Here is a 144179-nt window from a genome sequence, read left to right on the forward strand (position 1 = left end):
ATTCACTGAGGCAGTTTTGAAACATGGACACCAAATGCTTTGCACATTTTTTCATTGAAAGGTGGAATCTCCCTTTGAACTTGGGGTCTATGATTGCTTGACCAATAGCACACAGTAGAAGTGACACAATGCTAAGGTTTTAAGAAATTGGCAGCTTCCATTCCTTGTCTTTTGGGACACTGGTTCTTGTAACGCAGACACCAGGCTGTGAGGAAGCCAGACAATAGCCAACACTGAATTACCAACCATATAAGTGAGACATCTTGGGTGAGGATTCTCCAGCTTCAGTCAAGCAGACCCAGCTGATGGCACATGGAGCAAAGATGAACCTTCCCTACTGAGTTCTGCCCAGATGGAAGACTCAGGAGCTTGGGGGAAAAAAAGATTATAAAGTTTTAAAAGAAGTTTTAAAAAGACTTTTAAAAAGTTACTATAAAATTTATACAAATATAATCTCAACAGTCTGATATTCCTTGATTTGCCTTTCTACTATCCCTAATTCCAGGGTTTTGTTGTGGACATTACTCTTAAATAAGGTAAAACTAATTAAACCTGGACACTGATCCATCTTATTTAAAGACATCAGAAGACTCTGATGCTGTTTTAAGCCACTAGGTTTGTCATGGTCTGTTATGCAGCAATAGCTATCTGGAAAAGCAATAGCTTATCTCTAAGCCAGAATATTAGTAGAATTAGAACAAGGATGTCAAATCTAGGCCAGAGTGTTTTCATAGTTTGGGTTCCCCTAAAGCAGATCCAGATGTGAGGTGGTTGGGGTATGACATTACAAACAAGATAGGAGGGGATCTTGAAGAGGCCCTTCCATAGCTCTTATATCACATCACAGAGCTAGTTCTAATATTTTCTCTAAGTCTGGTTGTATGAAATTAGCCTGTTTTCTGCCATGGAGTCACCTGTGTACTAGAGACAATGTATGATTTTCTCTGTATACATTTTCAAGAAAGCATAATTTTCCCCTCTTCCAGATGAAAAAACAGAAGTGCAGAAAGGTTAGGTAATACTCACAATACCATATATTTAATAAGTGAATGAAATGATAAGGCACCAGACCCTGGTCTCTCTGAATCCTAAGTAATATTCAATCATACAGAACATAGTGAAGCAGAAACTTGGCTATTCTTATTGAAACTGTAGACCTTAGAGAAATCAGGCAAATTAGATAATTCAAGATTATAATAATTAAAACAAATTATGTTTATAAATTATTATTATTTTAAATCGTTCACACAATGTTTTCTTTGATCTTCATAAAAACTTTATGAGGTAAGTATTTGGTTTCATGTATTTTTTTATAGTTTAGAATAGTAAGACTCAGAATGTATTAGTGATTTGTTCAAATCAATGTTTGACATGAGTCATCTATTTTGGTTGTGAACATGGAGCAAATTTCCTGGGTAATTCCTAATTTTCCACCATAAAGTTATAACAAATAGGCCATTTTAGTACCCTTTATTAACAATTCATTGTTCTATGTTTTAATGACCTTTTCCTTTGAAAATTTTAAATTCCATTATCTATATCTTTTTTCACTGAAATGAAGAACTAAATATAGTAATAATAATTTTGAACTCTTCATTTCTGAAATTAAAAAAATATCATGGAAACACAGAACTTCAAGATTTGAAAAATACCTTTAAGAAAATTTTTTAAAATGTCCCTTCTTGCAAATAAAGAAATAATAAACACTCTGAGAAGTGAAGTGACTTTTCTAAGGTCATGGCTAGTTTATGCAGAGTGAGGTCTAGGACCCACACTTTCTGACTGTGCCCCCCAAGACAGTACATACCCATGCTATCTTCTTAACTGTTGTGCACAAAAGTGCCTGTCACAGTGTAGGGTCTTTAATGTTTATTGAATAAATAAACAGTATCAGAACCGACTCTGTTTCCATGAAAAGACACTTGAAGGCAGGGATTATGGTTTATTGACTTTGTATTTCCTACAATGCCTAAGGACAAATTTTAAGCTCAAATCAAATACCCAAAAAGATTGGTTGAATTTGATTTGGAAACGAGGGTGACAGCGTCAGATGTGTGGTGTACAATACTAAGCCATTTTCTCTCTTCTTCCCTCCAGAAATTTGCATTTTAATGTATGCTCTCTCCACAAGCACTTCCAGTTGTCACAAAATAGTGACAACTCATGTTTGTATGTCTCCTTCCAAAGTTATTTCCCCTACATGCTTTTATTTGATTCTGTCACAACCATGGGAAGGTTTGTATGGGGAGGGAGCACGTTATAGAGAGGTTAATGGATTTGTTCAAAGCTATACAGAGAATACATGTAAAGCAGGGGATTTGAATTTAGGCTTTGTATTCCAGAAGTCATGCTCTTTTCAGGTCCTGTTTTGAACCAAAGGACCACCTAGAAGATCACTCATTGAGGATAATGGATGAAGAAATAAGAGGTCATGTCTGAAAAATAGTTTTACCAAACAAATTCTGTAACCTTTAATGTTTCTAATTTGTTCATGGAAAAATCCCACTTAAGACAATCCCAGGAGGAAGAAGAAAGGTGTGGAATAGACACTTTCTCCCTTTTTATGTAGTAAATACCACGCTTTGTTTCTAAACACTCTAGTGCAAGATGAGAAATACTAAGTCCCCTTAAGTGCCCTGACATTTCAAAGTATGTTATTATCGAAAACAGATATTCAATTCAATTTGAAAAAGGAGATAATAGTTTATGTAGGTATTAGATTCCAGCCAAATGCTTTTCATAACAAAATAAAAATGTGGGAATACTACTTCACAGTTTGTGTTGCAAGAGTACTGCTTTCATTTCTTCTAGAGAATAAGTATGTGCATGTCCAGGCGCCATCTACTATGCGTTATCACTTTATTTGCAGTATCTAATAAAACCCAAGGAGACATCTCTTTTGTTCACAGTGTTACTCTGTAAAAGAGAGGACATATCTGTTGGCCAGTCTGATATTCCAATAGAGAAGGGCTGTCAGTAAAATCTTGCATACTATCAAGTGGGAAAGCAGACTTATACTGCAATTACTTTTCTATTAGCTGCTGCCCATTGCTCCTGACAGGTATAAATTAGATCTCGCTGGGTTGCCTACAGATTAATGAGTTCCCAAATTGGCATTCAATTGTTTGGGAGTGAAAGGTAGAAAAGGGAGGTAGATGCAAAATCTTTATACACCTCTGATTAGGGGATATTTGCTTTCATTTCATATTTTTCTTCCTTCCTCGGTATCGCTTGGGTGATAACTGACACTTCTATCTGAGGATTGCTTTCTGAGTAGCAGAAACTTGCAGCTGAGGCGAGGCCAGAATTAATAATTTGCGTGAGCAAACACACAGCTGCTGTTTGTGGAGAGAGATTCTATTAACGAACAGTGAATTCTCATAATTAGCCGAGCGGTTTCTGCAGCTGCCCGCCTGACCCCCAGACTACACAAATTGTGGGTGGTGTTCGGCCTCGAAATCAATCTTACCTAATTACTATAAGCATGTTCTTCCAGTCCTAATGACTGAAAAAAATTGGACATTTCTTACTCATTCAAATGCTCTTATTAGATTTTCCTTTGTACCTAAATTTATATTTGTCTATTAACATTTCTAAGAGTGTACAGGTCTAGTTACAAATCAGACACGGAGAAGTATAATTCGTGCTCCTGCAGGCATGAACCCGCCAATGTCTGCTCTGCAAACAGAAGCAAGATCTGTGCTCCCTGAAAGCATCATCTCCCAAACAGCATTTAGAGAACATTCTGTGGGTTGGTAGTCATTCAGAGCCCTGTTTCTCTTCTATCCCCTGGGTCCCTTTCACTCATCTGCCACTCCTCTCTTCCCCCATCCAACTCCTCCAAACCCTAGTCAGTTAAAAAGGAAGAGATTATGCATGTCATGGGTAAGCCCTAGCCTCATGGGAGCCAGGTTTCTACTTGTCATTCTGTCACCCTGAAATCAAACCAACTTATTTGACATTGATTTGCTTGACAAGGGTGTGGCTGACTGTCCCACTCTCAGTATTGCCCACCCACATTGCAGCGACTTCCAAGACATGTACACTATTAGTTTGTTCAGGTAACTCACTACTTTTTCTTTGCAGAAGCAAACTTTGGACAAAGCCTCCCTGCTGTCTGGAACATATTGCTAGTCTTCCATCCACATTACCTGAGCACTGGGAGTTGCGCCTGCTGATACAATGAGAACATGTACTCATAACCCAGATATATTTCAGCTACATCACTTTTCACTGAACCTTAAGAAATGTAAAAGTGCTTATTCTGAATTAAGGTTATTACACTAGGCAGTGTAGTGCACAGTTTGGACCTTATCCTCCATTCTACACTTAGAAAACAGAGTTGAAATTTATTCCTCCATGATCAATCTCATCCAGGTCTCAGATGAATGAAACTAGTGTGAGTACCACTGAAACTATAACCTCTCTTTGGTCATGTCAGTTGTTTTTCTCTTCCCTTTCCTTTCTTTTCCTCTCTCCCTCCCTCCATCCCTTCCTCTCTTCCTTCCTTCCTTCCTTTATTAAGTGCCTATTATCTGCCAAATACTGTGTTAGTGTTAGGTATTAGGTATACATTAATGGACAGAATCAATATGGTCCCTCACCTCATGGTGCTTCTACTTAAGAGGGGAAGACGGACAATAAGCAGGTAAATATATAGATATAGATATAGATATAATTACCAACTACAAGAGAGAGTAAAGTGTTGTTTGAAGAGCATGAGTTCTAGAATCAGACTTTGTGGGTTCAAATCCTGGCTCTAAAACTTACTTGCTGTATGACTGTGGACTAGTTATTAAACCTTTTCCTTCCTCAATTTCTTCATTTTAACATAATAAAAGTATGTATATTCATGATTAAAATGAGAAAAAACTGATATCTGCAAAAAACTTGGAACATGGTCTGGCATGTAGGAAGAACACAGTACATGTTAGATACTATTGTAATTGTCATGAAGGAACAAAACACGCTTCTACAAGAAATAATGGGGCAGTGAGAGAGTGGCATGGACATATATACACTACCAAATGTAAAATAGATAGCTAGTTGGAAGCAGCCGCATAGCACAGGGAGATCAGCTCGGTGTTTTCTGACCACCTAGAGGGGTGGGATAGGGAGGGTGGGAGGGAGGGAGATGCAAGAGGGAAGGGATATGGGAACATATGTATATGTATAACTGATTCATTTTGTTATAAAGAAGAAACTAACACACCATTGTAAAGCAATTATACTCCAATAAAGCTGTAAAAAAAAAAAAAGAAATAATGGGGGAAGCTGCTTTAAATGGGTTGAGAAGGGTAGTCCTTTCACTGGAGCAGACATGAAGCAGAGAGGTGCTGACCTTGGGGAGAGTAACAGGTTCCAGGAACTAAACAAAGTCCAGTGTGGCAAAGGATCCAACACTGGGTAGATCAGAATAGTTGAAAGACTAAATGCTCCAAAAAGTAAGCATAAGGAATGCTTTTAAATATCCTTTTGAGAAACCAATGTCACAATTCCATGATCATTATAAATTTTATTAGAATCTTTGGTCTTAAGATGAGAAACAACAAATCCTCTAAAATGGTGCACTGAGAAAAATAGATGTGACCTGATTAAGTAGGTTGTGAGTTATTTTTTCTTCTTCATCAAACCCTAAGTCCATTTGTCTTAACGGCAGCTACATAAAAAGAAAGTTTGTGTGATGAGCCTTTATTGAAATCAAGAGTTGAAAATCACATCAGAGCTCAAAGAGAAGAAACAGAAGGAATTTTTCAAATCAGACCTAGTGAACTCTGGGGTATGGAAAATAGAACATTCCCTACCCCCAACCCCAAGTCATAGGCTAGCACTCACATTAGAGCCTGAATCTTTGGAGCAACCTTGACATAACTAGGCATAAGTGGATGTAGGAAGGACTACCTTACATATCTCAGTTAAGGAAAAGGAGTTTTACATTCACACGACAGGATGAGAAATGAAGTGACACTGGCTTCTATTTACTCAGTTTGGAAACAATCAAGGGCTAACAAATGCTCTACAAGGGAAAGGCCATGGTACCATAAGAACTTAATGCATCTCCCTTTGAGCCTTGGTGGTTTGAGGCACCAGGTGATGTTATTTCCTGTAGTCTTATGAACAGAAAAAAGTATATTTTAAAACAGACTGAAGCCATTCACCCAAAGTAATTAATTTAGCATTAAGTATATAGACAGTATTATGTAACATTTTAAAGTATATGAACATTCACAAATCATCAATTCATATTTGGTCATAAGCCAAGAATAGCTCTTTAAAGCATAAAAGTAAGATAAGGGGAAAATAGTCCCAAGACTTCCTCTGTCAGAGCTAATCTAGGATCCAAGTTGCATCACTGTCTGGCTCCCTTCTACCAAGAGGGCTGGACATGAATGCAGGTGAATGACAATCAGGGCTACGATTGGATCCTGGGACATATATTGACATAGGAGAAGTCATTTAAAGGGTTTTTATTGCAGGCTGTTGTACCTGAACTTATGGCTAGGACCTGAGTTTCCAAGAACGATTCTTACTTGTGGTTCCTGCACTTGCAATGGAGTCACTTGAAATGCACGCAGTTAAAAAGCAGATTTAGGGCTTCCCTGGTGGCACAGTGGTTGAGAGTCTGCCTGCCGATGCAGGGTACACGGGTTCGTGCCTCCGTCCGGGAAGATCCCACATGCTGCAGATCGGCTGGGTCCGTGAGCCATGGCCGCTGAGCCTGTGTGTCCGGATCCTGTGCTCCACAACGAGAGAGGCCACAACAGTGAGAGGCCCGCGTACCGAAAAAAAAAAAAAAAAAAAGCAGATTTATAGGCTCACTACTCACTGCCTAAACCATAACCTGGGGGGAGTGGGGGAGAAGGCTGGACCACAAATTTCCAGTGATTTTTATTCTCACTAAAGTTTGAGGATACTGCTTAAGTTCAGAGGATTAGATTCGTAAGATTTACTCCAGAAAAATGGAAGAAATTCATTTGCAAATTTAAGGGTGAGTTGTATGTTACAGAAATTTTAAGTTTTATTTTAAAGAAAATATTTACATTTTCCAAATTCAAATTTTAAACTCACCTTGTGTCTGTGATTCACAGAGTAACCATTATTCTGGATAAAAATCATTGAGCTGACCATATCAAATGTAGTGAAGATGTGGAGCCACAGGAACTCTCATTCGTTGGTCATGGAAACACAAAATGGTACAATCACTTAGGAAGTTTGGTGGTTCTTAACAAACCTATCATACTCTTACCATATGACCCAGCTATCACAGTCCCTGGCATTTACCCAAAGGAGCTGAAAACTTATGTCCACACAAAAATCTGTACATGGATGTTTTATTCATAACTACCATAACTTTAAAGCAGCCAAGATGTCTTTCATCAGGTGAATGGATTAATAAACTGAGGTACCTCTAGCAGATAATGGAACATTATTCAAATCTAAAAAAATGAGATATGAAGCCATAAAAAGATATGGAGGAATCTTAAATTTACATTACTAATTGAGAGAAGCTAATGTGGAAAGCCTACATACTGTATGATTCCAACTATATTCTGGAAAAGGCACAACTAGGGAGACAGTAAAAAGATCACTGGGTGCCAGGAGTTGGGTGAGAGAAAGGGATAAATAGGAGGAACACAGAGGATTTCACAGAGGGCAGTGAAATACTCTGTACAATATTATAATGGTGGATTCATGTCGTTGTACATTTGTCCAAACCCATAGAATGCTACAACACCGAGAGTGAACCCTAATGTTAACTATGGACTTTAGATGATTATGTGTCAATGTAGGTTCATCAGTTGTAACATATATACCACTCTGGTGGGGGATGTTCATGGTGGGGGAGGCTATGCCTGTGTGGGGCAGGCGATATATGGGAAATCTTTTTACCTTCTGCTCAATTTTGCTGTGAACCTAAAACTATTCTAAATTTTTTTAAATAAGTAAATACATCTAAAAAATATCATTGAGCAATACAGAAAAAATATAGGGTCTTTGGTACTTGAGATAAAACATTAGGTGCTAACTAATGCCATGGGCTCTCTGATGCCAGCTTCTAATACCATACCTTGCACCAAGTGGTCCTCAGCAATTACTGGTTAAATTGATATGGAGTGGTCAAATCTGTGATTATTCAACATCTGAAATAGAAGCTGGATATTTCATTGCTTTATCTATTTTTTAAATTGGAAAGGAGCTATGTAAGCTGGGATGCTTTCCCACAAACTGAGTACATTCTTGGTCAAGTCATTCATCCTGAGCCTGAATTTCCCTATTTTAAATTAAAGAAGATGATACCCTCAACAAGTGCTGGTAGCAGGAAATAAAATAATTTTTGTAAATGTATTTGGCTGGAAAAATATAAATGCATCCAGTACACAGTTAATAAAATTTATACATATTTGGTGGTTGATTCCTTTACAAGAACCAGCTTGGTTTAATTAGGAGCAGAAGTATGTGTTCTTAATACTTTCCCCAACATATTAACTGGTCAGTATGAACTTTTGGAAGATGGTTCAGATTTACCATATTTAAAATTGAGGGTATTATGAACCCCTTAAGGTTTCTTTCATAATGTATTTAACTATTAAGGGGGAAGAGAGGGAAATCTGGTAAAAGCTATGAGCTCTCTTCCCAGGAAATATATGTGGACATTTCAGGTGGCTCACATATAGATTCCACCTGAAATCCATCCAGGGAACCTCGATTAAGAAGACCTGCATTAAAGTGTAAATGTACTCTTTGAGAAGGGCTTCTTTTATTCATCAATTCATTCATTCATTCATTCCACCAACATTTATTAACACCTCTTTTGTACTGTATATAATAAATTCTTTTATTTTTTAACATCTTTATTGGAGTATGATTGCTTTACAATGTTGTGTTAGTTTCTGCTGTATAAAAAAGTGAATCAGCTGTATGTATATATATATATATCCCCATGTCCCCTCCCTCTTGAGTCTCCCTCCCACCCTCCCTATCCCACCCCTCTAGGAGATCACAAAGCACCGAGCTGATCTCCCTGTGCTATGTAGCTGCTTCTCACTAGCTATCTATTTTATATTTGGTAGTTTATATATGTCCATGCCACTCTCTCACTTCGTCGCAGGTTACCCTTCCCCCTCCCCATATCCTCAAGTCCATTCTCTACATCTGCATCTTTATTCCTGTCCTGCCCCTAGGTTCTTCATAATCATTCTTTTTTTTTGATTCCATATATATGTATTAGCATACAGTATTTGTATTTCTCTTTCTGACTTACTTCACTCTGTATGACAGACTCTAGATCCATCCACCTCACTACAAATAACTCAATTTCATTTCTGTTTATTGCTTATTAATATTTCATTATATATATGTGCCACATTTTCTTTATCCATTCATCTGTTGATGGACACCTAGGTTGCTTCCATGTCCAGGCTATTGTAAATAGTGCTGCAATGAACATTGTGGTGGTACATGACTCTTTTTGAATTATGGCTTTCTCAGGGTATGTGCCCAGTAGTGGGATTGCTGGGTCATATGGTAGTTCTAAGGTACCTCCCTACTGTTCTCCATAGTGGCTGTATCAATTTACATTCCCACAAACAATGCAAGAGGGTTCCCTTTTCTCCACACCCTCTCCAGCATTTATTGTTTGTTTGTAGATCTTCTGATGATGGCCATTCTGACCAGTGTGAGGTGATAACTCATTGTAGTTTTGATTTGCCTTTCTCTAATGATTAGTGATGTTGAGCATCCTTTCATGTATTTGTTGGCAATTTGTATATCTTCTTTGGAGAAATGTTTACCCAGGTCTTCAGCCCATGTTTGGATTGGGTTGTTTGATTTTTGGATATTGAGCTGCATAAGCTTCTTGTATATTTTGGAGATTAATCGTTTCTCAGTTGCTTCATTTGCAAATATTTCTCCCATTCTGAGGGTTCTCTTTTCGTCTTGCTTATGGTTTCCTTTGCTGTGCAAAAGCTTTTAAGTTTCATTAGGTGACATTTGTTTATTTTTGTTTTAATCTCCATAACTCTGGGAGATGTGTCAAAAAGGATCTTGCTGTGCTTTATGTCACAGAGTGTTCTGCCTATGCTTTTCTCTAAGAGTTTTATAGTGTTTGGCCTTACATTTATGTCTTTAATCCATTTTGAGTTTATTTTTGTGCATGGTGTTAGGGAGTGCTCTAATTTCATTCTTTTACATGTAGCTGTGCAGTTTTCCCAGCACCGATTATTGAAGAGGCTGTCTTTTCTCCATTGTGTATTCTTCCCTACTTTAACAAAGATAAGGTAACCATATGTCCGTGGGTTTATCTCTGGGCTTTCTATCCTGTTCCATTGATCTATATTTCTGTTTTTGTGGCAGTACCATACTGTCTTGATTACTGTAGCTTTGTAGTATAGTCTGAAGTCAGGAAGCCAGATTCCTCCAGCTCCATTTTTCTTTCTAAAGATTGCTTTGGCTATTCGGGGTCTTTTGTGTTTCCATAGAAGCTGTGATTTTTTTTTTTTTTTTTTTTTTTTTTGCTCTAGTTCTGTAAAAATGAGAGTGATAGTTTGATAGGAATTGCACTGAATCTGTAGATTGCTTTGGGTAGTACAGTCATTTCCACAATGTTGATTCTCTCAATCCAAGCACATGGTATATTTCTGCATCTGTTTGTAGCATCTTTAATTTCTTTCATCAGTGTCTTATAGCTTTCGGCATACAGGTCTCTTGCCTCCTTAGGTAGGTTTATTCCTAGGTATTTTACTCTTTTTGTTGCAAGGATAAATGGCACTGTTTCCTTAAATTCTCTTTCAGATTTTTCATCATTAGTGTATAGGAATGCAAGAGATTTCTGTGCATTAATTTTGTATCCTGCTACTTTACCAGATTCATTGATTAGCTCTAGCAGTTTTCAGGTAGCATCTTTATGATTCTCTATGTATAGTATCATGCCATCTGCAAGCAGTGACAGCTTTACTTCTTCTTTTCCAATTTGGATTCCTTTTATTTCCTTTTCTTCTCTGATTACTGTGGCTAAAAGTTCTAAAACTATGTTGAATAAGAGTGGTGAGAGTGGGCAACTTTGTTTTGTTTCTGATCTTAGTGGAAATGGGTTCAGTTTTTCACCATTGAGGGCCATGTTGGCTGTGGGTTTGTCATATATGGCCTTTATTATGTTGAGGTAAGTTCCCTCTATGGCTACCTTCTGTAGAATTTTGATCATAAATGGGTGTTGAAATTTGTCAAAAGCTTTTTCTGCATCTATTGAGAGATTATCATATCACTTTTATCCTTCAATTTGTTAATATGGTGTATCACATTGATTGATTTGCGTATAGTGAAGACTCCTTGCATTCCTGAGATAAACCTCACTTGATCATGGTATATGATGCTTCTAATGTGCTGTTGGATTATATTTGCTAGTATTTTGTTGAGGATTTTTGCATCTGTGTTCATCAGTGATATTGGTCTATAGTTTTCTTTTTTTGTGACATCTCTGTCTGCTTTTGGTATCAAGGTGATGGTGACCTCATAGAATGAGTTTGGGAGTGTTCCTCTCTCTCCTATATTTTGGAAGAGTTTGCGAAGGATAGGTGTTAGCTCTTCTCTAAATGTTTGATAGAATTTGCGTGTGAAGCCATCTGGACCTGGGCTTTTGTTTGTTGGAAGATTTTTAATCAAAATTTCGATTTCAGTGCTTGTGATTGGCCTGTTCATATTTTCTATTTCTTCCTGGTTCAGTCTCAGAAGGTTGTGCTTGTCTAAGAATTTGTCCATTTCTCCAAGGTTGTCCATGTTATTGGCATATAGTTGCTTGTAGTAATCTCTCATGATCCTTTGTATTTCTTCAGCATCAGTTGTTACTTCTTATTTTTCATTTCTAATTCTGTTGATTTGAGTCTTCTCCCTTTTTTTCTTGATAAGTCTGGCTAATGGTTTATCAATTTTGTTTATCTTTTCAAAGAAGCAACTTTTAGTTTTATTGATCTTTGCTATTGTTTTCTTCATTTCTTTTTCATTTATTTCTGATATGATTTTTATGATTTATTTCCTTCTGCAAACTTTGGGGCTTTTTCATCTTCCTCTAATTTCTTTAGGTGTCAGGTTAAGCTTTTTATTTGAGATGTTTCTTGTTTCTTGAGGTAGGATTGTATTGCTATAAACTTCCTTTTTAGAACTGATTTTGCTGCATCCTATATGTTTTGGGTCATCGTGTTTTCATTGTCATTTGTTTGTAGGTATTTTTTGATTTCCTCTTTGATTTCTTCAGTAATCTCTTCGTTATTCAGTAGTGTATTCTTTATCCTCCATGTGTTTGTATGTTTTACAGATTTTTTCCTGTAATTGATATCCAGTCTCATAGCGTTGTGGTTGGAAAAGATACTTGATATAATTTCAAGTTTCTTAAATTTACCAAGGCTTGATTTGTTACCCAAGATATGATCTATCCTGGAGAATGTTCAATGAGCACTTGAGAAGAATGTTTATTCTGTTGTTTTTGGATAGAAAGTCCTATAAATATCAATTAAGTCCATTTTGTTTAATGTGTCATTTAATGTTTTTCTTTCCTTATTTATGTGCATTTTGTTTGATCTGTCCATTGGTGAAAATGGGGTTTTAAAGCTCCCTACTACTATTGTGTTACTGTCAATTTCCCCTTTTATGGCTGTTAACATTTGCCTCATGTATTGACGTGCTCTTATGTTGGGCGCATAAATATTTGCAATTGTTATATCTTCTTCTTGGATTGATCCCTTGATCATTATGTAGTGTCCTTCTTTGTCTCTTTTAATAGTCCTTGTTTTAAAGTCTGTTTTGTCTGATATGAGAATTGCTATTCCAGATTTCTTTTGATTTCCACTTGCATGGAATATCTATTTCCAACCCCTCACTTTCAGTCTGTATCTGTCCCTAGGTCTGAAGTGGGTCTCTTGTAGATAGCATATATACCAGTCTTGTTTTTGTATACATTCAGCCAGTCTGTACCTTTTGGTTGGAGCCTTTAATCCATTTACATTTAAGGTAATTATTTATATGTATGTTCCTAGTACCATTTTCTTAATTGGTTTGGGTTTATTATTGTAAGTCTTTTCCTTCTCTTGTGTTTCCTTCCTAGAGAAGTTCCTTTAGCATTCGTTGTAAAACTTGTTTAGTGGTGCTGAATTCTCATAGCGTTTGCTTGTCTGTAAAGGTTTTAATTTCTCTGTGGAATCTGAATGAGATCCTTGCTGGGTAGGGCAATCATGGTTGTAGTTTTTTCCCTTTCATCCCTTTAAATATGTCCTGCCACTCCCTTCAGGCTTGTAGAATTTCTGCTGAAAAATCAGCTGTTAACCTTATGGGGATACCCTTGTATGTTATTTGTTGGTTTTCCCTTGCTGCTTTTAATATTTTTTATTTAATTGTTGATAGTTTGATTAATATGTGTCTTTGCAGGTTTCTCCTTGGATTTTTCCTGTATGGGACTCTCTGCACTTTGTGCACTTGATTTACTATTTCCTTTCCCATGTGAGAGAAGTTTTCAACTATAATCTCTTCAAATATTTTCTCAGACCGTTTCTTTTTCTCTTCTTCTTCTGGGACCCCTATAATTTGAATGTTGGTATGTTCAATGTCCCAGAGGTCTCTGAGACTGTCCTCAATTCTTTTTTCTTTATTCTGCTCTGTTGTAGTTATTTCCACTATTTTATCTTCCAGGTCACTTATCCGTTCTTCTGCCTCAGTTATTCTGCTCTTCGTTCCTTCTAGAGAATTTTTAATTTCATTTATTGTGTTGTTCATCATTGTTTGTTTGCTCTTTACTTCTTCTAGGTCCTTGTTAAACGTTTCTTGTATTTTCTCCATTCTATTTCCAAGATTTTTGATCATCTTTACTATCATTACTCTGAATTCTTTTTCAGGTAGACTACCTATTTCCTCTTCATTTGTTTGGTCTGATAGTTTTTTTTTTTACCTTGCTTTTACCTTGTTACATATTTCTCTGTCTTCCCATTTTTGTTAACTTACTCTGTTTGGGGTCTCCTTTTCTCAGGCTCCAGGTTCATAGTTCCTGTTGTTTTCAGTGTCTGCCCCAGTGAATAATGTATGTTCAGTTGATTGTGTAAGCTTCCTGGTGGAGGGGATTGGTGCTTGTGTTCTGGTGGGTGTGGCTGGATCCTGTCTTTCAGTGGGCAGGGCTGAATCTGGTGGAGTGTTTTGGGGTGTCCGTGAACTTAGTATAATTTTAGGAGTCCTCTCTGCTAGTGGATGGTGTTGTGTTCATGCCTTGCTAGTTGTTTGGCACACGGCATTCAGCACTGGGGCTTGCTGGTCGTTGGGTGGAGCTGGGTCTTAGTGTTGAGGTGGAGATCTTTGGGAGAGCTCTCACTGATTCATATTACTTGGGGCTGGGAGGTCTCTGGTGGATGAAAGTCCTGAACTCATCTCTCCCACCTCAGAGGCTCAGGCCTGACACCCAGCCAGAGCATCATAACCCTGTCAGCCACACAGCTCAGAAGAAAAGGGAGAAAAAAAAAAAGAAAAAGAAAATTGAAAATAAAATAAAATAAAATAATTAAATTTAAAAAATATATTAAAATTAAGAATATTTAAAATGTAATAAAAAAAAAAAAGAATATAGGGCTTCCCTGGTGGCACAGTGGATGAGTCCGCCTGACAATGCAGGGGATGTGGTTCATGCCCCTGTCCGGGAAGATCCGACATGCTGTGGAGCCACTGGGCCCGTGATCTATGGTCGCTGAGCCTGCACATCCGGAGCCTGTGCTCCGCAACGGGAGAGGCCACACAGTGAGAGGCCGGCATACCCCCCCCCCCAAAAAAAAAGAATATAGCAACCAATCCAATAAACAAATCCACCAATGATTCGAAGTGCTAAAAGCTATACTAATATAGGGTTTCCCTGGTGGCGCAGTGGTTGAGAGTCCGCCTCCCAATGAAGGGGACACGGGTTCGTGCCCCGGTCCAGGAGGATCCCACATGCCACAGAGCAGCTGGGCCTGTGAGCCACGGCTGCTGAGCCTGCGCGTCTGGAGCCTGTGATCCGCAAAGTGAGACCGCAGCAGTGGGATGTCCACATACCGCAAAAAAAAAAAAAAAAAAAAAAAACCTATATTAATATAAATATAAAAATCAGAAACAAGTCAGTCGCATACAGCAAACCCCAAGTCTACAGTTGCTCCCAAAATCCACCACCTCAATTTTGGGTGGATTCATTGTCTATTCACGTATTTCATAGATGCAGGGTACTGCAAGTTGATTGTGGGGATTTAATCCATTACTCCTAAGGCTGCAAGGAGGAATTTCCCTTTCTCTTCTTTGTTTGCATAGCTCCTGGGGTTCAGCTTTGGTTTTGGTCCCATCTCTGCGTGTAGGTTGCCCTCAGGCTTCTGTTCCCACCCAGACAGGAGGGGGTTAAAGCAGTGGCTGATTAGTGGGCTCTGGCTCACTCAAGTCGGGGTGGGGGGTGAGGGGAGTGGTACAGTAATTATAATTGGAATGCAGGGCGAGGCTGCGGCAGCTGAGGCCAGCATAACGTTGCAACAGCCTGAGGCATGCCGTGTATTCTCCCGGGGAACTTGTCCCCGGATCATGGGACCCTGGCAGTGGCAGGCGGCACAGGCTCCCGGGCGTGGGGTGGGGGGACGTGTGCATAGTGACCTGTGCTTGCACATAGGATTCTTTGTGCCTGCAGCAGCAGCATTAGCACTTCATGCCCGTCTCTGATGTCTGAGCTCATAGCCGTGGCTCGCGCCCATCTCTGGAGCTCATTTAGGCAGTACTCTGCCTTCTGTGGGCTCGTGGGGAAAGAATCCCCTCTCCTTGTGCAACCCAAACAATGGTCTCTTGCCTCTTTTGCAGGTCCAGACTTTTTCCCGGACTCCCTCCCGGCTAGCTGTAGCGCACTAGCCCCCTTCAGACTGTGCTAACGCAGCCAACCCCAGTCCTCTCCCTGGGATCTGACCTCTGAATCCCAAGCCTCAGCTGCCAGCCCCCACCTGCCTTGGCTGGTGAACAGACAAGCCTTTCAGGCTGGTGAGTCCTGGTTGGCACCGATCCTCTGTGTGGGAATCTCTCTGCTTTGTCCTCTGCACTCCTGTTGCTGCGCTCTCCTCCGTGGCTCTGAAGCTTCCTCCCCCCCACCCCCCCACCCCCCATCTTCGCCAGTGTAGGGGTTTCCTAGTTCGTGGAAACTTTTCCTCCTTCACAGCTCCCTCCTAGAAGTACAAATGCCATCCCTATTCTTTTGTCTCTGTTTTTTTCTTTCGCCCTACCCAGGTACATGGGGGAGTTTCTTGCCTTTTGGGAAATCTGAGTCTTCTTGCCAGTGTTCAGTAGGTGTTCTGTAGGAATTTTTCCACACGTAGATGTATTTTTGATGTATTTGTGGGGAGGAAGGTGATCTCCACATCTTAGTCCTCTGCCATCTTGAAGGCACTCCCCCAAAATTCTTAAAAGATACTAAGTCATGGTCCCATCTTCCAGGAATTTACAGTTTAGTGGTGAAGAAAGAAGATAATGTCTTAGTGAATGGAAAAGTACTGTGGAAGAGGAAAAGATAAGAGGAGTATGAGGGTTCTGACAAATTAGGAAAGGCTTCTAGAGAGACTAATCCATATATGTCCATCCATATTTTTAATGGGTAAACAGAAGTTGGCCAGAGGGGTGTGGAGAAGTTTAGGGTGAGGTAAAGAAGAAGGATATTCCAGGGAGAGAAAGGAATATATACAGAGAGCAAGGTCAAGGTTATACTGCCAGGGGGGCTGGGTGGGCAGAAGGGTGAGACCAGGCTGGAGAAACTAGTGGAGGACAGATCATTAAGGGACTGTTTGACACGCCAAGAATTCTTGGCTCTACCTGGAAGGCTTGAGAATGCACCAAGGAGGATTTTAAGCAGGAAGCAACTCAAGTTTAAGACTTGGGTTGGGGGCAAAAGGGTAAATGGGTTCACTGAGATCAGAACACAGAAGAGGAACAGCAGGTTGGGGATGGAATGGGGAGAGATAATGAATTTAAGGTGTCTGTGAGAGTCACAAGTAGAGATGTATATGTAGACATCTGGAGAGTCCAGAGCAAGACAGGCTACAACTAGAAAATTAGGAGACATTAGTAAATAGTGAAAATGGAAGTAACAAGAGGGGCTAAAGTGGTATGCAAATTAAGAGCTATGAGGAGAGAAGAGGATCAAAGACAGAAACTTGGGGAATAGCTTCATTTATGGTGTGGTCTAAGAAGGGAAAACCCACAAGGGTATTAAAGCCAGGCATATAAAAGGAACACCAGGTTTCATGGTAGATAAAGGAGAAGTTTCAAGAATGAGAGTGTGGTCAACAGAGCAAATGCTTCAGAGACCTAACATAAGATATAGACTAACAGTGTTCACCCATTTTCAAAAACGAGAGGCCATTAGTAATCTTAAATGAGAAGAAAAATATTTTGACAGCTTTCAAAGCACAGAGAATCAATGCAAGGTGTATGACACATGACAAGGGCAGTGTCTGACACATAGTAAATGCCTTTACATCAGTATATTCCTCTAAGAAATTTTAGACCTTTGACATTTCTTGAAGTAATTTATTCTAATTATTATTCCTGGAGTTTCATTATTTTATTTTAGTAATTATCATATCCATATGATTTTTAATCATCAGATATTTTAGACCCTAGTCTTTGGGAAAAGATTATACATTTTTTAACACACGTATGACCTTCAGAGACAGCAAGGTGATTTTTAATAGTTTTCCTCTGTGTTTTTTATTAAATTGTTATGAAAAATTTTTTTCTTAATTGTGTAACCAGAATTTTCAATTAAGGAGTACAAGCAGTTAAATTGTGTGGTAAATGAATTATGAAATGTCATTTTTGGTTATATTTTTTAAAAATCAGCATTTATGATGTCTTTGATGGAGATTAAACAAAGGATAGCAGCATTTATTTAATAAATTTGATGTTTTGAACACCAAAAATTGAAGTTTCTTTTTAACTCCATATTGACATAGAGAATGATATTAAAGTTTACGAAGTTACTTTCAAGTTAAGAGAGAATTATCCAGGGCACTAAGGCCTAAATGAAGTATTATTTCAGCTATAACAAAAGACCCAAAATAAAAATTAGAAAAGTATTAAATATAAGATTTATAATTAAAGGGAATTATAAATATCATTTTGTTTCACAGTATCACTCACGGTACTAATGTAAAGGTCATGACAGGTCACTAATTGTTCCCCCTGAAGTGTGGTTCAAAGATTGCAAACAGGAAACTCAGTTTTAAAGTCATATTTATTGGGATTTACATCTTTTATTATGGAGTGTGTATGTGTGTGTATGGGCATCATTGTTTACATGTAACAGCTGTAGTTATTCTGGGTACTCTCCGATTTTCTCTCATCACCAGTCCCCAACTTTTACTCTCTGGAGCTGATGGACCAAGGTGATAGGAAGTTCTCAAGAAAAAAATTAAGCCTGGCTGAACATTACAAAACACTGGGGAGCTTTTAAAATGCTGTTGCCTGGGCCCCAACCCTAGAAATTCTGATACATTTTATCTAGAGTAAGGCTTGGGCATTGAAACTTTTTGAAAGTTCTCTAGATGATTCTAATATGCAGTAGGCTTAAGGACCACTGTGACAGAGGTTTCTTGCACCCGTTCCTCAAAAAGAAAGAATCTGTCCCACAGTGACATCAGTCAGATGGAGATATACGCAAGAATACTAGGTGAGCTTCAGTTTGTATTGATGCAGCAAACATACTTCAGAGGTCTGCAATCCCTTTGCACTTTTAGCTTTAAAAATTATTTCAATTTCAAGATACAAACTAGGAAAAGGCAGGCTACCTAGATGAACTTTTGCTTTCATTTTAAAAAGTATTAGTATCAATTTGTCAAAAATCTTTAAGTAAATGTTCTTGGTCAATAATAAAATCCTAGACTGTGTGTGTGTGTGTGTGTGTGCACGCGTGTGCGTGTGCACACGCACGTGCATGTGTGTTTTGCATATTCCTATAAAGACTATTATGGTGCAAGTTTTCTCTGCATTGTTTCTGCAAGATGATTTTGGTCAGTGAATTTAATATCAAGGGGTTAGCATTAAGCTACTGTTTCTTAGTTAAAATGAACTGTTCTGGCGTTTAAGTTTTTCACTCTTGAGATAATGCTATGACAAAGAACCCAATGAGAAAAAATGAATATCCAATGGAAGTTGACTTGTGTCCATTTGAAAGAATGGGTTGGGAAAAAACAATTATTTTTTTCATATCTGAAAAGGAAGCATTTTGCTCATCTTTCTTTTCCCAAGAGTTTTCTCATACAGAAGAAAGGGCATCGTGTGCTTTTGGGCTGGCAAGGATAGCTTCTCCAGGTTACATTAGCCAGTGACTCCTCTATGAGTTAGGAGAGGAAACATTTCCCTCATCTCTATTTTTCAGTGTTAACCAAAGTACCAGAAAGCCTTTACTTTTCACACTTGAGGCTAAGTTCCTCATGTTTCAGGAACCCTTTAGGGGCTCCAGTGTGAAGATATATATTATTCACAGTAAAAACATCTATAATGCAAACATCCACCGATTAACCTAAGAGTCATTTGTTGGGCTAGTTGTGGATGTTTGCTTTGCAGATTTGTGTACTGGGCAGACATTTGTGCATGAAAATCAGTTCTCTGTGATGTTTCATGTCAAGAAAAAGAACATATTTTCCCTGACCAAGACAAGATGGATGCTAGCTTTTATGTGCATGTTGCTTTAGGCTTCGGCGCAGTCTAGAATTTCACAAGATCTGTGAAATCCTTTTTTCTTCACTCTGTCTCTATTCATGGGAAATAATTCATTGAGGACCCCCATCTGATAACCTTTCTTTCAGTGGGGGTGTTAAACCATTGGTATTTGATGATGGGACACTTTGCCTTGGGCCAGAGTATTTTAATCATGTGGGCAGACCGACATTTATCATTCATTTCCTTCCATTTCGATGCTAAGAAAAGAAAAGCAAAAGCAAGGTAGGAGATTTCCCCTATGTATATCCCAATTTCTAAAACTGCTGGTTTCCTTTGTTCTAAATTGTATAACAAGAATTATAAGGACTTGTTTAAACCTCCCCCAAACAAGTTATGGTTCTATCTCATTTATGGGCCCATTGGATGAGCAAATGAATTTTTATTAGTATAGTGGCAATGTTCTTTTTTCTTTTTCATCTTCAATACAGACATGCCCTCCCACCAATGATATGTTTCAACAAATGTTATGTTGATTTTATCTCCTGCTTAAATGAAATCAGATACAATTAAAAACTATTTTTAGATTTCATAAGATGTATCCATAGCATGACTAAGGCTGGATTTGAAAAGAAAGATATTTAAATAAAAACTGGTTTGAGCACTCTGAGCTATTATACATGTCATAATCCCCCTGGATGTCTGAAATAGGTTTAAATGAGTTAGCACCCACTTAAACTCTTGGTACGTGGAGCATGAATCTTTGAGACCCACATGTGATTACACATGAAAAAACAAAATGCTATTTCAGAGGGAAGAATCACAACCATCAAAAAGCTTTTAGACATCAAATAGCTCTTAAAAATCAACAATTTGATGAGTTAAATCAAAATGAATTAGAAACATATGGTTTAAACTTCTCTTACTGAACACAAGAGTTTAAAAGGAAAAGAGAACTTGGAAAATGTGTTTTGAGTTTCCTCAAACCCAAAATGTTTGAAAAATAATTTAAAGCAATCATTGGAATCAAATGTGCTTGACTTCTCCCAATCTTGAGTACACCCACTTACTGAGTATACAGTGATAGCATTTCATTTTTAAAATGAATAACAAATACTGAGGGAGATTCAACTCCTCCTGGATTTTCCCACAACATCTGAACAATTGGGTTGAAAATTGTCCAGCCAGTACTTTTTTATAATGACTAAGAATTATTTTGAAATTTCTACAGAATATAACTTATACTTTTTAAAAACATTTTTTATTTCCAGTGTGGAATTAGCAGAAAAGGAGAATTAAATTTTGCTGAATGGTTATACATACAGCTTAGTTTTCTGTGGACTGATAATCAACCAGCTTTTTAAAGGATCCTGTGCTCAGATTGCTTGCATAAGTACTCAAGGCAATATATATAATTTTACATGCTGGGATATTCTGTATATCACATTGAACGCAAAGTTTTTGGGTGAAAAATCACATTTTTGATGTCGTTTTGAGAATTTGTTGATTTCTAAATTAGTTACTAAAATAACCATGCAAGATTATTAAAACTGTATTTGGTGCTTGCTCACTATTCAGTCATTGACTGGATTCTCATCTCTACTGAACTAGGACAGAAACGGAGTTATTTTTGTCTTCCTATAGCAACATTACTGAACTCATTGAGCCACTGAAAACTTCACATTGTTTAACTTTATAATAATCATGAGTGCTATTGATGGTTTTGTAACAGTCAAAGGGAAATTTTGTATTTACATTTTGTGTCTTATTAGAAGAACCACTGGATTGTCTTTACCCAAAACAAAGACATGTATGGCCATACTTCTCTTCAAAGCCTTCCATTACCTTGGTACAACCTATATACTAAAACATACCATGAATAAAAAATTAGACCACAAGGTAACATGGAATGTTGGGTAGTTGTTAAAAGCATGGATGCTGTGTCAAATTCAAATTCCAAATTGAATCCTGGTTCCATCACTTACTAGCTGTGTGGCCTGTGGAGTGACATCCCTAACCTTTCCAGGTTTTGTTTATTTAATCTCTCAAATGGGGATAATAATAGTATTGATCTCATGGGGGTTGCCGTATCAAGTGAGATAGTGCATGAAAAGTGCTTGAGATGTGCTTAGTAGGTAGCTATGAAACCAGTAGAAGTTAGCTTTTAATACTATTAATAATGAAAAAAGCCTGGATTGTAGAAATTAAATGAGCTAATATACATGAGAAAAGCAGACATTTAAGTTCTAAATTACTATATTAAAAATAATAGATATTTCCTTAGAATTAACTAGAAGCATGGTTTCATACTTGAGGGGGCAGAGGAGAAGGGATGTAAGAAAGAACAAATAAGAGAGATTTCTGGTGTTATTGAAAAAGTTCATGCATCCTTTCTAGACAACTTAATACAAGACACTTATCTGTAGAAAGGGTAATAGAATTCTCGTGTAAATTTTAATAATTGCAGCAGTGATTACCTTTAGATCCTGAGTTCATTATTGTCTGAACAATTCCAGAGGCTCTCGTTAAATGGTCCATGGAATGAATCAGGCATGGAATTAACCTATCTTTAGTTCCCTAAAGCCTATGTCCCGTGAAGGAGTACTCATATTGCTTTGTGCCTATACATACTATACCCTTGATCCTTTTGAAAAAAATTATTTAAAGGGGTTAAACCCAGAATTCTAGGTGAACTGACCCTTAAGTGATTAAAAATGAAAAGGAAAAATTCCAGCAGCAGAAATATTTTAAATGACTACCATCTTTCTCTTGTAGCTACTTTAACTGCAAATCATTATTGGCTATGCCCTGTGGTTTAGATGCCAATTGCAAGGCAGCTGCACTGTCCCAGCCTGGGAATTCTCTGCAGGGGATTCTTCAGGAAAAGAGGCATTTTGTGCAGTGGAAGGAAAAGTACTGGGTTAATAAACACTAAATATATCTTTCACCAAAGCTCTAGTGAAATTCAAATAGCATTTTAGTTAGTTAAAATTTCGCACTCTAATGGGGACACTGAATTGGGTTCACTGAATTTGTGAAACTATTCCTTTGCCATGTAAATTTTTTTTTTTTTTTTACCATGGAAGAAATGTACATTACTACTTTAGAAGTGTTGTCTTAGACGCATCTTCATATAAATTGCTCTTTTAGAGATTTGCCATGTATGCATTCTGGAATATTCTTTTTCTAGTCTTACTTTGGGGGCTCTAAAAGGTTATAGATTCATGAATCTGAGGGTTTGCAGATCATCTCATCCAACCTCTTGGCCCATGCTTGAATCTTACACCAAACCAAATCTTTTATAACTTGAACTTCTTATTAGAGAACTCACCATATCCCAAGGTGGCCTATTTATCAGAGAGCTATACCTGTTAGAAAGCTCTTCATGTTCAGGTGAAGTTGATTTCTTTATAAAACTCACCAACTAACCTAATTATATTCATTGTTATCACAATTCCCAGCCTGGGAATATAATATAATAAATATAATATAATAAAATATACTATACTATATTATACTATCCTATCCTATCCTATCCTATACTATACTATACTATAATATAAATTACAGCTTGGATCTAATCCCCTTCTCACATCTCCAGTACCTGTTCCCAATTCAATTTAACTCACATACTGAGCACTTCCTGTGTGCCGGAAGTCATTGTTTCTTTGAGGTTATTTCAGCTCTTTTATCATCTAGTTTACTCTTGGGATGCTCTAGCTCACCTCTGTCATTCCTAAAGGAGAGTGCTCTACAATGATATTCAAGGAGTAGTGTGACAAATATATTATATAGGCCATATTCTCATCAAGTCTGGGTTAACTTCTACATGGATCAATGAAAGATAAGTTTACATTAACCTTTATGGGAAGTCTTTTTTTTTTTTAATAATTGAAGTATGGTTGACTTATAGGAGCAATCTTTATAGAGCTGACTCACAATGACCTTGAAGTCATTCTAGCACAAAGCAGAAAAGCACAGATCTGGTGCCACCAACATCCACCTCACACACACACACACACATTTTAGCATTGACCTCCTTTACAGATACAAGAACGTGCAAAGGCTGGGGTGAATTCATTGATCCCAAAACTTGATTAGGAAACATTTTCTTCTTCCATTTACCTTATTTGTCTTTCCCCAACCCTATATTTCTATATAATTTTCCCCACAGTATCAAATGTAAGATTGTACACTTATTGCCATTGTCCTCTTTTTAGATTTAGACCATTGTTCTAATTATCAGATCTTTTGGGATCTGTATTTTGTCATTTATTGTGTTCACTATACCTCCCAGATTTTTTTTTACCAGTTTGATCTCCTTATTATTAATTAACAACCAAGCTTGTACATAGCCAACATTTAGCAATACAGTTGACCCTTGAACAACACAGGTTTGAACTGTGTGGATCCACTTTTACTCAGATTTTTTTCAATAAATATATGGTCGACTCTCCATATGTGCAGGTTTCACATCTGAGGATTCAACCAACCATGAAGCGAAATTTCTATCCATAGTGGTTGAATTCGTGGATGCAAAACCCCTTGGATATGGAGGACTTACTGTACTAGACCATTTTACATAAGGGACTTGAGCATCCCAGGATTTTGATATAGCTGGACATCCTGGAATCAATTTCCTGCAGATACCGAGAGAGGACTGTACTAGAGAATTGGCTCATATTCCATGTTCTGGGTCTGCCACCCTTTTTTTTTTTTTTTTTTTTTTTGTGGTATGCGGGCCTCTCACTGCTGTGGCCTCTCCCGCTGCGGAGCACAGGCTCCGGACGCGCAGCTGCCACCCTTTTGATGACTTCAGAAAGAACAAGTTTCTTAAAATAATTAGTCCAAGTCTTTGAAACTACTATCTCCAGGAAATGTCAACACCTGGCTGTATCAATATTCCTTATAAATCATTTAAGGGCCTTCATACAAGTTAAATTGATATAAAACAAACAAATAAATATACTTGTGATGACATGGATAACCTACCAGTGAATGAAAACACCTCTTTCCTTTATATGAAAGACTTGGGAGGACATCCTTTATCTTATTTGTCATGAATTGTTATTTCTCACGAGCTTAAAGTAGGTAAAAACAGGACAACAAGGTAGCTCACAGTTTGAAGGACCTCATGCATAATTTCATATTAGATTGATTTTATGGAGGATAAGTATGGATCACAGTATCAACACAATTCATTTCCTTTGAGAATCAGGATGAAATAAACAAAAATGGAATTTAAAAAACTTATAAGCTTCAGAGAATTGATTAAGATTCTCCCATACCTGGTGATAGAGCCATTGAACCCCAAAAGACTCATACACCCCCTAATCACTAATCGTCTCCAGGCATTGATTTATTGGATTCTTTCTACCAGCTGTTTAGAGGGTACAGAAAATGCACCAGGCTTTGCTGGTGACCCCAATTGCTTTAATTCCTATGCATGCATATTTTAACATTATTACAGAAAGGTTTCATTTGCAATTTACAGGCTGAGTAGCAACGAGTCCATTTCAAAGAGGTCAGTGATTTCACCATTCATCCCAGTGATGGAATTATAGTTTAAACAGCTGGAGCACTGTCCCAGGAGGGACGCTGGGGTATGGCTCCTTAACGGCAGAATAAATCCATCAGACATATTTCATGTGTCTGATAACATTAATAGATACCAGGGCTGTTTAAATATTTAATGAACTCACTCAGAGGCTGTTTACCAAGGGGAAAAAAAGAGCTATCAGAAGGGATGATCACATTCTTTTGATCTACAGTGACAACAACAAAACCGAAATCTCAGCCAGTGATTTCCCTTCCTTGCTGCAAACTCCATCAGGGGAACCCTTTTGCTACATGACATGTTTCATTTCCACAGTGTGCCTGAGAGTGTTTTCAGTTTTGCAGTTCAAAAGTTAATCATTTCCATGTGGCTCACTACTTAATAGAGATGCCAGAAGTCGTAGAATAGTTTTCAGTTGGGATGGAGAAAAAGGAGAGGAAAGATAATCAGAGACACGTATAACAAGGGAATGGTGTGCCATGCACAGATCCCCAGAGGCCCTGGGTATGCTAATTAGAGGGCGTCTGCTAGGAAAGAAGGCGCAAACCTAATATGTGGCTCCTGGCCCCCTTTGCTAATAGTCTTTAGGACAACTACTTGCCACACACTCCTTTCTGGGGATGAATAATGGTCATTATAAAAAAAAAAAATCACAGTCTGATATTTGGCATAAGTTTATTTTAGTCTGAGAGCAATTGCATTTTGGTTTACAAAATTCACTAAAAGTGGTTTGGCTAGGCGGAATAAGGATGGTTTTATCCTGTGGTTTCAGACGCCTGTTTGGTCATGCAAAAATGAAACAATAGCTAAGTTTCAAATGGTGGGAAATTGCTGGCATTAGGTCCTTACTGTCTGTTGGCACCAACAAACACTTATGTTGGAAAATGGTCTATTGCACACTTTCCAGAGCATTTTTTTCCTCAATTATATTGACTGTAACCCTAATCCAGTTCGCTTTATGTGATGCAGTCTATGCCTAAGCCTCATGTATACCATCTTGGTCTGTTTTAACACCTGAGAAACTCAGCCTAGATTAGAATAAATTAAGGGTGCCTCCTAGACTTGGTTGAAAATTTCTGGCCATTTGGCAATTTAAAGCTGAGTGTAGATAGTGAAAAAGTGGTGGCAATTTTCTTTGGGGACTAAGAGAGTATCTTGGCTTAACTAAAAATAGATACATTTTTGAACATCTCAAATGAATGCCATTAACATTATTTATACTCTGTTTTCTCTCAATTCTGTTTTGCTATAGGTTTGTAATTTGTAATAAGAGCATAAGAAAGCAGATGGTGGATTTCCTGAGTGCATAGTGTTGGTCTACTTTCTGAAGGGCTGTCATTCTTAGAAATGAAAGACTTATACTAGACCATACCTTTCCAAACAAATCATTTTCAACTATATAAATAGCATAATTAATCACAATGGAAATATAAAATGTTTAATCAGTAGCAGATGGACTGAAACAAAGAAATCTTAGGTATAAGACTGTTTGAAATGTTCAATGTTTTCAAACTTTTATTGTTTATAAAAATAGATTTTAGGGACCAGGTTTTTATTTAAACTTTATTGTTAGAGTTTTGTTCTTTTTTTTTTTCCCAAAAAGATTAAGCAGTCCATTTAGCTGCTCTTTTAGGAGAACAGCTGAATCACTACCTGGCATAAGAGAAAAGCTAGCTAAATTACACATTTACCAGGAAACAGTTTAAATTCTCCATATTCTCCCTTTCATAGTAACCAATGGTAAAGTTTCCTCATGTCCTTGATAAAAAGTAACCTGGGATAGACACTATGTGGGAAAATGCAGTTGGTGTACAAAAGGCACAGATCTTTGATGCTGATTATCATTTTAAATCTCTTAAGTGAGTACGCTTTAGAAAAGGGAAAATTCTGACGGTAAAGGAACAGAGGACTCCTTTTGGAAATTGCGTCTGGTTTGGACTAAACTCTGCAGCAATAAAAGCTGAAACTAATTTCCAGATGGAATAAATTGGTTCCAGAGTTTCTGAAATTTTGGCCAGCAAGTTGCACAGCTGAAGTTAATCCTTGTTCAGAACTGTTACCAAAGGGATGGCAGGGGGGGCTGCTCTACGGGGATACATTTCCCAAGAGATCATAGGGTTGGCAGTTAGTGTGGTCGGGTTTGCTCCAGCCATCCATTTCTTTGTGTTTCAAAGGGCGCTGGTTCAGATCAAGTCTCTGAACCTTATGTGACTCGACTCCTGTCCCCGTAGTTTGTCAGACAGTTTGACAGACACAGTCTGTCAAGGTAATTCTTCCAGCAATGGAAAGTGTAACACTTTAGATATATGCGTCCACCATGCATTCGTCACATTCTGAATCTACTGAAGTGGGGCAATGGTATGGGGGCCTAAAAACTGACAAGTCTTTTCTTCCTAGAAAAAAAGGCAGAACATATGTTGCTTGAACACCTTAGAAAATAATTTTGAAACATCCTCAAGTAGATGTAGGCTACACTTCCTTCTCATAACATCATCATGTCATAAAGGCCTAGAAGATCATCTGATGCTCCCTGTCACAACAAGGTCACTGGGAGAGGATGCCATTAACATCCTACGGTCAGTGTCACAGCAATGACAGGGGATGACCCCAAGGCACGGCCTTTTACCTTTCACCCAAATAAGGCCCCCCAAATGAAAGCTTAATTAGTGAAATTAAGGTATATTTCTATTTGGAAAATTCTTGATGCCTAGGTGACCTAAGGAATTTTTTTTTTTTTTTTTTGAGGTATGCCGGCCTCTCACTAAGGTGGCTTCTCCCATTGTGGAGCACAGACTCCGGACACGCAGGCTCAGCGGCCATGGCTCACGGGCCGAGCCACTCCGCGGCATGTGGGATCTTCCCGGACCGGGGCACGAACCTGTGTCCCCTGCATCGGCAGGCAGACTCTCAACCACTGCACCACCAGGGAAGCCCCGACCTAAGGATTTAAAAGAAAAAAAAAATTTTAAATGTTTCTTCATGATTTTCAATGGTTTTAATTCTCTACTTGTTCTACAAATCTTCTTGGATGACTTGGGGTGGTTAAAATGTCTACTTTTGTTTTCCTTTCCATCCATGGGAAAAAATTCTGAAATTCAAATTTCTTTCCCACAAATCTATATAATTTCCTCACCTGGAATATCACATTTTCTCTTTCTCTATTACAGTTATTTTTGGATTTAATTCTCTTGTAATTCTGCTCAGAAGGCAGCTTTGGGTGGGGTGTGGGTAGGATAGGAAAGATTGTTTGAAGACCTCTCTCAGACAGCGGCATCACTAGGCATTCCTGGCCCCAAATGGGGACCTGGAACTCATCCTCCACCTCAGCTCTGATGTCACATTGGCATCAGGTTCTGAATATTCCAATTCATAGCATCACTTGAATCTGCTCCTTCCTTTCTCTTCCCACTGCTTTGGCCTTATATCAGGCTTTTACTCTTAGCAGAAAAATCACATTAACTTCTTGTCTGGTCTCCCTGCCTTCATGCTTGCTTTTCTTCTATCTATCATAGGGCTGCTAAATTAATTTTTCAAAAGCACAGATCTAAAACCTGTTAACCATTGTTCCCTACCATCTACAATCTGAAACTCAAATTCCTACTTAGCAAAGCATATACATCTTTGCTCACCTCTACAATCTCAGTTTTAGACTTGTCCCACCGCAGTATATGACTTCTCCTAAAAGTCCCTAGACTGCCCACCTTCTCACACCTTCTCACGCATTATTTCATCTATCTGGACATTCTATGCCCTTTTGTCAAACCAATGTTCCTTCTTTAACAAACCAAATGGATCATGCTCATTCCTGCTACACCTACATTTGAACAATCTAGAATGTCTGCAACTCTCTAAGGTTTCATTTCTTTATCTAGAAGAATTGTGAGGACAAAATGAGATAAGATACATAAATTCTTTAGCACATTGCCTGAAGTAAAATAAGTGCTCAGCAAATTTAAGTTGCTATTACCTTGTGCATAGTTTTATGTATGGGGTTAACTGTATGCTCTCCTGTGGTTGGGGATTGTTGGTTGAACCTGTCTGCCTCTCTGTCTGTAATGTGAGCCGTAGTGGTAAGCGAGCCACACGGTAAACACTAAATATGTTTTGGGTGACTGCAGAGACACTGACTTTTCTGAAACATATGCAACTACAGAACAGTCTGTCCTCCCTAGACATGCTTGATTCTGCACTTTCCTGATACACCTTTCATCAATCAAATATGTTTCAGTTTAATTTAGTAGATTATCTTCTTCCTTATGTCTTCTAACTGTGGGCATTAGCTAAAAATCTTCATTTTTAGCTCTTCCCTTCCCCAAAACTGACCTATTACTTGTCCTTCCAACCTGGTTTTCTTACCTTTAACCCCAAAACCATACTTCAGCCACCCAAAGATTGATACTCTTGCAATACTGGTTCCATTGTATTTGATTACTTCATCAAAAGCCCTTAATTGACTTCATCATCCCCATCGCCTACTGAAAAAGTCCTATTTTCTTTACACAAGTATTCAGGCTCTTGTTTCCTTCAGTCCCCACATCCAATTGCTCACCATGTCATGTATTGCTGATTTAATTGTGGTTCAGGTCCCCATCATTCCTTGTGTCATTGTGTCCACTTTTGCCCCTCTCAATCCATTCTCCATTACTAGCCAGAGTTGTGTTTCAGATTACATGACCTCTTAGTGTAAAATTTTTCAATGACTCTCTACTGCCCGCGGCATGTAAATTCAAACTCTTTAGCATGGCCCCGGAGGCCTGTTGTGATCTGATTACTGTTTACTGCTCCAGCTTCATCATCAATTACTCCACCACGTTGAAAACAATTGCAGAGCTTGTGACTCAGCCAGCTCTTCTCTCACTGTTTCTGGACCTTTGTATTAAGCTGGAGTCCTGTCCTCCCCTCTTCCACCATCTCTTTGCTTGGTGAAGTCCCTTATATCCTTCTGGTTTTAGGTTTTTAACAAGAGCCTTTTCTAGTTCATCAAACTAGAGTTAGGTTCCTCTCCAGTGCTTTTCATGTTACTCTTTTAACCTCACATTAGTCAACTGATACTTTTTTTCTTGTCTCTTTTGTCCTGGAAAGATGGCAAGTTTTGTGCAGTTAGAGGACAGTGTTTTGTTTTTTTAAGAGTTGTGTCCATAGTTCCTAGCTTAGCGCCTCATACATAGTAGGTACTCAAGTAAATATTTATTAAATGAATAAACTCCAAGCCATTCAGTGTCTGTCTTCATTCAGCCACATTCCTTAACCCAAGTTATATTTACACTAGTCCCTTCCCATTCCCCAGTCACATCTTGCTTCTTCTTGCCTCTAAGACTTTGTTATAACCCTAAATAAGGAATCCTTATGTCTTCCCCCATCCTGCCTGGCAACACTCTTGTGTAGGTCCTAACCAAAAGTCAGGAAACACTCAAGTTCTTCTTCACCATCGAGCTTACACTGAGGCTCTTATAACTGTACCCTTCTACAAACTTCCTGTTTTGTTTATTGTAATTCACTACCAGTTAGCAAATCATATATTGCTATGGGTTCTAACTTGATTTTTGGTGGGGGAAAGACCTCAGGTGGAGAAGGTTGAATTAATCATATGTTTCTATGAATTTCCAATTTACCTCTCAAAAAAATGGAAAGGTTCTTAAAGGTAAGAGTTGTTTGCTTGTTGCTAACATTCACAGCCCCAATAAAATGCTAGGCACATAGGAAATAATAAATATTTTTATATGAATGAAACAATTTGATTTTGAATCTATCATGAAAATGTACTACCTACCAGAAAAGCCACTGCAAAATAAACATGAAATAAGCATAATTGATTAAACTCTTACCAGTTGATAAAGAAGTGCTTGATCTAGGTTTAAACTGATGGCCACATTGTGGTTGAGACCAAATGACCTATGAATCTAGATTCTAAAGTGAAAAAAACTTCTTCTAACTTTAAATAGGGTGTTAAACTCTTTGAAATCACTGAGACACCAGGGCCAAGAACCAGCTACACAAAGTTATACCATACTGAGATATACGCAAGTAATCTTATATTGATTATAAATAATTGATGTTCCTCGATGTTCTTTATTTAAACCAAACAAGTAAATTATTCACCAGAAGGATATAGAAGGATTCACTCCTTTCTTGTCCTCTCCTCCCTCCATCCTTCCACAAACACTTATGAATGATTACATTGGGCAAAGAGGCAAGTACATGGTAAAAAAAAAAAAAATGTCCAGTGGCTTCTTGCTGATGGAGTTGTATTTCTGTGCCATGAATAAAAATAGCAAGAGTAATTTGAAATGAGTTATTTGACATTAATGTTGTTTTTCAACTTAGGTATGATTTCTTCCATTTGCAATTGTTATTAGTAAAGGAACACGTTCTGAGTTTAGCAGGAGTGATTCTATAGGAAATCCAATAATTCAAAGGAGGGTCTAAATTGTTCACTCTACATATCCCAAATGTATTAAAATAAGATGGTAATTTTTTATCTTGAAATGAGGTTTTTATCCAGACATCTACACCATTTGAATTCTATATACAGATACATATGAACATGATACAACTTATTTTTCATATTTAACAAATACAACATATTTCACTTGTTTTGCCCTCATTATGAAACCCCGTGTCTCTCTCTGCTCAGAGATTACTTCTTAGTGTATACATCTTAAGTGGTCTCTATATAAATAGTCAAATTAGTGAAAACATTCACCCCAACTCATTAACTTTAGCTATATTATTAGACAAAGCCATCCTGTATACTGGAGACTATCATGTTAGTGTTCTAAGTAATTACGGTAAACTTGTCATGATTTTGGTGTAATAAAATAATGATATCATTGTACATGAGGCTGAGTTAGCAGAATTACATCTGTTAATTCCATTTGCATGAATATTTTGATTTTTGATAGTAAAGGTGACAATATTAAAATAAACATGCTTCTTTATTTTTTATTATTCTGTTTAGGAACACACTTTATTTTTATCTCTCTTTACCCACCCATAAAGATGTCACATCCAATATCCTTCCTGACTTAAAAAACTAACATAAAACAAAAATATTTTGAGGTTAAGTAAGTTATTAAATGTTCTGAGAGATAAACCTGATGACTTCAGTTTATTCCACAATTGTATCTCTCTTTAACCCAACTGTCTCTCGATTCTGTGATTCAAGCTCACATCATGGGTCCAATTTGTGAAATCAATATATAATGACAGTAGATTGTATCATGTCACTAAATCAACACTGATGCTGAACTTCTTCAGGATTTGAGACCAGCTCTTAAAGACAAGAAATAAACACACTAAGGAAACAGCATATGGTGTTTCCATTGCAGATACAGAAGTCAGAAATTTTGTGGCTTCCATTAACTTTCAGCTTAACCTGGAGTAGAGCAAGAGATATAAGGGTGTATTTTAAAAATCTGGATGACAAAATACACCCAACACTATGCAAAGAAACTAAAAGACCGTTAATTGTAAAACGGTTGATTAAAATATGGTCCACAAGAGCACCTGGAACAGTGTCTGGCAAACTGCTTATGTGTATCGAATGTTAGCTGTTATTACTTGTAATGTTCAAGTAATAATCATACTAAGAATAATCAGTAAAAAAAAAAAAGAATAATCAGTAATACAGTAAGATGTATTTGTTGTTTCCATTTTTCTTCTTCAGGAGAGGGATAATTGTGTCCTTCCACAAAATAAGGTCATTGGAAAGATAAATATTTCATCTGATAATATTAGCTGGTATTTTACTATTTAAAGGTGACTCAAGGCGAATGGTGGTTGGGAAAGGCCATACCTCTCAAAGCCACAAACTGCTTATGAGAACAGAGCCTTGTCTGGTGGGTAAAGGAACTGTCCCTCAGTCAAATATGAGGTCCCACCTTTCCTACTAGAAACTCCAAAATACTTCCTGGGCTCCCGTGTAAAAAATGAATGATCCATTAGAGTCTTCAAGAATAACAGTTTAGAAATTCAAAAATAACAGAAAATAATATCAACTTACTGATGCAAGCAGCTTACTCTCTTTTATTCATGAAATTGAAAATTTATGGGCTATGAATATATACATACATATGTCTTCACCTATGTATTCTCAGACTAAAAACTTGGATAACTTTAATAAAGAATAAATAAACATCTGAATATAGTAAGTTCCTAAGTCTTTTTCTTAGGTAGAAAGCAATAAATATTGTTTACTGAACAAATAAATGAAGAAATGAAACAGCAAATTAAGTGAACAAATTAAAAATAAATAAATGAAGCAGTAAACTCAAATGGAATGGCCAAAAGAGGGATGTCACATTTCAGCTAAAATGCCTTTTTATCTCACCCAGAACTGGGGTCACAACATTTTTAGACAGGAAAACATATTGTCTTACTGATTAATTCAGAAAAAAAGGGGGTTCAGCTAAGTCACTGAATGGTAAAGCAAAGAGAACACACTAAAATGGAGAGATTTGTTTCCCTGTCTCACGGCAGTAAGGTCAGGTGTTTCCTTTGCTAATAGCCAGTGAACCAATGAATGACACATCATTAATGGATGTCTTAAGCTATGGGAAAGAATCAGGTTCCCTAAATGAATGTTCCTTCAATTCACTAAAAGGAAGTGATCGGTAACCTACAACTGGAAGAGCTCTTATATTAAAGAGCTTCCTTTACATCTTAAAATGGGCACCAATGGTTTAGTTGAAAAGGAAGGATGATTAAACTAAAGGAAAAGAAAGTAACATGTTCTCGGTGACAAGTTGGGGCAAATCTTCACTCATCACTGCTGTGTTTCCAACTCTGGAAACAAATAGAATTCCAAAGCCCCCCAAATTAAAACAAAAGTGTTACTGCAGTAAGATAGGAAATGGCAAATGAGAAGATTCACTTGTGTAAGTTCAGTTATGTAAACACTTATATCTGTGGCTGAAAAGTTACCAAGATTTGTCTAAAAGAAAGGTTTCTTGGGTTTCTACATGCTTAGTATTATCATAACACAGCTAGACGAAAAGCTGTGGAAACTCCCAGGGGTTGGAAAGGGATTTCTGACCTTTACATAGGATTTCTTGGTTGACTAAACATGTGATATTATTGTGGGGTTTTTCTCTTAACCCTTAAGTACCTGTCCCTATTGTAGGCACAATAAAACTCATGAGAGCTATAACTGGGTACACAAAGCCCAATTTGTCATTCCATTTAATCACAACAGGGTTCTCATTGTGGTATGCCAAGTCATGATCCCTTTGTCAACTCCCTTAGCTGAGAGAAAGTGAAAAATATCTTGGAGGATGCTATTTATTGTATTATAGGCTAACAGTGTTTGTCCTTCTTTGATAAAGAAACAACTTGATTTCTGGTGTCATTGTTTCATCTTTCTCCATGTCCTGTACTGCTGATTCAACTGTAGTGACACTTATTGACTTCAAAGAGAGCTTAATAGGGCATGGAGAAAGACAGGAAATGGTGTGAATATCTGAGAGGACTTTACAAGTTCAAGTTTCCTTTCTGAAATTTCCTTATGCACATCTCAAACCGTTTTGTCTTTCTATTTCAGGAAGCAACGGATGTTTGGCCCCTTTCTTATACACAACCCTCACCAAAGTCATTAAAATGTTTCATTTTAATTCTGCATACAGTACAATTAATACATGGGCTCTGCTAGTCTGTGCATACAATACATATTACCTTGCTTGGAAGCTCTCTCACCAAGTCTCTGTGGATGAAATCAGAATTTTCATGCTGACTCATAGTATCTTTTTCAGATGTAAATACATTTACTAAGATGATGAAAACCAGAAACTAAGATGTTACTTTTCTTGATATAGCATAAAATTCAGTGCCATCCATGATGCTTCTTATATCATCTCCTTTTCCTGATATTACTAATGTGATCATGTTGATAATGGTAGAGAGTGAATGGATTTGGGCTCTTGTTTTTCTTTAAGCCTTAGTATAAATCTTCTAAAAAACATATTCCATTTATATAAGTGAGTATGCATACATACACAGTTTCTACGTATGCCAAAGCATCTTTCTGGATTTTCTGCCCAGTCTGTAATTAAGCATAGAAAGATACAGGTAAGTGCATGAGATGCATGTTTAATTAAAAAAGAAAATGCTGGTTAAGTATCAATTTGTATGACATTCAATTTACAAGGAAAGGATTCAGAAAGCTACTCTTTCTCACGTACTTCCTTCTATATGTATGTATATATTTACACACATGTATGTTTTCACACTGAAATCATATTCTCATTTCATATGCTAAAGTTGCTGCCACATGTACTGCCCCCATCCAAGAAAATGTTGATATATACTGAAAATCCCCATGAAAAATAAAATGCTTGCATAAATTCATGTAGGGCAAATAAGAAAGCAGCCAGAACCCGACAGGATGAGTCAATGTATAGCTTGCATATGGAAACAATGACATGATTGTTTACTCACTGGTTTAATGATATTCACTTTCTCTTAATGGCAACGGTGGAAAATGTGAGTGCCAGATGCTGCTCCCAGAGTGGAGAAGAGAGAAGAGGGGAAGGAAGGTCTAGAATAAGGAATTTATCCTGACACCAGAATGTAGTGTAACTCTTCAGTTTATTAACGCTGTTTTGTTTTTATTTTAGAAAAAAATACTTTGATGTCTGCAGCTTAAATTTCCATATTTTTATAACAGTTCAGCAACAAATTTACATATTTCCTGGAATCTGCAGATATAAAAGCGGTAAAACACTCCAGGCATTATTAGACAGTAGATTATAACCCATTACTATTGTTTCAATTAGCAATGTAAAAGTGACCTACAGTGTTCAGATGACCCACTAATGGATTTAAACGCTTTCAAATATTAATGCAGTTTTTCTAAAGATGAATCCCAAACCCATTATTCCTGGAACAACTATGAGCTGAAAAGCTGGCAATGATTGTGCATTATGTGGAAAGGCTCATGGTTAATTAAATGAATACCTAGCATTACACTATTCACTTTAGTGCTACAAAATTATTTCTCATTGATTTTTACATTCTGAGTCTGTGATTCAATTTACTTCTGCAATTTGTGTTGCTGTGTCAATAAAAGAGAGCTGCTTGAAGATGGAAGCATTAGAGACTGATAAATACATTAAGATCCAATGAAAACTGATGTTTTCCTATTGTTTTCCTTTATTGAAATATCATTTGTAGCAGCACTTTGTTATGTATTATTAATACAATTTTTGTTTGCTTCCATCTGCTCTCTTCTCCCCTTTTCTATTCAGGAACTGGAATGCTAGCGATTGCTTGAGGGTGAGTAGCTAATTTTTCAGTAACAAGTTCTCTCACTATCAAGAACAAAAGCACCATCAACACAAATCTGTTATTTCATGTTAAATGAACTAGAAGGCTAGATTCTCCATCAAAGGCAGTGTGGGGAGTTACTGTGTGTGTGTTTTAATTTCAAGGAGTAAATGACACTCTTGTTTGTTAAACCATGAAAGCTAAAAAAATAGCAAATAGTTCTAACCCCATTATCCCACTTATGCAATATAAATGTAATTTCTTATATTTATGAAGTGCACATTTTATTCAAAAACCTTGTTACACATATTATGATTGAATCTACACAATCTTTTTGTGAACGACCAAGACTCAGTTCTGCTCAAGTCTAAAGTTGTATGCTGAGATTTGCTTTAAGTTTTCTTTACTCCAAAATGTTGCAAACTTCAGTGTCACAGTTCTTGGTGTCTAAAGAAACCTTAGACGTGTTATGTTCATTTGATTGACTCCTAACCTAGGAAGTGTTTGGTATGTACTGTAACTTTAACCTTTCCTGAGAAAAGTAGGTTTACCAGTCAAATGTAATAATCTATATCTTCTATCTGGGATCATCTTATTGGAGTTTATTTTGCCCAAACAAATTGTCTCCATGAGGATGACCATTAAAACTTCATCTCTTCGCATGTTTAAATTTTTCTGTACTCTGCATTAGACCCAATGAAAAATCAAATCTCAAAAATATGTTATGTCCATTTCTAAAGGAGTAGTCTTCCATTGTCTACACCCTCCTTACAAATCCCATCTTCAGCCACTACTTTTCATACTGAGCTGACTTGCTAACTATTTTGAGTTTGACTGTTGATCTGATATAAAATGCACAACATGGCAAATTTTATAATGAAAATTATTTTGGAAAAAGTTTTAAGAAAAATCATTCTGTAGACATAAGAAAATTAACAAAAAAAAGAGTACAAATAACCAATAAATATAATAAAAATTGTAATTTCCTTATTAATCAATGAATGCTGATTTAAAACAATTAGCTCTTTTTGCCTATCATTGGCAAAGATTCAAATAAAGAATAATATTTAATATTGTGAGGGAAAATGAATCATGCATACACCTATACCACTGGTGGGATGAACAATGATACAATTTGTCTAAAGGTAACCACCTTTACAGCCTACGTGTTTTTGAATTTTGAGAGTTTTGCATACATATTCACTGTAAATCTACTTTTGGGAATTTAACCTCAGGAAATAATTATGAATGCGTGCAAAGCTTTAGCTATATAAACTGTCCATCTAGATCCTATGAGCCTTAATGAGAGTAAAAATGTTGGAAGCATCCTAAATGTCTAAAATTAGGAATTAGCTAATAAATTATGATGTATTAATACAATTGAATATCATTCAATAATTTAAAATAATACTATTTAATGCTATGGATAGACATTTATAATACATTGTTGATTGAATAAGACACATCACACATACACACATACACAAGCAAACACTCACAAGTGACCAAACTGTGTATAATGTATTTGATGTTTAAATAGTTCTTAGATATGCTTTCTTCAATAATTTTGAAGATATTCCAAATGATTAGAATTATTGTTTAGAATAATTTTATTCTTATAAAAAAGTAATGTTTTCATTCTAGAGTAATTTAAAATGCCTTTAAACAAAACAAAATGAAAAAAACTAAACATCTGTACATCCACATGTAGCTATATAGGAGAAAGAGCAGACTGGAAAGATATGTAACAAATTGTTGGACTTCCCTAGTGGCACAGGGGTTAAGAATCCGCCTGCCAATGCAGGGGACATGGGTTGGAGCCCTGGTCCGGGAAGATCTCACATGCCGTGGAGCAACTAAGCCCGTGCACTACAACTACTGAAGCCTGCGTGCCTAGAACCCATGGTCTGCAACAACAGAAGCCACCACAATGAGAACCCTGCACACTGCAATGAAGAGGAGCCTCCGCTCACCGCAACTAGAAACAGCCCACACACAGCAACAAAGACCCAAAGCAGCCAAAAATAAATAAAATAAATAAATTTATTTTTAAAAAACTGTTAACAGAATTTATTTTTTAGCTATGTTATGAGTGGTTTCTTGCATTTTTAATTTGTATTTTAAAATATTTCTACAAGTAATATGGATAACATTTTTAATAGTTAAAAAATATGATTGAGAATTGTCTTTTGGTTATTCTACACAGAAACCAAGTGGAAAGAAGCACTTATAACTTTTATGGAAAGAGAGATGGAATAATCAAAAACAACCATTATAGAGAAAAAAATACTGATTTGCCTGTCAAAAAAAAAAACCTGCATTAGAATCCTAGCTCTCTGAGTTACCAGGTGGGGGACACTGGACAACTCAACTTCTCTTAGCTTCACTTTCCTCTAAATATACTTGTATCCACCAAAGCAGCAATGGGCAAATGAGAAAAGAAAATTCCTGCCTAACTACATCTGAATATGGAGATGTCATGACTTCTGAGAGGGCTGAAAATGGGCTTAAATATCACTGCTCCCTTAGTCCTGTTCCAGCTCACTGGTTCATACACTCTCTAGAGTTGTGCATATTTAAAAACCAATAAGACTTTTACCTTGTGACATTTGCTCCAAAGGATATTCTGTCATTACAATGAAACATACCTTTTCAGAAGAGAACAGAGCAATAAGTATTATAGGAATGTTCATAATATTTTGGCCCCTGATAGTAAAACGTCACCCTTATTGCTGTGGCTTTTGTGTGAGCTACAAGAGTGCATGTGGTATTTCATTCACTATTGCCTTCCCTGTGTCGGCACGTAGTAGGTTCATATCATCAAACGAATACGTACAACACACTCAAATGAGAGTTTCAAAATTTGAGAACTGCATATTTACTGAATACTTATTCACCTCTATTCCTGCAAAATTGAAACAAGTAACAAATGATTATCTAACACTTTGATAATTATTTAGCTGCTAAATAAAAACTGTGTAATACTTGAAAAGAATAGTTGCTGCCTTTGGAAGCTGGGCTCATCACATTCAGTAACCAGGAAACCAACTCCTTCCTTTGTCAAAGGCCCTAACCTCCCCCAAGACAAAGTTGCACAGCCTGAAACTGGCTCCTGGCTTGTGCCCCTCAGGCAGTCCCTGTGCTTGTGGGTGTGTTAATGGCTGGTGCAGAGGGTCAAGCACAGGCCTCTGGGCTAAGTACATAACACTCTTTCTTAGGTAACTGGGCAACACGTTAAAAAAAAATTTCTTTATAATAGAACCTTACAGTGTCCAGACTACTAAGTAACTACCATCAGTGAAGGTGGACTCTAAGGATGAACATACATTTAGAAGCTGGTTTGGGTTCATGCCAGTTTTTAGTTTGATATATTTGCAAGAGAGGAAGTCTTGGGGTCTCAGTACCTCAGTTTGCTCATCTTCAAAATGGGACTATTCACAACATGTAAATCATAAGGTAGTTATAAAGGTGAATGAGCTAATATAGAGAGAGCACTTTAAACAGTGTAGGCAGAGAGGAATCTCTCAACGACTAGTCCCTCTTATTATTCCTACTACTGTCCTAGTCCTGGCGATTGGAATCATGTTTCAAGAGGCCTCATCTTGTGAGACTGAGCAAATGAGAGTCTTAACAAGCTAAATGGTAAAGTAAGAAAATGGTTCAGATTATTAAAGCCAGGAAGATATTTGACTAAAAATCCCTTAAGTATGGCTGAAAATATTAAGAAGGCACAGTTTTACAGCTGAAAGAAGCCTCACTTGGTATCTAGTATGGTCACCTTAGTTTACCTTTCCATCAGAGGTTGCTCAGTCTTGCCCAGCCGATGCCAGTGTTAAGCCTAGTCCTTGTGCTGCATGACCCAACCTATCTCCTATATTTGTTTTTTCGTAATGGCCTAGACAAGACTATTTTTAATTAAAATAAAACCCCTCAAAAAACAAAGAAAACTGTTGTACTCTTTAAGTCTTGATGCACTGAAAGAGACACAGTTCTTGCAGTGTTGTATTTTACAAATTACCTTATATATTAGACTACACACACACACACACACACACACACACACACACACACACATATGCACCACTTCTCCCTCCTAATTGTTAACCAAAAGCTGCTGGATTTGGTTTTTACAAATACATTTTTTATAGAAAAAATCAAGATTCCCATGTGCAACTACTTTCTCATTAGTGTTTCACACAGGAATGACCAGAATGATAACAGAGCCTGCCAGGCTGAGATCCAGGACAAAAGCTGCCTGCATGGCAGCTATGTTGTCCCTGGGTCCTAGGAAGCACTGATGGAAGATCTCATTGTCTGCTGCAGTATAAAGGGAACACTTGATCAGAGCATGTCGCTCCCATTCATTTTGAAAATAGCATACAGAGTTAAATGGTCCCAGAACTGAGGTATGTAACTCTCAGTGCTATAGAAGGGAGCATTGTTGTCAGTAGATAGAACGTTATTCTATGCTGCAGTTCAGTCTGGTGTCACCAACTGTACCTTCAACAGGTTAACAGGGAATGTGGCCCTCTTCACATTTGGCCAAAATTCACATGATGTTAATTTTTTTTGTTTTTGCTCAGATTATCTTTACTTGCACCATTACCTTCATTAATGCACAAGCAGATAATAAGATATAAATATTGAAATAACTGCAACATAGCTATCTAGGGGAGAATAGCTAAATGAAAATAGAGTGGTATTAGAAAAGAGCATTTCATAATGAAATAGACAAAGAGCACATTTTAAACATGCATTTTCTTCTAAATGTTTTCACAAATTTGATAATTATATTCACTTTATTTAAAGTTAGCTAAGATTAACTTACCACAGGAGAAAAAAATATATCCTCTGTACTATATTTAAAAGCTATAAAATCTAATTAGATAGTGGAAATTCAATAGAAATTATTATAGCCATAAAGAATTAGAACACGATAAATACTATAGATTTAAAAAATATATTGTTTAAGGTAGATAGTGCATATATTATCAAGCTACATGGAAATTGTCTAGAGCAACATTTATTCAGAAGTAAACTAAATGAGGATGCTGAAGATTATTAAGGTCACCATAATGACATTAAACCACTGAGAAGGAGGAGAAAGATGCTGAAAACAGACTCGGTTGAATGCTCAGTGTCAGAAACCCACAAAAAACAGAATATGTGTTTGTGAAGACACATTGCATAAAAAATACTTTTTGAATGGTTATATAAATAGCTTCCTTTTGCAAAAGCAACAGGAAATACATTTTACATAATATGACCAGAAAAGAAAACTTCATTTTGTGCAAAGCCTGATATGAATTCATTTTCTTTGTTATGGCTTAACTAGCCTCTCACCTCTAATCATAACAGACTCCTTCTGGTTTAATTATGCTTCTAGTTCTAAGGATGAGTTAACCACTTACACAGGGAATTTGACTTTCATTGATCAGGGAACAAAAAAGAAGTCTATATTCTGATTAACCATTTAACTGGCCACAATTTTAGCTTCTTCAGATGGTAGTCTCATAGGCATTGGAGTTAAGCACATAACGTATAGACAGGATGAAAGAAGACCTCTTCAGATACTGCAAAACAGCTAAAAATAGCCTTATAAATTAGTTCTTTACTAAATGCACAGTAGAGAGCCTGAGGACTGAAATGGGAGAGGACTTTCACTCCACTGAAGGAAACTGTGCCTTCAGAGACCAAATGGTGAAGAAAATTACTAGCATGAGCTGGACAATTTAACCTGAAACTTGACTGTGCATCACATCCTTCTGTCCAGCTAAGAAAATCAATTCCTCAGCTTACTCTTGCAATTTTAATTGCAAGGCTGATGAAATCACAGAAAGGCAAACATGAGATTAGATTTGAAAATATGTAATTTACTTTGGCAATCAAATAACAACAAAACTATTGAAAATACAACTTCATTTTCACTTGTATGCTAAGCATGCATTTTTACACATTCTGAAAAATGTGTGCACTATCTATAGTAAACATATTGTAGTTTTTACAGGAGGTCATTGAAAAATTAATTTTTTATTTGGTCTAAATATCAGCATTCTGGGCAGGGGCTACTGAATCTCACACTGCATTTTGTGACATTTTCCCCTATTTGGGGGCTCCGGAAAAGCAGATTTGGTACTCAATATCATTGTGTTTTTCAGATTCTTAAGATATTAAACTAAAAGCATGATGTTTGGTATGAAAGAGTGTGCTATTGGATGATCATTCTTCAGAACTGTAAATTTTGGTGTGAGCTTGAATTAGCTCTAAGGATATGCCAATACCTATTTTCAATGTTTATTCTCTAGTATAAGATTTGCTGGGCACTATTTCAAATTTCCAAGTTCTAGTGTTCAGTGATTGATAAAACATAACTTCCTATGATCACTAATATGGTGTACTTCTTAACATAAAGAAAGTAACTTGCCTACTTTTAAAATGAAAAAGGTGTGGAGGAAATAGTTTTAAAACAGGGAAGAAAACCCAAAAGATAGCAACATGTTCCTAAAAGGAATTACTTAATATTTAAAAATGAAATTATGCAAAGGCTATGGAAATCTTAAGTCCACAGTCATATACATATAGCAACCTCCTTTAAGATTACACTAAATTTCTGTGAGCTGAAATTCACTGTTGATAAGAAAAACAAAAATGTTTGACTCTATTGGACCTTACCTTTATTGGAACTTAATATATCTGATGTAATAAATTCACACTTTTCTATGTTAAATTCATTCATACAATAGGAGCTTATCAAAAAGAATACAGACTAAAGAGTAAGTTGCATAATGAGATTTAATCTATGTAAAATATGTCCCAGAAGAAATGTCCTTTACTTTGATCATATCCCTTGAAACAAGATCCCCTGCTGGAAACCACAATAAAATGCGAACTTGGGAAAAAAACTTCTCTGGCAAGCAAGATTGCTTTTTAAAACAAAAGTCCACCAAGCCCACCAAGCCCATGATCCTGGGGTGGGCTTAATTAATGTCAATGAAATTTCAAAGCTTCCCTGAGGCTTAAAGGGGAAATAAATCTCACTGGGTTCTCCATGCCTTCCTCTCTGAGATACTCAGATTGGACACACACACATGTACATACATACACAAACCCCAGATGTGAACATGTGTGTGTATGCATACACACCATACACGCACACACACACAGTAGTTAAGTATTTCATTATGAAATGCTCTTTTAAATATTTTATTTACTGCAGAGTAGGTCACACATCGCTTTACCATAATTTTTAACGTGGCTCCAGAATGTCAATAGTTATATTATAATCTTATAGTCAGAATGATTTAGCATATTTCTCAAAGTGGACATGGTAATATTTCTGTCTTGCTCTTGAGTTCTGTCACTGACTCGTATTTTTATTGAATCCAGAGTGTTGCTCTGTCAAGTTCAACTGAAAAGACTTAACTGAGTAAAATCTCCAGTTATTTTTCATTAAAATTTTACTCTATGTTAAATAGTCCCTCACTGAACTGAAAGAGCTGGTTTTTTGCCTTTTTTTTTTTTCGGTGCGCGGGCCTCTCACTGTTGTGGCCTCTCCCGTTGCGGAGCACAGGCTCCGGACGCACAGGCTCAGCGACAATGGCTCACGGGCCCAGCCGCTCCGTGGCATGTGGGTATCTTCCCGGACCGGGGCACGAACCTGTGTCCCCTGCATCGGCAGGCGGACTCTCAACCACTGCGCCACCAGGGAAGCCCAAAAAAACTTGGTTTTTTTCCAAGTGCATACTCCATTTCATTTTACTCAGAGTCCGTGAGATTCTGGGCCTAATTACATATCCTTCTAGCAGAAACACATGAATACAAATGCCAATAAAATTTTTAATTTTCTTCTGTATTGGTCATATATGCAAAGACTTACCAAGAGCAGGTTCACAGATCACAGAAAATCATGTTGTCCCTGAGAAATGAATGAGGAGGCCAGAGATGAGTTTTCATTAATACCTAAATATATGGTTAATGCTGATTCACTGGCTTAAAAGCAAATAACACATGTGTTTCAACATGAAGCACACACACACACACACACACAAACACACACGCCTTTCAGAACCATTAAGCTGCTGTACCACCAGGAAACAATCATATTCACTCCTGATCCCTACACTGGAAAATGATAGTTTTTATGAAAATTGTCTCCCAGTTGTTCTTCTCCTACCTTTCCAATTATGTCAGCCACATCATTTTAAGCCTCTGAGTCACTTTAAAAGTTTGTTATAGAGACTTCAATTTTTCTAAAGATCTCAGAAATATACCAGTAGTTTTAACAAATATGGTGTGACTGCTGCGTGTTTTCATGTTGCCTTTGTAGTTTCTAAGACACTCTAACATTATTTAATTAGCTAAAATTTCTCCTCTCTGGAGAAATGGAAACTCAATGAAATGTCAACAATGCTGTCAGCCTGCTTCAGGCTAAACTCATTACACAAAAACTAAAGGTAAAAATAGTCCAAGGCAGAATTCTTTGTTATAATTTTGAGGCCCACACTTTATGCCAATAAAAACCATATGTGATTCTATGAAAATGCTAAATTGGGAAGAGTACTAATAAATTATCTCAACACAGGCAATAATTGATCAGTCCTGGCATAGATATTTATCTGATTAGCCAAATAAGGTATCAAGTTTTCTTGAGGATTATCTGAGTACTACATTTATTGTATGATGAACCTTTGATTTTCTGGTAAGGTGGGAAATGCTCTGTGCTTCTCTTTACTCCTAAAATGAATCTTTTTCCTCAGGAAAGAAAATCAAAAAACAAAAAAACAAAAAAAAAACCACCCTTTTTCTTTTAAAGCCGAGTACAGCCAAGAACTGAACAAAAATGCCTCACTTTATCTGAATTATCATGAGGGTTTGGGATCCACGGATTCATTACTAAAGATAATAAAATTTGCCATTTTCTATTGTCTGAGGGTTTATAAAGGCTAAATTTCTTGATTTATTTAAATAGATGATAGGAAAGAGCAAACTACAAAAACAAGTGCTATATACTGAAGGCATGTGAATTACCTCCTTCCCAAGGATAATGCAAATTAGAAGTACATAAAGCTTTGTCTGCACCTGGGATCTTTAATGAGGATAAAGAAAAATCAGACAGAGATTCTCCTGGGGAAAGAGAGGATCGTTATTTGAATAACCTGCAGTGAATTCTAATCAATGCAACGTGACTTTGAAAATGAATGTGGTCTTTCAACCCGCTGTACTTGAGCTGTAATATTAATCATAACTTCATGGTACAATAAAGCTTATGACAAATGCTTATTCAGTGGACTCAGAAAAAGACTGGCTTCGATGTGCCAAGAAAATATGGAACCATGGAAATACAAAGGCTCTGCTTTTTTCCTCCTTGCTAGCCCATTTATTGCTAGTGTATTCTGTTATCTTTCTTTGATTATCTCAGAAGAGATTGATGCAAATTGTATGTCATAACTATAATTGTTTTCTTTTTTTTCCAAAGGTGACATTTTACACACATCTTATTTCCTGATACAGTCTTAGGAGTGTTATTTAACATTAAATTATACCAAGAAACTAGTGTGCCAATCTGCTAAGGATGCATTAATCAGTGCAGCAAACGTCTGCAACATAGGAGGGAATTGCAGCCTTGCCCATTAGAACACTGCATTCTCTACAAGTGCATCCTGGACCTGAAGAAGTTTGAGCATATACACAGCAGATTTCCCAGAATGCTGGGTAGAAAAGTGATGTTGACTTAATAATTTCCAAAAAAATCAGCCATCAAGTGTTTTCTACCTAAAAGAAAATGGAATTAGTTTTTGACAAGTTGACATAAAAGGCTTATATCAGAATAACATAATGTGTTAAAGCTAAATGCTGAAGAATCACATGAGGAAGGAAGAAGATGATAAAACAAACATCTTAAAATAATTTAAATCATCTTTTGTCTGAAAGTAATTCTAGGGAAAGGGAAGGCCTGGTGTATTTGCATTGGCCTAATGGAAATAGTGTTTGGTAATCAGAGCTGTCATCTTGGTTATCGTTGTTGCTATAGTGCTCTGAAGTGAACTCCAAAGGGTGTCACTCAAACACACTGTCCAGCATGTGCCATTATTTCATGATTAAACCTTAATCTTAAGGCGAAACAGAAGTTAATTCTTCAAGTGTATATTTTCACAGGAGAGCAGCTTCTATATTTCAGGCCTGAAGTAAAGGGGAATGTTAGGTGGTGCTCACAAATCTGATGGCAGTCTAAGTGGACAGATGTCTTCCAAACTTACTCTTGTTTTGCAGAATTTAAGAACCAGAAGGTCTCATGAGACATCTCATATTTCATCTACTGCATCAATGTCACACTCAAATGATCATGGTCTCTGGGATATAATTACATGCACACACAGATAGAGGTTATATTGAATACAAATAGAATGTGTGTGTATATATATATGTGTGTATCTGTATATGGAAAAAATATGGAATATAATATGGGAGGTATGTGTGTACATATATGGAATGTACAAACTCATATGCATGTGTGTAGGTCTAATGTAGATAAAGGGTAGAGCGCTAAACTTGAAGTCATACTCAATCACATCATGAACCCTCAAATATTGTCTTAAATAAGTGTTTTTAAGTGCCATTTAATGATCTTTTACTGAGAGTATTAATTATTAATAACTATAACTTGTTAGTGTGATTTTAAAGTTTTAACCCTAATGCCGACGATGTGCAGCATTATTTTTTTTATTTATTTTTTTTTGTGGTACGCGGGCCTCTCACTGTTGTGGCCTCTCCCGTTGCGGAGCACAGGCTCCGGATGCGCAGGCTCAGCAGCCATGGCTCACGGGCCCAGCCGCTCCGCGGCATATGGGATCCTCCCAGACCGGGGCACGAACCCGTATCCCCTGCATCGGCAGGCGGACTCTCAACCACTGCGCCACCAGGGAGGCCCTGTGCAGCATTATTTTACTCTTCTATTATACTAAGAAGTTAGATGCCATATGAGATAAACACTATTTTTTATCCCCATTTAAGAGATGAGAATCCAGGGTCTTAGGGATGTTGAATTACTTTCTCAGCTTAATCCAAGTTGTAAGTGGCAGAGTCAAAAATGAAATTGATATTTCTAATGTTAACATTTCATGTTCTTTAAAATCAACTTAGGTTATAATTCACATGCCACAAAATTCATGCATTTTAAGTTTACAGTTCAGTGATTATTAGTAAATTTACTGAGTTGTGCAGCCAGCACCATAATCCAGTTTTAGAGTGTATTCTTCTCCCCAGTAAGATCCATCATGCCTGTTTATAGTTAATCTCTATTCCTACCCTCAGCCCTAGGCAACCACTAATCTATTTCTGTCTCTATAGGTTTGCCTTTTCTAGACATTTCATATAAATGGAATCATACAATATGAGGTCTTTTGTGTCTGGCTTCTTTCATTTAGCATAATATTTTTGAGGTTCATCTATGTTGTTACCTCATGCTTTTTATAATGCATTTGTCTACTCTTCATTCTGCTCACTGCTTCCATTCTATTTTGAGCTGTTTCTATTTTGATCTCAGTTTAGAATGGGAAGAAAAGAAGAAGCACTGCAGCATAAAGGAAAGAATGCTGGGTTTGATAGGAAGAAGACCTGGGTTTGGGTCCTAAGACAAGGCAATTCTATCTCTCAAATACTTTACCTGTAAAATTTTGCTTATTGAGAAGATCAAATGAGATAAGACCCATATCAGTGCTTATAGAACCATATAAAATGATAGTTTATTATTACTGTGTTTATTACAACATCATGAGGAAAACGACTCATGTTTTTAAGATGGAATTATCTCTCTGTACTCAAGGAATTCTGGATCTGGGGTGAGAAAGGTTGAATAACATAATATCATCAGTGATAAGGAAATTTAAGTTCCTTCAGTTCAGGTCACCAACATCTGATTATAAAGTTGACCTAAACCCAAGTTCAAGTTTAGATGCTAAAAGTAGTAGGTTTTAATTATTCAAAACTTACAAGCCATTCCAAAATTCTATTTGAGGCAGTCCATAGTAGTGGTCACCCACCCTAAATTGTGGAAATGGCATAAGAATCACATGTGGTGTCTTTTAAAAATTCAGATTCCTGGCTTTATTAGGGTTGGAACTTAAAATATTTATTTTTAACAATTCTGAGGACAGCCATTTATATTCTAAAATTTGAGAACCAAACTTGAGTGAAACAGTTCTTTGATATGTTACCCAGACTGTTGTCAACATAATAATATTTGAGCATTCCAGAGGCAGATCACAAATTCTCATGGTGCAGAGGTTGCTGTTGGCCTCCAAGATCCATTCTCCCTTGCTCCCTTTTAGTACCATCTCCCAAGAATATTAGCAGACACATGGTTGCCCAGCCTCCCTCACCTCTGAGTGTAGTCATGGATTAATTTCTGGTCAGTGAGATGTGAATGGAAGTGATGTGTGCTATTTCTGGGTCATGTCTTTAAAAGAAAATATTTGCTTTCCATTTCTCTCTTCCTCCTCACTAGCTGGACTTTGGACAGGGTAGTGTTGAGCCACCCCTGACCACATGGATAAGGCCAACACTAGGGACTGGCAAAGCAGCTATATAGAACTTCAGGTACTGGATAATCTCATGGACTGCTTACCAGCTCAGGTTCTTAAATTACAGAAATAAAATTTTATTTCGCTTATTGATGTTTTGTCCTCTGCCAGTATCTTAACCAATACACTTGCTAAAAAAGGCACTCAATGTTCAGAAAACTCGGGAAAATAGCTTTTGAATGTCTCAATTTCTAAGGTTGTTTCTTTTCTGGACACATTTACTTCACAGAGTTTAAGACCTGGGTCTCTCTGCTCTTCTGTGCAATAAGGTGTTCAATTTGAAAACCCTGAAGATTTGATCAGAGGGGCACACTGACATAAAATCTTGTGGAGGAGGTAGCATAGAGAATATAGTTTTGTATGGCATGGGTTTACATTTTTAGGCTAGGTAAGTTTGAGATCACAGGTATGAATGAATTGAGACCACATGACTGGTCTTCATCATATTTGATTTCTCCAGAGAACCAAGCACACAGTAAGTATTCCAAACTATCTGTTGATTTATCCTCAGCAAAAGACTCCTGAGAAGGCTGGATGCTGATATGATGAAATCTGTAGGTGTATTCATCAGTAATGCACACTGATGGTGAGGCAATTTCTTTAAAAGTGACATATGAGAGTTTGCAATATTAGGCAGGTGGACTCCAGAATTGCAGGGTTCCTTTCAGCTTTAACACTTCATGGTTCCTTTCAGTCTTAACACTTCATGGTTCCCCAAATCCTTTGCTGATTCTTTATTAATTTAAGAATAAAGTACACAAAGATGACCAGTCCCTCCCATCAGAGAGCTTGCACGAGCCTCTTAGATAGCCTCATTCACCAGAGAGCAGAGCAGAAGCAAGAAGAATTACAATGCTGCAGCCCATGGAACGAAAACCACATTCACAGAAAGATAGACAAAATGAAAAGGCAGAGGACCATGTACCAGATGAAGGAACAAGGTAAAACCCCGGAAAACAACTAAATGAACTGGAGATAGGCAACCTTTCAGAAAAAGATTTCAGAACAATGATAGTGAAGATGATCCAGGACCTTGGAAAAAGAATGGAGGCAAAGATGGAGAAGATGCAAGAAATGTTTAAAAAAGGCCTAGAAGAATTAAAGAACAAACACCTAGGAGAATTAAAGGACATACAAACAGAGAGATGACCAATACAATAACTGAAATGAAAAATACACTAGGAGGAATCAATAGCAGAATAACTGATGCAGAAAACGGATAAGTGACCTGGAAGACAGAAAAGCGGAATTCACTGATGTGGAACAGAATAAAGAGAAAAGAATGAAAAGAAATGAAGACAGCCTAAGAGACCTCTGGGACAACATTAAATGCACCAACATTAACATTCTGGGGTCCCAGAAGGAGAAGAGAGAGAGAAAGAACCCGAGAAAATATTTGAAGAGATTATAGTTGAAAACTTCCTTGACATGGGAAAGGAAATAGCCACCCAAGTCTAGGAAGCTCAGAGACTCCCAGGCAAGATAAAGCCAAGGAGAAACACGCCAAGTCACATAGTAATCAAATTGGAAAAAAAAAATAAAGACAAAGAAAAATTATTGAAAGCAGCAAGGGAAAAATGACAAATAACATGCAAGGGAACTCCCATAAGGTTAACAGCTGAAACTGTTTCTCAGCAGAAACTCTACAAGCCAGAAGGGAGTGGCACAATATATTTAAAGTGATGAAAGGGAAGAACCTGCAACCAAGATTACTCTATCCAGCAAGGATCTCATTCAGATTTGATGGAGAAATCAAAAGCTTTACAGACAAGCAAAAGCTAAGAGAATTCAGCACCACAAAACCAGCTCTACAACAAATGCTAAAAAAAATTTCTATAAGTGGAAAACACAAGAGAAGAAAAGGACCTACAAAAACAAATCCAAAACAATTAAGAAAATGTTAATACAAACATACATATCAATAATTACCTTAAATGCAAGTGGATTAAATGCTCCAACCAAAAGACACAGGATCTCTGAATGGATACAAAAACAAGACCCATACATATGCTGCTTACAAGAGACCGACTTCAGACCTAGGGACACATACAGACTGAAAGTGAGGGGAAGGAAAAAGGTATTCCATGTAAATGGAAATCAAAAGAAAGGTGGGAGGAGGGAGCTTCAAGATGGCAGAAGAGTAAGAGGCGAAGATCACCTTCCTCCCCACAAATACATCAGAAATACATCTACATGTGGAACAACTCCTACAGAACACCTACTGAACGCTGGCAGAAGAACTCAGACCTCCCAAAAGGCAAGAAACTCCCCACGTACCTGAGTAGGGCAAAAGAAAAAAGAAAAAACAGAGACAAAAGAATAGTGACGGAACCTGTACCAGTGGGAGGGAGCTGTGAAGGAGGAAAGGTTTCCACACACTAAGAAGCCCCTTCGCGAGTGGAGACTGCAGGTGGCAGATGGGGGAAGCTTTGGAGACATAGAGGAGAGTGCAGCCACAGGGGTGCAGAGGGCAAAGCAGAGAGATTCCCGCACAGAGGATCGGTGCCGACCAGCACTCACAAGCCCCAGAGGCTTGTCTGCTCACCCTCTGGGATGGGTGGGGGCTGGGAGCTGAGGCTCTGGCTGCTGTCAGATCCCAGGGAGAGGACTGGGGCTGTCTGTGTGAACACAGCCTGAAGGAGGCTAGTGCACCAAAGCTAGCCAGGAGGGAGTCCAGGGAAAAGTCTGTAGCTGCCAAAGAGACAAGAGACTTTTATTGCCTCTTTGTTTCCTTGTTTACCAGGAGAGGGGATTAAGAGCGCTGCTTAAAGGAGCTTGAGAGGGCTTCCCTGGTGGCACAGTGGTTGAGAGTCCACCTGCCGATGCAGGGGACACGGGTTCGTGCCCCGTTCCTCCCCGGGTCCGGGAGGATCCCACATGACATGGAGCAAATGGGCCCATGAGCTATGGCCGCTAGGCCTGCGTGTCCGGAGCCTGTGCTCCACAACGGGAGGGGCCACAGCAGTGAGAGGCCTGCGTACTGCAAAAAAAAAAAAAAAAAAAAAAAAAAAGAGCTCGACAGACGGGAGCTAGCGGCGGCTATAAGTGCGGACCCTAGAGACGGGCATGAGACACCAAGGCTGCTGCTGCAGCCACAAAGAAGCTTGTGTGCAAGCACAGGTCACTCTCCACACTGTCCCTCCTGGTAGCCTGTGCAGGTTATCACTGCCAGGGTCCTGTGATCCAGGGACAAATTCCCAGGGAGAACGAACTGCACACCTCAGGCTGGTGCAACGTCATGCCGGCCTCTGCTGCTGAAGGCTCGCCCTGCATCCGTACCCCTCCCTGCCCCTGACCTGAGGGAGCCAGAGGCCCCGAGTCAGCTGCTCCTTTAACCCCGTCCTGTCTGAGCAAAGAACAGATTCCCACAGGTGACCTACATGCAGAGGAGGGTCCAAATCCAAAGCTGAAGCCTGGGAGCTGTGTGAATAAAGAAGAGAAAGGGAAATTTCTCCCAGCAGCCTCAGGAGCAGTGGGTTAAATCTCCACAAACAGCTTGATGTACCCTGCATTTGTGGAATACCTGAATAGACAACAAATCATCCCAAATTGAGGAGGTGGACTTTGGGAGCAAAGATATATATATATATATTTTTTTTTTCCTTTTTTCTCTTTTTGTGAGTGTGTATGTGTATGCTTCTGTGTGTGATTTCGTCTGTATAGCTTTCATTTTACCATTTGTCCTAGGGTTCTGTCTGTCCATTTTAGTTTCTTTATTCTTTTTTTAAATTATTTAAAATTATTTTCTTAATATTTATTGTTTATTTTTTAATTTAATAAATTTATTTTATTTTATTTTATCTTCTTCTTTCTTTTTTTTTTTTTTACCCTATGTACTGAGCCATGTGGATGACAGGCTCTTGGTGCTCCAGCCAGGCATCAGGGCTGTGCCTCTGACGTGGGAGAGCCAAGTTCAGGATACTGGACCAAAAGAGACCTCCAAGCACCACATAATATCAAACGGCGAAAATCTCCCAGAGATCTCCATCTCAATGCCAAGACACAGCCCCACCAACGACCAGCAAACTACCATGCTGGACACCCTATGGCAAACAACCAGCAACAGGAACAAAATGTCATCCATTAGCACAGAGGCTGCCTAAAATCATAATAAGGCCACAGACACCCCAGAACACACCACCAGACGTGTACCAGCCCACAAAAAAAGAAAAGATCCAGCATCATCCACCAGAATACAGGCACTAGTCCCCTCCACCAGGAAGCCTACACAACCCACTGAACTAAACTTAGCCACTGGGGACAGACACCAAAAAGTACGGAAACTACAAACAAGCAGCTTGTGAAAAGGAGACACCAAACACAGTAACTTAAGACAAATGAGAACACAGAGAAACACATAGCAGATGAAGGAGCAAGGCAAAACCCACCAGACCTAACAAATGAAGAGGAAATAGGCAGTCTACCTGAAAAAGAATTCACAATAATGATAGTAAATTTGATCAAAAATCTTGGAAATAGAATGGAGAAAATACAAGAAACATTTAACAAGGATCTAGAAGAGCTAAAGAGCAAACAAACAGTTATGAACAACAAAATAAATGAAATTAAAAATACTCTAAAAGGGATCAGTAGCAGAATAAATGAGGCAGAAGAAAGGATAAGTGATGTGGAAGACAAAATAGTGGAAATAGCTATTGCAGAGCAGAATAAAGAAAAAAGAATAAGAAGAATTGACGACAGTCTCAGAGATGTGTGGGACAACATTAAACACACCAACATTCAAATTATAGGGGTCTCAGAAGAAGAAGACAAAAAGAAAGAGACTGAGAAAATATTTGAAGTGATTATAGTGGAAAACTTCCCTAATATGGGAAAGGAAATAGTTAATCAAGTTCAGGAAGCACAGAGGGTCCCATACAGGATAAATCCAAGGATAAACACACCAAGACACATATTAATCAAACTTTCAAAAATTAAATACAAAGAACAAATATTAAAAGCAGCAAGGGAAAAACAGCAAATAACAAACCAGGCAATCCCCATAAGGTTAACAGCTGATCTTTAAGCAGAAACTCTGCAAGCCAGAAGGGTGTGGCAGGACATATTTAAAGTGATGAAGGAGAAAAACCTACAGCCAAGATTACACTACCCAGCAAGGATCTCATTCAGATTTGACAGAGAAATTAAAATGTTTACCGACAAGCAAAAGCTAAGAGAATTCAGCACCACCAAACCAGCTTTACAACAAATGCTAAAGGAACTTCTCTAGGCAGGAAATACAAGAGAAGGAAAGGACCTACAATAATAAACCCAAAATAATTAAGAAAATGGTAACATGAATATACATGTCGATAATTACTTTAAATGTAAAGGGATTAAATGCTCCAACCAAAAGGAATAGAATGGCTGCATGGATACAAAAACAAGACCCATATATATGCTGTCTACAAGAGACCCACTTCAGACCTAGGCTAACATACAGACTGAAAATGAGGGGATGGAAAAAGATATTCCATGCAAATGGAAATCAAAAGAAAGCTGGAGGAGCAAATATCATATCAGATAAAATAGACTTTAAAATAAAGAATGTTACAAGAGACAAAGAAATACACTACATAATGATCAAGGGATTATTCCAAGAAGAAGATATAACAATTGTAAATATTTAAGCACCCAACATAGGAGCACCTCAATACATAAGGCAAATACTAAAAGCCATAAAAGGGGAAATCAACAGTAACACAATCAGAGTAGGGGACTTTAACAGCCCAGTTTCACCAATGGACAGATCATCCAAAATCAAAATAAATAAGGAAACAAAAGCTTTAAATGATGCATTAAACAAGATGTATGTAATTGATATTTATAGGACAATCCATCCAAAAACAACAGAATACACATTCTTCTCAAGTGCTCATGGAACATTCTCCAGGATAGATCATAATTTGGGTCACAAATGAAGCTTTGGTAAATTTAAGAAAATTGAAATCATATCAATTATCTTTCCTGACAACGCTTTGAGACTAGATACCAATTACAGGAAAAAATATGTAAGAAATACAAACACATGGAGGCTAAACAACACACTACAAAATAACCAAGAGATCACTGAAGAAATGAAAGAGGAAATCAAAAAATACCTAGAAAAAATGACAATGAAAACACGACGACCCAAAACCTATGGGATGCAGCAAAAGCAGTTCTAAGAGGGAAGTTTATAGGAATACAATCCTACCCTAAGAAACAAGAAACACTTCAAACAACCTAAACTTACACCTAAAGCAATTAGAGAAATAAGAACAAAAAATCACCAAAGTTAGAAGAAGGAACAAAATCATAAAGATCAGATCAGAAATAAATGAAAAAGGAAGGAAATGATAGCAAAGATCAATAAAATTAAAGTTGGTTCTTTGTGAAGATAAACAAAATTGATAAACCATTAGCCAGACTTATCAAGAAAAAAAGGGAGAAAACTGAAATCAATATTATTAGAAATGAAAAAGGGGAAGTAACAACTGACACTGCAGAAATACAAAGGATCATGAGAGATTACTACCAGCAACTATATGCCCAAAAAATGGACAACCTGGAAGAAATGGACAAATTCTTAGAAATGAACAACCTTCTGAGACTGAACCAAGAAAATGTAGAAAATATGAACAGACAAATCACGAGCACTGAAATTGAAACTGTGATTAAAAATCTTCCAACAAAGAAAAGCCCAGGACCAGAAGGCTTCACAGGCGAATTCTACCAAATATTTAGAGAAGACATAACACCTATCATTCTCAAACTCTTCCAAAATATAGCAGAGGGAGGAACACTCCCAAGCTCATTCTATGAGGCCACCATCACCCTGACACCAAAACCAGACAAAGATGTCACAAAGAAATAAAACTACAGGCCAATATCACTGATGAATATAGATGCAAAAATCCTCAACAAAATACTAGCAAACAACATCCAACAGCACATTAAAAGGATCATACACTATGATCAAGTGGCGTTTATCCCAGGAATGAAAGGATTCTTCAATATATGCAAATCAATCAACATGATACACCATATTAACAAATTGAAGGAGAAAAACCATATGATCATCTCAATAGATGCAGAGAAAGCTTCCGACAAAATTCAACACCCATTTATGAAAAACACCCTGCAGAAAGTAGGCATAGAGGGGACTTTCCTCAACATAAGAAAGTCCATATATGACAAACCCAAGCCAGCACCATCCTTAATGGTAAAAAACTGAAACCATTTCCCCCAAGACCAGGAACAAGACAAGGTTGCCCACTCTCACCACTATTATTCAAAATAATTTTGGAAATTTTAGCCACAGCAATGAGAGAAGAAAAAGAAATAAAAGGAATCCAAATCGGAAAAGAAGAAGTAAAGCTGTCATTGTTTGCAGATGACGTGATACTATACATAGAGAACCCTAAAGAGGCTACCAGAAAACTACTAGAGCTAATCAATGAATTCGGTAAACTAGCAGGATAAAAAATTAATGCACAGAAATCTCTTGCATTCCTATAAACTAATGATGAAAAATCTGAAAGTGAAATCAAGAAAACACTCCCATTTACCACTGCAACAAAAATAATAAAATATCCAGGGATAAACCTACCTAAGGAGACAAAAGTCCTGAATGCAGAAAATTATAAGACAGTGATGAAAGAAATTAAAGATGATTCAAATAGATGGAGAGATACACCATGTTCTTGGATTGGAAGAAAAACATTTTGAAAATGATTCTATGACCCAAAGCAATCTACAGATACAATGCAATCCTTATCAAACTACAACTGGCATTTTTCACATAACTAGAACAAAAAATTTCACAATTTTTATGGAAACACAAAAGACCCCGAATAGCCAAAGAAATCTTGAGAAAGAAAAACGGAGCTGGAGGAATCAGTCTCCCTGACTTCAGACTATACTACAAAGCTACAGTAATCAAGACAGTATGGTACTGGCACAGAAACAGAAAAATAGATTAATGGAACAGGATAGAAAGCACAGAGGTAAAACCACACATATATGGTCACCTTATCTTTGGTAAAGGAGGCAAGAATATACAGTGCAGAAAGGACAGCCTCTTCAATAATTGGTGCTGGGAAAACTGGGCAGCTACATGTAAACGAATGAAATTAGAACACTCCCTAGCACTGTATACAAAAATAAGCTCAAAATTGATTAAAGACCTAAATGTAAGCCCATACACAATCAAACTTTTATTGGACAATATAGGCAGAACACCCTATGACATACATCACAGGAAGATCCTTTTGGACCCACCTCCTAGAGAAATGGAAATAAAAACAAAGTTGAACAAATGGGTCCTAATGAAACTTAAAAGCTTTTGCACAGCAAAGGAAACTGTAAACAAGATGAAAAGACAAATCTCAGAATGGGAAAAAATATTTGCAAATGAAGCAACTGACAAAGGATTATTTTCCAAAATTTACAAGCAGCTTATGCAGCTCAATATCAAAAAAACAAACAACCCAATCCAAAAATGGGCAGAAGATCTAAATAGACATTTCTCCAAAGAAGATATAAAGATTTTCTGTATATAACAGACACATGAATGAATGTTCAACATCATTAATCATTAGAGAAATGCAAATCAAAACTACATTGAGATATCATCTCACAACAGTCACAATGGCCATCTTCAAAAAATAGACAAACAATAAATGCTGGAGAGGGTGTGGAGAAAAGGGAACCCTCTTGCACTGTTGGTGGGAATGTAGATTGATACAGCCACTATGGAGAACAGTATGGAGGTTCCTTAAAAAGCTAAAAATAGAACTACCATACAACCCAGCAATCCCACTGCTGGCCAAACACCCTTTGAAAACCATAATTCAAAAAGAGTCATGTACCAAAATGTTCATTGCAGCTCTATTTTCAATAGCCAGGACAGAGAAGCAACCTAAGTATCCATCCAAAGATGAATGGATAAAGAAGATGTGGCACATATATACAATGGAACATTACTCAGCCATAAAAAGGAATGAAATTTAGTTATTTGTAGTGAGGTAGATGGACCTAGAGACTGTCATACAGAGTGAAGTAAGTCAGAAAGAGGAAAACAAGTACTGTATGCTAACACATATATATGGAATCCAAAAAAAAACGTTATGAAGAACCAGGGGCAAGACGGGAATAAAGATGCATGCAAACCTACTAGAGAATGGACTTGAGGATATGGGGAGGGAGATGGGTAAGGTGGGACAAAGTGAGAGAGTGGCATGCACTTATATACACTACCAAATGTAAAATAGATAGCTAGTGGGAAGCAGGTGCATAGCACAGGGAGATCAGCTCAGTGCTTTGTGAACACCTAGAGGGGTGGGATAGGGAGGGAGGGAGGGAGGGAGAGGCAAGAGCGAAGAGATTTGGGGACATATGTACATGTATAACTGATTCACTTTGTTATAAAGCAGAAACTAACACACCATTGTAATGCAATTATACTCTAATAAAGATGTCAAAAAAGAAAAAAGAAAAAGAAAGCTGAAGTAGTAATACTGATATCAGATAAAATAGACTTTAATAATATTCTTTTTTAAATTTTTTTATTAGTTTCTGCTTTATAACAAAGTGAATCAGTCATACATATGCATCCGTTCCCACATCCCTTCCCTCATGCATCTCCCTCCCTCCCACCCTCCCCATCGCACCCCTCCAGGCGTTCACAAAGCACTGAGCTGATCTCCCCGTGCTCTGCGGCTGCTTCCCACTATCTATCTACCTCACGTTTGGTAGACTTTAAAATAAAGAGTGTTACAAGAGACAAGGAAGGACACTACACAATGATCAAGGGATCAATCCAAGAAGAATATATAGCAATTATAAATGTATATGCACACAACATAGGAGCACTTCAATACATAAGGCACCTGCTAACAGCTATAAAAGAGGAAATCAACAACAATACAATAATAATGGGGTACTTTAACACCTCACTTACACCAATGGACAGGTCATTGGAAAGGAAAATTTATAAGGAAACACAAGCTTTAAATGGCACAATAGAACAAATAACTTTAATTGATATTTATAGGACATTCCATCCAAAAACAGCAGATAAAACTTTCTTCTCAATTGCACACAGAACATTCTCCAGGATAGACCACATTTTGGATGAAAAATCAAGCCTCAGTAAATTTAAGAAAACTGAAATCATATCACACATCTTTTCTGGCCACAACACTATGAGATTAGAAATCAATTACAGGGAAAAAAAAGGTAAAAACACAAACACATGGAGGCTAAATAATACATCACTAAGTAACCAAGAGATCACTGAAGATATCAAAGAGGAAATCAAAAAATACCTAGAGAAAAATGACAATGAAAACATGATGATCCAAAACCTAAGGGATGCAGCAGAAGCAGTTTTAAGAGGGAAGTTTATAGCAATACAATCCTACCACAAGAAATAAGAAAAATATCAAATAAACAGTCTAAACTTACACCTAAAGGAGCTAGAGAAAGAAGAGCAAACAAAACCCACAGTTAGTAGAAGGAAAGTAATCATAAAGATCAGAGGAGAAATAAATGAAATGGAAACAAAGAAAACAATAGAAAAGATCAATAAAACTAAAAGCTGGTTATTGAGAAGGTAAACAAAATTGATCAAACTTTAGACAGACTTATCAAGAAAAAGAGGGAGAGGACTCAAATCAATAAAATTAGAAATGAAAAAGGAGATGTTACAACAGAAAACACAGAAATACAAAGCATCCTAAGAGACTACTACAAGCAACTCTATGTCAATAAAATGGACAACATGGAAGAAATGGACAAATTCTTAGAAATGCACAACCTGCCAAGACTGAATCAGGAAGAAATAGAAAATATGAACAGACCAATCACAAGCAGTGAAATTGAAACTGTGATTAAAAATCTTCCAACAAACAAAAGTCGAGTACCAGATGGCTTCACAAGTAAATTCTATCAAACATTTAGAGAAGAGCTAACACCCATTCTTCTCAAACTCTTCCAAAATATAGCAGAGAGAGGCACACTCCAAAACTCATTCTATGAGACCACCTTCACCCTGATATCAAAACCAGAAAAAGATTCAACAAAAAAAGAAAATTACGGACCAATATCACTGATGAATATAGATACAAAAATCCTCAACATAATACTAGCAAACAGAATCTAACACCACATTAAAAGGATCATACACAATGACCAAGTGGGGCTTATCCCAGGGATGCAAGTCTTCTTCAATATATAAAAATCAATCAATGTGATACACCATATTAACAAATTGAAGAACAAAAAGCATATGATCATCTCAATAAATGCAGAAAGAGCTTTTGAGAAAATTCAACACCAATTTATTATAAAAACTCTCCAGAAAGTGGGCATAGAGGGAACCTATCTCAACATAATAAACGCCATATACAACAAACCCACAGCCAACATCATTCTCAATGGTGAAAAATTGAAAGTATTTCCTCTAAGATGAGGAACAAGACAAGGATGTCCACTCTTGCCACTATTTTTCAAAATAGTTTTGGGAGTCCTAACCATGGCAATCAGAGAAGAAAAAGAAATAAAAGTAATCCAAATTGGAAAAGAAGAAGTAAACCTGTTACTGTTTCCAGATTACAAGATACTATACATAGAGAATAGTAAAGATGCTATGAGAAAACTACTAGAGCTAATCCATAAATTTGGTAAAGTTGCAGGATACAAAATTAATGCACAGAAATCTTTTGCATTCTTATACACTAAGAACAAAAGACCAGAAAGAGAAATAAGGAAACAATCCCATCCATCAATGCAACAAAAATAATGAAATACCTAGGAATAAATCTACTTAAGGAGGTAAAAGACCTTACTCAGAAAATTATAATACACTGATGAAAGAAATCAAAGATGACACAGACAGATGGAGAGATATACCATGTTCTTAGACTGGAAGAATCAATATTGTGAAAATGACTATACTACCCCCAAAATCTACAGATTCAATGGAATGCCTATCAAATTACCAATGGCATTTTTTACAGAACTAGAACAAAAAATCTTAAAATATGTATGGAGGAACAAAAGACCCTGAATAGCCAAAGCAATCTTGAGGGGAAAAAAATGGAGCTGGAGGAATCAGGCTCACAGACTTCAGATTATACTACAAAGCTAGAGTAATCAAAACAGTATGGTACTGGCACAGAAACAGAAATATAGATCAATGGAACAGTATAGAAAGCCTAGAGATAAACCCACACACCTATGGTCAACTAAGCTATGACAAAGGAGGCAAGGATATACAATGGAGAAAAGACAGTCTCTTCAATAAGTGGTGCTGGGAAAACTGGACAGCTACATGTAAAAGAATGAAATTATAACACTCCCTACACCATATAAAAAAATAAACTCAAAATTGATTAAAAACCTAAAAGTAAGACCAGATACTATAAAACTCTGAGGAAAAAATAGGAAGAACACTCTTTGAGATAAATCGCAGCAAGATCTTTTTTGAAACACCTCCTAGAGTAATGGAAATAAAAACAAAAATAAACAAATGGGACCTAATGAAAGTTAAAAGCTTTTGCACAGCAAAGGAAACTATAAACAAGATGAAAAGACAACCCTCAGAATGGGAGAAAATATTTGCAAATGAAGAAACTGACAAAGGATTAGTCTCCAAAATTTATAAGCAGCTCATGCAGCTCAATATTACAAAAAACAAACAACCCAATCATAAAATGGGCAGAAGACCTAAATAGACATTTTTCCAAAGAAGACATACAGATGGCCAAGAGCCACATGAAAAGCTGCTCAACATCACTAATTATTAGAGAAATGCAAATCAAAACTACAATAAGATATCACCTCACAATGGTTAGAATGGGCATCATCAGAAAATCTGAAAACAACAAATGCTGGAGAGGGTGTGGAGAAAAGGGAACCCTCTTGCACTGTTGGTGGGAATGTAAATTGATACAGCCACTATGGAAAACAGAATGGAGCTTCCTTAAAAAACTAAAAATAGAATTACTATATGACCCAACAATCCCACTACTGGGCATATACCCAGAGAAAACCATAATTCAAAAAAGACACTGCTCCCCAATGTTCATTGCAGCACTGTTTACAATAACCAGGTCATGGAAGCAACATAAATGCCCATCGACAATGAATGGATAAAGAAGAGGTGGTTCATATATACAATGGGATATTACTCAGCCATAAAAAGAATGAAATTAGGCCATTTGTAGATGTGGATGGACCAAGAGACTGTCATTCAGAGTGAAGTAAGTCAGAAGGAGAAAAACAAATATTGCATATTAACACATATATTTGGAATCTACAAAAATGGTACAGATGAACGGGTTTGCAAGTCAGAAGTAGAGACACAGATGTAGAGAACAAACGTATGGCCACCAAGGGGGGAAAGCAGCGGGGGCTGGGGGTGGTGGTGTGATGAATTGGGAGATTGGGATTGACATGTATACACTGATGTGTATAAAATGGATGACTAATAAGAACCTGCTGTATAAAAAAAATAAAATAAAATTCAAAAAAAAAGTACACAATGATTCAACACCATAAATGTACCCTTTCCAGCTTTCTCTCTCTCTACACTTGCCCTGAATTGTCCCTGTATTTTCCTGACCTTACAGTCTGCTCCACCTGTTCCCTCTGCTTGGGGACATATCTACCTATCAAATTCCCATCCACTCTGCATGAGTGAATGCCCTTCAGTGTAATGTGAATACACAGATCCCCTGATGGCAGGGGAGGTAAACAGCCTTGACAGCTTCTGGATATCAGTCTAATAGATTTTGAATGATGTTCTCTCACTGAAGAGACTCTATAGAGCACAACTTCAAGTCAGAAACCAGAGTACTGAAGATGCCTACTGATCAAGAAAAGTTATCCCATATTCTGGGCCCCTGATGCGTACTCCAGGTGGACTAAGATAAGAGTTGATTCCCAGGCATAGCCCTTTCCTGATAGGTGCTTCCATTTATGAAGTTCTATGTGTGAGCTACCACCAAAATATCTTCTGAATGCTTCCTCTCATCATCTCCACTGCATCTGGGTACCAGCTACACTTCCCCAACCTCTACCATCTTAGTCCTAGCCACCATCAGCTCCTACCTGAACTTATCTGAAGTACTGCAGCAGCCTCCCTACTAGTCACTCTTCTTCCATTATAATCCCCCAGCCCAGTTAATTCCACACAAAAGAATCAGAATAATTAAAACCTACTTATGGCTTCCCATTTCACTGATCATGAATCTAATGATAACTCTCATGATCTAGCTTCTGCCAGTTTCTCTGATTTCATCTTATACTTCCCTCCCTCTGCCCACTATCCTCAAGCCACACTGGCCTGTTCCTCAACATTGCAAGCTGTCTTTTTTGTGGACTTTGCACTCACAGTATCTTCTGCTGGGAACACATTCCTCTTGCAGCTTCACCTGGTTGGTCACTTCTCAGCAAACAAGGCTCAACTCAAAGGTCACCTCTCAGAGAACTTCCCTAGCCCTGTTAGCTAATGCTCCTCTCTCTCACCATATCAGACCATTTTCTTCAGACCACTTAACCTTATTTGAAATTAATTTATTTTAATTGAGCACATCATTAGATATCAAGAAATTGCTGCTAAATAAATGAATTTAGCATAGTGATTAAGATTCAAGCTCTGGAGCCAGTCTTCTTGAGTGAGTCTCAGCTCTGACATTTGGCATCTATGTATCTGTGGGCAAGACACTTATTCTTTTTTGTGACTCAGTTTCCTCATCTGTAAAATGGGGATACTAATAGCACCTACTTTATAGGATTGTTGTCAAGATTAAATAAGTTCATGCATGCGATAGAGAGGAACAGTGCATACGTGGAATATCATATCCACTCAGAAAAGTCAGGTCACAATTTAAATAATTACATTTAAATTTCTAACCATGATTCAAGCTGAAAAGCATTTCAGTAACTACATAAGTTTATAAAATGCTTAAGGTTTTAGGTGGAACCAAAACACTTAGTGAGCATTATATATAAAATTTTAGGCCCCTGAATTGTTAACACAAACTACTGTTCAGGATTCTAACTTTTTCTTCATTAATTCATTCATTTATCCAAGAAAATTTTACAGAATTATTATATGTAATAGTTTGCACTAGGTTCTAAAATGGATGGATTGCCCATAGACTTGAGAACAGATGTAAACAACATTTACAGTACAATGAATGGCAAAAGCTATGAATCCAGAACCATGGGAACACTGAAGAGGGAGCATGGAGAAAGAAGCACCTATCCCACCTCTCCTTGGGAGTGGGGATGTGTGGCCAGGAAATGTTTGTGACCCTTGCAAGGCAGGCTCTAGCCTTGGACTGCTTGATATTTTGTGAGCACCTGTGGATTCCCCACTGTGGGCAGTAACACAACACGGGGAACATGCAGTCACTTCATGAGTACATAACCAGGAAAGAATGCAGGGATGTTTGTTCTACCCAGCAGCATGTGAATAAATATGCCACACATGTGTATTTACACAAATGCAGAATTACAGGCTTGCTCCAGAGAGGGAAGGAGAAGAGTGTTGAAACCTGATGGCATATCAAGCGTTTCCTGAGGGATGTTGTCTGTCAGTCTGTTTGTGCTGGCGGATTGGAAATCACATGTGGCTTTCAGTTGTAGAGAAGAAAAAGTATTTGCATATAAAAAAGGGATTTTTTTTTGTATAATGCTTAACACGAGCCACTTAAGCAATCATATAATATTTCTGGGCAAGTTTTTGAGCACAAGTTTCTGGAAGAGCTTCTGAAGGCCATCTTGGATTTTCCTTTCTTTCCTTGCCCTGGCCCTCTGTCAGGGATGGGGTTTGTTCTAGCTGAACATCTCCTTCTCATTTCCCCATTGCAGGGAGATGATAAGAGTATGAAATATATTTTTACTGTTTTCCTTTTAATGAATGCCAAATCTTCCTTCAAGAAAGGTGCATAGGAAGCCAAATTCTAAGATTCATTCCATGAATAAAAATCTCTGAAGTTGATTTTTTAAATGGGGGGTGGGGGATATGTGAAAAGGGCACTAAAATAGTGCAATGAGAAAAGCCAGATTCACTGTTTATCCAAACCTCTCCTAATTGAAAAGTAAATAAAGCTTCAGAAGAGGAAATGGTCCAGCAATTTGGTTGAGTGTATTAGTTTTGGAGACAATTAGACCTAGATCTGAAGGCTGCCCCCATTATGTACTAATTGTGTTACCTCGGTGGCACAACCTATCAGGAGTCCTCGGTACTCATCTTCTTCTCTTCCTGGACACAGAGCCAGATCACATTTCTCAGGCTCCCTTGCACTTAGGTGGGGGTCACATGACTGAGATCTTCCCAAGGATGACCTCTACCCTACCTCATGGCCTAATTACATTGGAATGCAAATGAGATAAAAATGAAGTTTTGAGGTTGATGTAGCAGCTAATCTACTCTTCCACATTTAATAAGATGATTAACCTCTGCTTTAGTTTCACCCATAAATTGGGGCTGGCACACCTACATTTTAAGGTTGATATGAGGACCCTCTGGTGGTTCCTTTTTCTTGTCTTCCAGATACTTTCCTCCTCTTTCATGTATTTATATTTTTTCTTATTACAGTAAAAATAAAATATTCTAGTTCTCATTCTCTGATACAGATTCTGCATGCTAGTTAGAGAAAAATAGTAGAAAAAGAACCAAGACTCTAAATAAGCCATTCCTAGGATGGTGTTACAAACTGTTGTGCATTCTTAATTCACTGTAAGATAGATGCTGGGACCCTTTGGGGTTACCCTCTAAGCAGAGTCACATTAACAGAAAAAAACCTTAAAGAGGACTCTAGAAGCTCTGAAGGTTGATATTGATCCTTACTACTTTTCTCAAAGGGGATGCCATGGGGATTTTACACAAGCATGCTTAACAAAGTATCTTAGAAATACTTTCTAGACCTCAGACTCTCTCCTACAGTTTCACACTAATGATAACTACTAAAAACCTCCCCCATAGCTCATCTACTTGGCTTCCTTTCCATCAGAGTCATCATCACCTTCACTCTCTCCTCCTGCTCATTGCTGTCTCCCTGCTGGAGAAAAGTGATGGAATTTCTGGCCCCACCCACTGCCAGAGCAGCGCACACACTGACACGAACTTCAGGCTCTGCCTCCTACTTCTTGGAGGAAGGTGCACACCTCTTGAAAGTGTGGTTCTAATTTCCTCCAACAGCTTCTCTTGTAAACCATGCTCATAGAAAGTTTTCAGTGAATAAAATTCTCCACCTTTTTATAGGATTTGACCTAATAACGACTTACGTGATCCGAGAAGGGAAAAATCAGAAAATGAATATTCAAATCTTCATTCTAACAATAAATAGAATGAATAGGTTTCCATGGTCAAAGCAAAGCTGAGAACTCATTACAAGAGAAAGAATGACCAGTGAAGCTGGCCTGGGAGGCTTAGGTGAACAACACTAATCCTTGACCTCTCTGATGCGTGGGCAGTGCCACAGGTGGGGAAGGATAGTGCAGTCCAGATGTGCTCTGATTTAATTCATACAGGGAGAAGCCTCTCTGGTTAATAACACCCCTTCTTCTGGTTTCTCATTATTATTATTTCCTAACAATGGTACCTGAAACAGCCACATTTATTATATAATAATATACTTTTATATTAATATATAAGGATAAGCACTGTGAAAATGCCATTTTATCTATGAGAGGTAAATATAACAATGACTAATATTACTTCAGACTAACCTTCAGGCATATTTATTCAGTCAGTGAGGGTTTGGGACCCTGGGTGACTAAACTCAATGGCAAATAGGGTGAATAAATGGCAAATGGGGCCCTCGTGGAGTAGGCAGCCAGGAGCGACCCAACATTCTGCAATCTTTCATACCACTGAACTCAGGGTTGTTAAGAATTGTGAAGAGTCTGAGATTTTGCCCTACTTGTAAGCTATCAAGAGACATGTGATTCCTGAGTGAGAGACAAAGGACTTTTTTTTTTTTAATTTTTATTTTTGGCTGCATTGGGTTTTTTTGTTTGTTTGTTTTGCTTCGTTTTGTTTTGTTTTTTTAGTTTCTGCTTTATAACAAAGTGAATCAGTTATACATATACATGTGTTCCCATATCCCTTCCCTCTTGCATCTCCCTCCCTCCCACCCTCCCTATCCCACCCCTCCAGGCCATCACAAAGCACTGATCTGATCTCCCTGTGCTATGTGGCTGCTTCCCACTAGCTATCTACCTTACGTTTGGTAGTGTATATATGTCCATGCATCTGTCTTGCTTTGTCAGAGCTTACCCTTCCCCCTCCCCATATCCTCAAGTCCATTCTCAAGTAGGTCTGTGTCTTTATTCCCGTTTTACCCCTAGGTTCTTCATGACATTTTTTTTCTTAAATTCCATATATATGTGTTAGCATACGGTATTTGTCTTTCTCTTTCTGACTTACTTCACTCTGTATGACAGACTCTAGGTCTATCCACCTCATTACAAATAGCTCAATTTCATTTCTTTTTATGGCTGAGTAATATTCTATTGTATATATGTGCCACATCTTCTTTATCCATTCATCCGATGATGGACACTTAGGTTGTTTCCATCTCCGAGCTATTGTGAATAGAGCTGCGATGAACATTTTGGTACATGTCTCCTTTTGAATTATGGTTTTCTCAGGGTATATGCCCAGTAGTGGAATTGCTGGGTCATATGGTAGTTCTATTTGTAGTTTTTTAAGGAACCTCCATACTGTTCTCCATAGTGGCGGTACCAATTCACATTCCCACCAGCAGTGAAAGCATGTTCCCTTTTCTCCACACCCTCTCCAGCATTTATTGTTTCTAGATTTTTTGATGATGGCCATTCTGACTGGTGTGAGATGATATCTCATTGTAGTTTTGATTTGCATTTCTCTAATGATTAATGATGTTGAGCATTCTTTCATGTGTTTGTTGGCAGTCTGTATATCTTCTTTGGAGAAATGTCTATTTAGGTCTTCTGCCCATTTTTGGATTGGGTTGTTTGTTTTTTTGCTATTGAGCTGCATGAGCTGCTTATAAATTTTGGATATTAATCCTTTGTCAGTTGCTTCATTTGCAAATATTTTCTCCCATTCTGAGGGTTGTCTTTTCATCTTGTTTATGGTTTCCTTTGCTGTGCAAAAGCTTTTAAGTTTCATTAGGTCCCATTTGTTTATTTTTGTTTTTATTTCCATTTCTCTAGGAGGTGGGTCCAAAAGGATCTTGCTGTGATTTATGTCATAGAGTGTTCTGCCTATGTTATCCTCTAAGAGTTTGATAGTTTCTGGCCTTACATTTAGGTCTTTAATCCATTTTGAGCTTATTTTTGTGTATGGTGTTAAGGAGTGATCTAATCTCATACTTTTACATGTCCCTGTCCTGTTTTCCCAGCAACACTTGTTGAAGAGGCTGTCCTTTCTCCACTGTATATTCCTACCTCCTTTATCAAAGATAAGGTGACCATATGTGCGTAGGTTTATCCCTGGGCTTTCTATCCTGTTCCATTGATCTATCTTTCTGTTTTTGTGCCAGTATCACACTGTCTTGATTACTGTAGCTTTGTAGTGTAGTCTGAAGTGAGGGACCCTGATTCCTCCAGCTCCATTTTTCGTTCTCAAGATTGCTTTGGCTATTCGGGGTCTTTTGTTTTACCAAACAAATTTTGAAATTTTTTGTTCTAGTTCTGTGAAAAATGCCAGTGGTAGTTTGATACAGATTGCATTGAATCTGTAGATTGCTTTGGGTAGTAGAGTCATTTTCACAATATTGATTCTTCCAATCCAGAATCATGGTATATCTCTCCATCTATTTGTATCATGTTTAATTTCTTTCATCAGTGTCTTATAATTTTCTGCATACAGGTCTTTTGTCTCCTTAGGTAGGTTTATTCCTAGATATTTTATTCTTTTTGTTGCAGTGGTAAATGGGAGTGTTTTCTTGATTTCACTTTCAGATTTTTTTATCATTAGTGTACAGGAATGCCAGAGATTTCTGTGCATTAATTTTGTATCCTGCTAGTTCACCAAATTCATTGATTAGCTCTAGTAGTTTTCTGGTAGCATCTTTAGGATTCTCTATGTATAGTATCATGCCATCTGCAAACAGTGACAGCTTTACTTCTTCTTTTCCAATTTGGATTCCTTTTATTTCCTTTTCTTCTCTGATTGCTGTGGCTAAAACTTCCAAATCTATGTTGAATAAGACTGGTGAGAGTGGGAAGCCTTGTCTTGTTCCTGATCTTAGTGGAAATGGTTTCAGTTTTTCACCATTGAGGATGATGTTGGCTGTGGGTTTGTCATATATGGCCTTTATTTTGTTGAGGAAAGTTCCTTCTATGCCTACTTTCTGCAGGGTTTTTATCATAAATGGGTGTTGAATTTTGTTGAAAGCTTTCTCTGCATCTATTGAGATGATCATATGGTTTTTCTCCTTCCATTTTTTAATATGGTGTATCACGTTGATTGATTTGCGTATATTGAAGAATCCTTGCATTCCTGGAATAAACTCCACTTGATCATGGTGTATGATCCTTTTAATGTGCTGTTGGATTCTGTTTGCTAGTATTTTGTTGAGGATTTTTGCATCTATGTTCATCAGTGATATTGGCCTGTGGTTTTCTTTCTTTGAGACATCCTTGTCTGGTTTTGGTATCAAGGTGATGGTGGCCTCGTAGAATGAGTTTGGGAGTGTTCCTCCCTCTGCTATATACAAAGGACTTTTTGACTCATGGAACTGCAGGATCTGTTGGGTTTGCATTGTTTCTTCTTGTCACCCAGGTCTCATGGGGATAATACACATGCAAGTGGGTTTTGGTTATATTTGAGTGACCCTGAAGTTAGCAAATTCCAATCTTCTGTAATAAGTTGTAAGCAAACCTCTCTAAAATTTGCCCCAAAGGAGATATTATCTCTATTATCCTGGATAGCAGACAAATCTGTTCTCTTCTCCGGAGTGAGACACTAGCTGTACCCTTCAAAGCTGTTCACTGGCATCCTTGAAAAGATAGCCTAGAATAAAAGATGGTTAAGGTTTCTGTTTGACAGATGTGCAGAAATTCCATGGAGAATTATTTCCTAACAATGGTGGCAATGTGTACTAGAAACAAGGCACATTGAGAGTAGGTGAATCAACCTCAGTCCAAATCCAGCTCCACCCTTATTATTTAACATCTTTCAAGGAAATTACTTAAATTCCCAGAATTTCAGTTTCCTCATCTATGAAATAGAGAGGATATTATCTACCATGTAGAGATACTATAAGAATTAAATAAGTTTGCCTGCAAAATACATGGTAACTATGATTACATATGTATATTAAATGGTTAATATATAATATTATACTCTAAATTTTAAATATAATGCCATATATTACTTTATTTTGCACTTCTTATTAACATAGATTACATTTTTGTTTTGGTTAATAAATCTAGTTAGCTTTGACCTGTTATTTAACTTGTTTATATTGAACCCCGCAAAGACCCCTGGACAAGAAGACAGGGTACCTGGGTTCCAAGTCTACCACAAACCATCTGTATAGCTTCAGTGAGTCACTGAAGCTCACTGGTTAAAGGAGGAATTTGGACAAAAATGAATGCCAGTCCTGAGCAATGTGTAGTGACTGCCTGGAGAGTGGTGCTAAGAAAAACTGTGAGCCAGTAGCTAGGCTCAGTGGGAAAGCATGCCCATGATGAGCTACCATATCTTCAATGTGCCGCCACATCTTTGAGGTGCAGGTCTGGGCTGGAGTGGGGGTGTGGAAATGTGGTAGCATCCTTGCTTTTGCTTTGTATCTAACAGTTGCTAAGTTACTACATGTGATTCATTAAGTGATGAATAACAAGGTTTCTGGAATTCAGTGTCAAGGATGTAAAATGTGGAGCCATGAATGATGCTCAGGGGAGGAGAGTGGCAAAGAACCACTTTACAATTTCATTTTGGGATGAGGAGAGGTCTTTTTAAAATTAGGTCAGGACCTCTAAGCCAGGTTAAGTACTTGTGGAAATTCCCAACTGTTATCAAGCTGTATGTGGAGTCCAGCCGCTTTATTTCAAATGACCTGGTATGTTGATGCTGCCTCTGGTTTCTCCTGGGTTCCAAATTACTTCTATGAAACAGCTGCTCAAGCCGTTTAATGGCCACAATTAAACAGTGTCAGAGGATGACCTTTAGACATGGCAGTGGTTAATTGAGCCAAATGCCCTGGGGTCTGCCATCTTTGGCAAAGCCTTGCAAGTCCAATGTGGCTCGATCTTTTGTTTGGTTTCCCAGTATATCTTTCAAGGGGAAATCTTACTTCCTATCAAACTAGTAGAAATGGCAAAAACCTGGGAATGAAACAAGACTGCTGAGGAAGTTCCAAAGTCTTTGTAACAAAAAAAAATCTTGGAAATGGCAAGTTTGAAGTTCTCTCAAAATTGTCTGGCTTTATTAAATCCTTTAACGAGTAGAACCAAGCTTTTGCTGGAAAAAGGGAGAGAATTAGTGACTAGAACTGAGTGTTTTCATCAATAATTTAATTAACATTCAATTAATATTGAATGAATGACCAATAGATAGCAGAGTGCTTCAGATATGAGGAGATAGCCTTGGAAAATGGACTAGAATGTCAGTCCATATGAACAGAGATAGTTTTTGTTTGGTTCACTGCATTTCCTAAATGCCTAGAATGCTGCCTCATGTATAAATGATGATCAGTTAATAATTTTTGAATAAATGAGTGGACAAAAACTCTATGTTCATTGAACTCACAATCTAGTAAGTACATGAACAAGATGTTTATCGTTCATGATGAGTTCTGTGAAAGAAAGAAGTGTTATGATGTCATGTGATAGAGACTGAACTGGGAAGGGAGGTGGTGAGAGATTCACGAAAGACTCTCTGAAAGTTGTATTTGAGCTGAGAGACACATGGCAAGGAGGAGCCCTCTGTGAGAAGACTGTGGGCTTGGAGAGGAGATTTCCAAGCAAACAACAGCAATAAGTAAAGTCCCTGAGGAAGGAAATACGTGTGTGTTACAGAAACAGGAGGGTGAATGTGAAGAGATACTATTAGTGAGGTCTGCAGTAGTGAAAGATTTAATCTCAGTGGCGGGAAGGAGCACATGAAATAGAGTATCCTAATCATGTTAGATTGTACTTGACGTATCAGTCTCCAGGGCTGTGAACATCTTATATCAAACCAGATGGCTTAAAACAACGGAAATCCATTTTCTCACAGTTCTGGAGGCCAGAAGTCTGAAATCAAGGTGTTGGCAGTGTTGGTTCGTTCTGGAGGCTCTGAGGGAAATTCTGTCCTGTACCTCTGTCCTAGGTTCTAGTGACTTTTGGTAATCCTTTGGGTCCTTTGCTTTGCACACACATCACTCCAGTCTCTGCCTCTATCTTCATACAGTCTTCTCCATGTTTCTTCTCTCTGTCTTCTCCTCATCTTGTAGGATATTTGTCATGGGATTTATGGTTCACCTGGATAATCAGATAATCTAGGATGATCTCATCTAGATATTCTTAACTTAGTTACATCTACAAGGACCTTTCTTCCAAATAAATTTATATTCACAAGTTCTCAGGAGACATATTTTGTGGGAGGGGAGCACCATTCAAACTGCTGCACTCTATTTGCAATGGAAAGCCATTAGAGAGTGTTATGCAGAGGAGTGACAAACGATTTATACCTTTCTGGGTGAGAAGGCTAGAAGATCCTGGCAATGAAAGATGAGGTGCTTGGAGATTGCCCCTTCTATGTGGAAGCAGGAGTGGCTGGAAAGTCTGAGTTGAGAGCTGGGCCAGGGTGTTAGTGTCAAGACAATGTGAGAGACATGTCTGCATTGAAATGGGGGCAGTGGCACCCAGGCAGCATCTCAGGCCCAGATGTAGCTGGTCTAACATTACACAGATGTCAGGTCTTTGGCTGGAAATGAGTCAAGACTTTTTCTTTTTATGCTCCTTATTGCCCCACTCATGGGCCCCAGCAGGCCTCCTTTTCCTCTGGTGAGGTTGCACTGAGCACTCAAACATGCTGCTTTTCTGCCCCACACATATTAGGGCCTGCCCCTTCCTACACCGAATTTCCATCAATCTCAATGCTCCACCACAAAAGACTGTGGAACTCTGGCTTCTTTTTGTACCACATTGCCCTTCTGGTAGGCTTTGGAGTCTCCTGTGTTCACTGCCCATCTGCCACAAGCTGAGATTGCCATAGACAGGATAAAAGCCCCTCCCCTCCCTTTTTTTCTAAGTAAAAATTAGATCTTGGCTTGGAGTTTTTACTTTCCCCCTGTGGAAACATTTCCAATAGTACCCATGGGTAGCTCCCTTTAGAAGAGGAAGGAAAACAAAAACCCTACCCATTAAGTAATTAGTGTGGACGAAAACTTGTCTTTCACAATTTGCAAGACTTTTCCAGAGGCATGGAAACAAAGGTGGGATTTATAACTGGGAATTAAATGTGGAATTGAAGCATTTATTTTCTTTCTTTTTTTAAATAGAAGTTCTATATTTTAATATAGTCTAACTTACTTACTTTTTTATGCTTAGTATTATTTTGGGGTCCTGTTTAAGAATTTTACCTACTCCAAGGACACAAAGATATTCTGTTTTTATACAGTTTTGAAAGTTAGGTTTTCCTTCCAGTTTAATTGAGATATAATTGACATACAGCAGTGTATGAGTTTAAGGTGTACAGCATAATGGTTTGACTTAATATATCATGAAATGATTACTACAATAAGTTTAGTTCACATCCATCATCTCAAATAAATATCAAAAAAAAGTACCCAAAGAAAAAGAAAAAAAATGTGTTTTCCTTGTGATGAGAACTCTTAGGATCTCCTCCCTTAACGACTTTCACATACACCACACAGCAGTGTCTGAAATAGTTTCCTTTGGAAGCCTAAATTGCAAAGTCTTAGGTAGGGCTACTGAGACTGACTCCTTGTCAGTCCAGCTGTGTAATTTGTGGGAGAGAAAGAGCAAACTTTTGTGGTGTAGCAAGAGTCTCAGTGCTCTGGGGAAATATGGACTTTTTCTGAAATTATGATTTTCCCTATTTGCAGATTCCTTACATGGTGCAGAGGAGTCCTCAAATGATGAGTACTTTTGTTTTAACTCTTTTTCAGTTGCAAGTAATAGAAAAAACTAGTCAAATAAGGAATTTAATGAGTAATGTAATTATAGAGCTGAAGCAGTACAAGGTCCCAGGTGCTCAAACACGGGGTCTGGAATATAAGTTCTTTCTGTTAGTTTCACTCTCTCTATGCCGATCATACTTAGACAATTCTCACTTCATGGTGACAACCAGGACACCAGACCTCCCACTCCACAGCAGTGTCATTCCTTCTGACTGACTCATCCTGGACCATTACTTCTGTCTAGAGGATGGCAGTGTTGACTGCCTGGGCTAGAGTCTCCCGGCCTCCCCTGGAGCTGTGAGTGATGTCAGCACTGTAGGAAATGCATAGACTAAGAGGTGGGAAGAGTGATTTCTCAGAAGGAAATCAGGGTGCTGTTAACAAAATGAGGGAGTGAACATGATGAAGCAAAATACCAACAATAGCAGCAGGCAAGTGTCCATTCACTAGCTGGGTGACCTTGGGCAAACTGTCCAGACCTTGTTCCTGTTTCTTCATCTCTAAAGTGGACATAATGATATGTGTACCTTCTTTGCAGAGTAATTAAGAAGATTAGGTAAGTCAATAACTATGAAGCACATAGAACAGTGTTTGGCCACATCTGCATTAGCTTTATTATTCACTTATTTATTTTTAATGGGAACATTGTTCCTGCTGAGTTTTACATAGACAAAAGTCAAGCTATTTATTTTATTGAGCAGATCTGAGCCAGAAAGATATTGGAATTTGTATCAATGCACACAGGACTAGGGAGCAAACAGACATTTCAAAAGGGAGATGAAATATATCCTGATTCCTACCACTTATTACCATGTCCATTGCTGCCCCCTTTTTCAAACCACATAATCCCTCAGTGGATTTCTGAAGCATCCTCTTCTCTGATCTCCTGGCTCTGCTCTTAACTCCTCACAGTCCAATCCCCACATCACAGACCAAGTAATATTTCTAAGGTATATATCTCTAGCTGAGTATCTGCCACTGGTTCCCCAATAGAAACCAGAATGCATGAACCTCAGTTCCTAATTTGCATGGCCTGGCCCATTTCTACGTCTATAACACTTCTTTGCTGTGCCCACAGTCCTTCACTTTGCAGCCTCCTTCTATGTCTCACACGTGCCAAACTCATTCTCATCTCATTTTAAAATGTTCTTTCCTTAGATCTTCAAGTGACTGTTTCCGTATCACCATTCTGATCTCAAACTGAATGCCAGCTCCATGAAGATACTTTCCTTATTAGCAAAGTATTTTTCCTCCTGCTTCAGTAATTGTCTATATTATTTTACTTCTTCTATACCTCTTAATACTTGAATTTGTCTTATTTACTTTTTGATTCCTTCTTCCAGAACAAAAATTTTGAAGAGGTGAAAAGGTAGTGAAGAATTACCTAAGACAGGTATAGGGGATGAGCTTCATGTTTGGGGCTGCTTTCCTGGGACATTTGCTCATACTTGAGAAGCCAGCTGAGAGTTTGAGAAGTTCAACAAAAACTCTGCCAGTCTGTGAGTCACAGAAACAGAGAGAATCTCCTTGCTTTGTGTTGGAGCTCTGAAAACTGCACAACAGGAGTAAGTGTGAAATGGAAGAGACAACAGTTCAGCTTTAAGACATCTTTATCACTGAAATTGAATTGAGGTCATTGTTAGTGTTCCTAAGTGTTCTGTAGACACAAATGTAAATCTGATCTAGAGAAAGATATTATCCTAGGCTTCAAAATATTTCTCTGAAAAATTTTTTTGAATACAATTTCAATCATCAATAAAAAGTAACCAGAGATATAAAGAGACATGATAACAAGAATGAAAATCAATAAGGAAAAACAGACAATAAGAAAAGATTCACAAGAGTTCCAGATATCTGAGTATGAGACACAAACTTTAAAATAACTTTTCTATGTTCAAAGACATAAGAAAAGATTAAAAACTTCACTCGAGAATGGGAAACTATTAAAAAAAAGAAACAAAACTAAAAATTAAAGTACTTAAAATTAAGAATTCAATGATTAGATTTAACAGCAGATTCAGCTAGAGGGAGAATTAGTGGACTGGAATATATGGCAGAAGAAAATGAGAGAAAAATGGATGGAAAATACAATGACAAAAGTAAGAGGCATAGAGGTTTAACTGAGTAGGCATAATATAATGCAGATGGAAGTCCCTGGAAGACAGGAAATATAATGGACCAACACTTCTCACCTTAATTACTGGGTCTCTCTGCTGTCAGATTGGTTCCTACTTCCATCCATAACACTGCCAGAGTGAGGATTTTAAGGTAATACCTTAGTGCTTAAGAATATTGATTTTAAGTTTTGTCTTCATCACTAAGTAAATGTATAACTTTGGTCAGGATCTTTAATATCTTTGAGCTTCAATTTACTCTTCTGTAAGTGGTTATAATTACATCTAGAGCCCAGGCTTATATTAAGAATTTAGGTAAGCTTATACATCTATATTTATCTATCTGTATAGCTGTCTACATATCCATGTAGGTAGATAAATATAGATATGTAGTATTTGGTATAATAAGTAGTAAATAAACAAACAAATAAATAAATAAATAGCAGCAGGTTATAGTTTGCTATTATTCATATCTAAACCCCTGCTTTCACCCAACTTATGGTCCATGACAAGCTGCTTTACATCCAGGGTATTTATATATATATATATATACACACACACACACACACACACATACATACACATAATGTATATGTATGTATATACATATATGTATATATATGTATACATATATGTATGTGTGTGTGATTTTATATATATATATATACACATATGTATGTATATATATATAATTTTTTATGGAAAGTTTTTTATTTCTACACCTCAACCCTCAAATTTTATGTCAACCAGGGTCCCTTTCTCTATATTGGTGGTTCTCAATCTTGTCTGTAATCAAGCTCATCTGTGTTTTATATAAATACAGGTACCAGGGTTCTACCTAGAAATTCTGATTCAGAACATTTGGATATTTACTTTTCACAAAAAATTTCCCCATGTATGTCTGAATAATAATCCAAATTATCTACTGTGCTCTATAGAGTTTCTTTGGGGGCACAGTTTCTTTGGGTGGTCTCAAACTGTGCTTGTTTTCCTCCAGCACCAGTAGAGACCCAAGTCACATTTACAGCCTTGGTTTTCTCTGTGATCTTTCTCCCGAGTTCCATTCTTACACCCACAGCTGCCTTACATGCTCAGAAAAATGCTCACACGTTACATGAAATCTCCCCTTTATCTAATCCTCTCTTTTTTCTATATTCTCAGTGTCAATAAATGGCACTATAATCCATCCATTAAGTTAACAATTTAGACTAGAATGTTATTCACAATGTAATGTAATTCATAAGTAACAATAACCTCACAAGAAATTTGTAACTTTTATGGGGAAAAAAAAATCACTCATAATCTCACCTGTTATATGCTTTGTTCACAATGTTGTATACATTTTTAAAATTGAGAATTAGAGTGTTTCTATGCTTTCTAAAATAAGTCAATTCATTGCTTTTGAAAATGTCAGATTCCTAGGCCAAGTATATATAAAATTTTATATATGATAAATGAGCCACTAAAATTAATTTGGAGGTGATGGCTTATTCAATAACTGATGTTGGCATAAATGGTTAAGCATTTGGCAAAAATTTTAAATCATATTCCTATCATATTCTATACTGTAAAAATATTTCAGATGAATTGAGTATACAAACATGACAAAAATTCTAAAAATTAAATATAGTTGTTCTGGGCTGGGAAAGTTCTTTAAAGAATGATACTAAATTCAAGAGTCTTAAGGTAAATAGCAGATAAATTTGACCACATAAGAATTAAAACAAAAATTTTTGTTTAATGAAAACCATTCAGCAATAAAACAACAACAGGCTGGTAAATACTCAACATATATGACTATGCTCTTTAATATAAAAAGAGCTCATATATGAAAAACATGTATATCACAATAGAAATGAGACAGGCTGGGACCTGGGACCCTTTGCTGTAGTGCTGAAATGCTGGCACCTGGCCACACCTCTCCTTGAGCAACAAAATACAAAGAAACCATATGGGACTAAAATTAACTATGTGCATGCACAGTTGGGACAAATTCTGGACAAAAGATTCAAAGAGACCAAAAAACCCAGCTGCCAATTTTGGAGAGCCTGGAGCAAAAGCAGGAGGTCGGGAGCAAAGGCAGGGTACTGCACATGCCCCCTGTACACAATGCCACCTAAGGGGTGGGCAAACCACCTAAGCCATCCCTCTGGCGTGACCCCTGGACACATTCCCCCCCTCACCCCATATAAGGAACAAGCTCGCCCCCACTCAGGGAGTGAGCAAGCTAGGGAACCTGTTGTTTGTTCTTGCTACCCGCTGCTTCAGCAGGCACCCCAGTAAAGCCTTGTCTGAATTTCTTGCCTCTGATCAATTTCTATTGATTAAGGAGACCAAGAACCCTGGTTGGTAACAGAAATATGTGAGGAGTAGAATATGCAAAATATATAGTCAGATAAGGAAATATATGCAAAATATATAGTCAGATAGGAAAAATATTACAAATGTAATATTTATCAAATTGACAAAGATAAAAAATGGGACAATAGCCCTGTGTACAAGCAACTGTCAATTGTTGTAATCTTTTGGTGGACATGTAAATTGATACAACCTCTCTTAAGGGCAATTAGACATTGCACATCAAAAGTTAAGACATATCAATCTTTGATCATGCAATTTTATATAGGAATTTACCTAAAAATAACTGTATAAGTGAACAAAAATATATACATAAGAATATTGATCAAACTTAGCTTTTTTTATTGAAGTATAATTGATTTAAAATTACTATATTAGCTTCAGGTGAACAACTTAGCAATTCAATATTTTTATAGATTATACTCCATTTAAAGTTATTACAAAATAATGGCTATATTTCTCTGTGCTATACAATATACCCTTGTTGCTTATTTATTTTACACATAGTAGTCAGTGTCACTTAACCTAAACTTAGCTTTTAATAACAAAAATATGAATAAATATACTTCAATTAAAGATAAGAAAAATGTTGAAATTAAACAATATACAAGCAGGAATAATAATTTTATAGACATGAAAAGAATATAATAAAAGAAAGAAGCAAATAGTGGTGGTTTGATTCCTGTTTAGAAAATAATAACAGTGATATATTCTGTAATGTTCCCAGTGGTTTCCTTTGTACAGCGGTGATATGTAAAGTTTTTATTGCATTCTACTGCAGTCTAGATTTTCCTTATTTATTCCAAGAAACATGAATTATTTTATTATTAGAAAGCATAATAAATGTCTTTACTAGAAAAAATAAAGTTGAAGCTCATCTTGGAATCTACATCTTATTTTTGTTGTAATGCTGGTAGTGGCAGCTAAAACTTTAGAATATTGCTCTATCAGACTGCCCTAAACATATGTGGACAGGATAGAAAGGTGAAAACCCAGTTAAGCTTCAAAGATCCATTTAGTTTTTGTGCTGACTTTCTAAAAAGAGAAAAGGAAAGGCAAATGGAAGATGAATTGATATATATATTGATTGTTTAATATGTGTCAGGTATAGTGTTAGGTATCTGACATGCTTAGTCATTTGGTGGTAGGAATGTAGTCACATTTAGGAAATGGGCATTAGCTGCTACCCAAGCAGAAGAAATTAACTCAAAATCCAGAAATGATTGTCAGTAACTACCAACTGGATTAAAAATAGAATCTCTGCAATTGAATTTTTAAAAAGGCTTATTATCATACTTATCTAAAGGTGGCATGTGTTTTAATTGGCAATTAAGGCATGCCTATGGGGGCTGCGGATGACATCTGGGAACACGGGCAGGTGGAATGCCAGAGAAAACCACTTGTTCTTTTAATCTGGACCCCACGAATTGTGCAAGGTGTGTGTCAATTTCCTTAGGAGAACTCGAGTCCTTTAGTTGTGTTTTAATCTAACCTGTTCACTTGACACATCTATTCTAATAGGTATTACTTTGCAAATTGCTAGAAATATGAAAATACTAGTGATTGCCTCTCATTAATATTCAGGAGCCTCCTGTGAGGAAGATAAAACTCAACAGCTGGCTTTTCCCCACCTAGGCTCACAAGATAATTATCTAAGTCGCCTCACAAGGTATTCATAGTTGTGAAGAAGACCCAAATATAAGATATAGAATACTGCTTTTTTAACTTCAATGGCATCAACCACAGCAGACAGAATAAAGTGAAAAGTTGACAAAAAATTTTTCTTGATTGAACTTGCCACCTCTTCTGACCTACCCCATTAGTTGTAGATGTATTTTGGGCAGTAGCTTCCCCAGCCTTTGAACACTAGAAGCCAAAAAACCAAATGACCTGAAGCAAAACAAAAGCTTCTTTGAACCTTGTCTTCAAATCTGCAAGTTGAGGGGAATGATAATACATACCTCACATGACTATAATGAGGATTAAATGAGATAATCAGGGAAAAGTAAATCAAAATTTAATTTCATTTTCTCCAATAATATTGGCAAAAATTTAAAAGACTAGGTAAATATGAGATTCTCAACACTTTATTTTATTTTATTTTATTTATTTATTTATTTTTTGTGGTACGCAGGCCTCTTACTGCTGTGGCCTCTCCCATTGAGGAGCACAGGCTCCGGACGCGCAGGCTCAGCGGCCATGGCCCACGGGCCCAGCCGCTCCGCAGCATGTGGGATCCTCCCGAACCGGGGCACGAACCTGCGCCCCCTGCATCAGCAGGCAGACTCAACCACTGTGCCACCAGAGAAGACCTCAACACTCTTTTGAAAATTTTTTTCTCCCTTCTTCCCTCCCTCCCTCCCTTCCTCATAGTTTACTTTGCTGTTTTTCAACAGTAATTCTGAGTCAGATTATATTTGACCCTCTTTAAATTTTTTGAAGTCCCTTTTTGCCTACTGAGAAGAACTAAGGTCCTTAATAAGGCATTCAAGACCACCCATTCTCTAGATGATCTGATTAAGGGATACATGATGAGCACAGAAAAGATTTCAGAGAAATAATGAATAAATATATAGGCAAATGATACAATTTTTTGTAGGCATTTTGTTATCTATACAATGCTTACTTCTTCTGTATTCTGGGATCTCACTGCTGTAATTTGGTAAAACTCCATGCAACCTGTGATGGAGCCTGATTGAATTTCACAACCTTCTCACACAAGGCATTTCCTCTTATACCATAAACTTTATATGGAATTGTCATCCACATCACTCTCCCTTGTTTATTCCACTATTATAGCCCGTTTAATAATTATTATTTTAATTATTATTAAAAGATAAATGCCTCATTAAAATCTAGGCATTTGATAATTGTTATCTGAGTAAAAACATCAATATTAAAGCACTGTCTTATTCGTGTACTTATTTTGATGCATGACTATCTGGAATGGTAACATGTAAGAACTGTGAACTTTCTATGTGCCAGACTGTGTTCTAGAGTCTGAGTGACAACAGTGAATAAGATTTCTGCTTTTTTGTACTATTGCTAGCATTATTCTTTTTCCTTTCCTTTGGCAATCATATTTTCCTTTGGGGGATGGAAATCTACTTTTAGACTACATGCTTGGGTAAATTTTTTCCATACCTGAATCTGGAAGGTGGGAGGCATTGAAGTATTATTGGACAATTGGGACATCATATGCCCCTAGGTGCAGTGATAGTCAAAGATGAGCATGGGACCCAAGCCAAGAAAATCAGGTCTAAACCCAGGATTTATAATGGAGACACAGGAAGGCATTTTTGCTTTTCCATTGGATTTGAACTTGGGGGTATTTAAGCCTGAAGCTGCCAATGGGCCACTAGGTGAAATTTGAGTATAAAGGCAACATGAAGGAGAGAAGAATGGCAAGATAGAGAGAACCTGCACCCTAGTTATTGTATGACGTCCTGAACCAAGTCACACCTGAAGCCAATAATGCCTCAGGGGTTTTCCATTAATGATCCAATAAATTTCCTTATTTGCTTAAGCAGATTTGTTATTTTTGTAAGTGTGTGATTTGATTCCCAGAGTTCCAATACTGGGACTAAATTAGGTCTAACTTAGATTGTTAAAAGTAGTAGATTGTGCCATTTCTTTAAGCATCCGGCAAGGAATTAAAATTAGCTATAATTTTTCCAATGCCTATATTCACAAAAATCTAGGGAAATTGCCACGAATAGTTAAGAAAACCTTGAAAGAGTTTTAGCTCTTAATCAAAAAGCGTTTTTTTTAATGAATGCAAATATTTATTGTTTCCTATATGCAGAAGATGTGTCAAGTGTCTTTCAATGGAGATAGGCTCAGATATGCCTTTATAATCCAAATAAACATCCCTTGGTTCTTACTGTGACCACGATAATCATTGGTATAAATAGTTAATGATTGCTTGTTGTCCTAATAATCTTTATTCCAATGTCATTAGTAAGGTAGTCCAACAAAAACAGGACTAATACTTAGGGATACGTCCAGGCTGTAGAGTTGAGAGGACTGTTTTCTTTTGACCACAGGCAGAATTCATCACTCACTCATCTTGAATGTTTGTTCCTAGTCTGCACATGGAACATATTTAGTACCATCATCAAAGTAATCACCATCTGTACAATCAATACGAGATCATATTCACTCAAGGTGTTGAATGTTATCATTGCCTTCTGAGAACTTATGCTGTGTACTTAAAAAGCAATATTGTAAACTGAGGATAATTTCAATAAGCTGCACTAATGTAAATGGGCTAATATCTGTAGAAAAGTGTAGTCAAATGATACATCATATTAATAAAGAAATATTTAGCTGTGTTCATCCTTTGTGATTATGATTAATGAGGTGACTTTCAGAATTTAAGAGAAGATCATTTAAGAGGGAGGACAATTATAACATCACATTCTTCTAAGGATGATTTTGAAAGGTATTTGGAGAAGGGGATGAAAGCTAATAAGAATATAATTTTAATAATTGAGTCTAAGATGACTGGGACCCCATCCGGTATACCTACCAAGTATTTAGGTGGCGTCTAAAGCCACAACTTGTTTAAATGAATTGACAAAATTGAAAAACTTGATCCAAAGTATGTGCCCACTTAGGAAAGGTGCTTCAAAACACAGTGGAAGAGTAAGACGTGGAGATCACCTTCCTCCCCACAAACACACCAGAAATAAATATGTCTACATGTGGAACAACTCTGACAGAACACCTACTGAATGCTGACAGAAGACCTCAGACTTCCCAAAAGGCAAGAAACTCCCACATACCTGGGTAGGGCAAAAGAAAAAAGAAAAAACAGAGACAAAAGAATAGTGATGGGACCTGCACCATTAGGAAGGAGCTGTGAAGGAGGAAAGGTTTCCACACACTATGAAGCCCCTTCGCAGGTGGAGACTGTGGGTGGCGGAGAGGGGAAGCTTCGGAGCTGCGGAGTAGAGCACAGCAACAGGGGTGCAGAGGGCAAAGCAGAGAGATTCCCACACAGAGGATCAGTGCCGACCTGCCCTTACCACCTCGAGAGGCTAGTCTGCTCACCCACTGGGGTGGGTGGGGCCTGGGAGCTGAGGCTCAGTCTTCGGAGGTCAGATCCCTGCCTGGGGTTGGCTGCATGAACACAGACTGAAGGGAGCTAGTGTGCTACAGCTACCCAGGAGGGAGTCAGGAAAAAGTCTGGAACTGCCTAAGAGGCAAGGGACTATTGTTTCAGGGTGCGAGGAGGGGGGATTCAGAACACTGACTAAACGAGCTCCAAAGACGGGCATGAGCTGCAGCTATCAGCCTGGATACCAGAGACGGGCATGACACTCTAAGGCTGCTGTTGCAGCCACCATGAAGCCTGTGTGCAAGCACAGGTCACTCTCCATAACTCCCCTCACAGGAGCCTGTGCAACCCGCCACTGCCAGGGTCCCGTGATCCAGGGACAACTTCCCTGGGGAAACACACACCGCACCTCAGCCTGGTGCAACGTCATGCTGAACTCTGCAGCCTCAGGCTTGAACCGAATTCCATACCCCTGCCTCCCCCTGGACTGAGTGAGCCAGAGCACCTTAATCAGCTGCTCCTTTAACCCCGTCCTGTCTGGGCAGGGTACAGACATTCTCAGGTGACATACAAGCAGAGGCAGGGCCAAATCCAAAGCTGAACCCCAGGAGCTGTGTGAACAAAGAAGAGAAAGGGAAATTTCTCCCAGCAGCTTCAGGAGCAGCAGACTAAATCTCCACAATCAACTTGATGTACCCTGCATCTGTGGACCTGAATAGACAATGAATCATCTCAAAATTGAGGCAGTGGACTTTGGGAGAAATGATATACATATTTTTTTCCTTTTTATCTTTTTGTGAGTGTGTATGTGCATGGTTCGTTGTGTGATTTTGTCTGGATAGCTTTGTTTTACCATTTGTCCAATGGTTCTGTCTGTTTATTTATTTAATTTTTTGTTAGTTTGTTTTAATTTTTTTTATTTTTAATAATTATTTTTATTCTAATGATTTTCTTTTCTTTCTTTCTTTCTTTCTTTCTCTCCTTCCTTCTTCCTTCCTTCTTCTTTCTTTCTTTCTTTCTTTCTTTCTTTCTTTCTTTCTTTCTTTCTTTCTTTCTTTCTCCCTTTTCTTCTGAGCTGTGTGGCTGACAGGGTCTTGGTGCTCTGGCTGGGTGTCAGGCCTGTGCCTCTGAGGTGGGAGGGATGAGTTCAGGACATTGATGCACCAGAGACCTCCCAGGTCCACATAACACCAAGCAGCAAAAGCTCTCCCAGAGATCTACATCTCAATGCTAAGACCCAGTTCTACTCAATGAACAGCAAGCTACAGTGCTGGGCACCCTATCACAAACAACTAGAAAGAGAGGAACACAACCCCACCCATTAGCAGAGAGGCTGCTAAAATTATAATAAGGTCACAGACACCCCGAAACACACCACCGGATGCAGTCCTCCCCACCAAAAAGACAAGATCCAGCCTCATCCACCAGAACAGATGCACTAGTCCCCTCCACCAGGAGGCCTACAGAGCCCACTGAACCAACCTTAACCACTGGGGGCAGACACCAAAAACAACAGGAACTATGAACCTGCAGCCTGTGAAAAGGAGAACCCAAACACAGTAAGTTAAGCAAAATGAGAAGACAGGGAAATACATAGCAGATGAAGGAGCAAGGTAAAAACCCAGCAGACCAAACAAATGAAGAAGACATAGGTAGTCTACCTGAAAAAGAATTCAGAGTAATGATAGTAAAGATGATCTGAAATCTTGGAAATAGAATGGAGAAAATACAAGAAACATTTAACAAGGACCTAGAAGAACTAAAGAGCAAACCAACAATGATGAACAACACAATAAATGAAATTTAAAACTCTCTAGAAGGAATCAATAGCAGAATAACTGAGACAGAAAAACAGATAAGTGACCTGGAAGATAAAATAGTGGAAATAACTACTGCAGAGCAAAATAAAGAAAAAAGAATGAAAAGAATTGAGGACAGTCTCAGAGACCTATGGAACAGCATTAAAAGCACCAACATTCGAATTATAGGGGTTCTAGAAGAAGAAGAGGAAGAGAAAGGGACTGAGAGAATATTTGAAGAGATTATAGTGGAAAATTCCCTAATATGGGAAAGGAAATAATCAAGTGCAGAAAGCGCAAAGAGTCCCATACAGGATGAATCCAAGGAGAAATACACCAAGACACATATTAAGCAAACTATCAAAAATTAAATATGAAGAAAAATATTAAAAGCAGCAAGGGAAAAGCAACAAATAACAAAAAAGGGAATCCCCATAAGGTTAACAGCTGCTCTTTCAGCAGAAACTCTGCAAGCCAGAAGGGAGTGGCAGGACATATTTAAAGTGATGAAAGGGGAAAACCTACAACCATGATTACTCTACACAGCAAGGATCTCATTCAGATTTGACAGAGAAATTAAAAGCTATATAGACAAGCAAAAGCTAAGAGAATTCAGTACCACAAAAACAGCTTTACAACAAATGCTAAAGGAACTTCTCTAGTCAGGAATCACAACATAAGGAAAAGACCTACATTAACAAATTGAAAACAAATCAGTAAATGGTAATAGGAACATACATATTGATTACTACCTTAAATGTAAATGGATTAAATGCTCCAACCAAAAGACATAGACTGGCTGAATGGATACAAAAACAGACCCATATATATGCTGTCTTCAAGAGACCCACTTCAGATCTAGGGACACATACAGGCTGAAAGTGAGGAGATGGAAAAAGATATTCCATGTAAATGAAACCAAAAGGAAGCTGGTGTAGCAATTCTCATATCAGACAAAACAGACTTTAAAATAAAGGCTATTACAAGAGACAAAGAAGGACACTACATAATGATTAAGGGATCAATCCAAGAAGATGATATAACAATTGTAAATTTTTATGCATCCGACATAGGAACACCTAAGGAGCAAATAAGGCAAATGTTAACAGCCATAAAAGCGGAAATCGACAGTAACACAATCATACAAGGGGACTTTACCACACTACTTTCACCAATGGACAGATCATGCAAAATGAAAATAAATAAGGAAACACAGCTTTAAAGGATACATTAAACAAGAGGGACTTAATTGATATTTATAGGACATTCCATCCAAAAACAACAGAATACAGTTTCTGCTCAAGTGCACTTGGAACAGTCTCCAGGATACATCACATCTTGGGTCACAAATCAAGCTATGGTAAATTTAAGAAAATTGAAATTGTATCAAGTGTCTTTTCTGACCACAACACTATGACACTAGATATCAATCACAGGGAAAAGTCTGTAAAAAATACAAACACATGGAGGTTAAACAATACACTACTTAATAACCAAGACATTACTGAAGAAATCAAGAGGAAATCAAATAATACTTAGAAACAAATGCCAATGAAAGCATGATGACCCAAAACCTATGGGATGAATCAAAAGCAGTTCTAAGAGGGAAGTGTATAGCAATACAATCTTACCTCAAGAAACAAGAGAAATCTCAAATAAAAAAACTAACATTGCACGTAAAGCAATTAAAGAAAGAAGAAAAAAAAAGCCAAGGTTGGCAGAGGAAACGAAATCATAAAGTTGAAATCATAAATAAATGGAAAAGAAATGAAGGAAACAACAGCAAGAATCAATAAAATTAAAAGCTGGTTCTTTGAGAAGATAAACAATATTGATAAACCATTTGCCAGACTCATGAAGAAAAAAAGGGAGAAGACTCAAATCAATAGAATGAGAAATGAAATAGGAGAAGTAACAACTGACACTGCAGGAATACAAAGTATCATGAGAGATTACTACAAGCAACTATATGCCAATAAAATGGAGACCCTGGAAGAAATGGACAAATTCTTAGGAAAGCACAAGTTTCTGAGACTGAACCAGGAAGAAATAGAATATACAAACACACCAATCACAAACACTGAAGTTGAGACTTTGCTTAAAAATCATCCAGCAAACAAAAGCTCAGGAGGAGATGACTTCACAGGCAGAGTCTGTCAAACATTTAGAGAAGAGCTAACACCTATCTTTCTCAAACTCTTCTAAAATATAGCAGAAGAGAAACACTCCCAAACTCATTTTATGAGGCCACCATCACATTAGTACCAAAATAGACAAAGATGTAACAAAGAAAGAAAACTACAGACCAATATCACTGATGAATATAGATGCAAAAATTCTCAACAAAATACTAGCAAACAGAATCCAACAGCACATTAAAGGATCATACACCATGATCAAGTAGGGTTTATCCCAGGCATGCAAGGATTCTTCAATATATGCAAATCAATCAATGTGATACAACATATTAAAAAATTGAATGATAAAAACCATATGATCATCTCAAGAGATGCAGAAAAAGCTGTTGGGAAAATTCAACCCCCATTTATGATATAAACTCTCCAGAAAGTAGGCATAGAGGGAAGTTACCTCAACATAATAAAGGCCATATGTGACAACACCACAGTCAACATCGTTCTCAATGGTGAAAAACTGAAATCATTTCTACTAAGATCAGGAACAAGAGAAGGTTGCCCACTCTCACCATTATCATTCAACATAGTTTTGGAAGTTTAGGCCACAGCAATCAGAGAAGAAAAAGAAATAAAGTGAATCCAAATCAGAAAAGAAGAAATAAATCTGTCACTGTTTGCAGATGACATGATTCTATACATAGAGAATCCTAAGAATGCCACAGAAAACTTCTAGAGCTAATCAGTGAATTTGGTAAAGTAGCAGGATACAAAATTAATAAAGAGAAATCTCTTGCATTCCTCCAAAATAATGATGAAAAATCCAGAAGAGAAATTAAGGAAACACTCCCATTTACCATTGCAACAAAAAGTATAAAATACCTAGGAATAAACCTACCTAAGGAGACAAAAGACCTGTATGCAGAAAAGTATAAGACACTGATGAAAGAAATTAAAGATGATACAAACAGATGGAGAGATATACCATGTTCTTGTATTGGAAGAATCAACATTATGAAAATGACTATACTAACCAAAGCAATCTACAGATTCAATGCAATCCCTATCAAACTACCAATGGCAATTTTCAAAGAACTAGAACAAAAAATTTCACAATTTGTACAGAAACACAAAAGACCCTGAATAGCCAAAGCAATCTTGAGAAAGAAGAACAGTTGGAAGAATCAGACTCCCTGACTACAGAATGTACTACAAAGCTACAGGAATCAAAAAAGTATGGTAGTGGCAGAAAAACAGAAATATAGATCAATGGAACAGGATAGAAAGCCCAGAGATAAACCCACACACATCTGGTCACCTTATTTTTGATAAAGGAGTCAAGAATATACAATGAACAAAAGAGAGCCTCTTCAATAAGTTGTGCTGGGAAAACTGGACAGCTACATGTAAAAGAATGAAATTAGAACACTCCTTAATACCATACACAAAATAAGCTCAAAATAGATTAAAGACCTAAATGTAAGGCCAGACACTATAAAACTCTTAGAGGAAAACATAGGCAGAACCCTCTATGACATAAAGCACAGCAAGATTCTTTTTGACCCAACTAGTAGAGAAATGAAAACAGAAACAAAAATAAACAAATGGACCTAATGAAACTTAAAAGCTTTTGCACAGCAAAGGAAACCATAAACCAGGCGAAAAGACAACCATCCGAACGGGAGAAAATATTTGCAAACAAAGCAACTGACAAAAGATTAATCTCCGAAATTTACAAGCAGCTCTTGCAGCTCAATATCAAAAAAAAAAACAAACAACCCAATCCCAAAATGGGCAGAAGACCTAAATAGACATTTCTCCAAGAAGATATACAGATTGACAACAAGCACATGAAAGAATGCTCAACGCCACTAATCATTGGAGAAATGCAAATCAAAACTACATTGAGGTATCACTTCACACCAATTAGAATGGCTGTCATCAAAAAATCTACAAACAATAAATGCTGGAGAGGGTATGGAGAAAGGGGACCCCTCTTGCACTGTTGATGGGAATGTAAATTGATACAGCCACTATGGAGAACAGTATGGAGATTCCTTAAGAAACAAGAAATAGAACTACCATATGACCCAGCAATCCCACTGCTGAGCATATACCCTGAGAAAACCATAGTTCAAAAAGAGTCATGTACCACAATGTTCATTGCAGCTCTATTTACAATAGCCAGAACATAGATGCAACCTAAGTGTCCATCCACAGATGAATGGATAAAGAAGTATGGCACACATATACAATAGAATATTACTCAGCCATAAAAAGAAAGGAAATTGAGTTATTGGTAGTGAGGTGGATGGACCTAGAGTCTGTCATACAGAGTGAAGCAAGTCAGAAAGAGAAAAACAAATACCATATGCCAACACATATATATGGAATATATAAAAAAAAAAAGGCTTCCCGGGTGGTGCAGTGGTTGAGAGTCCGCCTGCTGATGCAGGGGACACGGGTTCGTGTCCCGGTCTGGGAAGATCCCACATGCCTCAGAGCGGCTAGGCCCGTGAGCCATGGCCGCTGAGCCTGCGCATCAGGAGCCTGTGCTCCGCAAGGGGAGAGGCCACAGCATGGAGAGGCCCACGTACTGCAAAAAAAAAAAAAAAAAGTTTATGAAGAACCTAGGGCCAGGAGAGGAATAAAGATGCAGACGTAGAGAATGGACTTGAGGACACAGGGAGGGGTAAGGGTAAGCTGGGATGAAGTGAGAGAGTGGCATGGATTTATATACACTACCAAATGTAAAATAGGTAGCTAGTGGGAAGCAGCCGCATAGCACAGGGAGATTGGCGCGGTTCTTTGTGACTACCTAGAAGGGTGGGAGGGAGACGCAAGAGGTAGGAGATATAGGGATATATGTATATGTATAGCTGATTCACTTTGTTATAAAGCAGGAACTAACACACCATTGTAACGCAATTATACTCCAGTAAAAATGTTTAAAAAGATACGTGCCCACTTGGAAGTCTATAGTGAGAAGTTTAATGCCATGGTTTTTACTGTATATTTTATAAAATATTGCTATCTTGAATATCTTTTCGTTGTTGTTGTTTTACTAATTCCAAGTCTGGAAGAAGTAAATTGTCAAGTTATATTAACATTTTCACATGATGAAATATGTAGATATAGTGTAATTGTTGTAGATTGTAGAATCAGTGTATATTGATTGAACATGGTGAAGGCCTGATATTTGAAACCTTAGTCATTAAAATATTTTTGAAATAAATTTCCTGATTGGTTTTCATCAAAAGAGCTGAAGACCCTTTATTAAAAATGCTTTTGTGTACATATTTGTGCAGGTAGTATATGCATGTAGAGTTGTGAAAATAAATCTAGAAAAGAAGGTGTGGTCACAGACAATTTAAGGTAAAGGAACGAATATTCATGTGCATATTTTGTCAAGCAATTTACCAACCATTTTGCCCTTTAGTTCTTACAGTGTGTTGTGTATCAAAACCCCCATCTTACAAATGAAAAACTGAGGCTAAAAAGAAGATAAATCACTTACCCAAAGGCCCATAGATAGAAGAAATAGAATCAGGAATCAAATGCAAGTCTCTCTAAAGCAAAGTTCACTTTCTAATCTTCTTTCTAACCTTCTAATTTTTTCTAATCTTTCTCCTTTCTAATCTTCTACCATATTACACTGTGCACTTCCAGATTCTTGTGGCTAGTATGTGCATTTCCTATTCTGCTAGTTCCTTCACCTTCTTAACAGTTCTGATTCATATTCTGCAAGGAACTCTCTACAGAGTTGATCTCTATTTCTTCATAATATTCCATTGCTGGAGATCTTTGAAACAGTGCCAACTGCAAATGCTCTATCTTGACAGCTGTGACACAGAAAACTCAGAATATTTAAGAAATAATAATAGTAATAACACTGGCTAAACTAGCTAAATCTTTAAAACTGTTGCTGTATGTAAGTCATTAGACTAACTGTTTTACCTTAATTATCTCATTTAATCTTCATAAAAATCACACAAGTTAGTTACTATTTTAACCCATTTTTAAGGATGAGAAACCTAGTTTAAGTAAATTCATCAGGATGATGCAGTAAATGGTGAAGAGTAAATATGTTTCCATATGGAACTGGTGAAAAAAGGCAAGGATTGTTCTTACAAGTTTTGTCTCATTGGAGGACCCATCTCTTTGTATTAATAGTTACCTCTGCTAGGGACATTTGGGAGGTCTCCCACGGTTTCATTTATTTCCCCACTCAAAAGATACAAAACTTATTTCAAATATTCTGCAACTGTTTAGTTCTTAGCAATTTTCGGTGTCTGAGAAACACATTTTATTTCTAGTTTCTGAAACATTGGATATTTGAAAGGTGTTTGGTTCTTGAAGATTAGTTTCCAGTTATAACCGTAAAACAATTGTGTCACCTTAGAAATTATTTTTTAAAGCTATGCATTAAGATGATGTTTCAGTTTGATTCGTGAAGGATTGGCGTTTGAAAATGTAATAGATATTCCAAAGATGACTTGATTTTAAAATGCCTCATTGAGAAAGGGAAAACATTTGAACTAGAAAGGGAAATTTGGCACGTGTGAGTTGTTAGCTGGTAAAAATAGGTGTCTAATTCTGGAGGAATCCATTATTAAGTGCTTCATAGTGAGAAAACAGAAATACAACATCCCACCACCGTTTGTGTCTGATATGTTGCAGTGGCTCATAATGCTAATTTTGATGTAGAAAGTTGATATTCAACAATAAGCAACAGAAGCTACTTTTTCCTATCTTCTTACTCTCAGGATTTAATTCTCCACACTGCCTACCACAAAACATGTACACACACACACACGCACACCAAATAATAAAGAGAGGTTGGAAGAAATTCAATTCATGTTTGCAGGTCTAGATGGACCTTTCTGCCTAAAACAACTGAAGGCAATGGTGCTGAAGCAAATGTTCTTTCATTCATATATCTTCTTTTTAAGATACAGGCTATTAAAAGTTCTAGAACTTTACATAATGCTGTGTAAAATTTTTAAGCCCCCTCCTTGCACAGGAGAACACTGGAAGAGCCCTAAGATTTTCTTTCAAGAAACATCATATTAATATTCTCATGTCTTTGAGATTTAACATTTCGTATTCTTTCCTCTGCACCTTTTATTGTTCCTGTTTACAGTGCACCTGAAGCACATTGTGTAATTGGCAGAGAGCCCAGATTTTCCATTTAGGAACAGTTTGATGATTTCACTTTTTCTTCTTCCTTTTTTTTTTTTTTCCCAAACAGCAGGTGCTCTACATTGTAAACAATGCCAGTCACCATAATATTATTAGCTTTTGAATTTTTATTACATTCTTGCCTCCCTACATATTTTAAACTTCAGTGTAAGGAATTTTTGGCACCATCTCAGCAAGCTTCTTATTTCATAAGGAAGATAGATTCCAGCGAATAGAGTGGTTCATTGTCATTTATAATTAGAAAGTATAAGATTTACCTAATCATAAAATCACCCAATATTTTCAGGTTTGATTCTAATTTTCTAAGCAATACATTCACATCTGTCCCATGCAGAATGCTAATTCCCTTTTGGTTGCATTAGTCTCACAAATGTTTAACCCTTTTCTTACCCATTATCTAAATATAACTCTCTTCTGGCTAATCTTTACCATGAAGGCTGTGGTTAAAAGCTAGTTTTGTTTGTTTGTTTCTTTGTTTGTTTGTTTTAACACTTCTAAATGGCCAAAGCTCATCAGAATCAATGCATTCAGTTGAGTTATTTTAGCAGTCAATGTGTATCACTGCATGATGGATTTAACTTCAGCAGTCAGCATGGAATAAGGAGATGGCTGAGGTGATACAATTGACCATGCTGGTTGCCAAATGTAATTTATTATATTCCCAGCAATGGTGACCAAACACCAGGTACAGAAACTGTGTTTTTCACATAGCAAGTGCTCAATAAGTATTTGCTAAAAAAACAAATGACTCAAAAAATTTCCCCATTGTCCTCAGAAGTTAAAATGTTATTACCTATAATACATATATTTATGAAAATTTTGTGGAAAAGGTTAGTTAAAAAATCAGTTCAGGGGACTCTTTGAAATACTGAATTAAGCAGTTTGAAATGAATCACCCAGTTAGTTGATACAGTGTAAGAACTGCTGTGTGTAGACTGATGAAAACCAAAAATTTATTTCCAACCCTAAATCTGGATTTTCGTTTCATTTCCTGAGATGAATTTTAAGATAACACTTAGCTTAAATAATATTTAGAATTTTTCTTCACAGGTTTTGAGAAACTTTCCATTAGCTACCCAAAAGGGAAAATAATCAAACTATTTTATTTCTACCTCTATGATCTTTCCCTCTAAACTGCATTTAGAGTTACATTTTTTCCAGATCACTTCAATAAGTGAAAACCCAACAGAGAACAGATGTAATGTAAGAGCAATAAAGGAAGAAAAAAATTAAAAATCCTTTGTTCTCCCCGCAGTACATCCGTAAATCTATTAGCATTATTTTCCTTTCTTTCTCTCTCTCTCTCTCTCTTTTTTTTATCCCAAGCCAGATCTCAAGTTCTTTGAAGCAACCCTTAATCAAGCTCCCCAAAGGCCTACGACTGCATGCAGCAATTTCTCCCCTGCTCTCAGCACAGATGTTTCGAGCACATTCCATTACACCTACATGCCATTACAGCTAATGGCTTATTCTGATGAAGAAAGCTGCTTTCTGCTCAGTGCAGCAAAGGGGAAAATTTCCTCCTGTACAGTTCGATCCCTGCAACAATGAAATGTGAGGGCAGGTGGTACAACAGAACTCTCTAATGTTAATTACATACTGTATTACCCCCAAATTTGGCTGGTCATTAATTATGCTAATTTACCTTACTGAAAATTAGCACCATCAATGTGAACATTTGAGCAGATTATGGCAAAATGTAGTCTATCATAGTTTGCTTGTAAGCCTGAACCTTCTGAGCCATCCAAAGAGAATATTACTGTTCTTGGATACAGCAAACTTAAGAAATGGGTTATGGCTACACTTGGTCCCCCTCAGGGTAAATATCCTGATTTTTCAGAAAAATAGTATTCAAAGGAAGCAATTTCTTCAAGTCCTGACTAGCAATAAATTTATTAATTTTTTCAAATTGCTAAATGCAGAAAAATAAGTATAAAATCTAAAACATTGAAGAAGATAAAGCTTGTGTACTTTGCACTGAATAAAAATCATAGGTATTATTTTGGGAGCCGAATGAGTAGAGGAAAGATGGAAAATAAAACTTTGCTGGCAATGTGTGAAGTTTTCATGCTATGGAGTGTAGTGATTTTCTTCTATACATTTTTCATAGAGTCTTGATAAACAGAGATGAACATTGTCTTTAACAGCTCCTACAGTTATAGATTGTATTTTGTTATTTATTACTCCATAAGAAACTAACGTCTCCCTTCCAACTAAAGTTCAAGTTTTACCACATTGATCATAGGTTTAATAAAGTGTGCGAATCAGGTTAGGCTCATTTTCCATATGAATTAAATAAGTACTATTTCTTTCTGGCCTGTTGAAATTGATTGGATTTCAGAAGTAAATATAAAATCTTCTCTATGGAGTGAACAGTCTCCCTTTCCTCTTCAAGGCTGCTGTTTCCTTCTATCCATCTCCAAGAAGCCATCATCATATTAACATAGATGACAATCTGGCAAGGAGGTGCTGATCAAAGATAAATTTCACACTCGCACTTCGCATTTTCTAATTACACCATCTGTGTCAGACTCTTTCGTGGCAGTTCTGCTCAATCTGTCAAATGCTGCGTGCCTATGGGAATGCAGAGGAGCTGAGAAATTCTCCTTGTCTCCCCCCACTCTCCCAGCCGATCCATCACCCCCAATCGGAGCTGGGCAGATATATTAGTCTAATTGGGGACTGGAATGAAGGTTCCAGGTTGCATCGGAGATGAGGTGTTTGGGGGATGCAAGACATGAGATTGCAATTTGAATCATATTACAGGGTCTGCCCTAGCTTGTCTCAGAGCAGGCTGAGAACAAGCCGTGCATGCGATATCAGGATGGGAGGGGGGAAGACGAGAGAACAGTTTTTAAAAGAATCATGAATGAGAAAGTGTCTCCTTTCATTCCTCTCTGTTTCTTTCAGGCACATTAAGGATAAATGACTGTGAACAGGCACTGATGGGCAGTGCTCATTCTTTTATTATAATGTTATAAAACATAAGTATAAGGAGTTAAGCACAATGACCCAGCCGATATGACCAGGTCTAATCTAATCAAGGCCAAGCAAATAAACCTAACAGTTCTTCCTAAATAACAGAAATTAGTTCTTGTGAAATGTACATGATACTCACAACTGGACACAGTAGACTAAAAACAAGAGACAGGGAAGACTGCTAGCTACTCTAATAAGAAGTTTTCAAATATATATTAAACTTTAAGATCCACTTTGATTTCTTCTTTCTTTTAATTTAGAGTGACAAAGTCCATGAAACACCAAAGAAAAGTGAAAGGATGGACCTTTCAAACTAAAGCCATGGCATAGCTAACTCTTTCTAGTTATTGATTTCTCTCTGCCACAGGTCACTGCATTTAAGTCATGTTGCAACTGATGCCAAGGTAAGCGAATAAATGCAGTAACTCATTTTTAACTCTTCAAGGGTGCACTCTTGTGTGGGTTTACCTAAAAATGGTACTGCTGTGAAACCAAAGGAATCAATCGTTTCTTTATTTTTTAATCTATGCAGTTCTTATGTTAATACTACTTCTGTTGCCCTTGAGAAATTCGGAATCATGTTTTTATCCTAGTCATTCTCAAATGAGAAGGTCTATGGTGAAGTGGAAACAGGTAAATAATGAGAGTTAAAAAAATTTGACTCTAGACCCAGCTCTGTTAATTACTTCTCAGACTCTGTTTTCTATAAACTTTACTCTTCCCTTTCATACATTTGAGGCACATGCATGTGAAAGCATGTGAAAGATTATAAAACACTTCAAAAACTGTAAGGCCATCTTGTTTATGCATGTATGTATTTATGTCTCACATCACATGGTATTTCAAGTTATAGTTGATTGGAAAGATTTCTTCCCAAATATACCATGCTAATGTCCAACTGCAGAAGTGGGACCTCTCCTGCACTCATTTTTTCCTATAAGAAATTAATTCTGTGTTCACTATTCTCTATCTTGCATATTGTCCATGATCACAAACTTGTTTATTAAATAACATTGGTACATTTAATATTCACAAAGAAGGGAAACGCTATGTGAGTCATTGAGTAAACCAGGCTGATGGTGCTAACGTGATTGAATTTGCAGGGAAGGAGACCTTCTCAATAACCTTTACCTTTAGCATTTCCTTGCTTCTGAAAATCAGGACTTTGCCATCAAATATTTAGGCAAGCTTTGTAGTTTTACTTGGATTCTAAAAATTTTTCTTTTCAAATAATGGACAAGGGTGACCTCAATACGGGCTATTCCTAAATGACTTCATCATGAAAGCATTAAGGATATAAAACTTAAGTCTCTGCTTACAGAAACTATCTTCTTCAACTATGGTAATAAATCCATAGGAAAACTGACCCTATGGGTTTTATTGTTTCCTGATTTATTAAGGTGCAATATCATCAGCTCCTTCTCTCTCTCTCTCTCACACACACACACACAGACGTCAATCTATCTATCTATCTATCTATCTATCTATCTATCTATCTATCTATCATCTATGATAATATGACTTGAGAATTCAGAGAAAATATAAGAGAGAGTATTATAGATAACCAAGTTAAAGCCCAGAGACTGGACATACTAAGGAAACACTAAAGAAATCTATCCTTTTGATTGAAGAGTAGAAAAATGAGGAGAAAATTAAAAACAGTATTCAATTTTACATTGCCCATGGTAAGAAAGTGTCCTTTATTTCAGCCCTAAGCATGGACATCTGTGAGGATTCCACTTAGTAAATGTTATCATTGAATTACTCAATCACTCCACTTGCTAATTCAATTGTGAGGAACATTGGATATTAGCAGAGGTAGATGAAATTTGTTCTTAACTATTGCCATGCAACAGTGTCCAATGTCTCAAATCCTTCTTGAGTCTTCTCTATTTTCATGAATTTCTAGACAACTGAAAATAAAATGTTCATAAATCCAGTATGTTTTTAGAGAAAGTAAATGACCACTTCCAGCATTATTTGCAGAATTGCACATTTCTGGGGTAATGTACTTCTCTCCATTTTGCTTAAAGAACATTGGTTATAAAATAGGTAAATACATGTGTCCTGTTATGAAGGATAATATTCTAATTTAAAACTGAGCTATGTATGTGATGATTTTCTTTACCAAACTTGGAAGTACATTTTACCCTCCTCATATGTGTGTGTGTGTGTATATATATATATATATATATATATATATATATATATATATAGTAGATTTTTAACAGCTCTAAGATATATACAATATAGTTTCAGGTTTGGAAATACTCATGTATTAAATAAAAATCCCTGTAGAGCCCACTATATTAGTTTATCACAGGCACCTGCCAAACATGCGATGGTTTACATCTTTTCCAAATTCACAAGTAAAATTAAGACTCTAGTTGATAATTTGATGAAGCAAAAGGATGTAGAACCTTGGGGAAGTCAATAACAGTTTCTGAACCATTCACAGTCACTTCCACAATTTGGTTTCTGCCCCAACAGCCCCTTCCATGTTGTGTTTCCATTAAGCACTAAGAGCTAAAAATAAAGTAATTATGTCACAACTTTGTAATGTAATCCAAGGAATCATACATTCTTATTTCAGTAATGCATCTATGTATAAATATTTCAAGAATAAAGACTATTTCTGTGCTCTCTGGCTCACTAAAACTCAAAAACTCAAAGTATAATATTTACGAAAAAGAAAAGTAACATTTGGGGCTAGTATTCACAGAGCTGTCTCCTAGATAAGGCATTAAGGATGGGAAACCTCCAGCTTCACCTCCATCATCCTGGAAACTAAATGGAGAAAAGACCTACTGCCAATACTGTCTCATCTTGCTTGCTGTCCAATTCTCCCCCCAGCAAGCTAAGTTTCACACCCCACTTAGAGCATGCTTGGAGGGGCACCCAAAGATTTGGAAGTAGGCTCAAAGCTTATCTTGACTCTCCAGACATCAACAATGTGAAAAATGGGATTTTAAAAATAATGTTTCCTGTCCTTCCTGCTTCTGGTCAAGCCAAAATTTCCATAGAGATTGTTTTCCTCATGGAATTTTGGCACTTCCTCTGTAAGGCACATCCAAAATCTGGACATACAGAGGGACATGGAAATTGAAACTGATTGAAAAGTCCCAAATCGGGACCACAAACAATGTTGGGGGTGTACATTTAACAAGGCTAGAATCCACGAGAACATTGACCATATGAGCACAGTTTCCCTGATGATATAGCTGATGTCCAGCCAACACTCCATGAAGCATTTTCAACACAGGTCTTTAAGTCAGAATATATGGGATGTCCACATAGACTTACAATTATCAACTTTTTATTCAGTCTAATCTATGTGGGAAAAAAACTTTAAAAATTCTCCTTACAATTAAAGACTGCTGACTTAGCGCAAACAAGACAGATTGGCAAACTGAAAGAATAGTAAACACCGGTGGGAATGTAAATTGATACAGCCACTATGGAGAACAGTATGGAGGTTCCTAAAAAAACTAAAAATAGAACTACCATACACGCCAGCAATCCCCCTGTGCATAGCACAGGGAAATCAGCTCAGAGCTTTGTGACCACCTAGAGGGGTGGGAGGGAGACGGAAGAGGGAGGAGATATGGGGATATATGTATATGTATAGAGGGTTCACTTCGCTATAAAGAAGAAACTAGCACACCATTGTAAAGCAATTATGCTCCAATAAAGATGTTAAAAAAATAAAATAAAAAATTTTTTAAAACTATAATTTTTTTAAAGAGATGCTATTGGTATTAAAAACAATAGAAATTTTTCTATAAAGGCAGCAGTTTTCAAAGAGCTGCTCACTAATAAGTGAGTTCAAGCATATAAGTTTCATTTTAGACATTGATAAAATATAGTAAGTGAAATATAGACCTAACATACTAATAGTTACTTGAAAGATGCAAGTACAGCTAAATCAAACTTTTCCTTTTTATTTCTAAAGTATCCAACAAATTACCCCAATCACAGACATTATTTTTGTTTAAAAATTCTATTGTATTAAAATTGCATTACAAACAAATTAATTTTTGAAAGGATTGGTTAAGATTGCCATGAAAACATACTCTTTTTTTTAACATCTTTATTGGAGTATAATTGCTTTACAATGGTGTGTTAGTTTCTTCTTTATAGCAAAGTGAATCCGCTATACATATACATTTATCCCCATATCTCATCCTTCTTGCATCTCCCTCCCACACTCCCACTCCCACCCCTCTAGGTTGTCACAAAGCACTGAGTTGATCTCCCTGTACTATGTGGCTGCTTTCCACTCGCTATCTATTTTACATTTGATAGTGTATGTATGTCCATGACACGCTCTCACTTTGTCCCAGCTTACCCTACTCTCTCTCTGTGTCCTCAGGTCTATTCTCAACATCTGCATCTTTATTCCTGTCCTGCTCCTAGGTTCTTCAGAACCACTTTTTTTTTTTAGATTCCATATATATGTGTTTGCATACGATATTTGTCTTTCTCTTTCTGACTTACTTCACTCTGTATGACAGACTCTAGGTCCATCCACCTCACTAAAAATAACTCAATCTCATTTTTTTTATGGCTGAGTAATATTCCATTGTATATATGTGCAAAATGTTCTTTATCCATTCATCTGTCGATGGACACTTAGGTTGCTTCCATGTCCTGGCTATTGTAAATAGAGCTGGTAGTTTTATTTTGAATTTTTTAAGGAACATCCATACTGTTCTCCATAGTGGCTGTATCAGTTTACATTCCCACCAACAGTGCAAGAGGGTTCCTCTTTCTTTTTTTTTTTTTTTAGTGTTTTATATATATATATATATATATATATATATATATATATATATATATATATATATATTTTATTGGAGTATAATTGCTTTACAATGGTGTGTTAGTTTCTGCTTTACAACAAAGTGAATCAGTTATACATATACACATGTTCCCATATCTCTTCCTTCTTGTGTCTCCCTCCCTCCCACCCTCCCAATCCCACCCCTCTAGGTGGTCACAAAGCACCGAGCTGATCTCCTTGTGCTATGTGGCTGCTTCCCACTAGATATCTATTTTATGTTTGGTAGTGTATATATGTCCATGCCACTCTCTCACTTTGTCACAGCTTACCCTTCCCCCTCACCATATCTTCAAGTCCATTCTCTAGTAGGTCTGTGGCTTTATTCCCATCTTACCCCTAGGTTCTTCATGACTTTTTTTTCCCTTAAATTCCAGCCTCTCCAGCATTTATTGTTTGTAGATTTTTTGATGATGGCCATCCTGACTGGTGTGAGGTGGTACTTCATTGTAGTTTTGACTTGCATTTCTCTAATGATTATTGATGTTGAACATCCTTTCATGTGTTTGTTGGCAATCTGTATATCTTCTTTGGAGGAATATCTATTTAGGTCTTCTGCCCATTTTTGGATAAGGTTGTTTGTATTTTTTATCTTGAGCTGCATGAGCTGCTTGTAAATTTTGGAGATTAATCTTTGTCGGTTGCTTCATTTGCAAATATTTTCTCCCAGTCTGAGGATTGTCTTTTTGTCTTGTTTATGGTTTCCTTTGCAGTGTAAAAGTTTTGAAGTTTCATTAAGTCCCACTTGTATATTTTTGTTTTTATCTCCATTTCTCTATGAGGTGGGTCAAAAAGAATCTTGCTGTACTATATGTCATAGTGTGTTCTGCCTATGTTTTCCTCTAAGAGTTTTATAGTGTCTGGCCTTAGATTTAGGTGTTTAATCCATTTTGAGTTTATTTTTGTGTATGGTGTTAAGGAGTGTTCTATTTTCATTCTTTTACATGTACCTCTCCAGTTTTCCCAGCACAACTTACTGAATGGATTGTCTTTTCTCCATTGTATATTCTTTATCAAAAATAAGGTGGCCATATGTGCGTGGGTTTATCTCCGAGCTTTCTATCCTGTTCCACTGATATATATTTCTGTTTTTGTGCCACTACCATATTGTCTTGATTATTGTAGCTTTGTAGTATAGTCTGAAGTCTGTGAGCCTGATTCATCCAGCTCCATTTTTCTTTCTCAAGATTGCTTTTGCTATTCGGAGTCTTTTGTGTTTCCATACAAATTGTGAAATGTTTTGTTCTAGTTCTGTGAAAAATGGCACTGGTAGTTTGATAGGGATTGCATTGAATCTGTAGATTGCTTTAGGTAGTATATTCATTTTCACAGTGTTGATTCTTCCAATCGAAGAACATGGTATATCTCTCAATCTGTTTGTATCATTTTTAATTTATTTTATCAGTGTCTTAGAATTTTGTCTATATAGATCTTTTGTCTCCTTAGGAAGGTTTATTCCTAGGTATTTTATTCTTTTGTTCCAATGGTAAATGGTAGTGTTTCCTAATTTCTCTTTCAGATTTTTCATCATTATTGTATAGGTATGCAAGAGATTTCTGTGCATTAATTTTGTATCCTGCTACTTTACCAAATTCACTGATTAGCTCTAGAAGTTTTCTGGTGGCATCCTTAGGATGCTCTATGTATAGAATCATGTCATCTTCAAACAGTGACAGGTTTATTTCTTCCTTTCTGATTTGGATTCCTTTTATTTCTTTTTCTTCTCTGTTTGCTGTGGCCTAAACTTCTGAAACTATGTTGAATAATAATGGTGAGAGTGGGCAACCTTGCCTTGTTCCTGATCTTAGTAGAAATGGTTTCAGTTTTTCACCATTGAGAATGTTGTTGGCTGTGGGTTTGTCATATATGGCCTTTATCATGTTGAGGTAAGTTCCCTCTGTGGCTACTTTCTGGAGAGTTTGTATCATAAATGGGTGTTGAATTTTCTTGACATCTTCTTCTGCATCTTGAGATGATCATATGGTTCTTATCCTTCAATTTGTTAATATGGTGTATCTCATTTATTGATTTGCATATATTCAAGAACCCTAGCATGCCTGGGATAAACCCCACTTGATCATGATGTATGATCCTTTTAATGTTCTGTTGGATTCTGTTTGCTACTATTTTGTTGAGGATTTTTACATCTATGCTTATCAGTGACATTGGCCTCTAGTTTTCTTTCTTTGTGACATCTTTGTTTGCTTTTGGTATCAGGGTGATGGTGGTTTCGTAGAATGAGGTTGGGAGTGTTCCTCCCTCTACTATATTTTAGAAGGGTTTGAGAAAGATAGGTGTTAGCTCTTCTCTAAATGTTTGATAGAATTTGCCTTTGAAGCCACCTGGTCCTGGGCTTTTGTTTGTTGGAAGATTTTAATCACAGTCTCAATTTCAGTTCTTGTGATTGGTCTATTTATATTTTTGAATTCTTCCTGGTACAGTCTCAGAAAGTTGTGCTTTTTTAAGCATTTGTCCATTTCTACCAGATGGTCCATTTTATTGGCATATAATTGCTTGTAGTAATGTCTCATGATCCTTTGTGTTCCTGCAGTGTCAGTTGTTACTTCTCCTTTTTCATTTCTCATTCTATTGATTTGAGTCTTCTCCCTTTTTTTCTTGATTAGTCTGGCTAATGGTTTATAAATTTTGTTTGTCTTCTCAAAGAACCAGCTTTTAGTTTTATTGTTCTGTGCTATTGTTTCCTTTGTTACTTTTTCATTTATTTCTGATCTGATGTTTATGATTTCTTTCCTTTTGCTAACTTTGGGGTTTATTTGTTCTTCTTTCCCTAATTATTTAGGTGTATGGTTAGGTTGTTTTTTTGAGATGTTTCTTGTTTCTTGAGGTAGGGTTGCATTGCTATAAACTTCCCTCTTAGAATTGCTTTTGCTGCATCCCATAGGTTCTGGGTTGTGTTTTCATTGTCATTCATTTCTAGGTGTTTTTTGATTTCCCCTTTGATTTCTTCAGTGATCTCTTGGTTATTTAGTAGTGTATTGTTTAACTTCCATGTGTTTGCATTTTTACAGATATTTTTCTGTAATTGATATCTAGTCTCATAGCTTTGTGGTCAGAAAAGATACTTGATAAGATTTCAATTTTTAAAAATTTACCAGTGCTTTGTTTGTGACCCAAGGTATGATCTATCCTGGAGAATGTTCCATGAGCACTTAAGAAGAAAATGTATTCTGTTCTTTTTGGATGGAATGCCTATATATATCAATTAAGTCCATTTTGTTTAGTGTGTCATTTAAAGCTTGTGTTTCCTTATTTATTTTCATTTTGGATGATGTGTCCCTTGGTGAAAGTGGAGTGTTAATGTCCCTTTCTATGATTGTATGACTGTCGATTTCCTCTTTTATGGCAGTTAGCATTTGTCGTATGTATTGTGGTGCTCCTATATTGGGTGCATATATATTTATAATTGTTACATCTTCTTCTTGATTGATCCCTTGATCATTATGTAGTGTCCTTCTTTTCTGTTATAATAGTCTTTATTTTAAAGTCTATTTTGTCTGATATGAGAATTGCTACTCCAGCTTTCTTCTGATTTCCATTTGCATGGAATATCTTTTTCCATCCCCTCACTTTCAGTCTGTATGTGTCCCTAGGTATGAAGTGGGTATCTTGTAGACAACATATATACGGGTCTTGTTTTTGTATCCATTCAGCCAGTCTATGTCTTTTGGTTGGATCATTTAATCCATTTACACTTAAAGTAGTTATCAATTTGTATGTTCCCATTACCATTTTCTTAATTTTGGGGGGTTGTTATTGTCGGTCTTTTCCTTCTCTTGTGTTTCCTGCCTAGAGAAGTTCCTTTAGCAATTGTTGTAAAGCTGGTTTGGTCATGCTGAATTCTCTTAGCTTTTGCTTGTCTGTAAAGGTTTTATTTTCTCCATTGAATCTGAATGAGATCCTTGGTGGGTAGAGTAATTTTGGTTGTAGGTTTTTCCCTTTCATCACTTTAAATATGTCCTGCCACTCCCTTCTGGCTTGCAGAGTTTCTGCTGAAAGATCAGCTGTTAACATTTTGGGGATTCCCTTGTATTTATTTGTTATTTTTCCCTTGCTGCTTTTAATATTTTTTCTTTTTATTTAATTTTTGATAGTTTGCTTAATATGTGTCTTGGCATGTTTCTCTTTGGATTTATCCTCTATGGGACTCCTTGCACTTCTTGCTCTTGATTTACTATTTCTCTTCCCATATTAGGGAAGTTTTCAACTATAATCTCTTCAAATATTTTCTCAGTCCCTTTCTTTCTCTCTTCTTCTTCTGGGACCCCTATAATTCGAATGTCAGTGTGTTTAATATTGTCACAGAGGTCTCTGGCACTGTCCTCAATTCAATTCAATTCTTCTCATTCTTTTTTCTTTATTCTGCTCTTCAGTAGTTATTTCCACTATTTTATCTTCCAGGTCACTTATCCATTCTTCTGTCTCAGTTATTCTGCTATTGATTCCTTCTAGAGAATATTTAATTTCATTTATTGTGTTGTTCATTATTGTTGGTTTGCTCTTTAGTTCTTCTAGGTCCTTGTTAAAAGTTTCTTGTATTTTCTCCATTCTGTTTCCAAGATTTTGGATCATCTTTACTATCATTACTCTGAATTCTTTTTCAGGTAGACTGCCTATTTCCTCTTCATTTTTTGGTCTGCTGGGTTTTTACCTTGCTCCTTCATCTGCTGTTTGTTTCTCTGTCTTCACATTTTGCTTAACTTACTGTGTTTGGGGTCTCCTTTTCGCAGTCTGCAGGTTTGTAGTTCCCATTGTTTTTGATGTCTGCCTGCATTTCGTCAGTTTTGTTCTGTTGGTTGTGTAGGCTTTCTGGTGGAGGGGACTAGTGCCTCTGTTCTGGTGGATGAGGCTGGATCTTGTTTTTCTGGTGGGCAGGACAGCATCTGGTGGTGTGTTTCGGGGTGTCTGTGACCTTATTATGATTTTAGCAGCCTCTCTACTAATGGGTGGGATTGTGTTCCTCTCTTGCTAGTTGTTTGAGATAGGGTGTCCAGCACTGTAGCTTGCTGGTCGTTGAGTGGAGCTGGGTCTTAGCACTGAGATGACGATTTCTGGGATAGCTTTTGCTGTTTGATTGTTCATGGATCCAGGAGGTCTCTGCTGGACCAGTGACCTGAACTCGTGTCTCCTACCTCAGAGGAAGAGACCTGACACCCAGCCAGAGACCCAAGACCCTGTCAGCCACACAGCTCAGAAGAAAAGGGAGAAAAAAAAGAAAGAAAGAAGAAATTTATTAAAAAATTAAAAAATTATTAAAAATAAAAAATATTTAAGGTAATAAAAGAAAAAAGAAAGAAAGAAGAGAGCATCAAGACAAAAAACAAATCCACCAATGATCACCAGTGCTAAGAGCTATAGTAAAACAAACAAACAAAAAACGGACAGACAGAACCCTAGGACCCTAGGTAAAAGCAAAGTTATACAGACAAAATCACACAAAGTCTACCGCCTCAATTTTGGGATGATTTGTTTTCTATTCAGGTATTCCACAGATGCAGGGTACATCAAGTTGATCTTGGAGATTTAATCCACTGTTCCTGAGGCTGCTGGGAGAAATTTCCTTTTCTCTTCTTTGTTCGCACATCTCCTGGGGTTCAGCTTTAAATTTGATCCTGCCTCTGCGTGTAGGTTGCCTGAGAGCATCTGTTCTTTGCTCAGACAGGATGGGGTTAAAGTAGCTTCTGATTAGGGGGCTCTGGCTCACTCAGGCCACGGGGAGAGAAGGGTACGGAATGCGGGGCAAGCCTGCGGTGGCAGAGGCCGGCATGACATTGCAACAGCCTGAGGCACTCTCTGTGTTCTCCCGTGGAAGTGGTCTCTGGATCACGGGACCCAGGCAGTGGTGGGTTGCACAGGCTCCCAGGAGGGTAGGTGTGGATAGTGACCTGTTCTTGCTTACAGGCTTCTTTGTGGCTGAAGTAGAAGCCTTAATGTCCCACGCCCTTCTCTGGTGTCCGCACTAATAGCCATGGCTTGTGCCTGTCTCTGGAGATTGTTTAGGCGGTGCTCTGAATCCCCTCTCCTTGCACACCGCGAAACAATTGTCTCTTGCTTCTTTGGCAGTTCCAGACTCTTTCCTGGACTCCCTCCTAGCTAGCTGTGGCACAGTAGCCCCCTTCAGACTGTGTTCACACAGCCAACCCCAGTCTTCTCCCTGGGATCTGACCTCCGAAGCCCGAGTCTCAGCTTCCAGCCCCCGCCCACCCCGGCGCGTGAGCAGACAATCCTCTCAGGCTGGTGAGTGCAGGTCGGCACTGATTCTCTGTGCGGGAATCTCTCTGCTTTGTCCTCTGCACACCTGTTGCTGTGCTCTCCTTGGTGGCTCTGAAGCTTCCCCCCTGTCACCCCACACCCCTTGTCTCCACCAGTGAAGGGGCTTCCTAGTGTGTGGAAACTTTTCCTCCTTCACAGCTCCCTCCCAGAGGTGCAGGTCCCGTCCTTATTCTTTTGTCTCTCTTTTTTCTTTTGCCCTATCCAGGTATGTGGGTTGTTTCTTACCTTTTGGGAAGTCTGAGGTCTTCTGCCAGTGCTCAGTAGGTGTTCTGTAGGAGTTGTTCCACATGTAGATGTATTTCTGATGTATTTGTGGGGAGGAAGGTGATCTCCACGTCTTACTCCTCTGCCATCTTGAAGGTCTCCTCTGCCATGACAACATATTTTTAATAGCCCTTTATGAAGACTATTTGAGTTTTAGTCAGGTTAAATTTCCACAATTGGGATGAATGTGCCACCAGAGTAACTGACTCAAGGACATGATTTTTCCGGAAACCAAAGTGTGAGCAAATACTCTCACCACCAACGTGAAAACAGCATGACTCTGTCAACCCACAGGTTGCAGAAGGCTGAAACCACCTTCAAGACATTCAAAACAAATAAAAAACATATCATCTTGATTAAAAAAAATTGAATTCTTTGATTTGAGGGGAGAAGAAATTTTTCAAGAACTGGGGACAATGTTTAAGTTATTGTGAAAAGAGTTTCAAAATATTTAATTCACATTAAATATATGTGCTTTGTATCAGATGTGTTATGTCCATGTATAATAAACTTTTTAAATTTAAAAATTAAGGTGATCGTGTTTGGAATGAAACTATTCTCTGAGTAATATCTGAATACTAGGTCTTCTGTAATTGTACATAGAATATTTAAAAAACTTCTTTATAAATAGATATTTTTCCCCTAGATATTCAAAGTCCAGAATGTCCAAACTGTACTTGATTCATGCCAAGATGGGAGTTCCACATGACAACACAGAGAGCAGGTCACAGCACAGAACAACTGAGGCACATCCTTTCAGGATGTGTCCACACCAGTATGTCCAAGACTTACATAGCAGACATGTTTATCATACTCAGGAATCAGACCCACAAAGAAGTTTTCAAATGATCTAGAGCTCAAGCACTCATTTTGAATCACACCTTCACCACTTACTGGTAACACAAGGCAGCAAGAAGGGTGAAAGACACAGTTTTGAAGTAACCCACCCTGGGTGTAAATCATGCATCTATCCCTTACTAGCTGTGTAACCTCAGGGAAGTCACTTAGCCTCTCCCTGAGCTTCAGTTTCCCATCAATAATGTGGATGTAATAACATCTATCTCATAACTTTGAAAGGAACTTAAGTCGGAGAATATACACATATACCTACATGCATACACATAGGTGTATGTGTAGCATATATGCATATGTAATTATCTTTTGGACATGCTAAGTGATCATTAAATGCAGGTTTAGATCCTTTCCCTTCCTTTCTGTTGGAATATGAGCTAGAGTATCCTATCAGGGCCAGAATTAAAGTAAGAAGGAAAGGGTCATTCTTTCTGTAGATCTCTCACTGACTGGCCTTTATTGTAAAAATGAAGTGTATTCACTATGACTCAGAATTGTGGGAAAAGTAACTTCCTCACTTTTGAGGCCCCCTCTCCTGTTCTTCAGTCCCTGTTCTTGTTGGTTATGGTGGAAATGTGTGGCTAGTGTGAGGAATGGTTGATGTTGTTTGATGTGGGATGATGACAAAGTGGGCAGTTAAAATGACAGCCACCTTTGATAAATTTTTAGTCAAATAATTTAAAATTTATTCCCTACTAAGGTGGTTTTCTCTCAATGCCCTCTCTTTCCCCATTTAAAAAATGGCATCTGGTTACAATTAGAGTTTTTGTAACTTATCTTGACTGTGGATGTAGCCCTATTACACCCCTGTCTTCTGTGACCTTGTTGATATTTGTCCTTTCCTGATGTAGCGTGAATGCCCTTGACTCTATGATGGAAATACCACCAACAATGTGATTCACAGAAAATGCGTAAAACTTCAGTTTACTATTAAATATAAAAATATATTCTCATTTTAACATTCATGTTGTGATATTCACCAGTGGTTACAACAAATCTAGGAGAATGGGGCCGGTGTTATTCTGTATACAGGAATATTACAACCATTGATGTCAGAATATCTAAAGAGTTTTCCCCCAAATTCTCTGTGGACAGAGGTATACTCTCCTGAGAAATACTGAGAAATACGGACTTTCAGAAAACTGCTGTCATGGGCAGTCAGTTTGGAGATACATAGCATCTACGAAGCTAGAAGACTCGATAGAAGACACAGTAGACTACTTCTCTGACTACCATGGCATCTGTGCTAGATCCTGGGATTGTCAAGAGGTATGAGAGGGTCAGGCACTTCCCTTCACTGAAGGACCTCTTTGACCCGCATAGGAAACAGGGAATCTCGTCATCCAGGACCACCTCCAAGTTGCTTTCTATGAAGGCACAGTCACATGAAGTCTGACTCAGAGTTCAATAGCCAGGACTCTCCGCCTCATTTCTTTCCCATTAACATGTCCACCAGCACATTAGCCCCCATCTCTCTTACCTTCGACTTTGCTTTTGGCTTCCCATGCTTTTAATTTTTTTTTTTTTTTTTTTTTTTTTTTTTTTGTAGTTGAGACTCATCTCTGTAGCTCTTTTCACTTCAGGTTAGAGTCTTTTGGCCAGTATGCCCTGCTTTGGCTGGACCCTTGGCTCTCATCTCTTAGCTCTGTCTGCTGCCTGGTACCCCAGGGAGGGTCCCAACGAGAGAAATCCAGGCAACAAACAGTATCAATTAAATTTTAATATTTCCTAGGACAACCGGCAGTCGAGTGAGCGGGATGCATCGGGATCGCTGGGCGGCGGGCACTCTGCCGGACCCCATCTTCCTGGTGCACGTTTCTCTGCTCAGTCGGGGCTGCGTATTGCGGACCAGGGATGTGGCAACGCTTTTCTTGAACGTCCCTGGGCGAGGGGACGGATCCCTCACTACCCATGCTGGGCCGGTTCCAGGCATTGGAATTCGCTTCTGTCCAAAGTTCACCGCAGGCAGGCCTGAGCCGGCGTGAGTACATAGAGAAATTTCGCCATCATCTTCGGTCAGTATCACCACCTTTGTGTGTGCATGAATTTCCCCCTTTTCTTTCTCTTTCCCCTAGCAGCCGCCGCAACAAAGAAACATCCATAAATGAGACAAAGCAAAATACGGTAATCTTTGAAATAAACTAAAAAAATATATATTTAAATATTTTCTAAAATATATGTAGTAGAGGAGAAACAGTAATGTTCTCCCAAACCTGATGATATTTGCCTATCGCTTTTTTTTTTTTTTTTTTTTTTTTTTTTTTGTGCAGTACGCGCGCCTCTCACTGTTGTGGCCTCTCCCATTGCGGAGCACAGGCTCCAGACGCGCAGGCTCAGCAACCATGGCTCACGGGCCCAGACGGTCCGCGGCATGTGGGATCTTCCCGGACCGGGGCATGAACCCGTGTCCCCTGCATCGGCAGGCGGACTCTCAACCACTGCGCCACCAGGGAAGCCCGCCTATCGCATTTTGTATTAGATTTGTTGTTCTGAATTACATTTCGATTATATCTTCAGGGAGCAAAGCATGAAAATGAACGTTAGATGAAAATAAAGACCAAAGGCAAAAAGGAAACAGAGGAGACCACAGATTGAGGAGCACCACGGGCGCTCAGGCTTAGAAGAGCAAGGAATTGGACTTCATTCTCTCCTAAGCATAGTTGGGGTGGAACTACCATTTACGGAACACCTTTATGTGGCAGATCCTGAGCGAAGTGTGATGTCTGTTTCATCCTTTCAGCAGCCCTGGGCAATCTGAGTGCTTTACCTCAAAGGAAACTGAGGTTCAGAGAGATGGAGTGATTTGCCCAAGGTCACATAGGCAACAACTGCCAGAGCAGGAATTCGAATCTACCTCTGTTGAACAAAACTGTACCTATCCCGGCCGCCCCTACCACATTTTGTACCTTGGGAAGAAAATAACCACAGAGGGGAAACTTGTCATCCTCAGTAACATCCGCTGTGGTTCAAACACTTCCCCTATCTTTTCAGGTGGATGAATAAGCTCACTTGCATTGCACTTGGGCCGTGTTTCCTTTCGTTTAGAACAGGAAAGCTCTGCGCTGTAGTACTTATTAAGTGTCCACATCTGCATCACACCTTGCTACCAGAAGGAACAATAAAATGCAAGTGAAAATGACAAAGGCCCTGCCCTCTGGAACTTTACAATCAATAACAGATGGGCGAGAGGTATGCAAGGGGGACCCGGCCCTCAAATAAGTGCTTGGCAGGCTGAGAAATGGTTTGAGACACAGAATGAAGCTAGTCCCAGCACAGTGTGGTCCCAAATGAATACACAGTGTGGTCCCAAATGAATACACAGGGTCTCCCTCAGGGACTGACTAGCTGAGCTTCTGTCACTGTGAGGGAGTGATGGTGGAGGGTAGGATGTGGCCATTCTAACCTGGACAGGGAGGATCTCCTCAGGTTTTAGGTATGCCCAGTCTCCTTACTCATCCACCATCATGACTTATCTTCAATCAGTTTGAAGCAAGGCTTTTCATCAGCTGTCGTATTAGTGAGGCCTTCAGTTCCTCTGAGTGTTATGTTTAGCTATTATGTCATTCTTTGTGGTGTCACTCATTGTACGTGTGTGTGTTGAGGACACTGGGGGTGGGAGCCAGACTGGCAGTCACACAGACCCCCTCGATGCATACAGCAATGGTAAAGTGACTCAGACATCCATTTCAAAATGACTGTCATTCATTTTTATAACATTTCAAGGTAAAATGAAATTAGGAGTGGAAGAGCAGTAAGATGCTTTTCACAGTCCTTAAGTAAAAGGCATTTCTTCATATTTCAAAGCCTGGACTGGCAGTAAACTGGTATAAATTGCTGAGTTGGCTTCTTTCTGTTCAGCTTATTAAATAATAACATTCTGTGTAAGGAGAGCTGTGTAATATATAAGGCTATGCATGAAATAGATAAATATATATTTAGACTGTGTCTAAAGTCCAAGAAAGTAAAGAGGGAGAGGGAGAATTTGCTGGAGACACTTCTATTGTAAAAGCATTAAAATCTGAATTAATGGTGAAATTATCCTGGCAATGACATCACACAATGTGAAGTCTAAACACGAGAATGGTTACTTTCAGAAAAGTGCAATATTTTACAGGCTGCAGATTAATACTGCGTACACATATATGCTATTCTTATACAGTTGCTTACTTTAATGGAAATTTCAGTTCCATGTAGACCTAGGAATTTAAAGTATTACTTTCTCTCTTCTAAGTAGACTTTTCAGAGATGCATTATTCATTTATAGTTTATTACTCAGAGAGAAAGGTATTAATAAAGACACTGTACCTCTCCTGTTTCGATATCAGACTCTGCCGAGAAAATCAACTCAGAGCCCAGCTGGCCTAAAAAAGTCTATCACACTTTTCCTTTTTTTTGGTGGAAGTCATCCTGGGCATTGTAAATTGTGCATGTGTACTATATAATTATATTGTCCATGGATTTATGCAACTCTGTTGCATATTTCATTACTTTTTCTTGCTCTACTTATTAAAACTACATTTTACATGTCTAATAATGCAATTCAAATTGTACCAAATATGAAACACTGACACCCAGGCTCAGGGAAATGATGCCTGGGCAATTTCACCTGATTCACTGAAGGACAGGAGAATTACCTTCATTGTAATGAGCTGTGGAGGGCGGTTCAGGCTGCTTTTTCACATTTGTGGTTCTGCTATCCACCTTTCTCTCGAAATCTAAAGCCCCTGTCAGCTTGTACGGAAAACTTGGATGTGTTTCATACTATCATGTTCTCATCCAAGGGAAGGTGGTGTGGAAGGGAAGGAGGGGGCCGCTTGTTGGTTTACAGGAAATCTGAACACCCATGGGATACTTTTCAGGATCCAAACAGAGTTCGAAACATAAACATTCCACGTAATTTGTTGCTTCCATATATCATTTGCCTCTTAAAAAAAAGACTGAAAAAAAATTTTTAATGTGTGACTACAGTGACAGAGAATGGGTGCCAACAGCTCTCTGGATGGCTTTTTATCTCATTCCCTTAGTGAAAACAGTTAACTAGGCACTGGTGAGAGATTCTGTAGCTGCACAACACAAAGCTGGCGCCGACGCCAAGTGTGGCATGCCAGATGTGTGAATACATTCTGGAGAGCAGCATCAGCAGCTCACCATAGCCATTAATCTAGAGACCTCTGGGAGTTCCGGGTAGTGCTGTAAAACCCGGCCCTGCCAAGGCTGCATCAGATAAAGCCATCAATGCATTGTAAAAAAGACACAAAACCTATTTCATGGGCTGCACTGATCAAGCAATTACAATCATTGACTACATTAAGCAAAGAAACAGTGGGGTGCCCTATAAAATTGACTGCCAACTTGAATAATCAATAGACTCCATGTAGAGTAAATTAAATAACTGAAAAACTATTTGGAAAAGCTGAAGTTAAAAAGCCAATCAGTAATCCCTCATCCATGGTGAAACAATCCTGTTTCCAAAAGATTGTTTGGTTAGCTTTAATTCTTATCCCTGGGAAATCCTGGGACAGTGAGCTTGGGAAGGGGAGAGATTCTTCCATTTCTTTTATCTTTCTCTTTCATAACTGTACATTTAATTTGAATGTTATTTATAATCAATCGATGTGCTCTTCCTGTCGTCTATAGCTGAGTACACAACCAAGGCAGGAAGGCTTTTGATTGAAAGCCAACATTTTGATGAAAGGCATTAAGGTTTGACATGGTTCATGGTTTAACCTGGGGCTTACAATAACAAGAAGTGTTTTTTAAAAAATATATTTAGAAAACTTTGGAATTTTGGAATACTTAATTATTAAATTTTATATAAAATAAAGTCATAAATGCAAGAGAGAGAGCTATGTAAAAGCCTTCTTGAGGTTTTTGCTGATTTACCTGATTACCACACATACAAGTTTTTAAAAGATAGAGCAGTCATGACCAAATTTCACATTTCCCTCTCCATAAGCTATTTTTATTTTTTTTGCTCCATTGGAAAGTGACAATACATGTTCAGAAAAATAAACGTTAATTTATATTTTAAGTTATTGTTGCCACAATAAGTTTGCATTATTTCACAAGAAATTACTTATTCATTTACACACACATTTGTTTGTTTTGTTTCAGACTAGAAAAACCACCATCTATAAACAATTTCCCAATTGTCTTATTAGAAAATGCAGGAGAAAAAAATGATGGAAATGTGAAATGATTTTTTCTCCTAAGTAAACAAAAAAAACCGTTTTTTTACGTGTATGTTTCCTACATGATGAAAATGTAATGATAATAATTCCAGATCTCAGAAGCCAGGTTAGTTGGTAGCAATATATCTGGATGTGAAAATGATAGCACTGGAAAAATTACCAGTACTTCTGCGTGCTTAACAAGGATATTTTACCACCAAAAGAGAAAAAAAAATAATGTTTGAAACCATTATTGCAGAGACAATACAACTTTCTTTGTAGTCAAGTCTGTTTCTGAAAACAATATATAATAGTAATAGCATGAAGACACCTACAGCACTGATGGATACATCGCTAAGCAGGCATTATTGCTCTTCCCACTGAATGTAAGATCACCCTGATATTATGAATGATTTGCATATTAACAAAAATAATATTGAGGTGTATTTAATGTGGCATTTGAATTAACTCTTAATGGCATACAAGTTCTTTTGAGCCAGGGTAGTGAATAAATTGCAGGATGAATTTGGAAATAATTGTTACTAGCTAGTCTTTGTGAACCTAGGTATCTAGAAGATATCTTAGTGGTATTATTTTTAATACATTGATGTGTTATATAGAGCCTCCTACTGTGGAACACAATAAATTAGTTGTCAATAAACAGCTTGTTTTAACAACACTCCGCTTCTTTTCCTATTAAATCTAATAGGTATAAACTAGGTATAAACAAGCTTTATTTTTTTAAAAAAGCTACACAAGGAAAAGGAGAAATGTGATGAACTAAAAATGATTATGTGTTACAATAAAATTCTCCAGCTTGTCTGCTGATGAGATGATAATGTTGCCCATAAAAGCAGAAGGAGTGAGAGTGCTGCAGAGCTCTTGATAAAATGTCTTATTGAAACCTATTGTATTTACTTCTTATTAGATTCTGAACTCAAATAGATCTTGATTCTTGAGAGCTTGGGTATTTAAAAGCTTTAAGGTCATCAATTACATTACTCATAATTTCCACATCTGCCTTTCCTGCTGCAATTCAGAGAGAGAGAAAGACTATTATAACAGCCTTCCTGCAACTTGATTACTGGGAGTCTCTGTTACAATGTGCACTTGAAATGCTGTTAAGACGTGAACTTAACTGCAATTTTCAGTTTTATGGAACTATTCCTGCATGGATAGCTTTTGGTAATAATTGAAATAAAATGGTAAGAGACCTGTCAATTGAGCAGCGAGAAACAGAGGACCACCTTCAAACCCAGAACCTTATGGCATTGCAGGGAAAGCTCGCCTTTTGGAGCTACCCTGTTTCACCTTCCTGATACAAATTAGCTTTATGGGAGCTCATATGCATTTTGACTTAAACAAAATAAAACTGCAAATGGCCAGTATATAATTGAACAGCAGTTTGGTTATGTATATGCTGGGCAGAAGCAGTGTGGGGATTAAGAACCTGGAGGATTCTCGCTGTCAAAACGTTGCCAAAGCAGCACAAATTTTTTTTAGAAATACCTTGTTGTTTCTTAACTCCCAATGGGCAGGATATCTTGCGGGTAGTGTTTAAGATCTTTTGAGTGCTTGCTGTGTATTCGAAGTTCAGGTGTCCTGATAGGAATAGTTTAAAATATCCGTTGTTTTTCAATAAAGCAGTTCAAAACACAACACTGTACACGTATAAATGTTTACTTTGTCTCATTGAATCTCACCATGTACCTAAGCAACCAAACAAGGGAGGGTCATCTCGTTCATGAAGTGGGAATTCTGGGTCTAATTTATGATTAAAATTCTGTACTTCATTTGATAGTGTAGATAGTTTTTTAAGACACAGTTTTATATACACATACGCACACGCACGCACAAGCTCACATAGAAACATGGAGGTGATTTCTCAGAAGCAAAAAGATAGCATATTTGAAAATAAGCTGCAAATCTTGGGAAAGGGGGAGGGGAGAAGACAGGAGATATTTCTGTAGAAATGACTCCTCCTGGGGAAAAATATAATCTCTGTAATTTTACCTTTTCAGTAATGTTTTTCAATACATAATTTTTTCCCTCTCTGTCTCTGAAGAATCAGCCCTGAGATCACAATCTAAGCAAACATAAGGTCCCATTATCTAGTTCTTAAACACAAAGGAGGATGTGTTGGTTCTTAAAAATTCCTATAGAATCCAGAGCATTTTATTGTTCTTTGCCTAATGGTTTTATTCAGCCTTTAATCTCTATGCATCCTAAAGCAATTAAACAAATACAAAAATTGGAACAAAATATTTTGAGATTTGTCATTAAATTCATTTACTGTCAAGAAAAAATAAATTGCATTCTGGATGAGCTGTATTTCTCTCTCCAAGAAAAACACAATAGGAGAAAATAATTGATGTCTCTTCACCTAGAAGAACAACAGTTTACAGGTCCCGTGACAGTTTTTACATGTTCAGAAATATATGAAGCACGTGTGAGAGTTGATCAGGGTGAAGTGCAAAGTGTTCTCCATAAAAATAGACTTTGATATGTATTTATGTGCACACAGTTACTGGATTCTCCAGAATTATCACAAACAAATGTAAGAGTCATCCTGGCAGAAAGAGCTTTAGAAAAGTTTTTAGTCACAGAAAAGAAATATCCTGCCTAAGAAGAATTTAAGTACAGGTGTTGATGTCTAGCAATGAATTTATTTTAAAAACATATTGTAGCAGTATCACTGTGGTGCTAAACCAGAAGTATGTACTTTAGGTAGATCCAACAACTCTATCAGTTCCCAGCATTGGGGAAAAAAAGGTATCTGCAGAAGTTCCTCATTTTTTCATAAAACAGGGGCTGTCCAGTTCATGACTGTAATTAACCTGACCCATTAAAAAGTAGACCAGTTTTAGTGTGCCTTGGTTTAGCTATTCTTAGGTCTTCTGTTCTCTCTTATTCTTAGCCCTTCTCCTTCAAGAAAGGAACCTAACACTCTCATGTGTTTTGAACTCTGTGATGTGCTCCAACTTTGCCTCTTTTTCAAAAAGAGCTGGCAGTCACACATGAAGGAAATCAGGCGATGCCTGTAGCATACAAGCATTTTAGCATGCACTGCTCTCTCTAGCTCAAGGCTGTGTGTAGCAAAACAGAAATGCACAGAAAGCATGTAAAAAAGAAGCACTGAACAGAAGGCAGAAGGGTGTGTCCTGACCAGCGGCCGGACCAGGTGTAGGGCTCACATCCTGCCTTATTTTTAACACCCTGTCTAGATTTTTCTATTCAATCTGTCACTTTCTTCATCACTGACACAAATATAGAATTAACTAATCAACACAGGGGCTGTGTTGACTGAGCAGTAATTAACCATTTTGCCCTGAAAACCTGTGGCAGGACACAGGAATCTGAAAATGAATGTAAAAGAAAAAGAAAAGAAATACAGAGCACTTTGATAAGGTCATCCAGTTTTATTAGGAAGAAACTACTGTGTGCACTATTATGTGCCAGTTTAATTGTCTCAAAGTGTTTGTAGCACATATTTGGCAAGAAGCATCAGGATTGCCAATTTTCATCCAAGACTGAAAGAAAACTTTAAAGGAAATCTATTTCAATCACCATTCTGATTCTTGAATTCCTTGTATTTAATTCCTTTTAGCTGACAGGCTGGCTTTTTCCTATCCACTTTTAAAAGTTGAGAATGTGCTACTTTTCTAGGCTGCCTGTTCCATCTTAAAACTGATTCTTAAAAAGTTCCTCCTTGGGCTTCCCTGATGGCTCAGTGGTTGGGAGTCTGCTTGCCGATGCAGGGGACACGGGTTCGTGCCCGGGTCCGGGAGGATCCCACATGCCGCGGAGCGGCTGGGCCCGTGAGCCATGGACGCTGAGCCTGAGCGTCTGGAGCCTGTGCTCCGCAACAGGAGAGGCCACAGCAGTGAGAGGCCCGTGTACCGCAAAAAATAATAATAATAAAATAAAATAATAATAACAGCTTTTTTTATTGCTCAGGAAGTGAAAGAATTATTCTTAGAAAATGTTGAATAATGATGCAAAAATGGGGAAAACCAATAGAGGTACTGTCATGAAGAACTACTTACACCAATCACACGTGAAATGTGGCTCTTGCCCAAAAACAACGGGCCTAAGACCACCATAAATCATTTCACAGAGATCATTCAACTGGCCTCACACAGCATCAGCAGTTTCTAACTTACAAACCTGCTCTGCATTTAACGTCAACAACACAAAGGTGAAAAGACCATAATCACTTTCTGTCCGCAGAGCATCCTTAGTCCTTTATCACTGGGAATTTGGCATTAGCTTTTCTCATCAACTTAATAACACTTGGTGAAATAATGCCTTCAGTCGGGGCATTTATCTTATTTTATTTTGCTGCTTTTGTTTTTTTCCTCCTCTTATTTTCAATATGAAATATATTAAATACTTGGTTTTCTTTATATAATGTGGCTGAGAAATAATTATATGGATATTCCAGTGCAGAAATACTTCCTACCCTATCAATATTCGTATTAAGAATAATAATAAAGCAACATGTCATGAGACTATGCTGTCACAGATTCTTACCCTTGTGTATTTTTATCTTCTCCACCCTGGTTTTTTACACATGGAGTGCTGAGTGTAACATTATTTCTGCTCTGCTAAAAGACAGTGTCAGATAAAATTGCCCTCTCAACTCTAGGCCATAACAATGTCTATAAAAGTGTATTATAGTCTTTATTTAATGTATTAACTATATCTGTGCATGTGTCTTTACAAATCATAATGAAAGCCCTAATGCATTTTCAAATCCAGCAGCATATTCACTGAAGATAAAAAAAAAGGCTATTCTGAATGAAGTCTCCCTTGAATGGAAGGAAAATGAGGACATATAGCTGTACTCCGAAGAGATTTTACTTGAAGAAAATGGGAGGTTTACCACTAGGGAAAGGAACTTGTTTCCTATACATAATTTAGGGCCTTGGGAGATGAAGCTTTTGATTTACATCCACATTCTGTTGTGTATGTGAGTTTGTGTGTGTTCACATGTGTTAGGGATAAGGTAAGGAGGTGATATTGTAAGACACAGAAAAAGAGAAATGGACAAGAGAGGAATGCATCACCTGTATAAAGATAAAGTTTACAAGGGCTCCTCAGAGGGGCAATGCGTTATCAAATTAAAGGAGAAGATTCTACATGAATGGCTAAAATGGATGCTGGCACTAACTCTGTATTCCTAAGGCAGCTGACAATACTTGGAGGGGACCAAGAGAAAAGAGCTCTACCCTTCAGTAAGTGTGTGTGGCAAATCAGTGAACCAGTGGGATAAACATAGCTGAAACAGTGAACAAACATAAAACCCAGCACATTACACCCCTCATGGCCTCAGGCAAAAAGCAGCTAATGAAGAAGATTATAAGTGAGTCTCCCTCACATTTCCATTCTCAGCTCTGTCTTATCAGCCCCTCAGGCTCTGGACTAGATGTTCTCACCACTCCCTTCATTTCCAGGTTGAGACTATGGCTCCCTGCTTTGAGGATTAGCAACTAAAGCTTTGCTTTCTTGGAATTTCATCTAAGGAAGGCTCTTGTCTTCAACCAGATGCCTAAGGGTGGTAACATCTTCCTTTCCTGGTTTCCTAAGAATGCCTTATGATTATACAGCAACTTAGTGGATATGAAAGAGTTAAACAACAAAACCAAACTATACACCTCAGGGCAAAGCACCAGGAGAGGTTTGCCCTCCCCCACCAATCAGTCAAGCAAAAGTAATTTCTAAAGAGAGACAGGGAATATTTTTAAGACAAAATCTTTGAGACAGCACTTAGCATAAAAATAGCTTTTAATCTTTGTGAAATATCAGATGCTTATAATTTTGTTCAACAATGGTGGTATATGTTGACATTCTGAGACATTCCCTTGCATTTTAGAGAAACTACTTGGAGGACAATTGCGAGGCACTGAAAAGAACATAGGCTTCGAATTGAAGTCTTAGATCTTCCACTGGCTAGCTTTGTGATCTTCGCCAAATTACTTAATTTTTATGAGCTTTGATTCCCATCTGTAAAATGGCCATTATAGAACAACATGGAGACTGGAAGGATCTGATAAGACTTTATGTGGGAAGTACCTAGCATTGTGTTTGTCATAGAGACATAACTTGACAAATGTCATTTCTTTTCCACTGCCCACCTTTGTTTTATGAATTTGTTCAATAACAATTAGCAACAAAGTGTGAGCAGCACAAGCAACAGAAGTTGGGACTTTCGGCTAACTGTGGTGGCATGATCACACATATTTGTATTTCTGAAACCCTTTTAAAATTACTGTAAATGAATTTAAAAAGTAAAATCTCACAAATACAAAGGGAACAGGAGAGGAGGTGAAAGTGGATGAGAGATGCTGGCACATATATGGAGTTGGGAAGTGAATGGATGAGAAGTATCTAAGTTAGGAGACCAAAGAATGCTGAACTCCAAGCACCATCGCAGAAAGAGATACCAATGGAAAGCAGCTTTATTGAAGTAAAAGAAAGTCAGAAAGACCCAGGATTGAAACACTGGCTTTTTTCCCGAGAAGATGAGAGTGAGAGGTGAAGTGAAAATAGGAAGGTTACCTGAAAGTCTGATTATCTATATAAGAAGCAGTCAGACCCTCAGATCCTATCACTCCCCTACCCCTTGCCTCATCCCCAGTAAAGTGAAACTCTTATTTCATCCTGCTATGAAGGCAGAGCCATATTCTCTGGAGAAACTAAACCACAGAATTACCAGTCTCTGGATCCCTGGCACAATGGAGAGTGGAGGTGAAGTGCTAGAGGGAAACAGAAATAGCAAGAGAAAGTAGACATTGAACAGTGAAACTGCAAGCCTTCTCTCCTCTTTTTGCTCCTAGCAATTGGACAGTCAAGCCTCAAGATATAAGCTGGGGGATTAGAGAATATATCCCTGGAGAAACTGTTAGATAAATAAGAATTTGAGATTCCAACATTTAAAGTCCCCACCAAAATGTCCAGAATTCCTTCTAACCATCCTACAATGAAGCTCCCACACACACCCTTTCCATCAACTTTTTATTGACTTGGTACTGTGAATTAGTGAATTGCCAAAGATCACCACACATTCATGGAATGCTTTGAACAAGAAAGATCCAAGCTTAAATAAAGAGGTAAGGGACATCTGTATGAAACAGAGACAGTGCAGGGAGTAGAAGGAAACTTCCAAACTATCCATAAGTATAACCTTAGAGAATTTATTTTTGTATAGCAATTCAGGAGGCACTAAAGAGTTAACAACAAAAGACACTATTAGCCTCAGGGCAAGGCAGGATGAACAAGTGTAGGATACTAAAAAACAAGTCAGTAAATAGCAACAAAAAATGCACAATGGACAAATCTGAGATTGAGAAAACACTCTTTTGTTTCAGTTGAAACAAAAATTTAAATAATGGAAAAGGAAAGCATCCTGGAAATAGATCAAGAAAACAAAGCAGGGACTTCCCTCACGGCGCAGTGGATGAGAATCCACCTGCCAATGCAGGGGACAAGGGTTTGATCCGTGGTCTGGGAAGATCCCACATGCTGTGGAGCAACTAATCCCGTGTACCACAACTACTGAGCCTGCGCTCTAGAGCCCACAAGCCACAACTACTGAAGCCCGCGTGCCCTAGATCCCGTGCACTGCAACTTCTGAGCCCATGCAACACAACTACTGAAGTCCATGTGCTCTAGGGCCTGCATGCCACAACTACTGAGCCTGCATGCTGCAACTACTGAAACCCATGTGCCTAGAGCCCGTGCTCCACAACAAGAGAAGCCACCACAATGAGAAGCCCATGCACTGTAACAAAAAGTAGCCCCCGCTCGCAGCAACTAGAGAAAGCCTGCACGCAACAAGGAAGATGCAACACAGCCCACAATAAATAACATTAATTAAAAAAAGAAAACAAAACAATGTTGAATTAAGAAACACAATAATAAAAGTATGGTATTAAACAATAACAAAAGAAAACTTCTGAGAATTGAAGGACATGGATTTTCAGATTGAAATTACACACAAAATGCTCAGCACATTGTATGAAAATCTGCATATAAGTTATTGTGGATAAGAAAAGAAAGCAAGTAAAAAATCAGCAGAATATATTCAAAGGATTAGAAATCCGGATGACTCTAGAGTATCACAGCAAAACTGAAATCTAGAATGTGATGGCTTTCAAATGCTGAGCAAAAATAATTTTCAACTTAAAATTGTATACCTAGCCAAACCATGCATCAGTGAGGTAAAATAAAGATATTTTTACACAAGACTCGAAAAATAAAAACTCTTGTATGCTCTTTCTCAGAGAGAGCACAAGTAAGATGAAGACATGGCTTCAAGGAAACAAGAGATGAAGCAAAAAGAACCCAGAACGCAGATGAGAGAAAAGAGAAACTCAGGATGACTGTGCAGAAAAGTTCAGGATGAACTAGGACGGCTTTTCCAGCCTGGAGGAAGGAATGGAGGACTCCAGGGGTAATACTTCCAATGAAGAAAAATAAATGTGTAAGAACATGCGGTGGAGATTTTTAGTTCTATAGAAATTATAAGGCTAAATCTTTGATGGCAAAAGGCAACTGGAAAAAAAAAAAATAATCCCTGTAACTCCAGGAAAACAGAAATTGGACAGGAAAGGCTATGTAATCATAGCACTATGGAACTCAGCTGTGAATAATATATATATATGTTTATAGTTAATGATACTTAAAATATTTATAATAATACCTCAAATGGTAATCTAAATCTATTGGGAGGATGAGCAACGGATTTTCTACATGTGGAGAGCATATGTTGGGAAGATGGTAAATATTACTTGTAATAGGAAGTCACAAGAAAATATCAAAAAGTGATGACAAATCAATAGATAGTAGAATAAGCATATTATTGGAAATAAAATTATAAATAGTCAAATGAGTTGAACATGATTTTCTGGGTTACAGGAAATGAGGGATCAGGAAGTATGAGGCGGGATACACATTGCTTTTCAGAATAAACCATGCAATACTATTGAATTTTAGAACGAGGATGGAGGTCTCTGGTGGCCTGTATCACATCATCACATGTGCTCAACTCTAATTTTGGCCATTTCTTGGGAAGGCAAACACACCTGATGCCAATAGGGTCCAATCTCAAGCATAGACTTTCTGCCCCATGACTTCTCAGAAGCTGTTGAGGCCCACCGGAACCACTGCACAGGACTATCTGTGAAGAGCAAGTGATGGGAAATAAACACCCCCAGGGTTATCCTCAATTGATGGGGGATGGGAGTCAGTGGATGGGGGTTGGGAGTCAGCCTTCAGGGGATAATTCTGGAGATACTCTGGATACTTCTCAGAAGGTCCTGCTGGAACTGACCTTCTAGTCCCACTCCTGTTGCCCACCATAGCGACACCAAATCTTTTCTCCTTCCTGTCTCAATCTCCCTGCTCTCCCACTCCTGCTTCCTGGAATCACCTTCATGGTAAACCTTCTACACCCTAGTCCTTGTCTCAGCCCTGGCTGCAGGAGGATCCAAACAAAATAAAAAACATATATAAAAAATTATAAGATATAAGTTTAAAAAATTAGAATTAGGATAAATAAAGTAGTTGTATTAATGTTATAGAAAAGAGATTTTATGGCTTGGAATTCCTAGTCACAGCCTTATACCTAGTTTCAAAATACATTCTGTTTTAACTTAAAAACAGAAATGAGCATGCTGTGCTTTGAAGAATATTTTAGATGACTAAAATGTCCCTAATGATAATGAAGACTGATGCTGAATATGCTGGTGAAAAGCTGAAATAAAATTGTTTCATGAAATATTAGAGGGAGAGATTAATGTATTATTTTATAATTGTTTAATTAAAATATTTAACATGAAATATGTGATATCAATATCATATATATGATTTACTTATATAACTACATTAATAAATTATATATACTATTCTATAACATATATTCTTTATATAATATAAATGATTTAATATATAAAAATGTATGGTTATTTGAGGCAAGTAGCAGAAAGTCACTGCATTGAACTGAAAGTAATTATTTACTCAGATACAGTATTTTCTACCAGCCTATAAGCAACCTTGTCAGAGTGGACCATTATGGGATATAGAAATGAACTAACCAGAGCTACCACAGAGCAATGCAGAAACAGGATGACAAAGGACTCATACCCTGAACTATCCTGGTGAAGGTTAGTTGGCAAGTCAAGGAAGATTGGCAGTTTACATCAATATCACCCTGAGATCACTACAACAAATTATTTGAAATTGTTGAATGACAGCTGTGGGCATGTGTTAGATTTCATATACATATTATTGCTAAAATTCTCTCTTCCATAACCCCCAGAATAATCACTTCTGGAGACCTTCTTACTTCTGTCTGCTATTGCTGACTGGAACCTTGTTTTGGAACCTTGTTTGCCTCTTAAATATATTATAATTGTTCTGTAGTGTCTTTATTTTCCATTCTACCTGTAGCCTCATGGCAATCTCATCCAGTCCTTGGCTTCAGGCTTCAATTGCCTTAGATCAACGATTCTCAGTGCTGGCTGCATATTAGCAACACCTGTGGAACTTTTAAAACCTACTAATACCTGGGCTCTACTCTCTCTAGACGTGAGATTCTGATTGAATTGTTCTGGGGCCAGCCACATGATCTGAAATCTCCCCAGGTGATAATCAACCGCTGAATTGCAATCTATTCACGTAGATGCTGATGACTCACGAAAATTAATATTTAGTTTCTACCTTCTGCTGAGTTATAGATCCATATTTCCTAATGCTATCTGTGAGGTGGCATAGGGCAGTGACTGAGAATGTATGTTTTTATACTGTAATGCTCCAACCCCCAGGCCACAGATGAGTGCTGGTCTGTAGCCTGTTAGGAACCAGGCTGCACAGCAGGAGGGGAGCAGAGGTCAAGGAATGAAGCTTCATCTGTATTTACAGCCGCTCCCCATCACTTGCATTACCGCCTGAGCTCCGCTACCTGTGAGATCAGCAGCAACATTAGATTCTCATAGGAGCTCAAAACCTACTGTGAACTGCATGTGCAAGGCATCTAGGTTGCACACTCCTTATGAGAATCTAATGTCTGATGATCTGAGGTGGAGCTGAGACAGCGATGCTGTGCTGGGGAGCGGCTGTAAATACAGATTATTGTTAGCAGAGAGGTTTGACTGCATAGAGACCATAATAAATCAATTGCTTGCAGACTCATATCAAAACCCTATCAGTGAGTGACAAGTGGCAATTAAGCTGCATCTGTTGGCAGGCTTCAAGTCAGAATCCAACACTTATTCTAGTCTGTGCGTGGCCCGCCCATTATTTTATTTACCACTTCCATTCGTGCCTCTTTCCCACACTGTGTACTTGTCTCAGTCACAGTTTTGGTAAGCCCACGAGCTAACCCTAGCCAAAATGAGTAAAAAACAAACATCGCTGGAGAGCTTCTTTGAAAAGAGGGAAAGTCTCAATGATGAGACAGCAGAAGACTCTAAGAGTGCCAACAAAAAGAAAGGTGCATTTAAAAGACAATACCAACAGTCCTACTTAAATTGCGGGTTCATTGCAACAGGTGATTCACATTCTCCAAACCTGCTTTGTATAATATGTAACGACCAGTGAAGCCTATCCAGTGAAGCCATGAAACCTCCGAAACAGCTTCGCGACATGGAGACCAAGCACCCTGCATTAAAAGACAAGCCTTTGGAGTTTTTCAAAAGAGAAAAATGTGAACACAAAGAACAGACACAATTATTGAAGGCCACCACTTCATCAAATGTGTCTGCACTGAGAGCATCCTTCTTAGTGGCTAACCACATTGCTAAAGCTAAGAAGCTCTTTACTATTGGTGAAGAGTGGATCCTGCCTGCTGCTAAGGACATTTGTTGTGAACTTTTAGGAGAGGCTACAGTTCAAACGGTGGCACGTGTTCCTCTTTTGGCTAGCACCATAACTAGATGAACTGATGAGATAGCAGGATATTGAGGCACAATTATTAGAGAGAATTAATGAGTCACCGTGGTACGCAATCCAGGTTGATGAGTCTACCGATGTTGACAACGAGGCAACAATGCTTGTTTTTGTGTGATATATTTTTCAGGAGGACGTGCATGAGGATATGTTATGTGCACTTTTGTTGCCAACCAACATCACAGCTGCAGAACTATTCAAGTCTTTGAATGATTACATATCAGGAAAACTGAATTGGTCATTCTCTGTCAGGATATTCATGGATGGAGTGGTTGCCACGACTGGACAGCTTTCTGGTTTCACTACTCGTTTCAAAGAGGTTGCTTCTGTGTCATCCATAGAGAAATGCTGGCTAGCCAAAAAATGTCACCTGAACTTAACAACATTTTGCAGGATGTAATTAAAATTATTAACCACATTAAGCACATGCCCATAACTCACATCTGTTCACGCAGCTCTGTGAGAAGATGGATGCAGAGCACACACGTCTTCTCTTATACACAGAAGTGAGATGGCTTTCTAATGGTAGATCACTGGCCAGAGTCTTTGAGTTATGAGAGCTGCTCCAGAGATTTCTTTTAGAAAAACAGTCACCATTGGCAGCACATTTCAGTGACACAGAATGGGTCACAAAACTTGCTTACTTGTGTGATATATTCAACCTGCTCGATGAATTCAATCTGTCACTTCAGGGGAGAATGATAACTGTGTTCAAGTCAGCAGATAAAGTGGCTGCATTCAAAGCTAAACTGGAATTATGGGGGCAACTAGTGAACACTGGGATTTCTGACATGTTTCAAACATTAGCAGAGATTTTGAAAGAGACGGAGCCAGGGCCTTCTTTCTCCCAGCTGGTGCATGATCACCTATCTCAGCTTTCAAAAGAGTTTGAGCATTACTTCCCAACCACAAAAGACCCCCAAACTGGGAAGGAATGGATCCGCAACCCATTTGTGACTAAGCCAGGTGAATTGACTTTGCCCATCCTGGAAGAGGATCAACTGCTTGAGATCGCAAATGACGGTGGCCTTAAAAGTATGTTTGAGACAACTTCAAATCTCCATACATTCTAGATTAAAGTCAAGGTGGCATATCTTGAGATTGCCACAAAAGCACTGAAAAGTCTGCTTCCATTTCCAACATCATATCTTTGTGAAGCAGGGTTTTCTGCAGTGACAGCAACCAAAATGAGATTACAGAGTAGACTGGACATGAGCAGCACACTTCTGGTGTCACTGTCTCCCATCACCCCCAGATGGGACCATCTAGTTGCAGGAAAACAAGCTCAGGGCTCCCACTGATTCTTCATTATGGTGAGTTGTATAATTATTTCATTATATATTACAGTGTAATAATAACAGAAACAAAGTGAACAGTAAATGTAATGCACTTGAATCATCCCCAAACCATTCCCTGCCACCACCCCTACCACCCCCAGTCTGTGGAAAAATTGTCTTCCACGAAACTGGTCCCTAGTGCAAAAAAAGGCTGGGGACCACTGCTGTAATGGAATCCTTGTTTTGGGACTTAACTGTGTGAACCTGCACAAATTACTTATCCCCTTTATGCCTTTGTTTTCTCACCTGTGAAATGGGGTTGACAATAGTAGTGGGGATTGAATAAAATAATGTTTGTAAAGTACTTAGTGCAATACTTAGAACATAGTGCTTTAAAAACAGAAGTTGTTTATTTGTTATAGTTGCCTTTTAGGTTCATTAATTTTAGTATTTTCACAGTGAATTTGTAAAAAATGTTTGCTGTAACATTATTTTCAACAATAAAAATTGAAAAATACTAAGTGTTCAGCAATGGGGGATTGGTCAAGTAAAATTTGGTGTATCCATGTGACAATATATTATGTTAAGAGGCCATTAAAAAATTATGGGGTAAAAAAACATTTATTTACTTTGTAAACATTCTTTTTATTTTGTAAAATGGTGTAATATATTGTGATATGAAAAAGCAAGCTATGCTTCCATTTACATAAAACAAAAAAACAAACAAAAATTTCTGTGTCTGCATGCACATGCTGCCACATAGCAAATTATTTTTTTATTTATTTATTAGTTTCTGCTTTATAACAAAGTGAATCAGTCATACATATGCATCTGTTCCCATACCCCTTCCCTCTTGCATCTCCCTCCCTCCCACCCTCCCTATCCCACCCCTCCAGGCGGTCACCAAGCACTGACCTGATCTCCCTGTGTTATGCAGCTGCTTCCCACTATCTATCTACCTTAGAGTTTGGTAATATATATATGTCCATGCCTCTCTTTCGCTTTGTCACAGCTTACCCTTCCCTCTCCCCATATCCACAAGTCCATTCTCAAGTAGGTCTGTGTCTTTATTCCTGTTTTACCCCTAGGTTCTTCATGACATTTTTTTTCTTAAATTCCATATATATGTGTTAGCATACGGTATTTGTCTTTTTCTGACTTACTTCACTCTGTATGACAGACTCTAGGTCTATCCGCCTCATTACATACAGCTCAATTTCGTTTCTTTTTATGGCTGAGTAATATTCCATTGTATATATGTGCCACATCTTCTTTATCCATTCACCCGATGATGGACACTTAGGTTGTTTCCATCTCCGGGCTATTGTGAATAGAGCTGCAATGAACACTTTGGTACATGTCTCTTTTTGAATTATGGTTTTCTCAGGGTATCACATAGCAAACTTTTATTAATGATAGCAATTAGGAGATGGGAATCCAGTTGGCTTTTTTCCCTTTACATTTCTTCTGTGTATTCCAAGTTTTCTGCCTATTTGGAAAAAAAAATGTCATATAAAATAGAAAAAAGAATTGATGTCACATTCTTTTTGCTGCAACTTGCTTTTTCTCTTTGTTTTTGAGATTACACCTAAACTCACCATCCACTTGATTTTATAATTTAGAAACCAGGATTCGCCTCTGATCCTCCTTCTCGGCTCACTTCCTACAGGCCATAACGTCCATGACGTGTCTCTTTTCTGACCCTTTTTCTTTTAAACTTTTTAAAGCATTTTATCTGACAATAATTTAGAATTTATAGAAAGTAGCAAGAATAGTATAAATAACTTCATATACTCTATGATCAGGGTCACCTATGTTAGCATTTTACCCCATTTGGTTGGTCTTCTGTTTCTCTCTCCCACCTCCTCCCTCCCTATTTCTCTCTTCCTCTCTCTGTCTGACCCCTCTTCTTGATTCCTGCCACCACTGCCTTCTTTAAGTCCTCATCACTTGTTCCATGGTCCACTGAAAACTTTTCAAGTATCTTCCTCTTTCCAGTCTCTGCTCATTCCATAGCATCCTCTATCACATCTATTTTCCTAAAAGTCATGCAATTATATGTTCGCCTTCTAATAAATTTTGCTGATTCCTCTTGTCCATTAAATAAAGCACAAACATCTTAATATGTTGCATTAAACTCTTCATGATCTGGGTACAATTTCAGCCTCATAGACTACACTCCATAAATCCACTCTATGCTCTATTTATATTGAACCCTAAAATGTAGGATTCCTTGGAATAAGGTTGCCATTACTCACATTTTGTTACTTACATTTTGTCATTACTCATTTTTGTTACAATGTGGAATAGTCCCTTATATCTATATCTTTTTTTTGATCTGGCAACAGTTATTTTATTCTTTTGCACCCAGCCGCTAATTTTCCTGCTTCAAGAAGCTTTATTTCCTTGCCTCCTTATGTCCTTACTATTTCCAAGTCATTGTTACTTGCACCTTCTTTTATATTCTTACACCCTTGTTTATAACGAACTATGAACAAATTTTGTTTTATGTTATTCTTTCAGTCTTTGAGTGCTTACGGCACTGTGCAAGACATTGAGAATGAAACAATGTGGAAGATAGACAAAGGCTGTGTCATCGTGGAGCTAAAATACAGGGGAGGTGGAGATGAAAGATAAGCAAGTGACAGATTATGGCATATACCATTCTTTTGGTGTTCTGAGACCAAATTTCCAACATGTGGAGGGGAGGTTTCCCATACCAAAAGTCAGCAGTTCTCAGGATGCCAGCTGGGTGTCCTAAATTCAATTCAATTCTGACACTATCTACCTGGAGATAACATTAGAGCCCACGGGTTAAGGGCTCAGTCCTACAAAACTGCCCCGCCCTCCCCCACTTCAGATGCCAGTTGCAAGCTCACATAGTTACCAGTGCTTCTGATCAACTAGCTATAAATCAGAGGTTCCCACCACTGCCTCCTTGGGTTTGATTAATTTGTTAGAGCAGCTCACAGAACTCAGACTAACATTTTACTTACTAGATCACTAGTTTTTCATAAAAGGATATGTCAGGAACAGCCGGCTGAAAGAGGTGCATAGGGGCAAGTTGTGGGGAAAGGGCTCAGAGTTTCCATGCTTTCTCCAGGTGCCACTCTCCCAAAATCTCCATGTGTTCACCAACCTGGAAGCTCTCTGAATCCCATCCTTTTGGGTTTTAATGGAGGCCTCATTATATGGGCATGATTGATTAAATCATTGGTCATTGGCAAATGAACTCAATCTCTAGCCCCTCTTGGCTTCCCAGAGGCAGTAGAGAGAGGACTGTAAATTCCAACCCTCTAATCACAAGGTTGGTTCTCTTGACAATTAGTTCCCCAGTTTTAGGTTACCTGAGGGCTTTCCAAAAGTCACATCATTAACATAACAAAAGACACATTTATTGCTGTTATTAGAGGGAATTCCTAGGGTTTTAGGAGCTCTGAGCCAGGAACCATGGATGAAGAAAATATGTATATGAGAAATATATATTTGGTCATCTGAATTATACATATATATATATGTATATATATATATATATATATATATCTTATATGTCATAATATTGCATCCAGCAAGCAAGTCAGCAGAGTGAAGCCCAGCAGAGAGTAGCATAAGAGGCTACTTTATATAGAGTATTCGGGGCAGGCCTCTCTGAGGAGGCAATATGAGCTGAAACCTGAAAGATGAGAAGAAGCCCACTATTTGAAGAATAAGGGGAAGAAAAGTTCTGGCTGACTAAGTAGGCTGAAGGCTTATAGACTAGAAAGCATGCTGGATTCTCAGAAAATAAAGGTCAATGTGGTAGCAGCTCACTAAAGGGTGGGATGTGGAAGGAGATAAAACTAAAAAGAAAGCTGCGCTTTGGAGGCCATGGTGGGATTTGTATTTTATTTTTCAGGGAATAGAAAACTATGAAAGGGATTTAAAGCAGAGGGGTAATATGTTTTGATGGTTTTTTTTTTTTTTTTTTTTTGATTAAATACTTTAGTCTAGCTCTTGTAAAAAAAAAGAATCAGATGGGTCATGAGTACAGTAAATGAAATGGGAAGACCTTCAGTAACCCTGTGGATACATAATGGCACCATACACCAGAGAGTTGGTACTGGGGAGTTGGGGAGGCTTAAATGGATTTGAAGTATTTCTTGAATTAGAAGTGACAAAGTCAGCTGGCAAATAATAAGGGATAATCCTTGTAGCCTTGGGCTTCAGATGCTGGCCAATGGGGTTGCTAGTTACAAAAGGGATGATGGGATAACTTCTCAGTGTTTCAGATTTGGTTAATCAAGAAATCAGTCTCTGCCTTTTCATTTGGACCACATGATTTTAATCTGAGGCCCTTCAGCCCATTGGTTAGCAATCAAGCCTGGGGAGTTTCCTGATGCTGCTCATCCCCTTCTCCTACTAGCCCCCAGCTTCTGTTGAGCAGCTGTTCTGACTTCAGCTATGGTTACCCTATTTTCCTCATCACTGTATCCTTAGAATCTAACACAAAGTATGACAAATCACAGGTGCTCTGGATTATTTGCTGACCGAATGCATGTATAAGTTAATTGCCAATAAACTCAATATAGTAGTTAATTTCACAGTAAGGATTTGGTTATTCCCAACAATTGCATTTGCTGAGTTTATATATTTCCAAATAATTTATTTAGATCTTGCTAAGAGGAGGTAGCTCAATTTGGTGTACCCAAATGAAACAGACATCATTATCTAGGGGTCCTAATGAAGTAGATTAGAAAATGAGAGTTACAGATTTAGTCACCTAAGGGAGATGATACTTATTTGGATCACTTAGACAAACACACTTCCATTTACATTTTCAAATGTATTTTTTGCACTTTCTAACTTTTGGTCTGTGCCATTTCTGCTATGCTGTGTGCACATTTCCTCCCAGTTGTGTATATGCAATGAGCTGGCATGACTGAACTACCTCTGGAATTTCACATTGTGTCTTAAACGAAATAGCTCAAAAGCAATGTTATACAGACACACTTACTTACACTATCATTGATTCCTCTACTTAGAGTACTAAAATATTTTAAAAGTCAAATCTTAAGTATCTAAATTATTTCATCTTTTGATAGGAAGGAAGACTTTCATATTGACAGAAGACTAATTTGGAAACTGAGAAATCTATTTTATTCCTCTGGACCCTGAATTTTCATAGCTTTCTAGTCCTTTTGTTCCTTTTTCAGTAAATTATTCAACCAAGGTTTCCATGAGAGTAAAGAAGTTGAACTCCTCTGGCAATTGATACTATATTACTATAAAACAAACATCATCTATACATCCATAATCATTACAAGCCAGGTTTTTTAAGAGTTACTTGTAAGGAGAGACAATCATATGACAATACCAAAGAGGGAGAAAAATTACTTTAGTGCCCAAGTCTGCAGAATAAACCCTTAGACAAGAGAGTTCATGGAGCTGGATTTATATCTAAACCTTCTGTTTTATAGGTCACAGATTTAGCACTCAACCTCATTCTGCTTCATTTTCTTCATCTTAACTCCTGTGATACTATTTATTAAGGGATATGGCAGGTATCTGCCTGTCTCCTTCATAGAGAAGAACGTGTCAGAAAGGACTACATGCACAGAAATATCCAAACAAAGCGAATTTCTCCTATCTGGAATAATCAAGCTATTCATAATTGCACTTCCTACCAGTCAGAGTATAAAATGCCAGTGTCAGATGAGGTTTATAACAGAGACTACAGGAAAGCATATTAATCTTAGATGAGTGAGTTTGAGGTCGCATCGCTTTCCAATGAGAAATGAGATAGAGATAATATCAAGTTCTGATGAGTTTTTAGCAGGCAGATCACGACCTGATGCAATGTGAAGTTGATCTTCAAAATTCACTGTGGTCTGATTTTACTTGTCCTCAAGGATAGTCATTAGCCTGAGCTCACACTATTGGAATTTGGTTTTAAGGATGGGGCAAAGTTTTCCTGCCATAATTGCTTCCAGCTGCTCCACTAACACATGTGTTCCTGCAATAAAATTTTCTAAAACTCTTCAAACTCCACATGTCCCCCTTTGACTGGGATCTTGCTGTACTGATGTTTCACCTGCATTCTGTCTGGGTGGGAATCTGTGCTGCAGCTGGATGCTGCTTTGAGGGTGGGGATGCTAGGGGAAGTACAATGCTTGCTATAAGACTCCAGTGGCAAATTGAACACAGGCTTTTGTCTTGAAAACCTCAAATTGTGGTCATGTGTGTTAGATCATACACTCTGCTCATGTCTCATCTCCTTCCAATGATTTCTTTTTCAATTCATTTTATTTATTTATTTTAAAGGACACAAGTAATATACAAATATATTCTTATTACAAAAGTCTTCTATTGGAATAGAAAAAAAGAAAGTTCACCTTGAGCACACCTTCCTCCTCTACCACAAATAATAAATGAGATGTTTTCTAGGGAGCTGGAATTTTCTCTCCTTAAGAAACAAACCTGTCTTATATTCTGTCTATGAACAGATAGTCAAAGACCTCCAAAACATCTCCAAATGAAAGAACCCAAAGGAAAATAACTTTATTAAGTCACCCTAAATCACAAAATGCAAATACTCTATGAGAAGCAAAAGTGTATGTCAATGGGCCTTGCTCCAGGCAGGGGGAAGGGGATGGAGATTACTGAATTGGTTTGATGAGCCTAACAATTTCAGTGTGAAGATCTTTGTGTACCTGAACCTCAAATTACTTTGAGGTTCATCAAGTGTGGTATTATAGCGTATATTACTGTAGTTGTGATCTAAGTGAGAATTACTTGCCTGATTTCGGGTTCTGAAGTTCCCTCATGTGGCTGGAGTGAAACGAACCTGGGCTGCATCCAGAAACTTCCCCAGGAACTGGGCATGCTGAGTTGTTGGCTTCCTTGATCAAGAAGTGCTGAGGGTGCCACCAAGAGATAAGCAATATGCATATTATTACTTTGTTTAGTCTCTAAAACCATAGTTTCTAATTGCAGGATCTTATTTAGAAATCGCATTTTCATGTATATCTTTGTGTATATGTATAATATATATATATATATATTTAATTATATATATTTGTTGAGATACATAATTTTTCTAATTTTTTTTTTGGTAAAAACACAGGCTTTTAAATGTAATAAATGCATAGTATGGATATGTTTGTGTGTATTCCTTTTAGTCCCTATGGACACTAACATTCCTTGAGGAAGGGAAAAAGTTCAAAGTCCAGAGTTGATAGTTTAGGTTGTTAGATTTATCTACCACCTCTGATGAATGTTTTGTCCAAGAGATAGCATTCATTTAAAAATAGAAAGTCTGCGTTCCCTGGTAGACTGTTTAATGTAGACAGGGAAAGCATGGGCAGAGAGTGAGGCTGTGTTATTGTCAAGGCCCAGAGAAGGACAAGACAGGAAGACCAAGGATCGTATGCTGAAGAGGATCGTATGCTGAAGAGGGTCAAAGAGGTCATCTAATCCATCCCCTGAACATCAATTCTGGCCTTAGACAAGACCACTCCTAAGCCACAGAAGACATATGACTGTCAAGCCACACTAAAGTGTCTCAGGAGGCACACCCTCCCTCTGTAACTCATTCAGAATCCAATAAAGCTGCCAGAAAGTTCTTGCATGCCTCTCCCTGGCCATCTATTACTTATTTCATGGAAATTAAAAAGTGTGTGTTAACATCTACCTCAATAGCATCTCAGGTTTCAAAACTATTAAAGGGTTCTTTTCCAGCTTTTTTGTTTGTTTGTTTTAGATTCCTTTATATAATATTTAATGTATATATAATATATTTGGGGAAATTGTGAGGAAGTAAAATAATAAAATAAATGGACATAAATCCACTACCTGACAAGACCTATTTCCATTGCATGCATCTGCATACTTTTTTCTGAGTCCATTGCTTCATACCCAGGAGTAACAATTATTCTGAATTTTGGGTTTAGCATTCCTTTGCTTTTTCTTTTCTTTTTAGATTTGTATGTATACCATCTAAAATTTAGATGATTTATTTTTACTGTTTTAGCTTTATAAAAATGACACTGTAAGTATTAACCCACGTCTTGCTTTTATCTTTCAAAATAATATTTCTAAGATTCATTGATGTTTTGTAAGAGGTCACTCATTTTCGTTGTTATATAATATTCCTTCCTCTGAATATATCACAATTTAATTGCTTTTCTACTGATGGGCATTTCAATAGTTTCCAGTTTTTTTGCAATGCCATTCTGAAAATTTTGAATTATCTTGTTTCCATGATAACCTATGAGTTTCTCTAGAACAATATTTTTTAAACTATGGATTAGAAGTCATTATCAGATCATAAAATAAGTTTAATAAGCCTTAGCCAGAAATTTTTATAAATGAAATAATTGAATAAAAAACCATCAGATTAAGAGTATTCATAAAACTTTTGGTTTTATATTTGTATGTTTTGAATGTACTGGGTAGAAAAGCTGGAGATAAAGCAAAATTGCTTTCCAAGTGATTGTACCAATTTACATCTCCAATAGTGATAGATATTGTTTTCTTTGTTCCAGATTCTTGCTAATGCTTAAAATTGGCAGATTTCTTAGTTTTTGCCATTTTGGTATGAAATTTAATTGAGTTTTTAATTTTCATTTCCTTGATTACTGGTAAGGTTGAGTATTTTTTCATATGTTTATTTGTCATCTATACATTTTATGTAAAACACTTCTTATATGTTTTTCCCAATTGCTATTAGGTTATCTTTTTCTTTATTGCCTTGATTCAAGTACTTTATATGGTATAGATACAATATTTTTTTAGTTATTTTTTTGAACATATCTTCTCTCATTTTGTGATTTGTTTTCATTTTCTCTATTGCCTCTTGTTAAGCAGAAGTATTTAGTTTTAATGTAGCCATATATTTTTCTATTTTATGGCTAGTACTTTGGGGTCTTCTTTAATAAACCCTCCTGTACTCCAAAGACATCAAGTATATTCATAAATTTTCTTCTAATTGTTTAAAAGATTTTACTTAAAATGTGATATGAAGTAGGGATCAAAGGACATTTTATTCCATAAGGATACTGAATTTTCCTAATATCATTGGTTGCAGAGACCATCCTTTACTCAATGATCTGCAATGTTATTTATTTAATATATCTATTTCCACATATGTAAGGGTCTTACATTGTCTTAATTACTAGACAGTGCATTACTAGATAAGAGCTCAATATATCTTAATCAGGAAGCTCTTGGTATTTGGGGCTGTATTATGTGAGGTTTTGTCACATGAGACTGCCTCACACATTGCAAGATGCTAGTTTTGGTAGAAAGCATTTTGCTAGTCATTGTGAGTAAGAAAATCATTTCCCACCCCCACCATTTTAAACACTCCATTGATAACATGGCCAGTTGAAAACCACTGTATATGGCTTTACAACAGACGTAGATACCTGGTAGAGTAGGTCCTCATCCTTATTTTTTCTTTTTAGTTTGTCTTGACGAACCTTAAACCTTTTCTCTTTCTTCAGATTTTAGAAAAACTTGAGTAGCTCCTCAAAACATCCTTTTAGAATTTTGATTGAAATTATGTTTAATCAATGGTCCAGTTTGGGCAGAATTAATATATGAGTCTATCTTCCTGCTCATGAGTAATATCCATTTATTCAGGTCTTCTCTAATGTCTTCAATAAAGTAAAAAAATCCCTGAAGCTCTTGTTTATAATTTGTTATTTTTAGATATAATATTTTTCACCATTATTATAAATGGGAAAACTTTATTTGTATTCTTCAGTATATGGATAGGCAATTGACTTTCCTATGTTAATTTAATATGTGGTCACCCTGCTAAACTTTCACTCTAATTCTAATGATTTACATACACTCTTTTAGATTTTTGTTGATATTGGCAATCATATTGTCTGTGATAGTTCTATTTTTCCTTTACAATCCTTATAGGTCTTAGTCTCTTTTCTTTTCTTACTAGTCAAGACTTTAATACAAAGTATCCTAGGGCTCTCATCACAAATTATGGCAAATTTGGTGACCTAAAAGAGCAGAAATTTATTCTCTCACAGCTCTGGACATCAGAAGTCTGAAATCCAGATGTTGGCAGCATTGGTACCTTCTTGAGGCTCTGAGGGAGAAACTGTTTTATGCCTCTCTGCTAGCTTCTGATGACTGTTGCCAACCCTTGGCATTCCTTGGTTTATAGCTGCATAACTTCAACTGCTCCTTCTGTTTCATGTGACTTTCCCTCTCTGTGTTTGTGTCTCTCATTTCCCTCTCCTTTCTCTTATAAGGACAGGGTCCTTGGATATAGAATCCATCTTAAATTTAGGATGTTCTCATCTTCAGATCCTTAACTGCATCTGCAAAGACCCTATTTTCAAATAAGGTCAATTTCCAGGGGTATTTCTTTCAGGGAGAAATCATTCAACCCACAACAGACCTCTAAGAAAATATTGAATAGACACAGGCTAATATGTTCCAGTACTTTAACTCTTAGTTTTTATTTTAATTTTTATAAAGATGGTATGTTTAGATTTATTATCAATTAACCAGACTATGTTACATTTATTTGATTATCTCTACTTCTTGCTTCTTAGACCTTATTTTTGGAGTTTTGTTTTTTTTTTTTCTTTTCTCTGAAGTATATTTCACAGAAGTTTCTTTAGTAAATTTCTTTGGGGAGTAAATGCTGTTTTTTTCTTTTTCTGAAAATGTTTTTATTTATTCTCATCATTAAAAAATAGTTATGTTGCATACAGTGTTCTGAGTTGACAGTTATTTTCTCACCATGCCTTAAAAATATTCTATTTTCTTGGCCTTGATTTTGAAAAGTTGCCTATTGGTGTTTCGTTTACAAGTAATTTCTTTTTGAATGCTTTAAAGACCTTCCCTTCATGTTTGATATTCTGAAGCTTCACTACAATGTGAGTAATTTTTTAATTTATCCTGCTTGTCATACATTTTGGTTTCTCTGAATTCATATCTCCTATTGTTCTAGAAAATTATCGCTGTTATCTCTTTGACTATTGCTTCTCCATTTAAAAATGTTCTCATTTTGACAGAGATTTGTATTGGTTTCTCTTTTTTTTCTCTACGTCCTTTAAATTTTCTTTCATTTTTTTCCCATCTCCTCGTGTCTCTATGTAGCATTCTGTTAAAATCTTTCTTAATTATATTTGTTTTATACAACCATTGTACTTTTATTTCATTGGTTTTATTTTTCATTTCTAAAAGTTCTATTTGGTTCTTTTTCAAGTAAGCTATGGTATTTTTGAGAATATCTATTAATTGCTTATTTTTTAAATTATATTCTTATTTCTTTAAACTCTTTACACACATTTATTCTATACCTGATATTTCCAATATCTGATGTTCTTGGGAATGTAATATGTTATTTATTGTTTCTGTTGACTTTCACTTATGGTAACTTGCTTTCTTATGTCATTTTTGTTGTTGTGTGTGTGTGTGCTGATTTTTGTGTTATGAACATATATTGCATATAATTTTGGGTTTGTTTCATCTCCTAGGTAAGTTGACTCCTATAGCACATAACTTATTCTGTAAAAATTGAGGGCCTAACTAGAAAACGTTTTCATCTACAGAGAACTTGTGTTTTCTTCACTTGTGGTCTAAGGGCTGCTCCCAACCTATGAAACCATCTTAGCACCATTCTCCACCTCAGGTTCAGCTCACCTTCCTTGTGGAGCACAGAATCATTTATGATTCCAGCTGGGATTTGAATTTTTCCCTAGGTACACATTGCTTTTACATTACTATTCATTGCTTCCTTCCACCAGCCTTGTTTTCAGTTCACTTTGTTTTAAAAATGTTTGTTGTAAATTACCATGGGAGGTATTTTAAGGGTTGGGTATGGCATGTAAAAGAAACATAAATTTAAATTTTCTTTCTGGCTTTTCACCATTGCTATCTTTCTTCTTGGTACATTCAATAGAAGTGGAAAGATGGGCCATGTTTCTCTTTACCTTCCATTTTATACAGCGTAATGATGACAGAGTTGGATCTTATTTATTTCACTAAGCATGAGTTAGTAAAGCTGTTAAAATGTGGATCTCAGATTTAGATTTGTATTCCAAATTTATAAATCAGTTCCACTTATTCATCATAAACTATGACTTCCTTTTTAAAATTAAAGATGTGGCTTCTTAGGACAGCTCTAAAGTCTTCTTGGAAATCATATTATTCTTAAAACAGATTTTGTCAAGTTAAGTTTAAGTGAATCAGAACATACGGATTACACATTCATTAAAACACACACATGGGTTGTGAAATGACATAAAAATGTGTTTGGCAAAACCCAATTGGCAACTTTCCAAAACCAAAACATTTAAAAACTAGTATTTAATCATTTTCTAAACCTCAAACATGGCCAGATTTTTCAATACCTAGGAGTTATATTTTTTGATATATTTATTCTTTTATGACAGAGAATAACTTCTACTAATTTTAAATGCTCAGTTTATAAATATTACTAATAAAATCCTGTATATCAGGTCTTTCAACATTTGCTCTTCCAATAAACTAAAGAACTCAAAATGAGCAGGGTGACAAAAGACATAAGACCTGATATGACCTCTTATTTTGTACATAGAAGAAGGCCTGTGTACAAAGACAAGCCATCACATATGCAAAAAAATTAACAATGTTCAAATGTCAAATTTAACTGCTATTTTTAAAAAAATTCTGCAATTAATTGACCAAGAAGGCCAGGAAGCATTTTGAAAAGACCTTTGATTATCACTTTAACTTTAGAAAAGTAATCATTGTCTTCTGGTTTCTTAGATTCAAGTCATTATTTTCACATCCATGTGAATCAACATTATCAGTTGCAAATGGGGCTATTAGGCCCTGTGAGATTAGTTTCATAGAAAAAAATATGTTTACTTTCCAAGTTCTTAATGTGGCTATGATAAAACTTGTTGAAGTTTCCAGAGTATTCACTTCACTTTCACTCTAATGTGGTCAAGATGGTTCAAATTTAGCATACTGATGGAAAAATACTGTTTCTTAAAAAGGATAGAAGTTTTAGTCCTCCATGCAACAATTCTTTTTTTTTTTTAATTTAAACTCTATTGGAGTATAATTGCTTTACAAAATTGTGTTAGTTTCTGTTATATAACAAAGCAAGTCGGCTATACGTATACATACATCCCCATATCCCCTCCCTCTTGTGGCTCCCTCCCACCCTCCCTATCCCACCCCTCTAGGTGGTCACAATGCACTGAGCTGATCTCCCTGCGCTATGTGGCTCCCTGTGCTATGTGGCCACTAGCTATCTATTTACATTTGCTGGTGTATATTTCTCAATGACACTCTCTTACTTTGTCCCAGCTTCCACTTCCCTCTCCCTGTGTCCTTAAGTCCATTTTTTACATCTGAAACTTTATTCCTGTCCTGGCCCCAGGTTTGTCAGAACCAATTTTTTTTTTTTTTTTTAAATTCCATATATATGTGTTAACATAAAGTATTTGTTTTTCTCTTTCTGACTCACTTCACTCTGTATTACAGACTCTAGGTCCATCCACCTCACTACAAATAACTCAATTTTGTTTCTTTTTAAAGCTGAGTAATATTCCATTGTATATATGTGCCATATCTTCTTTATCCATTCATCTGCCAATGGACACTTAGGTTGCTTCCATGTCCTGGCTATTGTAAATAGAGCTGCAATGAACTTTGTGGTACAGGACTCTTTTTAAATTAGAGTTTTATCAGAATATATGCTCAGTAATGGGATTGCTGGGGCACATGGTAGTTCTATTTTTAGTTTTTAAGGAGCCTCCATACTGTTCTCCATAGTGGCTGTATCAATTTATATTCCCACCAACAGTGCAAGAGGGTCCTCTTTTCTCCAGCATTTATTGTTTATAGATTCTTTTTTTTTTTTTTTTTTTTTTTTGCGGTACACGGGCCTCTCACTGTTGTGGCTTCTCCCGTTGCAGAGCACAGGCTCCGGACGCGCAGGCCCAGAGGCCATGGCTCACGGGCCCAGCCTCTCCACGGCACGTGGGATCCTCCCAGACCGGGGCACGAACCCGCATCTCCTGCATCGGCAAGCGGACCCTCAACCACTGCGCCACCAGGGAAGCCCTATAGATTTTTTTGATGATGGCCATTCTGACCCCTGTGAGGTGATATCTCATTTTAGTTTTGATTTGCATTTCTCTAATGATTAGTGATGTTGAGCATCCTTTCATGTGTTTGTTGGCAATGTGTATGGCTTCTTTGGAGAAATGTCTATTTAAGTCCTCTGCCCACTTTGGATTGAGTTGTTTATTTTTCTGATATTGAGCTGCATGAGCTGCTTGTATATTTGGAGATTAATCCTTTGTCAGTTGCTTCATTCACAAATATTTTCTCTTATTCTGAGGGTTGTCTTTTCATCCTGTTTATGGTTTCCTTTGCTGTGCAAAAGCTTTTAAGTTATATTAGGTTCAATGTGTTTATTTTTGTTTTTATTTCCATTTCTGTAGGAGGTGGGTCAAAAGGGATCTTGCTGTGATTTATGTCATAGAATGTTCTGCCTACATTTTCCTCTAAGAGCTTGATAGTGTCTGGACTTACATTTAGGTTTTTAATCCATTTTGAGTTTATTTTTGTGTATGGTGTTAGGGAGTGTTCTAATTTCATTCTTTAACATGTAGCTATCCAGTTTTCCCAGCACCACTTATTGAAGGGACTCTCTTTTCTCAATTGTATATTCTTGCCTCCTTTATCAAAAATAAGGTGACCATATGTGTGTGGGTTTATCTCTGGGCTTTCTATCCTGTTGCACTGATCTATATTTCTGTTTTTGTGCCAGTACCATACTGTGTAGCTTTGTAGTATAGTCTGAAGTAGGGAGACTGATTCCTCCAGCTCTGTTTTTCTTTCTCAAGATTGCTTTGGCTATTCAGGGTCTTCTGTGTTTCCATAAAAATTGTGAATTTTTTTGTTCTAGTTCTCTGAAAATTACCATTGGTAGTTTGATAGGGATTGCAGTGAATCTGTAGATTGCTTTGGGTAGTACAGTCATTTCCACAATGTTGATTCTCCTAATCCAAGAACATGGTATATCTCTCCATCTATTTGTATCATGTTTAATCTCTTTCATCAGTGCCTTATAATTTTCTGTATACAGGTCTTTTGTCTCCTTAGGTAGGTTTATTCCTAGATATTTTATTCTTTGTGTTGAAATGGTAAATGGGAGTGTTTTCTTAATTTCACTTTCAGATTTTTCATCATTAGTGTATAGGAATGCCAGAGATTTCTGTGCATTAATTTTGTATCCTGCTACTTTACTAAATTCATTGATTAGCTCTAGTAGTTTTCTGGTAGCATCTTTAGGATTCTCTATGTATAGTATCTTGTAATCTGGAAACAGTGACAGGTTTACTTCTTCTTTTCCAATTTGGATTCCTTTTATTTCTTTTTCTTCTCTGATTGCTGTGGCTAAAACTTCCAAAAGTATGTTGAATAACAGTGGTGAGAGTGGGCAACCTTGTCTTGTTCCTGATCTTAGTGGAAATGGTTTCAGTTTTTCACCTTTGAGGACTATGTTGACTGTGGGTTTGTCACATATGGCTTTTATTATGTTGAGGTAAGTTCCCTCTATGACTGCTTTCTGTAGGGTTTTTATCATAAATGTGTGTTGAATTTTGTCAAAAGCTTTTTCTGCATCTATTGAGATGATCATATGACTTTTATCCTTCAATTTCTTAATATGGTGCATCATGTTGATTGATTTGTGTATACTGAAGAATCCTTGCATTCCTGGGGTAAACCCCTCTTGATCATGGTTTATGATCCCTTTAATGTGCTGTTGTTTTCTGTTTGCTAGTATTTTGTTGAGGATTATTGCATCTATGTTCATCAGTGATATTGACCTATAGTTTTCTTTTTCTGTGACATCTTTGTCTGGTTTTGGTGTCAGGGTGATGGTGGCCTTGTAGAATGAGTTTGGGGGTGTTCCTCCTTCTGCTATATTTTGGAAGAGTTTGAGAATGTTAGATGTTAGCTCTTCTCTAAATGTTTGATAGAATTAGCCTCTGAAGCCCTCTAGTCATAGGCTTTTGTTTATTGCAAAATTTATTTCAGTGTTTGTGATTTGTCTGTTTATATTTTCTATTTCTTCCTAGTTCAGTCTTGGAAGTTTGTGCTTTTCTAAATATTTGTCAATTTCTTCCAGGTTTTTCATTTTACTGGCATATAGTTACTTGAAGTAATCTTTCATGATCCTTTTTATTTCTGCAGTGTCAGTTTTTACTTCTCCATTTTCATTTCAAATTCTGTTGATTTGACTCTGTTACTTTTTTTTTTTTTTTTTTTTTTCATTACGTGGGCCTCTCACTGTTGTGGTCTCTCCCCTCTCCCACTGTGGAGCACAGGCTCCGGACACGCAGGATCAGCGGCCATGACTCACGGGACCAGCTGCTCTGCGGCATGTGGGATCATCCCGGACTGGGGCATGAACCTGTGTCCCCTGCATCGGCAGGCAGACTCTCAACCACTGCGCCACCAGGGAAGCCCTCCCTTTTTTTCCTGATGAGTCTGCTTAATGGTTTATCAATTTTGTTTACCTTCTCAAAGAACCAGCTTTTAGTTTTATTGACCTTTCTTATCGTTTCCTTTCTTTTTCATTTATTTCTGATCTGATTTTTATGATTTCTTTCCTCCTGCTAAATTTGGGGTTTTTTTTTTTCTTCTTCTTTCTCTAATTGCTTTAGGTGTAAGTTTAGGTTG

Source organism: Hyperoodon ampullatus (genome assembly GCF_949752795.1).
Source record: "Hyperoodon ampullatus genome assembly, chromosome: 17".
NCBI classification, from domain to species: domain Eukaryota; kingdom Metazoa; phylum Chordata; class Mammalia; order Artiodactyla; family Ziphiidae; genus Hyperoodon; species Hyperoodon ampullatus.